Source organism: Stegostoma tigrinum, chromosome 9 (assembly GCF_030684315.1).
Source record: "Stegostoma tigrinum isolate sSteTig4 chromosome 9, sSteTig4.hap1, whole genome shotgun sequence".
NCBI classification, from domain to species: domain Eukaryota; kingdom Metazoa; phylum Chordata; class Chondrichthyes; order Orectolobiformes; family Stegostomatidae; genus Stegostoma; species Stegostoma tigrinum.
The window spans coordinates 7,435,700-7,579,878 of NC_081362.1; the positions used below are offsets into that span (position 1 = coordinate 7,435,700).

The 144,179-nt window shown below is 41.2% G+C and overlaps 2 protein-coding genes across 6 annotated transcripts in view; one reads left to right on the top strand and one right to left on the bottom strand.

The window, feature by feature from the left end:
* Positions 1-27,888: 27,888 nt before the first annotated feature.
* jag1b (jagged canonical Notch ligand 1b) lies at positions 27,889-81,127 on the top strand. Of its 2 annotated transcripts, XM_048536106.2 has the most exons (26): positions 27,889-28,343; positions 28,718-29,023; positions 41,929-41,977; positions 47,658-47,912; positions 48,694-48,754; positions 54,491-54,621; positions 55,193-55,312; positions 57,204-57,317; positions 57,536-57,649; positions 59,379-59,492; positions 60,192-60,238; positions 61,135-61,308; positions 63,831-63,981; positions 64,726-64,890; positions 65,638-65,751; positions 66,881-66,994; positions 67,082-67,195; positions 67,308-67,424; positions 69,329-69,356; positions 69,445-69,530; positions 71,927-72,040; positions 72,962-73,071; positions 75,263-75,499; positions 76,973-77,104; positions 77,657-77,807; positions 78,440-81,127. In XM_048536106.2, exons 1-26 carry the CDS (start codon positions 28,284-28,286, stop codon positions 78,889-78,891), a joined length of 3,630 nt encoding a protein of 1,209 aa, XP_048392063.1. In that variant the 5' UTR covers positions 27,889-28,283; the 3' UTR covers positions 78,892-81,127. The 2 variants fall into 2 exon arrangements, with proteins under 2 accessions (XP_048392063.1, XP_048392064.1); XM_048536107.2 differs by lacking the exons at positions 27,889-28,343; positions 28,718-29,023 and adding an exon at positions 31,977-32,014.
* Positions 81,128-94,749: 13,622 nt separating this feature from the next.
* Positions 94,750-144,179, bottom strand: part of slx4ip (SLX4 interacting protein) — a 93,462-nt gene continuing 44,032 nt past the window's right edge. For 3 of the 4 annotated variants that reach the window (XM_048535856.2, XM_048535858.2, XM_048535859.2), the window contains exons 4-8: positions 141,136-141,268; positions 116,321-116,398; positions 113,192-113,280; positions 99,611-99,717; positions 94,750-95,958 (exon numbers count right to left, since the gene is read on the bottom strand). In XM_048535856.2, the coding sequence (XP_048391813.1) occupies positions 95,106-95,958; positions 99,611-99,717; positions 113,192-113,280; positions 116,321-116,398; positions 141,136-141,268 (1,260 nt within the window). In that variant the 3' untranslated portion in view covers positions 94,750-95,105. Of the gene's footprint in view, positions 95,959-99,610; positions 99,718-113,191; positions 113,281-116,320; positions 116,399-141,135; positions 141,269-141,342; positions 141,414-144,179 lie in introns of all 4 variants that reach the window. The other variant, XM_048535860.2, reaches the window with a different exon arrangement.

Genomic DNA, 144,179 nt, shown 5'->3' on the forward strand with positions numbered 1-144,179 from the left:
GTTCATATCTCAAAATGATAAGGAATGCAATTGATTCTGAATGGTGGGGTGAATTACCTATACTGTAAAGGAATTTACAAATGGCCAGGGACCCCAGAGTTCAATAGCTGTACTTAGAACGAATCCATGGGCTGGAATGATAACCGAAACAGAAAAGTCTGCTCATGATACACACCAAACACCTAACTTTGAATCTGTACAATATAGTGCTGATTTGTCCTGTTGGACTTTGCTTCGATATCACAACAGACTTACATTGTAAGATCAGCAAACATTATTTGTGCTTCAATATGAAAGCAATGCACTGTCATCGTACAAAGTGGAGCTAAGATGGGTTGTTTGTTGTCTGTCATAGGTTTATAATTTGAGGGGGTTGGGGGAAGAGAGCCGGAGATTTATTAACTTCTAAGCAAGCTCTCCTGTTTCACAAGAAGAATATCACATTGCTGAGTAAACCATGGGTCAACAGCCATGAATTACCTCCAAGTAGGAATACTCCGTGACTGTACAGCTCAACCACTCCCTCCTTAACTGCCAACACTATCGTCAGAATGCCTCAAATCAGAGAAACCACAGTAAAAGGGCCCTGCCTTGTACTTACTCACACAGAATACACTGACATTCTTATCTTAAATACGGGTTACCACAGGAGTGTAAGCACAGAATACAAGAGGTTAGATTCTGGTAGCAGACCAGATGGGCGCTTCAGCTAGGAGGCCAAAATTTGATCTCCTGTTGCAGAGGACTGCTGCACATGGAGGTGAAGAAAGGAAATAATGGCTGAGGACATAACGCAGACGTTTCATTGGATCAAAAAGTAACGCATACAACCTCAAACAGAAAGTGATCCCCAGGCGTAAATGTAAAAACCGAAGGAACCGTAGATGCTGTAAATCAGGAGCAAAAACAGATGTTGCTGGAGAAGCTCAGCAGGTCAGGCAGCATCTGTGGAGGAAAAAGAAACAGTGTCAATGTTTCGGGTCCGGTGACTCTTCCTCAGAACTCCGAGCACAAAGATAAATATAAAGTTGCATTAGAAAAAGAGAGATGGCTGGTGGTCGTTTAAACTGAACACCACTCCTCAGGTGAGGGAGGGTCCTTCATTGTAACCTCAGCCAGTCACCTCAGAATTGAACCCACACTGTTGGTGTTATGCTGCATCGCAAACCAGCCATCCAGCCAACTGAACTAACCGACCCCCTTTCACTCAGCAACAACTTAAACAGAGAGAATACGAGAGAAACTCAGTTGGTCTGGCAGCAAATGTGGAGAGAGGATTAGAGTTAACACTGCAAATCCAGTCACATCAGACTCAAAACAGTAACACTGTTTCTCTCACCACTGATGCTATCAGACCTGCTGAGTTTCTCCAGCAATTTCTGTGCTTGTTTCAGATTTCCAGCATCCACAGTATTTTGCTTTCAACTTTGTACAGCACCATGAAATTAAAAAAAAACAGGTTTCACGTAAATGTTAGAAAACAAAATTATTCACCCAGTCAGGGAAAACAATGTTGAGTCACTGGGTCAAAATCCTGGAATTCCCTCCCTCAGGACATTGTGGGCCAACCTACAGCACATGGACTGCAGGGTTCAAGGAAGCAGCTCACCCCCACCTTCTCAAGGGCAGCTAGGGACAGGCAATAAATGCTGGGCCCAGCCAGCAATGCTCATATCATGAATGACTAGTTTTTTGAAATGTCAGCTGATGAATGGCTTGGTCAGGGAGGTAGGTTGCGAGGAACACAAACAGAAGTTGCTGGAAAAGCTCAGCAGATCTGGCAGCATCTGTGAAGCAAAGATCAGAGTTAACATTTCGGGTCCAGTAACTCTTCGTTCACAGATGCTGCCAGATGTGTTGAGCTTTTCCAGCAACTTCTTTTTGTGTTCCTGATTTGCAGCATCTGCAGTTCTTTGCAAGATTTAGTGTAAGAAGCTGCAGTCTGGATTTGAAGAAGTTTATGGAGGGGGCCAGTGTCCAGGCAGCAGAAGGCAGATCCACTAATGCTGAACATAATTACAATCGGGGGAGTGTCAGTTCTCAGTGGTTCACCGAACCCGAGCATTGCTAAGGTGCAAGAGGAGGCCATTCAGCCCATCCTGTTTTCAAACAAGCGTCATTACTGAGTGCCAAACTCCTGCTTTCTTCCCTTCCCCTTACCCTACACAATTTCAGTCCAAAAGGCCCAGCAGCGAGAGATGCAACTCTGATGTTTATGGATCTGGCACATGTAGTGCTGAGGTGATGACGGAGGACAACTGTCCCAGCGGCAAAAGTTGACACCTGAGGATTAGCAACGTGGACACTGATTGGGCCTGATGCATATGGTGGTGAGGTGGCGGAGGAGGGACCATGACACAAACGTCATCAAGCTGGCTCAGGACCAATGGACTCTCTTTAAGTGATATATTTTTTCCCTTGTTCTTAACTTATTCAAAATGGCACCGGGTTGTGGCCACAGTGGAAAAGCTTTTCACTGTAGTTTGCTGTTTTTCTCACTGTAAAATACATACGACAATAAAATCATTCATTCATTCATTCATTCATTGGCCCTCTTGAATGCCTCAGTCGAATCTGCCTCCATCACATTTCCAGGCAGTACATTCCAGACTGTAAATACTTGCAGTGTGAAAAAGATTTCCCCTACTTCACCCTTGCTTCGTTTCTACATTAATTTAAACTTATGCCCCACTCGTTTTTGTTCCCTTTATGTGTGGGGACAGCTTTTCCCTACCTACTATAATAACTCCATATTTCTGCATGCCCTCCCATAACGATTTATTCCCTTGCATAGAGTCAGGGAGATGCCAGCAGGCCCTTTGGTCCAACCTAACCATGCCAACCAGATATCCTAAATTAATCTGGTCCCATTTGCCAGCATTTGGACCGTACCTTTCTAAACCCTTCCTATTCATGTACTCATCCTTTTAAATGTTGTAACTGTACCAGCCTCCACAACTTCCTCTGGCAGCTCATTCCATACACGCACCACCCTCCGTGTGAAAACATTGTCCCTTAGGTCCATTTTAAATCTTTCCCCTGTCACCTCAAACCTATGCCCTCTAGTTTTGGATTCCCCCACCCCGGGGGAAATGATCTCGGCCGTTCACCCCATCCATGCTCCTTATGATTAATAAACCTTTGTAAAGTCACACCTCAGTCTCCGACACTTCAGGGAAAATAGCCCCAGCCTACTCAGCCTCTCCCTGTAGCTCAAACCCTCCAACCCTGGCAACATCCTTGTAAATCTTCGCTGAATCCTTTCAAATTTCACAAAATCCTTCCGATAGCAAGGGGGACTAGAATTGCATGCAGGTACACCAAAAGCAGCCTAACCAACATCCTGTACAGCTGCATGATGACCTCCCACTCCGATACTCAATGCACTGACCAATAAAGGTAAGCATACCAAACATCTTCTTCACTATCCTATCTACCTGCAACTCCACTCTCGAGGAAATATGATTCTGTACTCCAAGATCTCTTTGCTCAGCAACAACCTCCAGGCCATAACCATTAAGTATATAAGTCCTGTCCCGATTTGCCTTTCCAAAATGCAGCACCTCACATTTACATCAATTAAACTCCATCAGCGACCCCTTGGCCCATCTGATAGAGATCCTGTTGTGCTCCAAGGTAAAGTTCTTTTCTGTCCACTACACCTCCAATTTTGGTGTCATCTACAAACTTGCTAACCGTGCCTCCTAGGTTTACATCCAAATCATTTATATAACTGACAGAAAGCAATGGACCCACCAGCGATCCTTGTGGCACACCACAGGTCCCCAGTCTAAAAAGCAACCCTCCACCACCACCTTCCGCCTTCTACCTTCGATCTAGTTCTGTATCCAAATGGCTAGTTCTCCCTCTATTCTATGTGATCTAATCTTGCTGACCAGTGTCCAATGAGGAACCTTGTTGAACGCCTTATGAAGTCCATTTCAGTCACATCCACCGTCCCGCCCCGTGTGTCGAGAATTGATTTACCTCTGCCACAAAAGGTCTGCCTCCACTACCTTTTAAGAAAGAGAGGCTCAAAGACTGGTGCCCTCTGAGGGAAAATCCTCGCCTTGAACCAAAACTAAAAGGTTTCCATTTGAAGCTGTAAAGCCTACACCCTCACACTAGAAGAAACATCGCCTCCTCTTCTCCAAATCCATTCTGTCAAGCCGCCTCAGGATCTGTAAAGGATTCAATCAGGTTACCTCTTACTCTATCTATCTATTGGAGTTTACTTGCCCAGTCAGCCCAACATGACCTCTTTAGAGAAACCCCCATTTTTCTCAATCATAGAATGTTGGTTGCACTAGCTGGCCCAGCATTTATTGAAGCACAAAAAGTTGGTTTGCAGGTGCAGCAGGTAATTAAGAAGGTAGATGGAACATTGTCCTTCATTGCTAGAGGGATGGAGTTTAAAAACAGAGAGGCTATGCTGCAGCTGTAAAGGGTGCTGGTGAGGCCACACCTGGAGTGCTGTGTGCAGTTTTGGTCTCCTTACATGAGAAAGGGTGTACAGGCACTGGAGCAGATACAGAGGAGGTTCATTGGGTTAATTCCAGAATTGAGAAGGTTGGCTTACGAGGAGAGATTGAGTAGACTGGGTCTATGCTCTTTGGAATTTGGGACAATGAGGGGGATTTTATGGAAACATGCAAAATTATTAAAGGAATAAATAAGATGGAAGCAGGGAGGCTGTTTCCATTGGTTGGTGAAACTAGAACCAGGTGTCAAAGCCTCAGAATAAAGGGGGAGCAGATTTGGAACTGAGTTGAGGAGGAACTTCTTCACCCAAAGGGTTGTGAATCTGTGGAATTCCCTGCTCAGTGAAGCAATTGAGGCTACCTCATTGCATGTTTTTAAGGCAAAGACAGATAGAATTTTGAACAGTAAAGCAATTATGGGTCACAATGAGCAAGCTGTAAGTGGAGTTGAGTCCACATAACATCAGCCATGATCCTTTTGAATGGTACAGCAGGCTCAATGGGCCAGATGGCCTACTACTGCTTCTATTTTCTATGTTCCTATGGTCTTATTGCCCATCCCTAATAGTTCAAGAGGTTGGAGATGAGCTGCCTTCTTGAACTGCTGCAGTCTTTGTGCTGTAGGTTGACACACAATGCCGTTAGGCGGGGAATTCCAGGATTTGACCCAGCAACCGTGAAAAAATAGCAATGTATTTCCAAGTCAGAATGGTGAGTGTCTTGGAGGGGATCTTGCAGATGGTGGTGGTCCCATATATCTGCTGCCCTTGTCCTTATCGATGATAAAGCTGGTGGGTTTGAAAGGTGTTGTCTAAGGAACCTTAGTGAATTCTTTCACCGCAACTTGTACGTAGTGCTGCTGTTAATGAGCATCAGTGAAAGGGACGCTTATTGATGTGGTACCAATCAAATGGACTACTTTGTCCGTGAACATTTCAAGCTTACTGAATATTGTTGGAGCTGCAATCATCCAGGCAAGAAAGAATGTAATCCTTCACACTGCTGATTTGTGGTCTGGAGATGTTGGACAGGTTTTGGGAGTCAGCAGGTGAGTTATCATGGATATCATTGAATCCCGACTTGCCACAGTATTCCTAGCTTCTGATCTACGCTTGGAGCCTCACATTTACCTGGCTAGTCCAGTTCAGCTTCTGGTCAATGGAATTCCAGGATATTGACAGTGGGATATTCAGTGATGGAAATAATATTGAAAATCAGGAACAGTAGTTGGATTCTCTCTTGTTAGAGGTGGTTATTGCCGAGAGCTTGTGGTTTAAGTGTCAAATGCTACTTGTCAGCTCAAGTCTGGCTATTGTGCAGGTCATACTGCATTTGGGCATGGACTGTTTCGGTTTCAAGGAGTTGTGAATGGTGCACAACCTTGTGTAATCATCAGCGAATATCCCTACCTTCCACCTAATGATGGAAGGCCATTGGTGAAACAGCTAATGATGGTTGGGCCTAGGACACTACCCTGAAGAACCCCTGCAGAGATGATCTGGAACTGAGATTACTGACCTCCAACAACCATGACCATGTTTCTTTGTGCCAGGTATGACTCCAATGAGTGGAGAATTTTCCCCACGATTCCATTCAACCCCAGTTTTTCTGGGGCTTTGTGATGCTATATTTGGTCAAATGTGCCTCAATGTCAAGGGCTGTCACTGTCATTTCACCTCTGGAATTCAGAATTTGGACCAAAGGATGCATTGAGGTCAAAAGCGGAGTGACTCTGGCAGAACCCAACCTGAGCATCAGTGCACAGATGCTGCTTTGTCACATTGTTGATGATGTCTAACGTCAGTGTACTGATGATCGAGAATAGACTGATGGGGTTGCAATTGGCTGAGTTGGATTTGTGCTGTTTTTTCTGTGTGCAGAACAAACCTGAACAACTTTCACGTTGTCAGGTAGATGCCAGAGTTGTACTGGAAGAGCTCAACTCGGGGAGCAGCAAGTTCTGGAGCACGCACCTGCAGCAAAATTGCCAGAATGTTCTCAAGCCTGTAGATTTTGCAGTATCCAGTGCCTCCAGCCATTTCTTATCATCGGAGAAACCCTTCGTGTTGGCCATTCTGTTCAACAAATCCGTACCACCCCCCGAAGTGCATTTCACCCCTGCATTTCCCCATGTCCAACCCACCTAACCTAAATACACCTGAACACTATGGGTAATTTAACACGGCCAATCCACTTCGCCTGCATATCTTTGGACTGTGGGAGGAAACCGGAGCACCCGGAGGAAACCCACGCAGACACGGGAAGAATGTACAAACTCCACACAGACAGTTACCCGAGGCTGGAATTGAACCCAGATCCCTGGTGCTGTGAGGCTGCAGTGCTAACCACTGAGCCACTGTGCCACTTAGGCGCAAGCTTGGAGGGCCGAAGGACCTGTTCCTGTGCTGTAATTTTCTTTGCTCTATCATGTGGATGGACTGAACATGGTTGAAGACTGGCATCTGTGATACTGGTGGCCTCAGGAAGAAGCCAAGTTGGATTAATCGCTGAGCACTTCTGGCTGAAAATTGTTGCAAATGTTGTATCCTCCAGGAACTGGTTTAATAAGCCATCTTTAATCTGCTCCCAATGCATTTAAATCCACTCTTTAATAATATTGTACACAGTGTTGCAGATGCGATCTCAAATGAGTGGCTAATGAGGGTAACCACAAGTTGACATAAAGACAAAGTGGTAACCCATGAGGCTATAAGCTAATGACAATTATATATAGCTTTTGGAATCAGAGAATCATTACAACTCAGAAGAAAGCCAATCAGCCTGTCATACCTGCACTAGCTCCTCCAAATGAGTGACATAGAACCATATAGCACGCAAACAGACCCTTTGGGTCCAATGCATCCATGCCAACCAGCCATCCCAATCTGACCTAGCCCCATTTGTCAGTCTTTGGCCCATATCCCTCTCAACCCCATACACCCATCCATATTGCAGAGCATTCCCCACACTCCGTCCTCATAACCCTGCACAATTCTTCCTTTTCAGATAACAACTCCATTGTCTTGAAAGCCTGGATTGAACCTGCCTCCAGCACACACTCAGGTCCCACAGCGCACATCCTAACCATTCACCAGGTGAAAAGGTTTCTCCTCCCATCACTGTTGCTTCCTTAGCAACTTGATAATGTATGCTCTCTCATAGTTGACTCTTCCACCAGGAGGAGTAGTTTCTTCTTCTCGACTGTTTTGACTAGGTCTATCAAATCTCCTGTCATCTTTCCTTCCCTGCCCTGGAACCTTTTCTTTTCTTAAAGTTCATCTACAAATGCTGCAAAGGAGAATGTTCTGAGGCTGAGTAATCTCAGAATAATATCCTTGGTTTATTAACAAAGGTTCATAGCAGACAAGGGAGAGCCAGGTAGTTTTTAGGGCCCAAGATATGGTTGAAGGATACAAGAATTAAATAAACTTTGGGAGGTGTCTGATCCTTGAATTTATCAAGGCAATATTGAGCAGCCAAGCAAGATTTTAAGGCACATTACTCAAGATTAAAATATAAGGGCCTTTGGTCCTGAAGGTCAGCAGGGAAGTTCAGTGAAGTTTCACTAGGATGAACCCTAGTGTGGATTATCCTACACGTAGAGGCTAAATAGATTGTGTCTCGACACAGTGGAGATTAGAAGAATGAGAGGTGGTCTCATCAAAGCATATAGGATTCTTAAGGGGCTTGACTGGGTAAATACTGAAAGGGTGTTCCCCTTCACAGAAGAGTCTATGACCAGAGGGCATAGTCTCAGAATAAAGAACCGCCAATTTAAGGCCGAGATAAGGAGGAATTTCTTCTCTCAGAGTGTTGTGAATCTTTAGAAATCTTTACCACGAGAGCTGTGGGGGGAGGGAGGGAGCAGAGTCCTTGTGTATGTTTAAGGCTGAGATAGATTCTTGATTAGTCGGGGATTCAAGGATTATAGGGAAAAGGCAGGGAAGTGGGCATGAGGAATGTCGGATGTGCCATGATTCTATTGAATGGTGTTGTAGGCTCAAGGGGCTGAATGGCCTACTTCTGTTCCCATTTCTTATGGCCTCTATAATGGGAATGGGAAATGCTGAAGAAAATTAGAATTGGCACAGAACTTTTATCTCTTTACTGTTTCATCATGAGAGCGTCACTGGTAAGGCCAGAATTTCTTACAATGCTTAATTCTCCCTGAACGGAGGGACTCTCCAGGCCATTTTCAAAGACAGTAAAAAGTCGAACACGTAGCTCTGGATCGGGTGACATATACATCAGCTCAGATATAGATAATAGATTTCCTTTTCTGACGCACATTAGGAAACCAGTGTGTAGTGATTTGAAAGAGGGCCAGGTGGATCTTATTGACTATGAGGTTTGGGGTTGTCACCCTGGGCCAACCAGGAATCCCTGTCTGACCGATAGAAGCAAGAGATTCAGAGAATCCCCTCATTCGGGGACTGGTTCAGAGCAGGCTTGTCAGAGCTCATGTATATAAAGGATGACTTGGTTCTGAGGTACCCATCTCCTTGCAGTCATTTCGCAGTGTGTTCTCTATTTGAAAATCAATGACAGTCATCATCATCATAGGGTCTACCTTTGTATTCCAGGTTTATTAACTGTGTTTAAAGTCCAATAATTGGCATGATGGGATTTGAATCCATGTCTCAAGGGAACCATAATAAAATCAAAATACGTCAGATGCTGGGAATCTGAAACAATGTAGATAATGCCAGAGAAAGAACAGAGAAATTAACCTGGGCCCTTGGAGTATTAATCCAACAACATTACCACTCTATCACCTTCACCCATTTGTGGTAGCTGTCAATGTTCTAAGGGATGTCGGTGTACTGAGTTTTAACAAGCTGCTAAAAGCAACTGCAACCCAAGGGTACGGATGTAAATTCAGAAGCAACAAGGTAACTATTTAAGATTGGCTTATATTGGGAATTAAGTGGTAAAACTGCGGGATGTGAATAGTGCCAGTAACTTCAAGAAAGCTGGATAACGTACTGGGCGAAAGGTTCTGTCTGAAGGGCACACAGTTAAGCATAGTTTGAGATTTTATTATGTTTTGAAGTTGGATCTGATTGGTGCTAAAGCCAGGACAATCTCATGCATTTTTGCATTCCTGTAATACTCTCTCACTCTCACACACACACACAATAACCTGGCATGAAAAAACAAAAGGAGGAAGTAGAATTTAGTTTTCTTTGTAAAATGCTGATTTTGCAAAGTTGCAGCACTCATGACACACAGAAGGGGCTCAGCACACTGCTAAAATCTTGCTAAAATCCCACCCCCCACCCCATTTTGATGGCTGCCACAGACAATTTCCTACAAATTAGGCATTAGTTAAACAATCTCTGAGAGTACGAAGGTACAATAATAGCATTTTCCCTTTCAGATTTTCCTCTGTGGTTCTAAAGGAATTCTTGTACAGCAGCACTTTTTAGAGAGGCCAAGGAGAAAGATCTTAACACACAATAGGATTCGGCACCACTAAAGCTGCAAAAAGAAATGTCAGAAGAGAAAACAAAGTCAATCAGGAAGCAATGAAGCTGGGTAACACCCAGCTTGGATTTTAAAAGCCTAAAGATTGTGGAGGAAGGAAAGACTGAGGGAGGTAGAATTCCACAAATTTGAGTTCTTGGCCGGGAACACAAAGTGAGCAGAGAAAAATTAACCTATTCATGAAATAATAATGTAATAATCAAACTGTCGGAATTCAGAAGTGAACCGGCAGGATATATATTCATTAAATGGAATGTGACACAGAAAACATTTGCCTCTACGATTATAAAAGCATAATTAGGAAGGTGAATTAATGTTGTGGTTGCAACCCCAAGGTCTTTTCATCTGCATTTCTTTTGTGTCATTTAAGTGCAGAATCTTTGATATTGAAGGTCAGTGGATGCAGAATGTTAAACAGAGAATAACACTATGGGCACACAAACTCTGAAATGACACTGTGCAAATATTAACATGTAAAAGCTTTTTGGATGACAGGATGTCCTGCTCATTTCCCCTGCCCAAACTGTGGAGTCAGCAAAAATAGGAACAGAAGTAGGCTACTCAGCCCATCAGGTCTATCCCACCATTCTGCATCACAACTGATCATCTCCTGAGATAACAAGGTGTGAAGCTGGATGAACACAGCAGGCCAAGCAGCATCAGAGGAACAGGGAAGTTGCCCTTTCGGGTCCTGCTCCTCTGATGCTGCTTGGCCTGCTGTGTTCATCCAGCGTCACACCGTGTCATGTCAGATTCTCCTGCATCGGAAGTTCCTACTATCTCTGATCATCTCCCGATGCTATTTGCTTGTTTTATCCCTGCGTCCCTTATAATCATGAATCTCCAGAAACCCATCAATTTCTGCCTTTAATACGCTCGATGATTGAGCTCTCATGGCCTTCATGGGGCAGAGAGTTCCAAAAGTTCACTGCCCTCTGAGTGAAAAAATTCATCCTCATCTCAGCATGAAATAGCCTGCCCCTTTATCTGAGATTTTATCCCCTGGTTCTAGGCTCACCAGTGAGGGGAGCACCTTATCTAAATCCATCCTGTCACCTCTTCAAAAGAATTTTTAAAGATTCATTGAGCTTTCCTCTTGTTCTTTGAAACGCTGAGAGATTACAGGCTCAATTTCTTCAATCTCTCCTCACAATTCCCAGGGATTAGCCTGGTGAACTTTCTCTGTGCATCACGTATATCCTTCCTTAGACAAGAAAACCAATACTGTGCATAGTACAACCGGTGAAATCTCAGCAAGTTTCTAAATATAAATGCAGTAAGATATCTTTGAAGAGTCATCTAGACTTGAAATGTTGGCTTGCTCTCTCTCCATGGATACTGCCTGACCTGCTGTGATTTTTTTGATTTTATTACAGATTCCAGCGTCTGCGTAATTTGTTCCTAAAATATCTTTACTTCTGTACTCAAATCCCTTGGCAATGAATGCCAACATACCATTCACTTTCTTCTTTATTTGCTGCAGCACTATACTAGCTTTTAGTGACCCATGGACAAGGAAAGCTAGGTCCCTTTGAACACCCACATTTCTGAACCTTTCACAGTTTAAGAAATATTCTGCCTCTTGTTTATTTTCTCTCAAACTAAATAACTTCACATTATATTCTATCAGCCAGGTTCCAATCTAACGCTTCGCCAGTCCAGTTCCTCCTGAGGTCTCCTTGCGTTGTCCTCACAAACTTGAATTCCCACCCAGTTTGGTGCCATCAGCAAATGTGGAAATAATACAATTCTGTCCTATTTTACATAAGATTCCTTTGTCTGTCATGACCGGGATTTTTGTACAAATGGAATCACTGACAAAAGAGGCGGCAGTCCCCGAGTTGTACAAAGAACACAGAACAGCCAGTAACCCTTAGATCTGGATTCTCCCATAAGAGGAAATATCTTTTTCATGTCTCCCCTCATAAAGGCCTCTGAGGATCTTATACATTTCAAACAAGTCACCTCTTAATCTTCTAATCTCTAGCAGTTACAAGCCTAACCTGTCCAACCTTTCCTTTTTAATACAATCCATCCATTCCAGGTATCAGTCTGGGAAATACCCCTTGACTTGCCATCAATATGTTGTACTATTCAGATTGAACAACAGATCATTTCAATGGATCCATCTGTGCTTCACATTAGAAACAAAATTATTGTTCTGCCCTATTGTTAATTCTATACTTGGAAGCTGAATGCCAGAAGTGTTTGACACTAGTCTTTCATCCTTTTGTAAGTGGTTCGGTTTGATTACAGTTCTCAGTGATAGGATCTAAGTTGTTTCGTGTACGAGTGTACAATGAAAGAAAAAGCCATCTTCTGTTTATATATTGTGACTTCAGGACATCCTAAAGCAATTTGAAATAAAGTAGGTTTGAAGTGTAGTCAGCACTGTGATGTAGGAAACAGGACAGCCAATTTACATGTAGCAAGCTCCCACAGACAGAATATGGTAGGGACCAGGTAGACTGTTCTCTGTAATATTGGTTGAGACCAGTATATTAGGGAGAGCAACCAACTCTCCTTCATAAAAATACCTGCCCAATCTACCCAGGAGGGAAAACAGTTTCGTTTCTGCGTAGCACGGTGGCTCAGTGGTTTGCACTGCTGCCTCACAGCACCAGGGAATTCATAGAATCCCTACAGTGTGGAAACAGGCCCTTCGGCCCAACAAATCCACACCAACTCCCAGAGCATTCCACCTAGACCTATCTCCCTATAACCTACCTAATCTACACATCACTGAACACTACAGGCAAGTTAGTACAGCCAATCCACCTAGCCTACTCATCTTTGGACTGGGGAGGAAACCAGAGCACACCCACACAGACACAAGGAGAATGTGCAAACTCCACACACTCGGCCTGAGGGTGGAATTGAACCTGGGTTCCTAGCGCTGTGAGGCAGCAGTGCTAACCACTAAGCCACTGTGCCGCCTTGGGTTTTATTTCCAATCTCTGGCTGTGTGGAGTTTGCACATGCTCCCTTTGTCTGCATGGGTTCCCTCTGGCTGCTCCAGCTACCTCTCACAGTCCAAAGATGTGCGCCTTAGCTGGGTTGGCCATGCTAAATGGCCTGTAGGAAATAACAGGCTTGGTGGATTAGCCATGGGAAATGCAGGGATAGGTTAGGGGGAATGGGTATGGGGAGATGTTTTTTGGAGGGTCAGTGTCGACTTTATGGGCTGAATAGCCTGCTGCAGGGATTCTATAATTCTAAAGGCAGCATTCCTGCAGTACTGCACTAGAATATCAGCCTTGATATTAGCTTGAACCCACAATTTTCCAACTCAAGAGACGTGAGTGTTACTAACTGAGAGGTAGCTGACTATATTGGGAATGAGTTGAGAGCAATCCTGATTCAGGTAGGAATAAAAGCAGAGACTGGAAATAAAACCCGAGGCGGCACAGTGGCTTAGTGGTTAGCACTGCTGCCTCACAGCGCTAGGAACCCGGGCTCAATTCCACCCTCAGGCCGAGTGTGTGGAGTTTGCACATTCTCCTTGTGTCTGTGTGGGTGTGCTCTGGTTTCCTCCCCAGTCCAAAGATGAGTAGGCTAGGTGGATTGGCTGTACTAACTTGCCTGTAGTGTTCAGGGATGTGTAGATTAGGTAGGTTAGCGGGAGATAGGTCTAGGTGGGTTCCAACTGAGGCTCATTTTTAGCATCAGGTAATCCTAATGCACTGGAAAACGTATTTATTTATACAGTAACAGAGGAGCAACAACAGTTGCAGATGAGAAAAAACTGTGAATGCTGAAGATCTGAAACAAAAACAGAAATTGCTGGAGAAACTCAGCAGGTCTGGCAGCATCTGCGGAGAGAAAGCAGAGTCAACATTTCGAGTCCAGTGACCCCGGTTCAGTTTCGGTCTGTCAACTGACATATTTTCTTTTAATCAGCCTGCACTGGCGTGTTATAACATATGTCCTAAGCCATAATATCCTGAAGAATCCTGAAGACCTTCTGTCTCAGAGGTGAGGACACCACCATTGCACTGCGAGACTTATGTGCCTACTTGTACTGTGTGGGCACAAGCTGGTTTGTGTCCTCGCTTCCCACAATTAAGCACAATTTACATGTAATTAATAATACCTGACTGGGAGCGTTTGATATCGATACATCCCTTTGACAATGTAATCCTTTCCCCAGCACCAATATCCATCTTCCTGATGAGAACAAAACTAGGAAAGGAAACATATGTGTTTTAAATCTATTTCAGTTCTGCATTAATGCAGATAACATAACTCAAGTAAGATATACATCTTTATATTTCAAGAGAGGAAAATTTATAACATCAATATCAATCTTTGGAAACATGTTACAACCAGTTCTTTGAAGCCACAATTTGCACATACCTGTAAATATTGCCTTTAATCATTCAGTTTCTCTTCTGCTTTGAACATAAATTCTTGAGATTGTTAAATGGGGGAGTTTTCAATTGCAAATATTGATTATTATCTTTCTCACCCTACACACTGTCTGTTCTAGTAGGCCTGGACCAAAGACATATTTGGAGAGACGCCCATGACAAGAAAAACCATCAGGCCAATTGAAACTGATCTGTCTACTCCCAGAATTTGTAAGTGCATCCCTGATTTTCAATATCTCTGCCCCTGGCAGTCGTGCCCTTCAGCTAGGCTCTGGAATTACCTCTCTAAACCTGTCCACCTCTCTCTCCTCCTTTAAGACCTACCAAAACGCCAAGCTTTTGATCTGATCTAATGTCTTAAGTGGCCCTGTGCCGAACTTTACTTGGTAACACAACTATAAAGCCCGCTTTACTACATTTAAAAACAAAGTTGATACAATTACAAGTCATTGTTGCGTAACTTCATGGTGACATCATGTGCTTTTCCTCTCTCCACATCAATAAAGCGTGTCTTCATGAGTGAGATCAATCCAGGAACACCTCAACTCGCAAAATTCACGCTGCTGCCTCTTCACCTAACACTACATGGCTAATTCGCCTGAAACCTTTGAAATGCAGGAAAACTTTTTGAGTCTTACTTGGGTTTTATAAGTATGGCAATGCAACTTGGAGTTAAAAGGAAATCCACCCAAGACACTGTAACTAAGTTGACTTAAACATTTTAGTCCAGAGAATAAATAGTCTGTGAAAAATGATTTTGATTGAAACAAAATTTCCAATTAGCAGGAGCAAATTACTGCAGATGCTGGAATCTGTATTGAAAACCAGAAATGCTAGGAGATCACTGCAGGTCAGGCAGCATCCATGGAGAGAAAGCAAGCGAACGCTTCGGGCCACTTATTTCAACACAGCGTAAGTGAGACAATAGAGTGATTAGTAAAATGGAATGAGGTTGCATGGTTCGGCAGAACCTCCCTACGTTTGTGGAAGTGGGAGACTGCGGGAGAAAGGAGGAGAGAGGCATGTTGGGGAATTGGCATATTACTTTGCACATGTGTGAATCACAGCATCGAACATTTTCAAGTTAATTAAAGCGATTTAGCGAAACATGGATTTCTTGTCATTGCAGCAAATGCACCCCTTAATCCTAGCTTCAGTGAAATAAACCTGACTGGACCAGAGTGACATTTCTGTCTTTTTCCCACACTCACTGTCTTTCTGTGGCATCTGAGTGAAGCATATAATTAGGGTTAAATTAGAAGCAATTACATGTTATAAACTCACACCCACTTCAAACTGGTTGAGACTTCACAAACACTTTGGCTTGTTTAAAAAAAAATACAACCTTCATCCTATCTGTCTAGTCTGGATTGAACATATTTGAAGGTATATTTAGCAACCGATTTTATGCAAAGGGATGGCAAAACATGAAATTTGCATGAACTTTGCCCATGATTGTACTCTTGGGTGCAGTTTTGAGTAGAAATGCTAAACAGGTCAGGGTTGGTGGCTCGTAGTGTTAGAGTGGTTGCAGCTTGAAAAAGGAAAGAACAATTAGACAGAAGATTTCAGAAGTGGTGGATTAGGGTACAATTTAGCATCAAGCTGCAGGATGGCCTGCCCCTAAGGTGAAGACACGAGGATAAAGCACAAAGAAGCAATATCGGAAAAAGGCAAAATTATCCAATACCTTCAAAAGATTGTTTACAGAAGCTGCAAAAAAAGACTCCAATATGCACACATCATAAGTTTTAATATTGAAGAATGCTGACATCTAAGATTTAAAGTAGATCATGGTCTATAAGGCGATTTTCTGGATAAGAAAACCCCATTTTTCCAACACCCCCAAAATTATACCTTTACATATAAGTTTTCAAATGTGTAGAGCTGGATGAACACAGCAGGCCAAGCAGCAGAGGAGAAATGGCCATTTCTGAAGAAGGGTCTAGGCCCGAAACGTCAGCCCTCCTGCTCCTCTGATGCTGCTTGGCCTGCTGTGTTCATCCAGCTCCACACCTTATTATCTCAGATTCTCCAGCATCTGCAGCTCCTACTATCCTTTTTTCAACCAATGTATGCTATACTCATGTTAGTAATCAATCTCAGTTTTTCACCCCACAGTTGTGCTTACTCATGCCTTATAAATGGATACAAGGGACCACGGTAGGAATACTGAGAGTGCTGCAAAGGCATTCAGAAAACTGCCAGAAAGGGGGCCTTCAAATAAATCAAATAAAATTTGAAGCTGGTCTCAAGCAAAAAGTTCGATTGTTTACTGGTTCATCAAATAAACTGGGCAAGAGGTTTTTGGTATTAATGAGAAACTGGTGTGTGGAAGAAGTAATCAGGCCTGAAAAAGATTCCCAAGATCAGGAGAACAAGGACCAGCCACTGAGAACATGTATCAAAGTAGCTCCTTGAAAATCTACAGAATTTAGGCATTTCAACCACACTGCTTGTGTGATTTCACTGGAACTTGTGTTTTTTTGTCACCGTTCGAGATGTATTGCTGGAAAACTGGTTCTTTCAGCATTGGGGCCTTTTGATAAGTCTCAGAGCGATCTTTCCACCACAGCACTGGGCCTTTTATTATGTTCTATGAAGTGGCTACAGTACCTCTTGTAGTTGCTGTGAAATCTTTGCAGAACTGAAGGTTGGATCTGATCCCATTTAAGTGTGTTATATAAGCTCGCCAGGATGAAGGAGTGAGGCTTTGAAAGCTTGTGATTTCAAATAAACCTGTTGGACTATAACCTGGTGCCATGTGACATCTGACCTTGTTTGGTTTTGACATCCAAATGTGCAAGGTTATTGCTATAGACAAAGCCACTGGTGTTTCAAATGATGCAGAAGGCTGCATTCAGAAGATGACTTGTGGTGGAGGGATGGTTCTGAAACCAAAAGCACAAGATCTGATCTAGAATGGGATCTTTACAATGATACCATGTCCAAAGTGACTCTTATTGATACCAAAAAGCTCTTGCTATTGGGAGATGAAGACAATGAATTTCAAGATGTTTCAACCGTAATTAAAGGTATCTTTCATTTATTCCATGAACTGTGCCACATTCGTGTAATCACAGAGCTGTTACAGTGCAGGAAGAGGCCATTCGACCCATCAAGCCTGCACTGGTTACCTCGTGCCTTTTTCTTCCCACACCATTTCTACCCAGAAAACCATCTGAAGCCCTCTTAAATGCCTCAATTAAAACTGCATCCATTGAAACCTCGCTCCACCACATTTCCCAGCAGAGCATTCGACACTCTAACCAATCACTGTGTGACAGGTTCATCACCCTTGCTTCATTTGCACATCATTTTAAATCTATTCCCTATGATTTTCAGCTTTCTCAAATTTCAAATGGTGACCACCACACCAGCACTTCACATTCTATGCTCAGTGTTCAAGTTCCTCTCCAACTTTTAGAATGATTTCTGGATGCTTTAAGACCAACACATACCCTTCATGTCCAATGTACAATTGTGTGGCGTCCAGTGTCTGCAAATATGTTTTGTTTCCATCCTATCTTTCGCCCCTTGCCCACAATGAGCTGATACAAGGGTGAACATTAAATACATTTGATTGCACAGAAAAGAGAAAAAGGAGAGATTGCACATTGCTCCATTATCCTTACTGTGTACTGAATAAATGTAAAACTAAGAACATTGGCTGTTTTGCTAATGTTCCATCTTGCTTATCTGGACCAGCAGTTTTTGATGAAAATAAACAATGTATTTTCCCCATCCGTCTTGCAGCAGACAAGGTTCCTGATACAGCCTGGCCTTTGTCTAGAAATTTGACGTCCAGTGCCTATTGACCAGTCTACTACACACACCCACACAGGATTCTTTGGCTGCAGAGATACAAACTAACACTGCCCTCTTCATTCAACTTTCAGTTGCCTTTGCAATGCATACAAAGAAATGCACAAAAGCTTTTTCATCCTTTGCTCCTCCACGAACAGGACAATAGTGATTCTCCCTTGTATTAGACTGGGTACAGTGGCTCTGATTTAAATCGCACCAACAATTGAAACAAAGGCAGCATGTGAATATTGCTAAAAACGTTCTGTGATTCTATACACAGACAGCAACATTGGAAGATAAGGTGTTAGAAACAGTCTTGTCAAAGAATGTTAATAGATCTGACAGGCCTCGTGGGTTAAGTGCATTTGCAAGAACCCTGACAGGTAGCTCTTGTGGAAGTTTGGTTAAACTTAAGAAAAACTTTATTGCCATCACATACTGTTTATCGCTCAGTGGAATTTAAACTGGCTGAAAACCGGGCACTAAAATCTGAAGTGTTTTATTTTGTTTTCATTTCTGACCATTATTTTGAGAGTCAACTGCAATCGTGTCCTGATCTTAGAGAAACAACCTCAATTTATTTAGTTTCCAATTATTTGAAGTTAAAATTTATTTACATTTAAGAAGCAACAGGGTGATAAACACTTTTATCTAATTTTTTGTTTTTATTAAAGTTCTGTAAACTTTCGAATTTCAAACAAGTTTGCTTTGCTGCTTTTTTAAAATCATGTAGTAAAGCTTGTAAAAGCACTCATTTATCTGTGCCTGTTTGACAGATGCCAAAAAATTACCTTTTATCCTGTACCAGCAGTTCCATCCACTCTTTTTATCGCTGTTTGTTGTTTCTTTTTGTTTGCATCATTTGCAGAGTTTACTTTGACGGAGACTTTATTCTCATCACAGCTTATTGAATTACACAGCTTCTGAAATCCTCACTCCGACCTTCCCCCACCAATTCAAAAGCCCTCTCCAATATTTGATACTTTTTTTGCATCTTCTGGAGATTGACTGTAGATTAAAGAACGATACAGCCAGCCTGCACCCGTGACAGATCTTTTAAATGCAAAAACTAGTCAAGCGACAATAAGATTGACTTTCTCCAACTTTAGATTCAAAGCTCTCATTAATTCCCTTCTGTCGCTACAAACAAATGTCAAACAATTATTAGAGCAACACTTTCAACTGGCTTATATCTCTTTCACTCCCTCTCTATAAAAGTTCACGGCTTACAATAGCAAATGAGGGGCAAATGGAACATTGCAGCTGTTCCGATCTGAGTGTGGGAAGAAAAGTTATTGTTCTGGGGGACTCCATACATATTGATCAGAATCATTCTCTTCTCTTTGGATTCTATTCAAATTCGCATTGACAACTTTTAAGACTGACCCAAGATAATGGGTGAGGACTCATGGTTTTGCGAGCTGCATCCTCCTAAAGTGATGTACTGTCTTTCTGCTCAAGTCCAGTCAGCACACGTCCACACTGAATGATCACAGAGAGGGGGAGAAATAAGGAAAGCACAAAGTATTATTGGGCGTGTATTGTTGCCCACAAGTATCACTGCCTGTGGCTTTCTTTTATGTTTGACCATATAGTGACCCATAAGATTTTTCTCCCTACGAAAGCACAGAACTTGCAAGAGAAAGTTCAACACAGTCCTGTTAATGGTCACAGAAATTGTCAGACCTGCAGTGTGTTCCCAGGATTTTCTGTTTGTATTTAGGATTTCCAGCGTCTGTAGTATTTTATCTCACATATTCGCCCATCTTTTGAGAATTTTGATCTGTTCCTGTTCCTCTTTTTTTTGGGATGCAGAATATTTTGTGACATCAACTTTTGTTGAACTATCACAACAGGGAAACAGAGCACAAAGTAAAACATAGTCTTTTCACCTCAATGTTGCAAGGGCTACTTTGCAATCACAGAAACTTTGCTTAGAAATTAAATTTAGCATTTAAATTATCAAAAACACGAGAAAATAAGTCAGATTGCTGTAGAATCATTTAACTTTCAATTCAGAGTGAGGTTGTTGGGAAAACGCAGAACTTCATCAACATAGGAATAAGGAGCAGATAACTTGATCCTTTGAGTCTGCTCTGTCATTCAATCATGGCAGAACCTGCAGCTAATTTCCCACACTATCCTCTTATTACCTATACATGTACTGACTGCAGTCTTGAATATATACAAACACAAAATATCCACGGTTCTCAGGGGTTGGGAGTGGGGGGTGCGTGGATGGAGTTGGGCAGGTATATAATTCCCAAGGTATACAAGTGAAAATATGTCTCTTCTTCCCTGCTCCAAATGGGCAACCCTTTATTCTAAGACTGTGTTCCATATGTCTGGTCTCCACAGTTAGGGGAAACATCCATCTGCCTCATTCACTGGATGTGGGCATCAATGATAATTACAACATACATGAGCCACGTTCAACTGACCTCAATAAGGGTGAATGTTCAAGTGACCTCCTTGGCCCTTAGGAGTCAATCAGATCACTGCAAATTTGGAGTCATAAACAGGCCTTTCCTAAAGGACCTTAGTGAAAAAAAAAACAGAATTTCGTGACATTCCAGCAGTCTCAGGTAGAATATAGACCATGGGAATGGAAGAAGGTGTTTGAGTGAAATGGGGTTTAAAGTTAGGTATGGATAGATATAAAGTGTAGTGATTACAATGAGATCAGCTGGGTGGACCTCACAGAATATGAGTTCCCTACTGGGGCTATTAATCTGGGAGCCCTGGCTGACAGATGTTAACCAGAGTGTAACACTCTGAGAGCTGGCTCTGAGGGTGCTGGAGCAATATCAAGGACTCTCCATGTGTAAATACAGGGTGGCTTGGTGATGGGTTGCTGGCCACTGTGGAGCTATTTCGCTAAGAATGTCCCTTGAAGATACAATCTACATTCAATTAATAGGCTAAATGTACTGATGTGTCTTACACTGTGGAGTTATCCTGAACTTGCGGTATTTAGACCTGCCGGTAGCATATTAATCATATCAGATGAATATCCTGATCAAATCTCCTCTCAAAACTCTCCAAGGAGACCAGTCCTGGTGTTTCCAATGTACCTATGTCGCTGAGGTTTCTCGTCCTTGAACCTATTCCTTTAGTCTTCTCAGCATTCCCATTAATGTCTTTATATCCTTCTTAAGGTTCAGTGCTTAGAATGGGTATAATTCAGTTCAGGCAAAAACCTGTGTTTTGTAATAGCTTATCAAAATTTTTAAATAAAAACCAAAAGAACTGCAAATGCTGTAAATCAGGAACAAAAACAAAGTTGCTGGAAAAGCTCAGCAGGTCTGGCAGCGTCTGTGGAGGAGGAAACAGAGTTAATGTTTCGGGTGTCGTGACTGTTCCTCAGAAGGGTCACCGGGCCCAAAACTTTAACTCTGTTTTCTCGTCCACAGATGCTGCCAGACCTGCTGAGCTTTTCCAGCAACTTTGTTTTTGTATCAAAATTTCTATGCTATTGCATTGTATGTCCCTATTTATAAAGCCCATAATCACATCTGCTTTACAAGCATACAAACAGGGAAAAGATTAGGCCACTCGTCCCATCCAGCCTGCTGTGCCATTCAATAATATTATAGCTAATGATTTTAACCTTAGCTCCACATTCTTGCATATCTCCCAATAATCTATCATCCCCTTGGTCATCTAGAATCTATCTGGCTCTACCTTGAAATTATTGAAAGATTCTGCATCCACTGCTGTTTGAGGAAGGGAATTCCAAAGATGCACAACCCCATTCTCAGTCTGGTCTGCCATGATGGAAAGGAATTTTCTGGGTTCATTCAATTAAGGAAAGCTTTAATTCACATCTTCTGTGAGCATTTTAATCAAGCATGGTATGGTCATAGAGATCTACAATATAGAAAAAGGCCCTTTGGGTATTGTGTCTTCACCAATCAAAAACGACCACCTAATATTCTAATCACTTTTTCCAGAACTTGGTCCATTGTCACACATCTAAACATTTATTAAATATTATGAGGGTTTCTGTCTCTACCACCCTTACAGGCAGTGAGTTTCAAATTCTCACCGCTTTCTGAGTTCAAAAAGTTTTCCTGTACATCGCCTCTAAACCTTCTGCTCCTTACCTTAAATTTATGCCCCCAGTTATTGATCTCTTCACTGAGAAGCAAGTTTTTCCCTGTCTACGCTTCTCATAAATTTTATACATGCCAATCATGATCCCTCTCAATCTCCTCTGCTCTAAGGAAAACAATCCCAGTCCATCCAAGACAACAAAATGTGAGGCTGGATGAACACAGCAGGCCAAGCAGCATCTTGCTTGGCCTGCTGTGTTCATCCAGCCTCACATTTTGTTGTCTTGGATTCTCCAGCATCTGCAGTTCCCATTATCTCTGATACTATTTTAACCCCAGTCCATCCAATGTCTCTTAGTGGCCAAAACTCCAGCTCAGACATCATACTAGCAAATCTGCTCTGCACCCTCTCCAGTTCTATCACATCCCTCGCATAATGTGTATTCCAGAACTGCACACAATACCCTAGCTGGCTAAATATCTGGGAGTGGTGCGCCTTGAACCTGGTCCATCTAGCCCAGAGATTGGCATACTACCACTGCAGCATGACAGCCCCTTAGCGCCTCTTGTAAGAATTATAATATTTCACAGCTATACAGCATGGAAACAGACCCTCCGGTCTCACCAGACCATGCTGACCATAATCCCAAACTAAACCAGTCCCACCTGCTTGCTCCTGGCACATATCCCTCCAGCCTTTTCCCATTCATGACCTTATCCAAATGTCTTTTAAATGTTATAATTGTACCCACATCCACCACTTCCTCTGGAAGTTCATGCCACACACACACCACTCTCTGCATGAAAGTAATTGCTCCTCCTGTCTTTTTTAAATCCTTAATGTCGATTAGAAGCTATCCAAGTCTAGCTATCTCAACTGGTACAGAACGAAGGTGAATTTACATCTTATGCAGGAGAACCTGCATTCTGTCAATGTGGCAAACTTGAATTTTGTTTTTACAATTCATTCTTCGTGAGACAATCAGCTATCCCTTTTAGCTGTTTGCTGAGCTGAAAATTGAGGTGTGATGGAAGTAACTGCGTGCTATCATCTCTGCACATAACAAAGAAATCTGACCAGAGACTTAAACTGAGAGAGCAGCACAATACTGAACTACCAACTCATCACCATTTGATGCAGATACAGTTCTACAACCCAAATGTTGAGCACTGGGGAAGATGGTCATATAATTGGATTATCACTGCTTCTGACGCTTCGGCAGCTCATGAAATTTAAAACTAACTTAATTTTAGAAAAGTTCAAAATGAAGTAAAGGAATATCCAATTGTTGGTTTTAGCTGGTGCATTGATATTCTTGAGGGAAGGAAACCTCTCATCCTTACCAGGCCTGGTATGCATTTGACACCAGACCCACAGCAATGTGGTTGACATCTGAGGAGGCCACTCACCTATACTAAACCACGACAGAAAATGGTTCAACAAGGTGACTCATCACCCGCAGTCTCAAGGACGGTTAGGGATGACCAGTCCCGTCCACATCTCAGAATAGATGAATGGATAGTGTACTGCTCGATGTCTGAAGGAATATTGCTCTAAGTTTGTAAAGAAGGGAGCTTTTTTGCTGAGAAAATTAAAGTGGCAGCTCAGCTAACTAGACCAGTCATACCAGTTAAGAATATAGACAATACAGGGTCCCAGCTGATCTTAGAGGATGAGAGGAATTTCCAGGCTTTTGCAAGTCTCTGTCTGGTCCGTGCGATGCCAGTTTGTTTAGGATCCATGCTAAGAAAGCAAAGGAAGCAACAGGACAGGTTTAGGAGAATGAAAAATAAAATATAAAATAATTGGAACTATTCAATAAGTAACTCATCCTTTTAAACAGAAAGAAAAGAGAATCCTAAATTACAATGTTGTTTGATGACTGAGTCATTAATATTTATTCACATCTTACATGATGCAGCACAATCACTAAATTATTTTTTAATGGTCATCTAAGATGTTCAAAATGGATTCAGCAGCTTCCTTTCAAATGAGTTATTCCATTCCCCATCCCATTGTGACTGGAGGTTATCGATGTGTTTTATTAGATTCATTAAAAAGAGGGTTGCTCATATAAGACAGAGATAAGGAGGAATTTTTTTTACCACAGAAGGCTGTCAAAGCCGGGTTTCTGAGTGTATTCAAGGCTGAGATAGATTTTTTAAAAAGTAAAGGAATTATGGGCTATGGGGAAAAGGCAGCAAAGTGGAGTTGTGAACGATTGGATTAGCCATGATCTAATTGAATGGCACAGCAGACTCAATGGGCTGAATGGCCTACTTCTGTTCCTACATCTGGTGAGATAGCAAGAACAGCAGATGTTGGACTCAGAGACAACACAGTGTGGAGCTGGAGGAACACAGCAGGCCGGGCAGCATCAGAGGAGCGGGAAAGCAGGAAAGCTGATCCAAAACATCAACTTTCCTGCTCCTCTGATACTACCCGGCCTGCTGTGCTCCTCCAGGTCCACACTGTGTTATCACTGTTCATACGTCTTACAGTCAAATTGCAATATAAATATGTTCATATTCTTTTGATTTTCAGCCCATCTTCTCTGAGATTGTACAGTACAGACCTAATACTGTGTTGAACCGGTAACAGCATGGAGTATGAATCAGCTACTCCCCTGAGAGGCTGTACATCTAAGTCCAGCCCTGTTCTAATTTGGTGTTACCATATGATTATCAACAGTGGAAACACAAGGCTAGTTTTCCTTTTCACTCTCTAGTCCCAGGCCACTGAAGCCAATTTAAATTCCCCCATTGTTTCATTATCAGTGCTGCAATCAATTAACTCAACGCAGACTGAGGATCGAACTGGTGACCTTTTTGGTCTAATTTCCTCATGCAACTCACAGCATGTGGCCCATTCACCTGCTGGGTCGTTAGGCAAAACTACAAAGGCTTGCTCAAACTCAATTGTGAGCTGAAAACCTAAAATAATAGGTCTTGAGATAGGAACAAAAATTTGACTTTCACAATGGCTGTTTCAGAGATGAAAAGGCACTTTTGCATTGATTAAAATACTAGTACATTTCAAACATACTTGTACACAGCTTAACTATATATACATATATATAGCTTTGTAATTTACAGAGATATACAAAATGAGATACTTTTGTCTCTATCTGGCACAAAACATTTATAAGAGACTCCAAGAATAACCAGGCAGGTGAGCGTGGTTTTGATCTATGTGGCTTCACCTGATGTTAAATTGCTTCCTTAAACAGTTAGCTGGAAGCAAACGTTTAGGCAGAGGGAGGTTGGTTGGCCTCTTGAAGAGGGAAAATGTTGTGCTGGTCTTCATAGTGAGAGGATTTGAGTACGGGAGCAGGGATATCTTACTGTAATTGTATTGGGCCTTGGTGAGACCACACCTGGGGTATTGTATGCAGTTTCAGTCTCCTTATCTGAGGAAGGATGTTCTGGCTATAGAGGGAGTGATTAGGCAGGACTAACACAGGAAGAGAAACTAGATTGGTTAGGACTATATTCACATGAGTTTAAGAATAAGGAAGGGATCACAGACACCTAAAGGGATTAGACAGGAATTGTTCTCAATGACCAGGGAGTCCAGAACTAGAGGTCACAAGGTAGGCCATTGAGCACAGAGATTATGAAAAATTTCATCACCCAGAGAGTGGTGGAATTCTTTGCCAGAGTAAGTGGTTGAGGCCAAAACATTGAATGTTTTCAACAAGGAGTTAGATTAGGGCTAAAGGGATCCAACCATATGTGGAAAAACTGCAGGAATGTGATACGGTGTTGGATGGTCAGCCATGATCATATTAAATGAAGGACTGAATAGCTTATTCCTGCTCCTATTTTCGACAGAGTGTGGGGAAAGATGGAGGCATTGCTGGTCAGGCAGCATTCATTGCCCAGAGGGCAGTTAAGAATCAAGGGTCTGGAGTCACATGTAGGCCACACCAGGTAAGGATGGCAGTTTCCTTTCCTAAAAGGCATTTGTGAACCAGATGGATTTTTCCTGACAATGAACAATGAATTCATGGTCATCATTAGACTCTTAATTCCAGATATTTATCGAATTCAAATTCCACCATCTGCTGTGGCAGGATTTGAACCCGGGTCACCAGAACATTCCGAATCTCTGGATTAAGAGTCCAGTGATAATACTACACTGCTATCACCTCCCCATCACAAAGGCAGCAAATACATGGGAACACCATCACTTAAAAGTTCCCCTTCAAACCACTCACCACCCTGACTTGGAAATATATTACTGGGTCAAAATCCTGGAACTTTCAATTGTATTTTCCTACAGTAGGCCAAAGCAGTTCAGAGAAGTGGCTCAGGATCATATTCTCAAGGGCATTTGGAATAGTAATAAATACTGGCCGAAACCAGCAATGCCCACATCCTAGGAATATATTGTGGCTGTGTAATCATAGTTTGTTTTAAGTGAAGTTTTGATTCAACAGACATGTTGAACAGGTAGTGCTCAAAGCAATCAGGTCTTTCTGCTGTCTGTAAGCTTTACCTACTTGTTTGCTTCCTCAATGCAACTTGAATAAAAACAGTATTTTCAAATAAAGTATTCTGTAAAATTAACCTGAATTTCACAACATTTCAGATAATGGGCACAAGGTTCAGTAATCAAGATGTGAATCGCCTGGTTCCTGGTAAATAATTTTGTGCAAATCTATCCGAAAAACGTGAACAGTGAGGGAAGAGGGGTGCTTAACAGTGCGAAGGGGGCGCAATAATTGGCGATTATCATATATTTTACTGGTGCTTACATGTTAAGTCCAGCAAAGCTAACTTTGTCTCTGAAACGACATTCAATGAAAAGCAACAGTAACTTTGTGTGTGTGTGCGCGCTGCAGCCCTTGTGGGTTATTTGTAAATTAACGTCGATTAGAACCAAACCGGATTTTAAACAAAAATAAGTGCTTTACGTATTTCACACATGCACCGACGAGCATTTCGTGAGATGGAGTTTTTTTCCACATGCTGAACAAGATTGTAGCGGGTTAACGGACAGATTGCAAGATTGATAGGCATCAGGGCACCCCGTAGCAATTTGAACTCCTCCCCCCAGCCCCCCCAGTAAATGTTTAGACTCCACGTTCTAGCGGCATGTGTTTGGTGGGGGGGGGGGGTTTGGGAAAGGAGGTGATACAATATAATTGCAATACACACATACACACTGCGGCTGATAGTGACCACATGGGCAGGAGGAGACGCCTACAGGTGTAGGATAAGGTCAGCAGCAACATCTCATGTTAGTCTCCTTCTGTGAGCTGGAAAAGCCTCAACACTTCAGGAGCCAACAGCCACTTTTATCCCATTCTCCTTAACATCTGTCTGTTTTATTTTCCCCAGATCTTCTCTTTTTCAACCCCCACCCCACCCCCAAGCTCCTTCGACACATACTGGAGCAACAATAGTCTTTATTATGGTGTAGCAATCTGCAATATACATTCCCCATGTGTATTAGTGAGTTTAACCACGCGCGCTTTTTTGTTTGTTCAATGCCTTCACGCTTAAATCCTCCATCTGCGGCATAATTTTATCTTTCCCCTTTTTTCTCTCTTTCTCAAAAAAGGGGGCCGGTCTGTCGAAAGGGGATTACAAAAAAAAGTGGGCGTTTAATATTAGCCTCGACCAGCCCTTCTAATGCATATTAATAAACGCATACGTCGTCTCTTCCCCCTCTCTCTCATTCTGTGTCCAGATGAAGCAGTTACTATCCCTAACAACTAGACGGCTGTGATTTTTTTTTTCTGTATGTAAAAGGAGGAGGGGAAGGGGATTTGTTTTGTGTCTCTGTGACCGAGGTGGAGATTTGTGCATGGGAGGAGGAACGTCGCCGGTTTGGAAAATAAAGGAGAATAATAAAAGGGGGGAGAGAGAGAGAGAGAGAGGGGGAGCAGGCTTGCTTTCCCCCCCTTCCCCCTGTTGTTTTGTTTTGCATTGATGATTCGCTTTCTTTTCAAACATTTTTTCTCCCCCTGTAGCAAGTGTCTCTCCCAGTCGTGCATGCGAAAATCGGTGCAGTATATTTCTGTGTTGCGTTCTACTCCACCCTCAGTACAGCCAAGCGCAAGCGAGGCGAAGCGATGGTTTGCATTGAGTTTTCAGTCTTCGCTGCTCTCTGCCTTATCGTTTTGCGGACCCAGGTAGGTTTCTTTTCCCTTCTCTTATTTCTAACCCCTTCACAACGCTGTCTTGCTACTGTCTCAGTGTGAGGAGGAAAAAAAACTCAGCAATTTTTTCCCCCAAAAATCTCAGCAACTTTTTCAAATGCACTTTTTTTGTTGCAACTTTTGCTTTTTTATTTAAAAACAAAATTGGGAAGTGTTTGCAATGTTCCAGTTCCGGCGATTTGTCTGAAAATTGTGTGTTTAAAATGTTTGTAGTGGTGTGAGATTTCTACTTTGTGGCTTTTTTCCCTGTGTTTGTTTTTTTATTAAATAAGCAACCAGCTTTTATTTGTAAAACTTTGTCGTTTTTGTTTTTTTAAAAAAAAACAAAAATAATTGTCCTCCTGCAGCTTTCCCAGGCTTCGGGGCAGTTCGAGTTGCAGATAAATTTTATGCAGAATGTTAACGGGGAGTTGCAGAATGGGAACTGTTGCGAAGGGAGCGCCAGAAACCAAGACCGCAAGTGCATGCGGGCTCAGTGTAACACTTTCTTCAAAGTCTGCCTCAAGGAGTATCAGTCCCGTGTCTCCCCCGGCGGACCCTGCAGCTTCGGATTCTCCTCGACTCCGGTCATCGGAGGGAATACCTTTAACTTGAAGGCGGGCAGCAGCAACAGCGAACGCAGGATTGTACTCCCCTTCAGTTTCGCTTGGCCGGTGAGTCAGTCCACGGGAGCTGCTGGGAGAGAGAGAGAGAGAGCGCGAGTGAATCTGCAGTTTATTCTCCCTGTCTGCTTTCTGTGTCTCTCCTCCCCTTGGTGCCTCCTTTCCGGCTTGAGCTGAAAAACAGCATTTTCTTGCACTTTTGTGGACAAGTCCACTTACTAGTTTATATTTCACTATGCACTTTTTTTTTGACTTGCCCACCGAATAGTTAACTATAATTTTGTGTGGTCTACCTCCTAATTTACACACTTTGTTTTCTGGACTTGCTTGTCTACCTAATAGTTTACAAACTTTTTTGGGGCCTGTCCACCACGACATCATATTCAAATGTTTTTGTTAATGCAGTTTCCACACTTGTTTTCAAGCAGTTTTCTTTAAAAAAGACAATTCTTAAAATATTAGCTGTGTGTGTGTGTTCCTCTGGTTGATGTTTTGGCTCTCCAGCTTAATAGGGGCTACAGAAAGCAAAGCTTTTAACAGGACTATGCATTTTTTAAAAATCAAACTTAACTATTTCCACGTTTCGTTTTGGGGGTGGGAGGCTTGGAAGAGAGAAATGACCAGAAAGTGTTCATTGCCATCTTAAAAACTCATCAGACCCACACCCGCTGAGTTAATGTGGAATGTTGATGTATGGTGAGACTCCAACTTGCTATGTATCCCAAACAACTTGTACCCAGAACTTCACTTTGCTACCTTAATTTTCTCTGCTCGCCTTTGGTATTTGGTCATGGGGGGTGTTTACTTTTTTGTAAGTGGGGCTTAAATGTTAGAACTGCCTAGTGTTGTAATTTTAAGCCGAACCAGTTTGCTTTGACACATTGTGGCGTTGGTGGATCTGCTGTTTTTTTTAGTGTAGGTGTCTGTTATTACAGCAACATCTTAGATTCTTCCAGTGCAGTTTCAGTCAAGGAATCCAGCTCTGGCAGACCAGCCAAGTGAAGTACTTCTGTGATCTCTTTACTATGAAATTGTTGAGTCAGATTTCATGTTGGTGGGGGCGGGGGTCAATGACAGTGGAGCTGGACAATTTGCAAGCAGTTGGGACACAGTAAATTTTAACGCATAACATGTTACTGTCGCACGAGGGTTGGTTACGGGAATTCCATTTTTAAAATCCATCCTAGTTTGCATGTTTAATGGAAATGACCAGGATTTTTGAGCCTGAAGTTGTGGTTATATGCTGCCCAATTAGCCTCCTGTATAAAAAGGTGATTCAGTTCCCCACACTCAATGTATGTAGATAATACGGTTGTACAAATGTAGCCTTCCTGTTCCCATTTAGCGTTTTCAATGTTTCCTTTTTTGTGGTAATTGCTTTCAAATGAACAAAAGAATGAGGCAGATGTTATGATGGAGTCTCGGTACAACTGAATCACAAACCTACAAATTGAAATTGTGACACACTGTAAATTTTGTCACTTTCCCTTGCAAAGTTTGTGGGGGTGACTTGAAATTCCCATCCACAAAAAAACAGAATTTCTTACCATGCTCTCCGGTGTCAAAATGCAACAACATCTCACTGAAACAGTACAGTCTGTTTCCTTTTCTGGCGGGTCTGTTACTGTGACTGACGGTCACCCTGCAGCTTGTAAAGGGGAGGATTGTCTGGATTATGTGCATCCCTTCTTCCTGCACTCCTATAAAAAGAAAGATGAAAAATGAAGCATTGGTAATTGAGTTGCAGGCAAGCAAAATGACTCTGCAAGCACTGATTAAGTTTCTTTTTTGCTTGCTGTGTGCCATAAAAGTCTAGTAAGCTGTTAGCTAAGTAGTTGTGAATGGCCTTTGTGTGATTCTATGCAGTGTCGAGAGGCACAGAGAAATTGAGAGTATTGTCTGGAAAAAGTTGTGCAGTGATGTTTTGAGACTAAATGTCCAATATTTGACACCATCTCCCTGCACTTGGATCTCTGTAATCAGCACTGGGTCTTTTCATTTTGGGGCTGTTGAGGATTTTAGTTCCATGGTGCTGGTTTAGTACTGCAGTTGACCTGATACAAAGAACTACATTCCTTGTAATTGGGGGTATATGGCTGGAAAAGCTGTGTTGCCTTGACTACGACTATTGACACTTCCTTTCTCTCTCTCCTCTCTTCTTCTCTCTTTCTCCCCCCCCCCCCCCCAACTACTTTTGTGTTGAAAGGTGAGCTCTAATTGGTCATTGTCATTTTGCATGCTTACTCATTCAGAGGGCATGTACTTAGCAATCCCAGCCATTATGACAAATCAGCAAATGTAAATCGTGCCACAGGGTGAAGCAAAAGTTGGGTGGGAGTTGTTGTATATAATAGCGAACGTGGGGGTAAATTTTCACAAATAGTTAGCAGCTCGGCTCCTAACGTGCCAGAGTTTGACGGGGAAATGAGAGTAATGAGCGTGGAGATGGTAGGCTGTAAATTCATTGAGATGACTGGGAGGTTGAATGGGTTGCCAGGAGACGCAGCAAAGGGCTGGCACTGAGGAATAACTAGAAACCACTCAAGCTGCACCTGCATTGGGAGAAGTTGGCTTAACTGCCTGTTTCTCTTTTGTAAAAATAGTCAATCCTGAGTTTAAAATTCTGCTCCACTTACGAGCAACGTGTTAGCATTGTATACAGAGCTGCTGCTTTCCTTTTTTAAATTTTCAGTAAACTTAGCCTTGCACATTGGAGAGATAACGCCAGATTATCTCCAGTAAATCCATCTCCCCCGGCACAGAGGCTACGGTGATGACAGTTAGAGAGTAAATATAAAATGAATGCAGTGGTAGGATGGGTCCTGTATTTTTGGCAAGTAGCTTTGCCAGCTCTACTTTTCACAGTTGGCAGCATTCGAAGCACTGAACTGAATGTGTACAGTGCAAGCTCCCTCTATGGTTCATTATTTTTACAAAAGGCTTTGTTGCCCCGTGTTTAACTTAATTTAAAACCTCATCAAAATGTTGTCTTGTAGGCATGGTACTTAGAATGTTGTCTGTGCTATCCCCTCAGCTGCTTGGGTGAGTTTTAAACTTTTTTGAAACAACCTGTGGGTGACTTGAATTTTGGACGATGTAAAGAGCAATTCTGGAGCAGAAATTAACTTGATACGGTCCGGTCAGGGTTGGGGCGGAGGGGGTGAAGAGATGTGCTAGGAGTTTGTCTAGTTTATTCACGAACCCATCTCCTGGCTCCAATAAGTTGTATTCCTTCTACACTGTCACCACGTGTAGTTTATTCAGGAAATTTTTTCCCCTGATTTAATTGACACAGCTTTTCTATGGGACTTTTCTATGGGACTATGCCCATCTTAAATTCAGCTTTTCCGAAACAATTCTGTCATCCTAGCTTGTGGATAAATTATCATCTTTTCATTCGGGCTAAAATACTGATTTGAAAGTTGGTTTGGCTGTTTAGCGGAGGTGCAGAATTTCAATGCATATTTTTTTTAAAAAATCCATGAAAAGATTGCTTTTTAGAATGGATAACTTTGCATTACTAAGGAGAGTTCTGGAATTAATTCACTTAGCAGTGATAGTATTCAGCAAAATTTATAATTTTGCCAAGGAGAGAGTTTGTAGTTAGGTTGTGACTGAAGGCGGTACTGCAGTACTACTAAACAGCACGATAATTTTCCCCAAGCATTGCAAACCTGCCGTTTTTCAGAACTCCCATGGATTTGAGCTGCAGTTGTGGTCTCCAGGCAGTGTAAGTGAGGCTGCACCTGGTACTTTGTGTGAAAGTGTGTGGGAAAACTTCTGGCTGGCCAGTCAGTGCACTGATTATGCCTTCTGGCAAAATCAAAGAATGGTAATCAACTTCAGATGTGGATTCCTGCCCCCCCCCCCCTCCCTCTTAAAAAGAGGAAGAGAACACTTCTTGGGTAGATGAAGTTTGCTCAAATTTGTCTTTAATTCCTGTGGCACATGGTTTTATGGCCTCCCTTAACAAATGTGCACATTGTTTATCATAGAGGTAAAGCCTTGCTGGAATTTTTGGTCACTGAACTCTGCAGTTGAGATCAAATGTCAAATTTTATACAGTCACCTAAGGTATAGTGACCACGTCTGAGCATGAAATCTAAGAGGCCGGCAGCTAGACGTTGGGATCTTGTGCACTTGTTCCTTTGTCTGAGAAGTGGAGTGGGTGCCGTGAAATGAGGTACAGTTTCTCAGGCTTCCTGGTATTGGTAACAAAATAATTTTGATGTAACTGAAAAATCTGGCCTTGTTTTAACCAGTAGTGATGCTTGCTACACGCAGTGCTGCGACCGTGAGGAAACCACATGCCAATTCAAAATGGCAATTTATTTGGAAAGCCATTTTGCGCAGAGTTATGTTTTAGTTTTAAAAAAAATTAAATTGACAGTCCTGCAGCCATTTTAAGTTGTAACAAGGCAGCAAGGAACCTGAACTTGGGATGATGGATAAAGAGAGAGGATACAGTTTATGCAAGCGACAGGTGATTTTTTTCCCCCCCAAAATATTGTCCATGTTCCATTTTATTTCATTTTGGCCTGGGAAGCCAGACCTCCTTGTCCAGACTGGCTGGCTGTGTGAACCTGACTGGTTGTGCCTGGTTGACTGCGAGGTATTGCTTCTGTTAACTTTACAGCCTGTAACTGGTGCATTTGACAGATATCAATAGTGTGATTCTCTCCTACAAGAAAATCAGGGGTGGGGTGGGGGGGGGGGTGTGCAGAGATGGGGACGATTCATTCTTGTTAAAATTGGAAAACTTTTTTGTTTGCCATTTTCAGCAGGATGATGTTTTGCATTGTGCTCACATTCCCTCACCCAACATTTATTTTAGAAAACACACAACACGCTGTGTTGGGCTTATCAGTATTTGGAGTCTAGGAAGTGGTGTCCTGGTCACCCAGACAGAGGTGGGGATTGCTAATATTAACCAAGGACAATAGGAAAAGCAAACTGACTGCAGCACGGATTACAGAATATAATGGAACCTTCCAGAAATAATGCAAAAACATGACAAGCAACAGGAAGCACCAGTAGACTCTGCTTTGCTAAGCTCTCAGACACACCAGAACCTCTCAATGACAACGTCAGCACATTATATATTCATGGGCTTACTAATTATTCCAGTGGGCTTTACTAGATCAGGCACCAACCCAGTTTATGGGATGTTTGGATAGCGGTGTTTCGACCTTTCTTCGTTAACCGGAGGACAGCTGCAGCGTTAGAGGGTGCTGGCCTTCAGCTGCTCATGTGACCACTGCTCTGAAAGGAGAGAGCCTTGCAGCTGCTTCTGTCATTAATTTTGGTCTTACATCTCAACTTAATGTGGCAATGAACTGTGTGGTTTTCTCTTTTTAATCTCCGCCCCCCCCCCCAAAAAAAAAGCCCTGTTCCGGAGCCTAGAGGTGGTTTAATTGACTTCGCTTTCGGTGAAATTGCAGCAGTGGTTCACCATCATCTTTTGTGTGTTTCATGGGGTTAGGTGGGGGCTATCAAACTGGGCGTTGAGGGTCTTGTGGGATATTGGATCGCAGTTTGGCTATAGCTGGGTGACCAACAGCGTCTGCGTTTTTTGGTTAAACCCTTAACCATTGAACGCTTTGTTTGATGTGACAGAAATAAAAGGATCCCACTGTGTAAATCAAACTCCTTAACACTTTGTTCAACCGAGCATGCCTCAGATTGTTGTATGGCATTGCTCTGGAGGGACAGAACTGCTCTGAGCTGCCTAGGCCTTCGAAACGGGCCCCTTCTGTGTTTTTACACTCTTCATGACCTTTTGGGGGGTCACTAAGTGCTCAGTAATCGGTGGGGGTGGGGGGGCGTCAGTTACCCCAATTGACTAGCTGGAATGTCATGCGGAGGGTCACCGATATTGTGGGTTCAATTCCTGCACTGGCTGAGGTTACAGTGAAGGTGCTGCCGCCTTAAACCCCTCTCCACGTGACCTTCAGATGAAACTCCCCACCAGTTTCACTCCCTCAGAGCAGTTCTCCAGGACTTTTATTTTACAGCTGGCCAAGTGCTTTTAAAGAGTTAAAGTCACTGTGGCCATACCAAATTATAGGATTGCTCTCTTATTGCAGAGAGAGAGAGACAACTGTTGGTTTAACCCGAGGGTCAACACACCCTGGGCAAGGGAAGAGATTGAGAATGAGAGTCCTTCCTGGTAACCACAGCCGGTGATGGGAACGGAGCCAACTCCGGTGTCACTCTGCATCGCAAACCAGCTGTCCAGCTAACTGAACGTTGAAAGTGTAAATGTAGGAAATGCAATGCTGATTTGTGCGCAGCAATCTCCCACAAGCAGCAACGTGACACTGATCAAGTAATCCAGGATCTGTGCGAAATATTGGCCGGGGTACAGGTACCTCCCTCTTGCTGGTGGGGAGAAATCTTTTGGGTCCACCCAACATGGGGTGTCTGTCGAAAGGCCTTTGTCATTCCCCCTTTCTGTTGCCCTGGGAGGTTACCTGACACAGTTGTGGAACTCGAGCCTACAATTCTCTGACTTCTGCCCCAAGACCGCTGCCAACTGAGCCACTGTTGGCTGAAGGTGGGCAATTTCACTTTGCCAATTAACTTTTTTTTTGCTCCTAACTCCCTGGGAGTTGGTTTCGCTCAGTTGACTGTGTGGTTGGCCTTGATAGTCACATCGGTTGCTGTGGGTTCAATTCCCGTACCAGCTGAGGTTACCATGAGGTACTTTGCTTCTCAATTTCTCCTCTTGGCTGAGGTGTGGTGACCCTCAGGTTAAACTACCACCAGCCACGTCACTCTCTGCCTGTCTCCTTTCCCACTCTGTCTCAGTGGGAGCAGTCCTATGATCTGGAAGATTGTGGTGATTTTTTTTTTGAAACCCTTTTGGATATCTGACTGGCTGGAATTTAATGAAGGGAATATTGCATGCAGTCTAGTTTGCTAAAAATTATTACCAAATTTCCCATCTATAAAACCGCAATTTTATTTGAGTGATGTTGTTAAAATCATAGAAGATCGAGGTATAGGAAAGAGACATTTGCAATGTCAAAGTTTAATAATAGGAGGGTATAGCTATAAGGAGATTGGCCAAAACATATTCTGAAGTAGAATCTAGGCCCAAAATGGCCTTCCTGTTGTGTTCACCCAGCTCCACACCTTGTTATCTCCAATCCTGTGAAGGGGTTGTTTAATTAAGGAATAACCACGATTTAGATGAAGCTTGCAGACTCACTTGTTTTCAAATGTTTATCTGGTTTCCTTTGGAAGTTGGAACGATATGGAGAATGTGGCAAATTGGATTACTCCCTGAGAGTCTGTCTGAACATCATGGCTGAATGGCCCTCTGGACTGTACTGACCTATGATTTGTAGGTGTTCTGCACTGCAGCATCCCATAAGACATTGACCCAAGGTGTTGACCCTGGCTTAATCCCTCAGTTAGATATTGATGGTTCCTGTGGCTCATTGCTCAATGCCATCAGGCAGCTGTTCTAATGTGTGACTGCTTTACTATGTTCTTTGTCAGATAAATCCCCCCTTCTCACCTCCAAATGGAGGTAGAATCACGAACTCAGTATTGGAAATCTAGACTTGGCTGATCACTCCACTCTGAGCTTATAGAGTTCAGTTCTGAACTCTTGTGTTGAAAATCACGTGTAGTAGAGTATTTTTAGGTTTGTGCCTGGTGAAAGCTAGGATTGTTCTTTAAAGGAGACAAATATTCCAAGTAGGTCAAGGGAGGGAAATGCCACAGTCTATTGTGTTGACCAGGAGGGGAAAATTAAACAATTGCAAGGGGTCAATGAACCATACATTTGGCTAGACGGGGCCTGTACATGAAATATTAATTTGTGTTGTATCTACTTGCACTTGCCTTTTGAAAGGTGCAACTACTTTTCTTTATTGCTTCCACAATCGTGCTCTCGCTCAGAACTGGTGATTATAGTATTAAGTTAATGTATACCCCTTAAATAACTTGCTGGCAAAGAGTAATTGTTAGTAACTAGTGGACTGTCATAGGGATCTGTGTTGGGGCCACAATTATGTAAAATATATTTCCGTGGCTTGGATGAGGAAAGCAGTCGTGACCCGAGTACATGGGAAGGCCAGAGGTGAGGCAGACCCCTTCTGCAGAAGGGGACGGACATTGAGTGAGTGAGCAATAATTGTGAGATGGAATATAATGTGGAGGGGGAAAATGAGGTGTGCACTTTGGCAGGCAGAATGGAGGAGCTGGATGTTTATTAGAGAAACCTACAGAAGAGAGGGATTTGAGAGTCCTTGTACGTCCCAAGCGCATAGGCTCAGGTCATAAGGCAAATGGGATGTTGCCTTTCCTTCGAAACAAATGGTGTATTTAAAAATAAGGAAGTCTTCCTAAAATTATACAAGGTATTAGGTCACAGCTGGAATTTTGAACAGTTTTGGACTCCTTGTCTAATTAAACATGTTGGCTTTGGAAGCAGTCCAAAGAAGGTTAATTAGGCAGATACTAGGTGTAGAGGGACTGACTTGTGGACAAGGTTGTGTAGATCAGGATATAGAAGAATGAGTGGTGACCTTACGGAAATATACAAGGACTTGACAGGGTCAAACAGAAAAGTTGTTCTCTTCTCCAAACTACTCCCACCACCACCCCTCCCCCCAGAGTGAATCGAGGATCAGCGGGCACAACCTCAAGACATGAGGAATTTTTGAGGATAGTGAATTTATGGAATTCTTTATCACTGAGTGCTGTCAAGGTTGGCTCATTGAGTTAAACTCAAGGTTGAGAGTGAGTTTTGAGAAGATTTGTAGCTCAGATTGAGGTTCTGGATGCGAGTTTGCTCGCTCAGCTGGAAGGTTAGTTTTCAGACGCTTAGTCACCATTCTAGGTAACACCATCAGTGAGCCTCCGACAAAGCTTTTAACTCAATTGAGAAGCATTGTGACGGAAATTTGGAGCTGAAAATGATCAGGATCTCATTCAGTTGTGGAGCAGATTTGATGGGCTGAATGGCCTCCTTTTTATAGTCAATATATTCTGTAGATGGAATAGAATGTTTGTTCACTCCCTTTTGTAGATTATATCTACTAGAAAGTACAGTTTTCCAACTCCAGGGAACAATATTCCTTTGATAACTGTTCCACTGCATTGTTTATAATTTCAAAAGTTGCAAACTTATTGCACTGTTAACTTGGTTTTTGGGTCCTGGGGAAGGGGTGGGACTTCACATTATCAAATCCTTATAATGAACTTGTAAAACCATTTTTGTTCTGGTGGCGGCAGCAGGTTGAGAGATGTGCTTTTTGTTTTTGGTAAATGAGATGTAATATTTAACGCTTAGTAATACAAAAGGTGGTAGAAACATCATTGATTATAATCGTCTTGGAAATTAATTATGCAGTGCGTGAATTAATCTTAGATGGTATCTGATTTGAGCCAAGGTAACTCTGTTCTCCAGTGCAGCCCCCATGAAGGGTTAACTTTTTTTTATTGGTTAATGTAGGCAGATCATGGTTTTCCTGTGTGCTGAGCTATTATAATGGCAGAATGATTTCTTTTGTGCAGGACATTGGTTTGAATAACTACATTGTGTCTTGAGCTGTCCATTAATTCAGTGAGTGTAGGTCCCAACTCAGCATGGGAAAAATAAGCAGTGCAGTGATATCTATGCAACGCTGATAACCTGTCAGTGAATCATCAGGGGAACATTTTAATGGAACACATCTGCCATGTGTTTTAATATTGACAGTTAATATATGACAAAGTTAGTTATTTTACACAAAGTATTAACGTGTGGAGTTGTAAAAAATTCATTCAGGCAATGTGGGTATCGTTAGCTGGGCCAGCGTTTATTGCCCGTCCCCTCTTACTTTTGAGAACGTGACCATGCTACCTTGAACTAAGAGCTGTATGTAGACCCACTGCTAGAGAGGGAATTCAAGGATTTTGACCCAGCAGCACTGAAGGAACAGTGATATTTTTCGTAGTCAGGATGGCAAGCAGCTCGGAGGGGAACTTGCAGGTGGTGGTGCTCCCATGTGTCTGCTGCCCATGTCTTCCCTCCTTGTGGCTTTGAAAGATGCTATTCGTGGAGCCTTGGAGAATTTCTGCAGTGTGTCTAGTTGTGTGCAGCTGCATCAGTGCTGGAACATTTTGTTTTCTCCTACTTGGTGGCATTAAGAGGAGGAAACAAAGACCCAAATATAATTCAATCAGACTTGTTGCTCCCGTATTTTAAAGTACGAAGCCAAGCCATAATGCTGGTTGTGGGTGAGGTGGCAGTTATATAATTTGGACATCCCTGTACCTCATCTTCTGGAAGTGGTGGGAGATGGGGCTCTCGGGGGCTGGTGTGCAGATGCTGGCCTTTGTCAAGTGGTTTAGGCTCTTCAGGCTCAAGCCGAGGGCATCGAGTGCTGGCCTGTGTTGAATTGTTGTCGTTGACAGTGGAGCCTGATTTTTTTTTTCTGATTCAGCTGATGTCTGTGCCTTTTCCACCAGCGGGGTCACTAGATTGTGTTTTGGGGCAATTCCATTCAGTCTCTCCCCTCCCCCCACCCACTTAAGTGGAGTCTGTGCATTATCACTTCTGAATTGTCTTACCTCTTTTAATTTGGTTAAAACGCACTTGTTTCACTGCAGACCGTGGGCCGAGTCCAGTTCTTTATTTTCATTGGCGGCAGCCCATTCGGCAAAACATATTTTTGCGTTATAATGATGCGAGGGTTGTCTTTTGGTTCTAGCTGCTGATTCCTCCCCTCTTCCTGCTTCAGAAACTGTTGCATGTCAACTTTCAGCTTTGGCCCATCATGAAGACTACCCTTAATCCCTTTCTGTAACACTAATCAAGTTGATCCCACTTTATTCAGGTTGTGTGCTGAAACACTTCCTTGTTTTGGTTCTAGACTCCACTGTTCCAATGTACTTGGTATTTGGCTTCCCATCCTCTGTATACCTGAACATACACTCAAAAGCTGTTCCCTGCTCGCTCATTCACATCAAGTCCCATGCCCTCAGACTACCTATGGTTCAATTTTAAAATTTCCTTTTTTGTTTGGGGGTCTTCCCGTCTCTTACCTCCTCCAACCCTTCAGCTCTGCACTCTGTCCCATTCAAGCTGCTTCTGCCTTGTCACTGTGCTGGTCAATCTTCAGGTTGCCTAGGCGCTGATCTCCAACTCCTTGTCTGCATCACTTTCCCTCCTCCTCCAGCTGCATCTTTTAAAACCAGCTCTTCAGCTGGGCGTTTTGACAGCGATCTCCTACCCAAAAATCACCTCATCCTGGCCCAGTATCTTCTGTTTTGTTCTTGCACTCCCCCAAGCATTTAAGACTTTCTTGTGGCGTTCAGAGGTGCTTTATAAATGTAACGTATGCATAGAATCCTGCGGTTTTGGCTTATTGCCCGCAATGGCATTTTCCTCCCCACAGTCTTGCCCAACTTCTATCATCTGTGTCTGTTGTAAACGTTCATAGTGCAAACCCTGGTGCCAAGCTATGCATGCATCCAGTATTGGAGTTGTTTGCTTTAGGGTTTAATTGATCCAAGCCCTCTTCGTTCTGTCACCACACAGGCAAAGCAAACTTGTGATTGCACATTGCTTCCCATGTTTAAGTGAATTTTCAGTGGCATTAGTCAATGTTGTGAGCCTATCGTCTGATGAATGCTTTGAGGCTACAGGTTGGAGAGTCTTTACGTTGAGTCTGCAGGTTAAGTTGTTAAGTTTTTTTTTTAGTACGTGCCTGGGCTTGCCTAGTTTTGGTTGTGTTAGAAGCTTTTTTCCCACAGTTATCACAGTGAAACTTCAGTTTCACTTGGCTTTGACTATGACACATAATTAAGTCTCGGTCCAGAAATATTATCTATCACGCCTTTCTTTTTATTTGTAGAATTCATGATTGCTGTTCACAGTAAAGGTTGAGGCATTGTTGTTTCGGACTGCTGGTGTCAGCATTGTGAACTGCCATCATCATTAATTAGGAAGTTAAAACAGTTCTCTGCATGGGGAGGATTACAATTCTCTTTTTTTTCAAAAAAAAACACAAGTGCTGACCCTTATGAAACCAGAGTACTGTGCAACCAAAAATCCTTTCTGTTCAAAAAAGGCAAACGTGTAGAATTGGGCTTGGTGCAATTGGTCGCTATTGCAAAGCAGATCCTTTTTTTTAAAAATTGCAGTTTGATGGAGTCTTTTTAGTTTGCTGGCAGGGCTGCGTATTATCTAGTATCACTCTTCAATGCTCAGTTGTGTCGCGCAGTCCTAGTGTGACGGTGCCTGTAGGAAGGGGAGAGTAGGTGGTTTTTTTTGGTTCCACGATGGTTTCTCGCATCAACTTTTGTGTGGACAGGAAAATGTTCCTTTTCTTCTGCTTGTGATTCATTGGGCCTGCCCTTCGACACTTGATACTTGTGGGAGCAATGATGGCCTGAGACAGACAAAGAGTTTTGAAAGGGGTGTTGAAATGAAGAAAACCCATGGGATTGTTTTGCTCATTTACCTTGTCTGCCTTCAGTTTCTTCACTTACAGCTTGGGGGGGTGGGGGGGGGGGGGTGCTGGGTTGGTGTGGGGTGTTAGAAAGGCAGCCTTGACATCCATTGTGTTACAGAAATTGACAGCATAAGTTTTTTTTCTTTTAAATCTTGCTCAATGTACCAAAAAAAAATCACCAAGGACGAGGGGTGGAAATGGAAGATCAAGTTGATTTTCAGGGTGAGGGGGTGGAGGATGGGTTGTAATGGTTATCTGTGCTTCGTGCTTCTGATTATATTGTCAGGATCTGTGTGCCCAAAGGGTCAGTGTGATTTTTAATTAATATCACAAAAGGAAATTTGGCGGACCCTCACGTTGCACAAAGATGTTTAATCACTGGGCTCGGCGAAGTGTTGTCAATATCAGGGGGCTGAGATTTTTTTGAATGAGTGTCTTTTGAAAGAATGTTGCTTTCATGCTGCTTAATTTTAACGCCTGTCTTTTCGTTTCCTCTTGCAGCGATCGTACACTTTGATTGTGGAAGCCTGTGACTACAATAATGACACCAGTAAGTGCCTGGGCCAACTTGGGTTACAGATTGGTGCTGTATAACAGCAGTGGTGTGCTCACGGAGATTTTTTTTTGTTTAAAATATGACATTTTAACTTTTTAAAAAAACAGGAAAGCTGGTTTTTGGCAATGGAATGATGGTAGGTATACTCGTTAATCCCCTTCAGATATCCCCTTGACCCAGTTTGGAGGAGAGATTTGTGCTGTTTTTGCAAATGTGTGTGCTGGTTGCTGACAATGTCATCTAACCCCTCCAGCTCCAATAGCAATAAAATGTTAAGGTCTGTTTTCCGGTCTTGTTCTGGCACACTCCCGTCTCACGTTGACTCTTCTAGGTTAACATAGTCTGGGCCATTTCCTTCCCCAGCCCCATGCTCGCGCGCGCACACGCTAGTGGACTGCCTGCTTGACAGGTGGGCTGTATGGGAGGGGGCTCGAAGCTCGAACATGCCTTACTTGGCTGTGAGAATGTTTTCAAGCCGCTGACGGGCATCAGCAGGTGTTTGTGTTGTGCAGACGTACGAAGCCTTGACCAGCAGCAATGTGCACAACTGTGTCATAAACCTGGTAATGTACAAGAGCTGCACATTCCCTACAGCTGAAGCAGAATTCTCCACCGTCTGTGTCAATGCTTGGCCTTTTTTTGTTAAAGATTTCCCAGATTCCCGAATAAAGTGCGCACGCTTTAAAATGCAGTGTGCGCGATTTGAAACGAGTTGAGCCTACCTGTCGCAGATGCAGAAAAGATGCAAACAATTTTATTACTGCCAGCCTAGGCCCTTGAGCGCTCTATCCCCATGTTAAATTGTTATTTGCCAGGGACGGTTCACTCCTGTTGTGACAGGACAGTTTGTGGATCAGGGAGGCCATTTGGCCCTTTGCGTCCATGCTGACTGTATTCAGAAGCCGTGTGGTTAGCCTCTCTGCCCCTTGCCCTGCCGACATTCTGCTTATCCAATTGGCTGTCGAAAGCTGCAATTAAATCCCTTTCAACCAAAGTCTTGGCAAATTGTTCCAGACCTGAGCCCCTCGTTCTCTTTTTAAAAAGAAGTTATTACTGCCTTTGCCTTTCGCCCGTTGTCTTAAATTTGTCCTGCTCTGGTTTACAATCCTCTGCTAATAATGGAGACTGTTGTTCCCTACCAACTCCACCCTGATCCTTCATGATTTCAAAAACTCCGTTTGATGTCCTTGTGAGCTTTCTGATGGTCAGAAGATTGATCCCAGCTTTTCCAATCTATCCACACCTTGTGAAATCCCAATGTTACTGGGGTGGGGGGTGGAGTGTTCATAAAATAGAGCAATGCTTTTCCACTTTGAATTCAACCCTGAAGTTTTGGAGGCCCAAGTCACCTATTCACGCAGACGTAATAACCTCCTAACTAACACGGATGAGTTTTAGTTGAGATTTTGCTTTTTCACTTTGTCTCGTCAGTTCGGTCAAACATTAAGTCAAAACTAAGATAATAAAATGTGAGGCTGGATGAACACAGCAGGCCAAGCAGCATCTCAGGAGCACAAAAGCTGACGTTTCGGGCCTAGACCCTTCATCAGAGAGCTCTAGGCCCGAAACGTCAGCTTTTGTGCTCCTGAGATGCTGCTTGGCCTGCTGTGTTCATCCAGCCTCACATTTTATTATCTTGGAATTCTCCAGCATCTGCAGTTCCCATTATCTCTGATACTATTAAGTCAAAACTGCTTGTTTCTGGGTAGGCAAACAGATAACCCGTCCATCCTGCTAATGCTCTGCATCATTAGAGTTGTAAGTGTTTTTTTTGCTGTTGGCAATGCAGGATACAAGAGTAGAAATAGCATTTCACCCCTTTTGGAGCCTGCTCCACTATTCCAAGAGATCCATAGCTGGTTTGATAATCTTCACCTCTACTTTCTTGCCTTTTTTCCAAAAACTCTTTACTTCCTTTCTGACCAAGAATCTATGTTGGCCTTGTATATAGTTAAGGATCAAGCCTGATTGACCACCTTCAAAAGAAATTCTTCCATATCTCTCTGCGTGAGACCTTTCTCTGGTCCTAGACTGTCCCACAAGAGGGAACAACTCCTCCACATCTGCTAAATCCACTAAGAATCTCTTGTCTTTTAAATAATATCACTGCTCATGATTCTAAACTCCAATGAGTATAGGCCCAACATATACAAATGTCTCAAATCCCACCATGCCTGGTATTAACCTTATGAACCTTCTCTGGACTGCTTCCAATGCCAGTACAGATTTTCTAATCATCCTGTTCAGAGATATATTACACACATCTGCAGCAAGCGGTACCCAAATGCAAACAGTTGCCAGCCTAGTCCTTGGGTACCTCATGGCTTAGTGGTAGGGCACTAAACCGTACACGACATGAACCTTACGATACCAGTCCTTCAATATGGGGACTGCAACTAATTCCCAATAATCAAGGTGTGCTTTCACCAGTGTGCTTCACATGGTCTTAGCAAAGTCCCTCTATTCCCTTTTCAAATTAAGGGCAACAGCCCATTTGCCTGCCTTGCCTGTAAACGCAAATGGGATCCTTTTGTGATTCGTGGGTTTGATTTTCCTTTCCACAGTTGCACAAGTGGAAGCTTGAAAGGAAGAGTTGAGTTTTATTTGCGTGAATCCTGTTTTGCTGGCCACCTGAGTGGGAATGCTGGTGAATCCTTACCAGAGGTCTCAGTGGTCAGCCCTGTTGCTGTATCTGCTTGGGTGAAGCTTGGAGCCCTGTCATCTCATTGGCAATTGCCTGTGGAGTGGGGAAACAAAATAGATAGATACGTCTGTGTTCGAAATACCTGCCTGTGCACCGAAATGGCCTTCATTGTTTGAGAGCAATAACTGGATCTGGGCTTTTTGGAAGAAACATTTTTCTCCTTGTATCGAAGATGTGCATTAACAAAGAAACATTAATGAATTGAATAAGTTTTTTTTTGACACAAGGAAATTTTAACTATCAAGGCCCAGTGATCTTTTTAAATGTCAGAAGTAATTTTAACAGGGCATTATTTCACTTTGAAAATGCCAGTGATGAAGGTATGACACAGCTGAAATAGACCATGTTAATAGGCAGCAACGTGTGGAGTAAGTGGGAATACAGTAAATTCATCTGGCGTTGTTCGTACAGAAGTGCACTATTGTATAACCCATTTGTTTACTGCTTTGGTTAGAAGTGGGTTTCTGGTTTGCGAGTCTAAACCTGTTCACTTCTGAATTTATTGTACAATGTAAACAGTTGATTTGCAGGAAATTCCTCTTGTGATCTTTTTTTAAATGATATCCCAGGCCAGATGAAGTCCCTTATTACATTTTTCAACAGGTGGCTACCTTTGGAATGTGCCATTGTTCATAATTGCAGGATTAGGAAATGACTCACCACACCCCTATAATAATCTGATTATTGTACTGATTTGGAAGTAATAACTTTTGTTTTCCAGTGCTTTGGGGAAAAACCCAAAGACTCGCTGTTCCCTTGTGCGGTTTTTGTTTAGGTGATCCTCTGTCTGAAACTAATGCTCTGTCATTGTTTTTATGGCTGGCATTTGCAGGCTATCGTGAAGGTGCTAAAAGGATGGATAATGTGAATGGTTTTAAACGTGCAAGATAGTCTGGGTGGTGCTCTGGCTGTTTAATGGAGGATTAGTCTTCCAGGGGTTGTTGCCAGCCCCAAAAAGCAACATCAGGAGGAAGGTGTTTAGGCCCGTCACAGTTTGCTGTTATCCTACATGGACCTGCAAGCTCACTGGGCCTAAGTGTGCAAGTGTGTTCCGTTGTGACTGCAGAGCCACCTGCTTAATGCAGTAAATCTGTGCCAAGAGCCTTCAAGAAGTTTTATTATCCACGGAGTTGCACTTTGCAAAGCTGCTACAGTAAAATTGGCCTTGTATCTGATGCACCAGGAGTCACCCAGTTGCAGGTACTGCGGTTACTACGTAGTCATTCGGAAGTGATTGTCAAGGGGCCCAGCTGAAATATTTTCCTTCCATTTTCAGTGGGTATACATTGAAACGTACTTTCATCCAATTCCTGTTGCCACAAGAAGTTATTGGTTTATTTCTTAGTTTTTTGCTTTTCCAGTATCACCCAGGGTGTGCCAGGGAATGCAAATTTACTGTGTTCCCATTTATTGGAGTATGTTGCTTTGTGTGAATACAATCTACCCTCAGCTGTGATGTAGCATCGCTGGCAATTTTTAAAGTGAAATAATGTCCTCTCAAATTATTTCAGACTTCTTAAAAGATCGTTGAGCCTTGGTTGTTAAAATTTCTAGTTGAATTGGCAAATGAATTCAGTCCACGCTCCAGTGCCAAGGGATTGGCTAGAATTTGGCTGTTTGACACAAATTGGAGATGTATTGATCAGTGCCACCATCCTGGTCAGGTATTCTAGATAAAATCTTCACTTTCTAACCGAGTGCTGCTGACAGCAGGTTGAAAGGAGGTGTTAAGTTCGGTGTCTGAGACTGGAGAGCCTCTGTCAAATGCCGCAGAGCTCTCCCATGTGTCAGCTTGATGTGAAATATTATTTTGGCGGCATAATTTAGAGACAGCTGTTCCAAGGTTGTTTTCTGAAGCTAGGAGTGACTGTTAATAAATAACGCCCGAGAGCCAATGTACTGTACAGGTTGTGATCACTGTGTGAAGCCAGCAAGTCTGCCATGCAGAAGTGTAATTTCCAATGTTTTGTAGGTGTGTTATTGCTGACGGTCCACTGCAGAGAAGTGTGTGTGTGTGTGTGTGTGTGTGTGTGTGTGTGTGTGTGTCCGAACATTCGTGCTCATTGCTAAATCTTGAGTAAACTTGGTCAGCCAGTGACTGAGTTGGCTTCAACATGGAAGCCAAACGCTGGCTTTCTCATTAAGTTGAGTGTGTGACTTTTTCTTGTATTTCTGATAGCTGCGAGGATTTGTAACACTGATTTAATTCCATCAATAAAAATCAGCGTGCAGTACAAATTATGGCAGCTGTTCGGCCCATTGGACCCCAGCTAGCGCTGATACAAGGATGTAGACGCGAAGCGTTCCACCCAGTGGGTTGGGTGGTTGTTTAGCTCGGTTAACTGGCTGGGTTTGCCATGTAAAGTGATGCCAATAACACCTGTACTGGCTGAGTTTGGTATTCCTTCTGAACCTCACCCCTGACCTCCAAGGTGTGGTGAGCCTCCAATTAAACCCACCATCAGCTCTCGTGCTCATTCTCTATGGTGCTTGAGGACTGTGGTGACTTTCCCTTAATGTGTGATATAGATTGCAAGTGGTACTAGTTTATTCCACCCCTCCCCACCCCGGGCCTTAGGATGGGGATATCTAGACTAAGGGACACTTCTGAGGTGGGAGGAAGGAGATTCTTTTTAAAAAAGACAGGCAGGACGCACGCGCACGTTCGTGTGTGTGTGTGTGTGTGTGTGTGTGTGTGTGTGGGGGGAAGAATGGAAGGAAGAAACGTTGAGGATGTGGGCAGAGTTGCAGCATTTGGATAAGGTTTGGTGGGAAATGGGCCAGGAGCAGGCAGGTGGGATTAGTTTTAGTTTGGGATTATGGTCAGCATGGACTGGTCAGACCGAAGGGTCTGTTTCAGTGCTGTATGGCTCTTAAGCCCACTTGTTTGCAGAACAATGAGGCTGGATGTTCACCATCACTTCCTAAGCCAGTATTTTGGAAGCATTGACTCTGTGGTTTTGCTTACAGGTCCGGGAGATACCATAGAGAAGGCTGTTTACTCTGGAATGATTAATCCCAGCCACCAGTGGCAAACACTACGACACAATGGTGCCGTTGCTCATTTTGAGTACCAGATCAGGGTGGTGTGTGATGAACACTACTACGGCTTTGGATGTAACAAGTTTTGCAGGCCGCGGGATGATTTTTTCGGACACTACACCTGCGATCACAACGGCAACAAGACCTGCCTGGAGGGCTGGATGGGGCATGACTGTAACAAAGGTTAGTTTTTCCTCTTATCCCCCTTTTTAATTACACTTTAAAGAACTGACTTGGCTGAGGTGGCTCGTGATTTTTGAACCTTGAAATGCTAGACCTGTACATGCGACGTTATGGGGGTGCACAGTGGCTCAGCGGTTAGCGCTGCTGCCTGATGGCACCAGGGACCCGGGTTCGACTCCACCCTCGGGTGCCTGTGTGGAGTTTGCGTGTTCTCAGTGTCGGCATGGGCTTTCTCTGGCTGCTCTGGTTTCCTCCAAGATGTGCAGGTTAGGGTGGCGTGTCCACGCTCAAGTGCCCAGTGTCCAGGGACGTGCAGGCTAGGTGGGCTAGCCATGGGAAATGTATGGTTACGGGGTACAGGATACTGGAGTCTGGTATGCCCTTCAGAAGGTCAGCGTGGACTCATTGGACTGAATGGCCTCTTCCTGCACTGTAGGGAATTCTGATTTCAAGTTACGTCGGTCGGGAGCAATTTGACATGATCTTGGCAACTAGCCTAATAATTTAATGCAACTCGGAAAAGGGCTATTGCTTTCATTTGAGTAAATCCTTTGGGTACCAGATCCAAGAGTTGTTGCACTTCTGTTCTTTAGCTGTATCCAATCTCAGCACCTCGTGAATGAAGTTTTTATCATCCGTATTCTTTAAGCAGATTACATTGAGTTGACTATTTATAATACTGCTGGGAGGGCAGGGCTTAAACCATACCAAAGTAAACAGAACAAACCACCCACGTGTTGGTTGAACTTTAATGCCTGCCTGTTTTTTATTTCCTTTCTAGCAATCTGTCGTCAGGGCTGCAGTCCTGAGCATGGATCCTGCAAAGTACCTGGGGATTGCAGGTGAGCAGGCTACAAGGCCCTCTGAAAGCACTGGGCACTTTCTGATTAGTAACATTTGAAATTTTGCATTGGCCAAGTAGGGAGTTGCAATGCTTGTTTAATGTGCAAAATACTTCAGTTATTGAGGAGAACTACGTGCATTTCCTTAGCACCTGTGTAGCTTGGGATATCAGGTTTACATCCAGTGAGATGTTGTTGATATTGCAAAGCCAGAAACACAGCAACCAAAATGCACATGGTGAGCTCCAACATGTTCCAATGGCCAGGGTTGTCCTTTGTGATGTTGATTTGAGTGTTAAGAGTTCATGAGGAATGGGGGTTTTACGTGTGGGGTAGGAGACACACGCGCACGCACACCATACAAACGGGGCCACGGGAGGGCCGCAGTTCAGAGTCCCTTCAGAAAGAAGGTTTGTCTGATGCTGCAACATTCCCTTAGCAGTGGTCTGGGCTCTCGGCCTGGATTGTGGGCTCCTGTTCCTAGAGTGGGACTTGAGGCACGAGCGCTCAGTTGCTGAGGGACAGCCGGCAGTCTGCAAGGCATTGTTCCTGAGACAAGCTGACTGTAAATTCATTTTTCTCCTTACCCTGTGGGTTTCCACTGTGACAAATTATTGCCCCTTTCCCCTCAATCACTGCCAATTCACGATTGCTGGCTTCACAAGTTTGCTGCCAGTAGTTGTTGAGAACAGAGCTAACGTGATCATGGTTGTAATGCTAAGGAGAAAACTGTTGTCGTAATGCTTGGCTCTGTGGCATTGCACCCCAAGTCAGATGTTTATTTGGTCCTTTCTCCAGGAAATTACTATACAAATCTGTGTTGCTGTTTCACTGCAACTTTTGTACAAGTGGTACCAAGTTCCCCCTGGTATCCTAGGCAGCTCTTGATCCTGAGCCAGTATCGCTAACTGCTTGCTATCTTAGCACCTTGCTTTAAGCAAATTGGCTGCAATGTTTGTGTGCAAAACGGTGACTGCATTTCAAAAATAGCTTATTGGCAGTGCACAAAAACTTTTGCAACATCCACTGGATGCGAAAAGTTGTAGTACAAGTTCTCTTTAATAAAACTGGTGCAGCTTAAAGAAAATATCACTCAGTGACAGGAATATACAGGACTGAGCTCATTTTAATCTGACGCTAATGTTCAACAGCAGAATACACCGTTCTCCCACTTCCATGTCTGGTAGCATGACTTTCATCAAAAGCTGGGAAATAAGTCTGGATTTATCTCCTCACCTTAAATTAACTGTAGCCTCGTTTTGTTCCAATTCCCAGATCGCAATTTTGTTTTGATTGTGTATAGACACATGAAATGCAGGAGAGTCATACAGCACAGAAACAGACCCTTTGGTACGAACGGTCCAGGCTGACTATAATCCCAAACTAAATAGACCTTGTGCCTGTGCACGACCCATGTTCCTTCAAATATTTCTTATTCGTGTACTATCTAAATATCTTGTAAATGTGACTGAGCCCACATCACCGATTCCTCTGGAAGTTCATTCCATACGTGAACCACTGTATATTTTTTTTTAAAAAAGAAGTTGCCCCTTGGTCGTCATTTTAAATTATTCTTCTTTAAAGTCAGCCAATATTGGTAACCCGGCCATCTGTGAAGGATTCACTCCTAGGTCTGGTGGGGACTAAAGGTGTAAAAGATTGAAAGTGTTTCGGTTCCCGTTCATTACTGCAACATACATGAGAATTGCTGCCCACTAGCATTAATGACGGGCTGATGAAATGTTGTGATACTCCAAAGATTGAACTCCATTCCCTTCAGAAATATGGAAATTATCAGTTCAGATGCTTAACAGAAGAATATAGTATGCATTTCAACAATAGTTTCAGAGCAGCTGTTACTGACTTATCCCCTTCAAGAACAAGATGAAACAAAAAGACAGGAAAATAAGAATAGGGATGTCTCACTGCCGCTGTACGTGTGAGATCACATCTGGACTAAGCGGTTTTGGTCTCCTATTTTAAAAAAACAATACCATTTCATTGGAGGTTATTCAGAGAAAGTTTGATCGGATGATCCCTGGTATGGAGGGTTTGTCTTGTGAACAGACGTTGAACAGGCTGGGACTCTGCACACTGGAGTTTCGAAGAACAAGAGGAGATCTCACTATTTCACTTTAAAACTGATGGAGGAATTTCTTCTGAGGATTTGAGCACCTTTGGACTTCCTTGCCACAGAGGACTGTGTGGGCAGGGTCCTGTTGTATGTTTATCGCTGGGAGATTCTTGATCGGGAGGGAATCGAGGGTTAAAGGTAAGAAAGTGGGCGTGAGGAGTGTTGGATCAGCCGTGATCCTATTGAATGATGGAGCAGGCTGAATAGGCAACCTGTATTAGTTCTTAATGGCTTGCGCTCTTCCTGATCTTGAAAGAAGCAATGACCACAGACTGCCGCATGTGTTTTCGCATTTATTTAGCAAATATGATACTTGGAAGCCAAGCGATTAAACTGAGTAAATGAGGCTGAGATGAATTCATCCTTGAAAGATGGACACAGCACTGCCTGTATTTGATGTGGTACTAATGGTAGCTCATGCCCTGTAAAGTCAATCAAATCTTTTCTGCCCCCATGACCATCCGTTCTGAACTGCTGTCAATTTTTCGTCTCCTGTGCAGCACCCATTTTCCCCCCTCCCCACGCCCCCCCCCCCAACTCAGCCTGTAAATGAATGCCAACTTTTATAATGAGAAGCAAAGACTCCTTAAAACAGTATTAGTCAGGAGCCTTTTTTACCTCCTTTTGCACTCTATTTGCAGAGAGGTTAATGGTGACATCTCAAATGATGAATGTACCTTTTTTTAAAAAAAATCCTTGTCATAATCCTTGTGCCTGGCTTACTCGCAAATTAAGCTTTCAGGCTAGTTTTTCTTAAAATAAATCTAAAAGACTGCTAGAGATGACGTGGAAAACTGGTTGTCGGGTGGGTCAGATAAAAGTTAGTTTTCAACAGTGGAATTGCACAAATGGCTGAAGACACCGGTTTAATTTCTGACACCCCCCCCCCCCCCCACAAAGATCATTTATACCCCTCTCCTAGCGTGCAAACTTTGCTGATGAGTGCACTGCTAGCTTCTAATTGAATGGAAGTCAACTAGCTACATTATGCCTAAATTATATCCTTAAAATCCCCTCTATTATCTTTCTTCTCTCTTGGTTAATGGCTGTCTGGATTGAATCAAAGCCCTTGTTGATGAAACTAGGGAAAGTCAATGTCGATCTGTATCAGGAGAGGCTGGGCATAGATTTATGCTGTAGTCATCAAAATAAACGTGTCTAGCAGGGATTACACCAACTGAACCAGTGAAGCCAGCTTTGATTTGTAGATGCTTGGCCTCTCTCTCTCCTTTCTTTTGCTCTCCCTCAACCTGCTCACCGCCTACTTTATTGTCTAGGCATGCACTGTTGATTCTTTGCTTAAGGTGCAATGTTCCCACAGTTGATTTGCATAGCTGTGCTGCTCTCGCCTTTTACAATAGGTTCCTCATTTTCTGCCACAGCTGGCTGACCTCCCTGTAGGTTAGGGGAGAGTGAAGGCGTTGAGAAACCTAGTCCCTACCGTGCCAAGATTTTTTTTTGGATTATGGAACGTTGCCTGAAATGTCCACTTTTTAAAAAGCACAAACGATAACACATCTGCACCTAGTGTTCTAGTACCGATCTGGTTGGGTTTGTACTTGATCTGAGAGCATTTGCTTTCTGGTTCGTTTGTAATACAGTTACTGGTGGAGCCACTTAGAATTTAAAATGTTAGCTTGGTTTGTGCCCTCAGCACTAACTCCGACTGTGTGTGTGTGTTTCTGTTGGAGAAGATGAAGATTACCCATCTGTGCAAATGTAATTGGTGAGAAACTCATGAGCGAATGATATTTCAAAGGGGACAGTTCTTTTGTGGCAGGAGGTTACTCGATTAATACCTAATGTGGAGTTGTTTTCCTTTCAGAAGAGTGTATCTCCTTCCCCCCAGCTTGTTTTTTAATTTGTTGAGACTTTAAAGTGGCTGCTGAACTGAATAGTGGAAGTTTTTAGCTTGAAGCAATAAGCTGTCCTCCTCCCACTGTTTTTATAAATAATTCACTTTATTTAATGTAATGAGATTCCTAGATTTTGCTGGACATTGACCTTTTTTTGAAAAGATGAGATTGATTTTTGTTTTTGACAATACCCAGCCAGGAATGCTGTTCGAAGAGATTTTAGCTCTCCCTGTGCAAGGAAGGGAAAAGTTAACAATTTAAGACTGTAAACATTTAATAGCCTGAAGCTCATTTTAAGTCTGCACTCGCTTTAACTAGAGCATTTTGCAGAAGCTCTGTTACTGAAAGCTAACAAATGGATTTGTTTTTTAATCCCTGTAATGAGCCGTTCAGAATTTCTTATCAGAAGAAAGTCTGACACCTATTTAACTTGTGTAGGCAGGTTTATTTCTGATTTATTAGCAGCTTTGGGTTAATTGGTTCTTGCCATTTAATTGTTGATTCCATGTCAACTCTCTCTGTACAGCTCTCTTCTTTCCCACAGGATTAGCCTTTAAAACACAAGGGAGTTAACATGCTGTGGGTGGAGGCTCCCAGACTTTCAAGTAACGTCATGGGAGCTTTCTTTTTAAATTCTTAAATTGAAATGATTTAATTGTTTCCTCTCCATGCTCTACAAGTTTGAGGAAAAACCAAACTATACATTGTTGTACTGCGTCTGAATGGGTAAAATTATGGACAGTTTGGGAAGCTTGTGTCTCACCTCTTGTGGAAATAGAATGAGTGTCACGAAGTAACCTTGCTTTTAGGTGCGAATTGCCTAATTAGTGCTAAAGATTCCTGCTGTCCGGCATTTTGCAAGTTGCTTCCTTGGGTCAGGATTGTTTGTAATTTACAGTGCGCGCATGCTGTAGCCTTGCCTATCTCCTTGCAGTTGTAGTTGATAAACTGGTATTCAGCGTGAACTGCTTGCCGTCTGGTTAAAGCTTCAAAATGACTTTGGCCCCTTCCCCACCAAGTCTGCAAGCACCCCACCCCCCACCGAATCTGTGCACTGGGAAAAGAACTACAGAGGGAGGGAATGCCACAGAGTATGGGAAAAAGGAGGATTGAAATGAAAGACAGCTACCAAAATACAACGGGCTGATCATTTAACCTTAACTGTTGGGCTGAACAGCATTAAGAAGTTAAATTACTTCTTAGCAGTCATTTTAGGGTCACAGGAAGTGGCTGTGAACATAGGCTGGTTCTTGCTGCTCCAGGAGTGACCAGCATGCCAGTGAGAGGGTTTTGCGTATCATCTGTTTTAGGTTTTGTTGGAAGCTTAAGACTGCGTAGCTGGGGTGTTGTTTTCAAACAAGAAAAAAGACTTTATCATCAAATTAATCAGTCAGTCTTGTGATCAGGATATTTGCCGTTTATAATAAGGAAAGTTTTGACACATGCGTATATGCAGGCACAATTGCGTGTGTGCGCGCACACACTCATTGACTCCAGTTATGCTCAGTCTGAAAATAAGATGATTGTATTTAGTCAAACCACGCCTGACTCACTGGAACAGTCACTCTTTTGTGTGAACTCTGGCCTTGGAACTTGGAAATTCTGCCTTAATGTTTATTTATAAGAAGTGACATCAATAAAACAAAGCACAAAAAAAAACAAACTTTTTTGGAAACTTTTCTCTGTGCAAAATGTTGAGGGATTTTTGGGTTTCATAACTTTAAGATTTTTTTCTCTTGTTTACAGGTGCCAGTATGGTTGGCAAGGATTGTATTGTGACAAATGCATTCCTCACCCAGGATGTGTCCATGGTACTTGCATTGGACCATGGCAGTGCCTCTGTGAAACTAACTGGGGTGGTCAGCTGTGTAACAAAGGTAAGTTGAGCTCCATAGATACATTGGTGAGTTGCTAATGATCTGAAATACAAATGGGAGGATTTGGAGTGAACTGTGTGACTAGATTTTACCGAAAACAAAAAAATGGTGCTGGAGATCGCAGTGGGACAGCAGCATCCCTGGATGACCTGACCCAGTGATCTCCGGTATGTAGTTTTTCTCTTCTCAGTACAAATTCCAGCGTCTGCAGTAATTTGCTCTGACTATGATATGATAAAGGTGCAAAGTTTGCTTTTATACCCCCATGATCTTTCCTGGGCTGCAGATCTCGATTTACTGAACATAAAGCAACTTTTGAATTAATTAATAGGTCATTGTTGCACAAAATCCTCTGTTGGCAGTGGAGTTAGTAATGGAGGATAAAAGATTTAACAATTGGCATACTGACTAACTTGCATGCCAAATTGATCTTGCCTGTTTTGGTTACTATCTCATCTGCCTCTTTCCAAGTTTTTTTTTTGTCTGAATGTTTCCATTGCTTGTTTTGTTGGTCTGTCTGTAAATGTAAACTGGTTAATTTCTAATGAAACTGTGTCCTGGTGCATTTTAGATTTAAATTACTGTGGAACACATCAGCCTTGTCTGAATGGTGGCACCTGCAGCAATACAGGACCTGATAAGTACCACTGTACTTGCTCTGATGGCTATTCTGGACAAAACTGTGGAATAGGTGAGTGTAGAAGTGGCCTTGTAGCGTGCAAACAGACCTTTTTTGGCCCATGTTGGTATCGATATCCCTCGTGAGCCTCTTTCCACCACTGACTTCACATGCACGCAACTTGTCATTCTATTCCTTTTGTCACCTGAGTGTTTTCGTTTTTCCCTCGTGTTAGCCCGTTCTTTGCATCAGGTGTTCCTTATGGCTTAAATGATGGTATCGTGCTTTCCCACTGACTCATATTTGTAATAGTTGACAGTCTCCTGAGAGAGTCAGGTTGGCTGGATCATATTACATGAGTGCAGATATCAAAGGCTCACTTGAATTGCGTCTGGAGGCGGTTCAGACCATTATACCTCGATCTTCGTTATCCAGTGCTTGTCCGCAGCTTTGCCCCATAGCCCTGCACAAAATTTCTGTCCAAGTATCATCCACTGCCCTCTTGAATGCCGCCTATTGTCCAGAAAAGCCTCTGAGACTTCAGCTTAGCACATTTCACAACTGCCAAACATCTTGAAATTCTAGAGACATACAGTACAAAAACAGACCCTTCTGTCCAACTTGTTCATGCCGACCAGATATCATAAATCGAGTTCCATTTGGCCCATATCCCTCTAGACCCTTCCTATTCAGGCACCCATCCAGGTGCCTTTTAAATGTTATATTTGTACCAGCCTCCTCCACTTCCTCTCTCGGTTCATTCCATACACGCACCACCCTCTGTGTTTGGTGGTGGTGGTGGTGGGGGGGGGGGGGGGGGGGAGTTAATCCTTGGGTCCCTTTTAAGTCCTTGCCCCTCTCACCTCAAACCTACTCTCGTTTTGCATTCCCCGACCCTGAGGGAAAGACTTGATGGACTGAATGGGAGTCTCTGTCTATCTGTCATTGAGCTAGAACAGAAGTTCATACATGGCATTGTTCAGTTGTGTGGGAGCCTATATTTCTGCATGCGTGAGGCAACATGTCAGTTAATTAGCTGACCAGTCATCTCTTGATGTATAAATTATGTTAGTACTGAAATTTGGCATTCTTGTATTTGTCCTGATGAGTGCAAAACGGAAAAAAAACATGTTGCTGTTCCTGACAATATTCAACATTTTTAACCAATCTACTGTTGTGGTAAAAGTAGAAAAACAAACACAATTCTTCAAAGTTCCCACCCCCCCCCCTCCCCCATCCCTGTTTAGATTCATTTGGTTGTCATGTATAACTGAGTCTCGCTCCTGCCTTTCTGTAATGTTTTCTGAAGATGTGACGTTCAATGAAGAAAATACATTTTGTATTCCAAATGAGAAAATTGCCATGTGGCTAGCCTGTAGCGAAGGGAATTTGTTCTGGTTAGCTATTTATCTGCCCCTCCTTTGTGGTTATTGTTTTTGTTAATGGCCTTATTACCAATTTGTTAAAGGCCTGAGAATACTTGGAGATGAAATCTTTGTGCCTTGCTTGCAGTATTTGGCTTCTAAGAAGTTTTAACATCCTGTCGTAGTTTCCCCAAGTTCAAGTGCAATGATCACACCATTTTATCAAGGCAGTGGCGAAGCTTGCTGATTTTTTTTTATATCTTAACCGTCTGCAGATGCTTTAGTTTTCACTGAAACACCCTATTCTGTTTCTCGACTTCTTGAGCGAACAGTTAAAACTCTATTCCTGCAGCTTGCTGTGGATCAAGGCAAGAATGAGTCATGGTACATTGATCAGGTCAGCTTCGGAAACATGATTTCTTGCCTTTGAAATCACAGATAGCTTATGAGAATATCTGAGTCCGTGCCCAAATTTGGAGTGGTGATCAAAAAGGAGTAGTTGTCTTGAGAAAGTAGGAAGGGATTTTGGGAAGTATATGATCAGAACGGGTCGGAATTGTATGGATTTGCTTATCAAATGTCATCTTCACTGTCTCTAGCTGAACATGCCTGTGTCTCTGACCCTTGTTATCATGGGGGAAGCTGTTCTGAAACTGCTGTGGGATTTGAATGCCTCTGTGCTCCTGGTTGGACAGGCCCAACATGCAACATCGGTGAGTATCTCTCGTAAAAGGCGATGAACACGGGAGGCCATTCCTCCAGCTTTGATTCAGTGCCACTGTCTGTGCTAGTGTTGGGATGGACAAGTGCGCGTGTGTGGGGAAGGTAATCAGACAGAACAGGCAGGTCCAAGTTCAGTGCTGTTTGTAGAGATGCTTTCCATGGTTCACTCAATTTTTTTTCTTGTGCCTTTTTTCTTTGCTTTGCACAGATATCGATGACTGTGCCCCAAACCCCTGTGCCCACGGTGGCACATGCCAGGATTTGGTCGACGGCTTCAAATGTGTTTGCCCACAACAATGGACCGGCAAAACATGCCAGCTAGGTAACTCTCTTCTACGCAGTTCTGAAGTTTTTCAGGTGGTGGGCCCACGGTGAAACACCATTGACCAGTGCAGCCATTCCTTTTTAACGCTCCTCGACCTGGCAGCAAACATTGAGCACCTCATGCTTTAAATGGAAAAAGCTTGAGCAAGTAGAATTGCTCAAGTAGGAAGCATACAACAATGTTTGCTGTTAGAGAATGACAACACACCTTTCTCGGTCCTATCCGTGCTCTCAAGCCAACCTGCCTTGCAGCCAGACCTTTGGATAGGGGCGATGGTCTCTGCAAAGCATAAGTCAGGCCACATTCTTTCTTCCTGCCTGGCTACAGCAGGGGCAATGAGTGACTCGCTGGACTTTGGAAATGCTTGATTAATCCTTTTACGTCTCCATTGTTTAATCCTGCTTTCCTTTGCTATTGGTGTGTGTGTGTCAGTGACTCAGTCTAAACTGCGTTTCTTCCTCTCAACATAATACGGCCTGATTGCGAGACCCTGCTGCAATGCTTGTCAGCTTTCAGCGCTGAAGCAGAGTCTTTGCTTGGTTTAGAGTTGCCTGCTATCCTTTGTGATTGTCAAAGCACTGACTTGCCAGTGGAATTGGCCATTCGACCCCCACCCCCCACTCCTGCTTTATAATTTTAGCAAATCATGACTGATCTGACTAACCCAAAGTTCCACCCTCCCGTCATCAACCCCCTCCTGGTTTTAACCTATCACTTAGTAAGAATGTTTCTGCCTCTGCCCTAAAATTCCATTACTGTTTCCACTGCCTTTTATTTTGGTTGGGAAGGATGTTCTAAAGAGTCTGGTTTTTTTTAAACATAGGTTTTGCCTTGCCTCTGTTTTAGGTGAATGATTCTTTAGTACTGATCCTCCAGATGAGGAAATATCCTTGCCGCGTCTGCCCTACCCAGAACCTATCTGCTGCTTACCTAAACACCAGACCCAAACCTAACCCGACCCAACTTCACTCCAAAGACCATTCGCTCGCTTGCCCTAAACCAAGCTAAGCATGGATTATGGGTCCTCAATTTTTCAAACTGTGACCACTGAACCATGAAGCACACAAAAGCAGAGTTGTAATATCCTTTCTAACCCCCTCGGTGTTTGGATGAAGGGAATTATTTTAACTCCGCGTGGGAGGAGGGTATCACTGACCAGGCTAGCGTTTTATTGCGTGCCTCTAATTACCCAGCGGGCAGTTCAGTCAGCCATGTTACTGTGGGTCTGGAATCATGGGTAGGCTAAACAGTATGGACAGTAGTTTCCTTTCCTAAAGGACGGTGATCCAGATGGTGTTTTTTAAATAACATTTGACTTTGGTTTCAGCCTCGTTTTTAATTCTGTTTTAAATTTTGAGTTCAATTTTCGCCATCTGTCAAGATGAAGTTTGATTCCAATTCCCTTTGTATTTTTTTTCAACCCAGCCTTCTGAATTACTGGACGTTAGCTGAGATGGTAAGAGCTGCCGATGCTGGAGGTGGAGGAGCACAGCAGGCCAGGCAGCATCAGAGGAGCAGGAAAGCTGTCATTTTTGTTTGGGACCCTTCAGAAAATCTGAAGAAGGTTTCCTGACCTGAGATGTCAGCGTTCCTGTTATTCTGACATTAACTATTTATTTACTTTTTTTTTTGTCTTCCCATAAATTACCTTCTAACCTGTCAGGAGCAACTATATCTGCACAACATCTCTTGATTTTAAAAACAAAAATATTCTTTTCTTTCTCAGATGCCAATGAATGTGAGGGAAAACCTTGTGTCAATGCACACTCCTGTCGGAATCTAATTGGTGATTATTACTGTGATTGTATGCCTGGATGGAGTGGGAAAAACTGTGATTTGGGTATGTATTCGTGTGGATTTGACACTTGATCCTGGTAAAACTCAGGACTAGCTTCAGAATGAATGGTACCTAAAGTTGTGTATTGCTGGACAGGGAGCCATCTGTGGGCAGGTTCGTGAAAAGAAAAAAAAGAGCTGAAGTAGCTCACTAGATTTCCTTCGTCCACCAGATGTGGGCTAGCCCATTTATTGCCCATCCTTAATTGCACAGAGGGTAATTATGAGCCATCCACATTGCTGTGGGTCAGGAGATGCATGTAGGCCAGACCAGGTAAGGATGGCAGTTTCCTTCCCTATAGGGCATTAGTGAACCAGATGGGCTTTTCCTGACAACCGGCAGTAGATTCATGGTCATGGTTAGGCTCCTAATTCCATTTTTTAATAGAATTGAAATTCCACCATTTTGCCATGATGAACCCGGGTTCCCAAAACCTTACGTATCTCGATTAACAGTCCAGCGATTAATGCCACTAGACCATCACCTTCCTTGTCCATTTTATCAGTCATTGAACTATAATGTAGCTACTTGCCGATGACCTCAGCCACCTAAAAGTAGAAGTTTTACTAACTGCCTGTCGTGAGCTGGATCAAATATAGTCAGACTATCTGTAAATGCACAGCAAAATGGACACAGACTGTCATGCTGTAAATCTTTTGAGAATTTTAAACTCTCTTTTTTTTTTTGTTGTTTTCTTTACAGATGTTAATGATTGCTATGGGCAGTGCCAGAATGGGGGAACCTGCAAGGTACATCTTTGCTCTTGTGTAAATTCAGTTTTTAAGAACACGGAGATTTATCATCCGAGTGTTTTTTTCCACTGAGTGGAAGCTGGGATGATGTGTCCCTTTTGTGGGAGTCTACAACTAGGTGAAGCACTTTTTAAAAATAAGGAACGCACCCAAGTCTCTAAAGAGAAATCCCTCTGAGGCAAGCACATAGCAATGAGATTGGCTGTGATGGTATTGTATAGTGGGGCTGAATGGCCCGCTCTTGTTTCTGTTTCCTAATTATGACATATTTAATAAGGTCCTAAGTTGAATTTATTAGAACCATTGTGTTTAGTCGTGCAAAATGCCAGACTGCAATTAGATGCAGATACAGAGAACTCTCAATGCAACTTTATTTGATGGTGAGAATTCTTGCGCACCATCCTCAGGTACTGTCGCAAGTTGAATACAACTGGCATGTTGTCTGCCAGTAACTCAGCTTTTTTCCTTGGGTGTGTTGCTTAAGAATGATGTGTAGCTAACTCGGGGCTGGACAGACAAGATATGGTGAGAGTAATCTCAGGAACAAAAGGTTGCAGTTTGAATATATGACATAGACCATTTAGGACTGAGATGAGGAAACACGTTTCTTGTGGTGAACCTTTGGAATTCTCTAAAGCTATGTCACTGAATATATTTAGGAAGTCGATGGATTTCGTGACACTAGAGGAATTGAGGGATACAGGGAGAGAGCAAGAGTATGGTTAGGTAGGGGATCAGTCACAATTATATTGATAGATTCATGGAGCAGACTGTGGGCTGAATGGCCTACATCTGCTTCAGCTTTGTATCCAGTTCATTTTAATCCCATTTAAAGGTTGCCCAGGGTGCAGATGTGCATACCCCAGCCTGTTAATGGTTCTCTTGCTTTGCAGGATTTAGTTAATAGCTATCGCTGTAGCTGCCTGCCTGGCTTTGCTGGCGATGACTGTGAGAAGGATGTCAATGAATGTGAAAGTAGTCCCTGCCTCAATGGGGGTCATTGCCAGGATGAGGTCAATGGATTCCAGTGTCTCTGCCCTGCTGGGTTCTCGGGAAACCTGTGTCAGGTGAGCTTCAGGTGTAAGTGGATAACTGGGCTGCCTCAAACAATCTGTTTTACAGGTGTGTACTATTTCCATGTCATGGTAAGGCCTCCTGCACACTGGCCACTGGCTTGGAATGGTTATTTGGAAAAATGCCCTTCGTGTAGTCCAAAAAAGTAACCCTTTTTCTGTTTATCTTGCTTGACAAAGTGGGCTTCCAGGATTTGAGTCATACAGCATGGAAACAGACTCTTCAGTCCAACCAGTCTATGCTGACCAACATCCCAAACTAAACTAGTTTTGCCTGCCTGCTCCGGGCCCACATCCCTCCAAACCCTTCCTCTTCTTGTACTTTTACTTGTCCTTGTCCTTTTAATGCTGTACCTGTATCCACGTCCACCACTTCCTCTGGAAGTTCATGCCACACCTGAACCATTCTGTGCACAAAAAATTGGCAGTTATTTTGTTGGATTACCATACAAATCCCACTAGTAATTGGTGGGTGGTTTGGTCAATTTGGGATTGAAATCTGTACTGAAAGTGTCTCCTAGTAGGAGTGATTTTGCAGCCAGTGGATTGTTGTTGAACCTGTCTGGTTTAGCATTGTCCTTTTTTCTCTTCTGCCATCTTCGTTTGCTGTGGAACATAGAATATTACAGCGCAGTACAGGCCCTTCGGCCCTCTGCTTCACAGGTCAGCGCAACAATTGAAGCCCATCTAGTCTATCACTGTTGCAGGCAGGGCATTCCACGCCCTTACTACTCTGAGTAAAGAACCTACCTCTGACATCTGTCATCCCTCAATTTAAACCTATGTCCCCTTGAGCTGGCCATCTCCATCCATGGAGAAAGGCTGTCACTGTCCACTGTATCTAATCCTCTGATCATCTTATGTCTCTTAACCATCTTCTCTCTAATAGAAAACAGCCTCCAGTCCCTCAGCCTTTCCTTGTAAGACCTTCCCTCCACACCAGGCAACATCCTGGTAAATCTCCTCTGCACCCTTTCCAATGGTGTGACTCCAGTTCTCTCCTGTTCCCCCTGCCCCACATGCGTGCACACCCAAAAAAGGAAAAACCCCCATACAAGGCTGACTGGTAACTGTGCTCTGAAATGGCCAAGCAAACTGTTCAGTTATATTCAGAAAGGCAGCTCATGGGTACATGATTAGGGAGTGTACAGGGATATGGGCCAAATGCTGGCAAATGGGACTGTTTATTAATTTAAGGCATCTGGTCAGCATGGACGAGTTGGACTGAAGGGTCTATTTTTGTGTTGTATGTCTCTGAATGTTAAGTAGTTCACTGCTTTCTGAGGGGACTGTTTGTGGCATATAGTGCACAGTGCCCTTGCCAGCAAAACTTGCCTCCCATGAATAAGTCAACAGCATGGTGACTATCCTTCAAAAATACTTCGCTGGCTGTGAAGCGCTTCAGAGCAACTGTTGACATTACTTAATATGGCACAGAAAGAGACCATTCAGCCCATCATACTCATTTTTAAGCAGTCCATCAGTCCCATTTCTCTTTAGCACCCTCCCCGTAGCCCCAGTGAGTTTATTTTTAAGCGACCGTCAGATTTGCAGCAGGACCCTCTGCGTCCACAAAATCTCGAATCCCAAATTCACCTGTCTGTGCCAAAAAATAGGCAGCGACAAATGTCAACATCTGTGGACAAGAATCACGCATCCGGTTTTAATCCATTTTTAAACGTGCTCCGCGCTCGCGAATTTCATCAGTCGCGGGGGTTCCCAGAAACAGAAGTCTCACGGGTGCAAGGAATGACTGGATCAACTCTAGCACTGGTACTATAGCAATGCAAGTCTGTCTTTTAGTATGTTCCACCAACTTTTGTTCTTTCTCCATTCTGATCTTTTGACCTGATTTTTGTGCTGCTGTTTCATCTGATTTGCATTTCATAAGAATCCTCAGGATGAGACTTCTGTGTTGGGGGTTGGGGTAGGGGATTGACCATGAAGAACAAACAGGGTAATCCTGTTGTGTCTCAGAACCTGGTGCATCTTTGCACCAAAACAATTCACTTTCATGAAGAGGATCTCCGGCTGGCTGTGATTGCATGCCCACACCGCAGCCCCCCCCCCCCCCACCTTGAAAAAAACCTCCCTTGTCAATCCTCGGGTCATTAAGGTTAATTGCAGTTCCCAAACTGCTGACTGGAGATTAACTAGCTCACTGTGCTCTGGGATTGCACCACACTATGGACCTTTACGGGTCTGTTTTATTTTGCAGCTTCTGTCAGCAAAATCTCATGACTGTCCTTGTTAACTACCACAGTCTTGTTCTGGAAAATTGGGAGGTGGGTTTTGCTTCTAGATTTTGACATGGTTTCTCTAAGAAGTTAGTGTATTTAGGATAAGGCTTTCAGTGTGACTTGTGATGTGATTAAGTGTTCTCTAGCTGTGAATTTTAGAGAAGTGAAGGCTTCAAGTGTTTATGCCCTGTTGACCACTCTCTATCCGTCTGTCTATCACTGGTAGGTTTGAAAATGAATCAACTGTTTACCGTCCTCTTTTTTTATATTTTACAGCTGGACATTGATTACTGTGAACCAAATCCATGTAGGAATGGAGCTCAATGCTTCAATCTGGCCAACGATTACTTCTGCAGCTGTCCTGAAGATTACGAAGGGAAAAATTGTTCCCATTTGAAAGATCACTGCCGATCTACTGCTTGTGAAGGTACGCTGCTGTTACTTGCTTCAGGCAGCTTTCTCTGTTAGTCTGAGTTGCGGGGGGTGGGTAATAAATTGGCAAGAGTTGAGACAATATGGATGTTCTTGACTTCCAGAAGTGCTTGCCTAATTTCTGACTAAATTATTGGCACTCCTGGCAGATGTTCAGTGGTTATCATCCTAGCCCTGTCAAATGTAAATTTTTCGATGTTTCCATAGCATCTCGTGAATCCCTGCACTAGAAAAAGAGCATGATTTTGGGAGCAGATCCTGGCTTAACCATTAACTGGCTCTGTGTGTGTTCTGCCTAATAATTGCTCCGTGGCTTTTTCATTTTGTTCTGTGTGGATGGAGTGTTAGGTCAGACCCACCACAGAGCATCCTAGTAATTCCCTAGCTTGGTTCTTGTATGTTTTAACACTTGTACAAGAAAATCTACGTAACTGGAGTGTTTTACTTTTCTTTCTTAAAAACAAAATTGCTATTGTTCACAAGCAAGGCAACAACATTGTTTTTCAGACAGTTCCCCACTGTTTACCCAGTGCTCTGTGTAAACAAAACAAAATTCCTCATTCGATGTGAAGTCATGGCTGGCTTCCAAAAGTTGGGATCACACTCTAAATTTCAAAAAATAAATTCCACAGAATACCTGAGTATTGGTTGCCGTCCGTGCATCTGAACATTCCCACTGTTATGGTTTGCGTACAAGCTTGTTGAGAAATTCCCGTTTTTAACGTATTTTACTTTTCAGTTATTGACAGCTGCACGGTTGGCGTAGCGTCTAACAGTACGCCCACAGGGATTCGCTACATCTCCTCGAATGTCTGTGGGCCTCATGGGAAATGCAAGAGTCAGGCAGGAGGCAAATTCACTTGCGACTGCAAAGAGGGGTTTACAGGCACCTACTGCCACGAAAGTAAGATTGATCAATTTCCCCTGTCTTTCTTCCCCCCCCCGCCCCCCCCAACCACCATCCATCCTTCCCTCCCACCCACCCTATTGCATCTCCTCTTTCCCTTCCCCCTTTCCCCCTTTTTTCTTGCTCGCGTGCTCTTTCCCGTTCCTCTTGTCACGCTCTTCCCATGCGCTCTCTGATTTGATCTCGCTCTGTGTCTCTCCCTCCAATCACTAGTAGCTCCAATTCTTCCCCTAAGTGTTGAGCTGTGCGGGTCAGAACTGATCTTAACAATAGATGAGCAGAACCTCTACAGCCTGAACCTTGGACTGTGCTGTAGGTTAGACATATTTCCTTGACTAGCAAGGCTTTTATTTTCCCTTATGACCCTGTGGCATCTGTGAATAATCAGCCAGTTGTCCCTGATCTTGACACAGAATTCACTTGTGGCTAGACCACACTCACTTAACTGAGTGCAATTTGAAAACTTGCGATCAATTTTCTGTCTTTGTTTGAAGTAGAAGTCTTTTGTTTCAACATGAGATTCAAACGTTTCAGCTATTTAATAGCTTTTATCTGTACCCTATTTTCTTGGATCGTGTTGCATTGCTAAATCAGCAGGAACTTGTTGCACATTTTGTGTTGCTGGTCAGTGTTAGTTTGAAGTTTTGAGAGTTCTGCTCATCTCTGAAGAATAGCAAGGGTTGAAATGTGCAAATTCCCCCCCCCCCCCGCCACTTTCCTGACACCTATGTTTCTCATTTACAGATATTAACGACTGTGAGAGCGATCCTTGTAAAAATGGTGGGACCTGCATTGATGGAGTCAACATCTATCAGTGTATCTGCCGTGAAGGGTGGGAAGGTGTGCTTTGCCAGATCAGTAAGTTGTCTTAATTCTCTTGTTGCAGTGCTGTCAAATATCCAGAGTAAGATGTAGAAATTGTTTTCAATCATTTGTACAAGCCTGACTCATTGCCCCAGCGCGCTCTGTCTGAGTTTTTTTTTTAAAGATTGCATTTTATTCTGAAGGCTAAAAGTTTTAGTGGAACTTAATTTGAGATTTTCTCACACTTGCCAAACAACTATCAGTGCAAGAACTTGCATTCAGCTTGGACAAAGACAGGGTGGGAGTCAGGGCTTGGAGCCTGGACAGCCAAAGGCACAACATTGGGGTGATGTGAGGATGGGCAAGTGATCAGAATTGTCAGATGGTGACGTAGCGGTAATATCATTGGTCTAGTAATTGGGCACCCTCCTCTGCTCATCTAACAGAGTGAGGCCATCACTGGCTCGGCAGCATTTATTGCCCATCCCTAATTGCCCAGAGGGCAGTTCAGAGTCATCCACATTGCTGTGGGACTGAAGTCACACTTAGGCCCGACCCAAGTAAGGATGGCCGTTTCCTTCCCTAAAGGACATTGTGAACCAGATGGGTTTTTCTGACAGTCAGCAATAGATTCATGGTCATCATTAGATTCTTAATTCCAGATATTTTTTGAATTCAAATTCCAACAACTGCCATGGCAGGATTTGAACGCAGCTCCCCAGACTGTAATCCAGGTCTCTGGATTAACAGTCCAGTGATAATACCACTAGGCCATTGCCTCCCCTGTCTAATGATGTGAGAAGCACGAGTTCAGATCTCACCACCTGGCAGATATTGAAGTTTTGAAACCAATAAAAGTCTGGAAAGTTGGCCAAATAGTTAATTGTTGCCTTTTAAAAGAAATCTGGTTCATTAACATCCTTTTTAAGGAAGGAAATCTGTCCTTACCTGATCTGGACTACATGTCTCCCAGACCCACAGTAATGTGGTTTCCTGTTAATTATGGAGAATGCATGCCATCCAGTGATGCCCGGATCTGAAGGAATAATAACAGTTTTCCTGGTGGATTCTAGCCTAGTGCATGTGAAGGTAGGCCTCCTTTATAATGACACTGTGTATTAGAGCAATGTAATATCTGTGCCACCTCCATGCCAACTTAGGCTCTGCATTTTCTGTTTTGCAGATATTAATGACTGCAGCATAAACCCCTGCCAGAACGGAGGCAAATGCCAGGATTTGGTAAATGACTTCTACTGTGAGTGCAAGAACGATTGGAAAGGCAAGACGTGTCACTCTCGTAGGTATTCTTAGCTTGCTTCCTCAGTATTTGATGTAAATTCTGTGCGACACACAGACTAACGACTGTTAACCTTCCATGCCGCAGGGGATAGCCAATGTGATGAAGCCACATGTAACAATGGAGGGACGTGCTACGATGAAGGGGATACGTTCAAGTGTATGTGTCCCCTTGGCTGGGAAGGTGCCACATGCAACATTGGTGAGTCATTGTGTGATCATTAATTGTCTTTTCATTCTCAAATGATTTTTTTGGCTAAAAACTGCAACTTTTACCCCCCCGCCCAACCATCTCTCTCCCCTTTGTCCCATAGCAAGAAACAGTAGCTGTTTACCAAATCCGTGTCAGCATGGTGGAACTTGTGTGGTCAGTGGCGATACTTTCACTTGCGTCTGCAAAGAGGGCTGGGAAGGATTTACATGTTCACAGAGTGAGTATAATACCAGCAGACTGAGGAAAGATAGAAAGCTGTGCTTGTTACTCCTGTTAATTTTTGTGCATTTCTTTTCCTCCATTTGCAAAACTGCAGTTAAAACTTCCTGCATGCCAAGCAATTTAATGCAAAGGACCAAGGGGATGCATAGGTGATTAAAACAGCTCGAAGAGGTATTAGGAAGGTTTTGGGGGAGACAGGGCAAATGGGGAACACTGGCCTTGATATCTAGATATAAGGGGAAGAAGTCCTACTGGAGTTACTATGAGCAATTCTGAGCACCATACCTAAGCAAGAGCATATTCATCTGAGGAGGAGTGTGGTGCCAATTTACCTGAATGCTAGCTGGATGGTTAGGTTATGAAGAGCGATTACTTTATTTCCTGGAATTTAGCCGGTTTTGAAACAATTTGAAAGGTTTCCCTAAGGTAGATGATTCTAGACTCGACTTCCAGAGAGAACTGGTTGTATCAGTCTAGTCTGAACAAGCTTTCAGGATTGAATATTTTTTTAAAATAACAACCATGTATAGGCAAAGGAGTGAAATTTGGAACACATTTCATCAGTCGTAATTGCTAGATCGATGGTTAGCTTTAAATGAGTGATCGATTAGTCCCATATCCCTATATCAGATGTAGAGCTAGGTCACAGAACCTTCCCTTATCTCTCTCTGGCAGAATGGGTCTGAGATCTCTCCCTGTCGCTGGAATTGGCTGTCGCAGTATCCAGAGTCTAATGTTCTTCAAAATAGTTAAGCAAAGCTCCTGTTTTTTTCCAAAAATAAAAAAAATGGAGCACTGAGTGATTGTGAAGATATGGTTGTGCAGTAGGTGCAAACGAAACTTCATTTTGGTCCACGAACTGTACGATCTGTCTGAGTGCTGATTACCACCAAAAAATCCCTTCTGATGTGGGGTGGAGTCTCGTTTCTTCAGGGGGTTTTAAAATTGCTGTTGAAGATGTGAGAAAAGTGTTTTACTTTTTTCCTGACACTTCTCTCAAGATTTTTGCCTGCCTTTTATATCTCTGTTCTCTGTTTGAAGTGGAAAAGGCATTGGATAAGTATGTGAATAGGAAAGGTTTAGAGAAATATGGGTCAGGAACAGGCAGGTGGGACTAGTTGCGTTTGTTCAGCATGGACTGGTTGGATCGAAGGGTCTGTTTCTGTGCTCTGGCTCTGTCTTAGCCCCGTGTTAATGTAGACTGCCTCTGTAGATCTTGTTTTCTTAATCGGATTATGGGGATATGCGGTTGCTTACCCTCTTCGTTCTGGGTCTGGTTTCCCTCACTGTGCTGTTATCGGAGAACTTTCCACGCACACACAATATGTGAAGTTAAATGTGTGCAGGCAGCAGGTCTACTCACATTTGTGTTCCTTGCTGTGTCAAATTCTGGCCTGATGTCTTGAATCTAATTGTTCTGTTCTGAGCATTGTTTCTCTGAGAGCAGTCAAAAATAAGCATTTTAACTGTGATTCTGCTCGACCTAATAGCCATCCCGTTTTACTGTCCAGCTCTAGACCTGCGCCTGGGAGAGACACAAATTGCATAAATGAACGCAGATGTGATCTTGTTCCTAAAATTCTTGGCCGATCAGCAAAATGTCTGCTTCCACTCATTTCTTCCTGTTTAGTTACTTTACAAGGACTGCCTCCCTATGTGCACATCTGTCAAGATGTATTTAGCAAAGTCCATGGTGAAAGCCTGGAATCCATTCAGAAGAGTAACAGCCTATTTGACAAACAGTAAATGACTTCCTACGCTTTAATCATTGCCCTGTTAACAAGTAACCACCTTAGGGCGCGAGTACAGTGGAAATTTAATGTTCCACAGAAGTCTCTGTAACTAGGCATTAAAACCTTAATTTTTTGTTTTCTTTTTTTTCCTCCTTCCCCACCCCAGATACAAACGACTGCAGTCCTCACCCATGGTAAGCGAGATTTCTTGTCTTTTGTAGTAGATTCTTTACTTTGTTTGATTATAGTGTCTCCATGTTAATGTTAATTTTGTAATTTAAGTTACAACAGTGGCACTTGTGTGGATGGTGAGAACTGGTACCGATGTGAATGCGCTCCTGGCTTTGCAGGACCAGATTGTCGGATAAGTGAGTATTAAAACATGGTATTGCTGTTTCACATTTAAGTCTCGGGTTTTTTTTTGCAATCCTTAATTGTATTAGCCAGGAGCTGTCCTTAACGAGCAGTACATGAGCTGTTACAGAATGAGCTTAACTTAAACCTCTGTTCCAACACATTTTCCGAAGAGCTGCTCAGTTATTGTGAAGCAGTTGGTTAGCTGCCAATCCCAAGTCCATGTAAAACGCTCTTTCATTCAAAGGGAAGTTTTCTACTGTTGCCTTTAGGAGCACGCTTAATTTGAGAAAGATTAAAATTGGTTAACGTTTAGAAATGTATAATTCAGAATATTCCAGTGTTTGAATCCCTTTTCAAAATGGGGAAAAATTGAACAGTAAGTTAAGTCTCTTGAACTGTTAAAGTGAGATGCTGTGAATGTGGAGTGTTTTGGATTCTGAGTGCAGTGGATAAATTTGCCAAATATCCAGGTTGGAAGGTTTGAGATTTGTGGTGCAAGATTGTAGCAGCATGGATGCAAAGTTGGTTTAGAGAGGGAAGAGTGGATAAAAGTAGGGCAATGAATTGTTCTGCAAGCTCAAATTTACCAGTGATCTGAAAGCAAGTTTGTTAAATGGAGGCTTGGGTTAAAGCAGAATGAGCAAACAGGTGACATAATTGAATGCGGATCAGTAGGATGTTATCTGTTAACTGTTTACAGCAAGTATTTACTGTAACCAATATTTATTTAAGCAAAACCCAACCCTGAATTACTTGCACGATCCTCTGTCATTCTAACAATTCTAATTACAGCTTTTTCTGCCCTTGTTTTGTCAGTTACTGACAGTTTGTAAGGGATATTTTGAGTCTGCTTTTCATGCTGGATTCTAGTTTGATTAATGTCATGTGCCATGGCAGGGCCACTGAGAAGTGACATCAGAATGAACAACTTGGTCAAAATGTTTTCATTCCTCAAAGGAATTTCTGCCATAAGACACAGGAGTAGGAGCTAGGCCATTCAGCCTGTCAAGTCGATGTTCTCCTGTCCTTCGGTCAATGTAATCAGACTGATCTGTCCACAACTTCACTTTCCTGTCTTTATCTCCACCAACCCTTGATTTCCTTGCAGATTAAAAATCCATCTGTCTCCTGCTGTGAATGTACTTATTAAAACCCCTCTGCGGTAAGGAATTACACAGACTTCCAACCCTCAGAAGAAATTCCTCCTCAGATGTCTTGTGTGTGGCCTCTTAATCTGAGATTATGCCCTCTGGTCCTAGACACACACTCAAGTGGAGATAGAAATAGCATTTCCTGATCTACTGTGTCAAGTCCTCTAAGAACCTTGCATGTTTCAATAAGGCCTCGTCTAATCGCCAATGAGTACAGGCACCCCCTACTCAATATGTACACACAGTTCCTCCATATCTGGAATCAACCTAATTAAACTTCCTCTGGACCGCATCCAAAACCAGTGTACCTTCCCTTAAATAGGGGGATTAAAACAGTTCGCAGTATTCCAGCTGGCAAGTGCCTTGTGTAATTTTTAGTATAACCTCCTGACTTTTACACTCCATTTCCTTTGCAATAAAGGCCTTGAACTTGGAATTTGGCTCTTTGTGCTTCATGAGCGAGGACTCCCAAATCCCTCTGCTGTAGTTTTCTGCACTCCTTCTCTATTTAAATTATCGTCAGCAGCTCTATTTGTTCTGTCCGTGTGCGTTTTCTAATTTTTCATCTATCGTTTCCTCCTTTTCATCTACCATGTTTTCATGCATTTGTTTAACCTATCTGTATCGGTGTTAAGAAAATCTCTAGTTCTAAACTATATATGCGTTTTGCACAATGACTTGATTGTGCAGATTTGCACAACCAGGTGGAATTTCTGGGCTCTGTTGATCTGATACTCTGCTTGTGTAAATCCTGGTGCCACTGTCTAGCTGCCCTCACTTGCTCATCACTGAAAGCCACCCAGAAATTGCTGTGCTCCTGTTGAATGACTGTGTTTCCCTGTTACTTAACAATTCTGAGATTGCTGAAGGTAATGGTGCAGAATGAGGTCGTTTGGCCCATCATGCCTGTGCAGCACTGGGAAGGCGGTTGGGATAAAATTCTAAAGCAAATGATTCTTTCTGAATCTGTAAATTTCAGTCTATTTCATGTTTTGAAAAATCTAGTTCTTGGCAACAAGCAATCTGAGTCGATATTTGCACTGGTGGGGGGAAAACAATTAAGTTCATCTTTCGATGCAAGGACAGTTGTTTCCTTGTGGGTGAATTTCAAAAGTTGTCTCTTGCTGATGCCACGTTGATCTCTGTCTTTTAGAATGAGAGATTCTGACATAAATACAGCTTAGTGAGAGACTACAGCATTATAAACTGCTTTTAATGTGCCTTTCAGCCTCAATGTGAACTAATTACATTTTCAGACATTAATGAGTGCCAGTCTTCACCCTGTGCATATGGGGCTACCTGCGTGGATGAAATCAATGGCTATCGCTGTATCTGCCCTCCGGGCCGAAGTGGCATGAGATGTCAAGAAGGTAATCTCCGTCTCCACGTGTTGGATTTCAGTCTACTGGATCTGTCCCTTTAAATGTAGAAGATTAAGGGGTGATATGATTTAAGTGCTTAGGGCGATTAAAGGATTTGAGGGGGGAGAGAAACCAACCTGGAACGAGGTTAGTGAGGAATGAGGGCAGCTCAGTGTTTAGCACTGTGACCCCTCAGCTCCAGAAACCTGCGGTCGATTCCGGTAACTCTGCAAACTCCAAACAGACATTCTGTCCGGGTCTGTGTGCGGTTCCTCCCACTGTCCAAAAGTGTGCAGTTTAGGTGGATTGGCCAGGCTAAATTGCCCAGTAGTGTCCAGTGAAGATTGGCCATGCAAAATGACCAAACGTGATTGGGAACCTGCAGCAATTGAGAAGCTGAGGATTCAAGTGAGGATGTCAGAGCAGAGGTTCTCCCCTCCCCCCAGGTCAGGATATTGAGGGTTACAACTGGGTGGAGTTAAGGTACAAATGAAACAACAGGAGCAATAGCTGTTCACACAGACTCAAACCTGTTGTTTTTCCATACAATCATTACCTTCTGCCTCAAATCCACTTTCCCACTCTCACTTCATCCCACGATCTTCATTCCAGGTAGAATGGGCTGGCAAGGCTGTGAATGGCCTATTGCTAGCCCAGAGCCTAACATTTCTTTTTAATGCAGTAATATGTGGTTGGGTGAGGCCTGCTGCAGTCAGTTTAAAAAAAATTTTAAAGAAAGTTTGAATATTATTTTTGTGTGCATCAGGATCGTAACAATGCTGTTAAATTGGCTGATGTGGTATGGAGAATGGGAGATCCAAATTCTACTTGGTCGGGGGGTGGCGGGGGGCAGACGCAGTAAATGTTAAAAGTATTTTTTTTGTTTGGCTATGGATTATGGTGTGTAATTTTAATGTTCACCTCACCCAGTTACCGGGAGAGCTTGCATCCTGAAAGATAGCATTGTGTCGCACGGAGCTAAGTGGGAAGAAGACTGCAATGGATGTGATTGTCACAACGGCAGAGTCACATGCACAAAGGTACAGTCAATGCACCCAAGCACTTAGCCCCATGAAACGGAAGTCATTTCCTCAGAACAAAATCAAATGTTGCTGAAGCTTTCCACTTTGTGCTTGTCAGCACATGTTGCAAGAATACTAACTTTAAAATCTCAACCGAGTATGTGATGGAGAAGGGTGCTGGAAAATGAGGTGGTGGGAGAGCACCAAGATTTGAGAAGAAGTGATTTTAGCTTTGATGGGTCTCTCGCGTGTTGTTAAACCTGGTTGCAGTTCAACTGTTGGGATGCAGGTGTGACATCAGCCAAAAGTGAGAAGCCAGCGCATAGCATCACATCAAATTAGCGCATCCAGAAATGTCAACTTGGTTAAGTCAAATAAGTTGATGTTGGAAGATCAAACTAAAACTGAAGTGATGGATTCAACATGTATGAATCTTATTTAAAATTAAGCTAGTGGACAAGGATTAACCTGAGAGTTAAGCTTTAGTGTATAAGTTGTGTGAATGTCTTGCTATATCATACCAAGTTGCAACAAGTTTGACTGATAATATTTGCCCTTTATCAGGAACTGGTATTTCAAATATCTATTTAGTTGCATATTTTGCTTTTCTGCCTGCCTTCAGTCTTAATGAAGGGTCTCTTAATTGTACCTCTATCAGTTTTGCGGGGAGGTGGGGTTGGGCTATGAAAGCATGGTTGAGTAATCTATCGTTTGCCAGTGTCTGGTTTTGCTCAGAAACCATCTCCCCATCTAACCTCAGTCGGCTTACTTCAGATAAGTATTTGTCTCTGGGGGAATTTTAGTTGGGTCATTTCTTGAAATTTGCACGCTGCAATAGTAAACTCGGCTGCGAAATTGTGAACCGGGGAAGAGGTAATGTAGAATGCTAGCGGGCATCTGGATTAGTGTAATTGGGCAGACAAGTGGCAGGTGAAGCTTCAGACAGAGCTGTGAAGTGACTTGTAGTACGGAGGGTGTAGAGAAATGATGGGAATGCCTACTTTGAAAGCGGGTGCAGGAGTTGAAGGATTGGGGTGTATTTTGGCCTATGTCGTTGAAGGTAGTTGGGAATGGTGAGAGTGCTGTTAATGAAACATACAGCAAGCTAGCCTTTATTAACAGGGGCATAGAGAATGAAAGCAGTGTAGAAGACTAGTTTGGAGTTTAGCAGGAGGAGGGGAAATCCCATTGAAACATGTAAAATTCTAACAGGCCAAGACAAGGTAAATGCAGAAAGGCTATTTCTGATGACCGTGGAGCCCAGAACTAGAGATCACGGTCTGCAGGAAGGATAATTTAGGACAGAGAAGAGAAATGTCTTCACCCAGAGAGTGGTGAGCCTGTGGAATTCTCTGCCACAAAGTGGTTGAGGCCAAAATATTGAATGTTTAAGATGGAGTTGGATATGTTTATGAAGAGATCAATGGGTATGGGATGAAAGTGGGAACAGTTGGATGGCCAGCTGTGATTGTATTGCATGAGCAGGCTCAAAGGGCTTAATGGCCTCCTCCTGTTTTCTGTGTTAATTTGGCCTCAACTGGAGTATTGCATCCAGCTGTGGGCATTGCACTGTAGGAAGGATGTGAGGGTATTAATAAAGATGCAGAAAAGATTTACAACAACTGTTTCAAGGATGAGGAAAGTCAGTTACTCGGATGATTGAGAAGTTGGACTGTTTCATTTGGAGAGGATTGAGGGGAGATTCAAGTATCTAGAATTGGGAGGGATCTGGACAGGGTGAAATGCTCCCCATTGTCAAAGGATAAAGAATCTGATTTAAGGCATTTGACAGAACCTATGATGATATCAGAAAAGTTTCATGCAGCAAGTGATTTAGGATCTGGAATGCCCTGCCTGAGAGTTGTGAAGATTATGTTCAATTGTAGTTTTTAAACCTAATTGTTTGACTATCTAAGCAAGATGGGTGGGGAAATCACCAGGGCTGTGGGGATAAAGCAAGGGAATTAACAATAGACAAATTGGTCCTTCAGAGAGCATGCATAAAATGGGCTGAGCGGCCTGTAAACCTTTGATTTTGGGAAGTGGTGAGCCATTCCTGTTTCTTGTGATGAATAAAGATTTCTGAATATGGAATTGTAAGCATTGAGGGGTTTTTAAAAGGAATGTTTTGGAATTGTACTGCAGCACTACTACAGGAACAGGCTCTCAACCTGTTGGATAACGATGTGGGTCACCTTCTGTGTTGCAGATGTGGTGTGGGCCTAAACTTTGCAGGATTCACGGGAAAGGTCATGGCACTTGTCCGGCATGGCAGACCTGTCTCCCTATCCAGGAAGACCACTGCTTTGTTCCTCCGTGTGCAGGCTCGGGCGAATGCTCGTCTACCCGGCTGCCCATGAAGACCAAGTGCCAGCCCGGCACTGATTACCTGGATGCTACCTGCGCCAGGATTACACTGTCCATCAACAAGGAAATGCTCCAATCGGTATGTCAGTGCGTTAAAATGCATTAGTGCAAAACTGCTCCTCAGCTGCCCCTGTGTTGAGCTGCTGCTCTTGATTATGGTGAAGTGTGTTTGCCAGGCTGTTTGAGGGAAGATCAGAATCTGTTGCATTATTTTTCATTCGCGGGATGAGGGCATTCCTGGCTCGGCAGCATTTATCACCCGTCCCTAATTTCCCAGAGGGCAACTTGGAGTCAACCACATTGCTGTGGGTCTGGAGTCACGTGTAGGCCAGACCAGCTAAGGATGTCAGTTTCCTTCCCTAAAGGACATTAGTGAACCAGATGGATTTTTTCTGACAATGGGCAGTGGATTCATGGTCATCGCCTAGATTCTGAGTGCCAGATTTTTTAAATTGGATTCAAATTCCACTTGCTGCCATGGTGGGATTCGAACCTGGGTCCCCAGAATGTTAGTTGAGCCTCTGGATTAACAGCCCAGCGATGATGCCACTAGGCATTCCAATGGGTGGAGTCACGAGGGGTAAGGAAGGTCAATTCCAGATGGCTTTCTAAGGATGTTCCAATTGTTTTGTCACCAGGATTGTTTATAACACAATTTAAAATTCCACATTTGTGGGTGTTTTAGTAAATTCCCTGGCTGCCAAGCTAGAAACTTGTACTTGGTGTTACCAGATTATTACTGTAAGTTTCTGATTTTCTCTTTCCAAGAGCAGAACAGCTCCATTCCCATGTTTCTGAGTGTGTGAGATCTCTTAATTTGATCTTGTATGTAAATGTTTTCATTCTAACATTAGAATGGAGGAGGCCGTTCAGCACCTCGAGCCTATTCTGCTGTTCTCCTCAATGACAAATCATCTGTCACCTAACTCCGTTTACTTGCTCCATATCCCTTTTGTTCCTAAAGGAGGGAACTGATCCAACTCAACACCAGTGCCACTCTGGTGAATAAGATTCCAAACTTCTCTCCTGAATGTCCTGGCTCTGATTATTTTTTGTAAAGCATTTCTCCTCCCCAGCATCTCCTCCCCCCCACCCCCCCCCCCCCCCCGCCGCCGCCGCCGCCATAACCTTTTGGCCGGACACTATTATGCTCAGAGTGGAAGACTTTGTAGAGTTAGAATTTTGAATACCAAGGGGCTTAAACTTTCCCATACTTCCAGTCATGTCTACTTAATCATTTTATAGCATCAAGTTTGTGCACTGCATGTCAAAGATCAAGAACATTGTTGCAGAACAAGTTTACTGACAGGCTTGTATTAAAGTGAATTAAGTCATAATTAGAGCAATTGGGTAGGGATTTTATGCATATGTGGGTGTTGCTGGCTGGCCAGCTTATTGCCTGCCGTTTGTTTTTGAAATCCTTTATAAAACACGTCAAAATTTAACTGCACTATATATTTGTTACTGTTCTGCTGCATTGCCCTATGTCCATTACTAGCTACATTAAAAAATCTATCTGGAATTATCTCATGGTCTGACTTGTTTTGTTTAGGGTGTTACCATTGAACAAATTTGCATGGAACTGAGGCGTCTACAGGTCCTGCGCAACCTCTCAGTGGAATATTCACTTTATCTCATTTGTGAGCAAACCCACTCTGCAGCTAATGAGATTAATGTGGCAATAGTGAGTATCTGCATGCGTTGAAGTTTCAAACTGACCTGGTGTTCAGTAAGGTGCAGTTGATGGGCTTTGCAAGCACAGAATTAAAAACAAAACCAAAGTTATACATCGGTTCTTAGATGCAATTTGGCGATAGTGCAGCCCTTGCTGAGCAGCTCGGAGTAATAAGGTGGCTACGCTAACAAACAGTTTAAGGATCAGTCAAGTTTTCAAAGTGGTACATGTGCAGGCATCAGTTTCTGCACACCCAAGGAATATCTTCAAATCTTGTACTTTTATTTTTGAAGTGCCTGATAGTTCAGAACTGCCTGTTGTCTGTTGCTTTCTCCATGGCAATGTCTCAGCCAGATCTTGCGTCTGATCAGTCAGCGCCTGTTTCTCCTACTCCCTCCCCACCCAGGCCATGTCATTACAAATTATTGTGATCATTTGGAATTTGGTTTTCTTGAATTAATCCTGATGCATGTAAATGTTTTTTTAATTTGAAAAGGCTTCTGTCTTTGCAGCAGTTTAGGAAAAAATGATTTCTAAACTCCCTTCTTTCCCCCTGTGCAGTCAGTGGAAAATTCACTCCAGGAAACTAATCCAATTAAAGATATAACGGAGAAAATCACGGATGTTGTCAGTAAACGTGATGGAAACAACACAATTCTTGCAGCTATCATGGAGGTTCGAGTCCAAACCATGCACGAACCCCTCAAACCAGGTAAGCTTCAGAGCAGTTGGGAATTTGGGGGAGATGACAATTCAAAAGTGACTATCCAAATGCTTAAAATGTAAGGTGTTTCTGGCTCGGCCCCTCTAACTGGGTGGGGGGGGGGGTGGAGAGAGGGCGGGTGGAGAGGTCAGTTAGCTCAGATGGCTGGGCAGCTGGTTTGTAATGCAGCGAGGCCAACAGTGTGTGGGGTCAGTTCCCATACCAGCTGAGGCTAGCGCAAAGGGCCGTCCTTCTTGACCTCTCCCCTTGCCCTGTGGCGTGGTGACCTTTTGGGTTAAACTACCACCAGACCTCTTCCCTCAGAGAGCAGCCCTGTGGCTCCTTCAGGCACCGTTTTCCCACCATCCTGTCCATGAAAATATTTCTCTTCAACTTGGCGTTCTACCTTTTCAAATCCATGCCTGCTCAACTAGTCGAAGAAGCGCCTTCCTCTCCATCCTATCTATACCCCTCATGACGGTTCACAGCCCTCCTATATAAAATGGTGACTGATTTTCATGCCTTCTAGTCAGCGTAGCTGTTATCCTGGCCATGGGTGCCGGGAACTGATGTTAACGGTGTGTGTTGTGACTCCCCATTGCGCCCAGCTCACACTATTGAGGATTTGTTTGGTGTTGCAGATTTCCTGGTGCCTTTGCTGAGCTCCGTGATCACGGCGGTCTGGATTTGTTGCTTTGTATTGCTGTTCTTCTGGTGGATTCGTCGCCGAAGGAAACGCAGCAGCCCCACGCCCACGGCCTCCGACACCACCAACAATGTCCGGGAGCAGTTGCATCAGATAAAAAACCCCATCGAGAAGCACGGGATGAATGGCTCTGCCAGCAAAGACTACGAAAACAAAAATTCGAAAATTGCCAAAATAAGGACGCATAACTCAGAGCTGGAAGAAGTAGACGTAGACAAGCACCAGCAAAAGACCAGGTTTTCCAAACAGCCAGCGTACACACTGGTAGACAGAGATGAAAAGCTGACACAAGGCACTCCTACAAAGAATCCGAATTGGACGAATAAACAAGATAACAGAGACTTAGAAAGTGCACAGAGCTTGAGTCACATGGAATACATTGTATAGCGGTCAGCAGTGCTGGCTATTCAATATTAAAATGATGCACAGCCTTTTGTTGTCAGTGAAGGCTCAAAGTCATAGTCCTTGAATTGTTCTGTAATATGAGTGTAAAGAATCCCTGTGCGTTTTCAAGTTGAGACAAACTGACTTACAAAGGCATTGATAGTTGCTGTGGTTGGCTGAGAGTACACAATGCTGCATCTCACCTCTTGTGCAAAACTAGTCAAAGTGCCCAAATGTGAATTCAGTTGCTGTTAATACATTGCTGGACCATTCTGTAATGAAATTAGGATTCCTCGCCCTTTGCAAACTGAAGCCCAGATGTAGGTGTTTGCCTGCTCCAGTTTAATTTAAGATGGTGAATTGTTATTTATTTTTTACTGGCTCTGATCTCAGTATTGTTAAGTTATGTATAGTAGGTTTGACTTTGTTAGTCTGGTTTTGAAAGTGCCTATGCAGCTGGAAACCACAGCAATCATCAGCATCCAAGATGATTTTTTTTCTTTTGGGGGGCACAATGTCAGCAGTTGCTGTTCAGATGAAGAATTTAATAAGAGGCCAAGTGTTTGATTTTTTTTGTATAAATGTAAATACTTTTTTTAATTAATCACTGTGTATATTTGATTTAATAACTTAAATAATCAAGAGCCTTAAATACCATTCCTTTTATTTATATGTATGTTTAGATTTGAAAGTTTTTGATAGCTTTGTAAGCTTATGGCTCCTTTATTTTTGATGAATTGTTTCTTTGTGTTTCAGTAATGTTGCCTTCATGCCAAATTTTGAGGTGTGCTCTAGATACAGTCTAGATTATTTCGCACTAGCAATGGCCATGTGCCTCTGAACTGTTGTACAATGTCAGACATTTTGGGTCAATTTCTGTATCACTTCAAGCTCTTCTTTTTTGGCCAGGATATTTTTTATATACATCAATTTGAGATGAGCAGAGAGCATTAGAGTAGAATGCTTTGATATTTTGCTGCTTTGAGTTTAAAACATTTGAGTGACAGGCAAGCAGACTGCGACAAAATACACATGTAAGGGAACAAATTAACGTATTTACTTTTGTGTAACTGAAATGAGTGGTTGCATGTACAAAAAAAATTGAAAAACCCACATTGAATATCTCTAGGTAGTGCATTTGAATTAAAAAGTGCAGCACAATGTTGTCTTGTAAATTCTGATCTTTCACCCTGGATATAATATTGAACCACTTGTAGATTGATTTTTTTTTTGTAATAACATACCTGCATTTAGGAAGTATTCTAATAATAAGCTAGCTGTTGAATACTTGAATGGTAGAGTTTTCCAGTGAGATCACTATGTGGAAATGCCAAGTCTCACTGCCTGTCTTAGCTTGAGGGAATCCAAGTGTTTTATATCTATACTGAACTGAAAAGGCTCTTAAACATGGTAATCTCATTGGTAAAACCTTATCTTGATGTTTTCTTCTGTATTGTGACATTAGTGTTATGTGAACATGAGGATGCATCTTTGCTCCTGGCAATAAATTTTGGAAATTAATATTTATTAAATATTTTGATACAACAAGCAACTACTCCTGTGTTTGTTCTTCTCCAGATGTGCATGCACCTCTATATTCTGAAAACATTCTAGTGTTACACAGTTGGTTCTAACATGTGCCACATGCTTTATCTCGTTCTGAAACTTTCTTCTGACTAGATTACAAAAATGTCATTGATAATGTGGGTACTTCTGTACTTTTAAGATAGCAAACACTGACCTGTACAGTGTGCTGGAACTAACTCAATGTTTTAGAACTGTAATGTATCATTTGGCTAGAAAAATGCTGCGATATTAGCAATAAGCTTTTTGTCACTTAGATTGGCCAATTTCGTGAGTGTGTTACTTTAAACTTTCTGCAAATCTCTTCTTGCACATTCTTGCATTGGATGTAGATGGCTGGTTGTTATTTTCTGACCAATTGAATGGACAAGATGGCATGATTTCAAAGTGGGCAAGTTGCATTCCTCAGACTACATTTTTGTTCTCTTTTAAGTTGCCTGCAAGTCTTTGCTGTGTAGTGTAATAGCTGGTTCATGAGATGATTTCCATTAATTTGGTTCATAGTTGCATTAAATGTTTTATCAAGCAACTTGTATGTTACTTAGCTCTTACTGTCCAGCTTCTCCTAATTTATGTAATAATCATCTCTACCTGCCAACTGTTTAAATTCTCTGTAACTTGTCTGTATGTTGTGACTTGTGCCCATTTTCTGGAAAATCCCAATAAAAAGTTTTGAACAGAAAATTTCCAATTTTATAGAAGATTTTACTCAAGCTGTCATTCTCTTTGCTCTTTGATTTGCCAAATCTATTGGAATTGGGTGGGTAAAGAGAAGTTGGGAAGAGGAAATCCAGTGGACCCTGAGGCTAAAGCTTTTCTTTTGAACATTCTAATACTCTGAACATAGAGCTAATGACAAATGCTCTCAGTCTGGATGGCCAACAATGCTGATTATTGTTTAAAAATCAGTGAATGGGGCATGATTAACAATTGGAATTAACATATACCTTTTGAACCGAGCCTTGAGCAAAGAATTCCCGAAAACCAGCCAGTGTCTGAAACTTGAGGTTTTTAGAACAGTGCTGGGCACGGCAGAATAAAATGATTGCATACCACTTGTGAAAGTATTTTGTGCAACCACAAGGACTTTCAGTACAACAGACAAGTGATGTTGTATAGTCAGCAGTGCAGTCGGAGTGAAGGGAAGCCATTATGCTGCACTTAGTGGAACTGCTTTACTTTAGAAACTTTTTGTTCTTAGTGATTGTGTTCTGAGCACCACCTCCTTGTCGTTGAATGTGGAGGATCTTCTCTAGCATTTTGAATGGTTGATCTGTAGTTGCAGTTTATTTTAAACCATTAAGTTTGTGCACAAACATGAAATTAGCAAATAGTTGTCATCTCCAGAATCCTGGTGGTACTCGAAGCATTTCTAATCTGGCTTGCTGCTGGTAGAATTTAGGCTGTGCCGTGTGGAGGTTTCTCAGCAACTCAAATTTGGGACCCTCAAGATAATTAATTTTGAGCCTGGTGCATGTTTTCTGTTAGGATTTGTTTTAATGCCATAAAAGAAATAGTCTGTTACTTTGACACACTCAGTATTCCCTACTCAATATGTTCAATCTGTTTTGGAGTATTGTTAGGTTATGGTTCTCTAATGAATTTCCTCACTGAAGTGGATGTGTTCTGTAACTTAATGTGAAAACATGTTTGGTCCTACTAGGCAATGGCCCAGTGACATCATCTGTGCTATGAAGCTAGGTACTCAGGTTTGAAGCCAGTAGCAGATGGATAATTTCCAATGATAATGGGAACTGCAGATGCTGGAGAATCCAAGATAATAAAATGAGACTGGATGAACACAGCAGGCCGAGCAGCATCTCAGGAGCACAAAACTGACGTTTCGGGCCTAGACCCTTCATCAGAGAGGGGGGATGGGGTGAGGGTTCTGGAATAAATAGAGAGGGGGAGGTGGACTGAAGATGGGGGAGGGGATAGGTCAGTCCAGGGAAGACAGGTCAAGGAGGTGGGATGAGGTTAGTAGGTAGGAGATGGAGGTGCGGCTTGGGGTGAGAGGAAGAACAGGTTAGGGAGGCACAGACAGGCTGGACTGGTTTTGGGATGACGTGGGTGGAGGGGAAGAGTTGGGCTGGTTGTGTGGTGCAGTGGGGGAGGGGGGGGAGGGGACAAACTGGGCTGGTTTTGGGATGCGGTGGGGGAAGGGGAGATTTTGAAGCTGGTGAAGTCCACATTGATACCATTGGGCTGCAGGGATAATTTCCAATTCCCTTTCTCTTGTTGATTTCAGAGTCTAATGATGCATGAAACCATTGCCAATTTGTCAGAGAAAAAACTATTTGGTTCACTAATGCCCTTGGGGAAGTAAACTTACTGGTCTGACTTACGTAAGATTTTCAGACCTAGAGCAATGTGGTTTACTCTCAACTGGCCTAGCCACGTTCTGTAGCTTATCTTTTAAAGTTATCTTCCCTACAGCCCTCTTGATGCCCCCACATCCCATTGTTAAACAAAACCAAACTTCTGGATGTGGTTGTGCAGTTTTAAAAGTTTTGGATATTATCACATTCACCCCTCCTTTAATAGTGGTTATCTGAAACAATTGAATCAATAATTACAAATGCTTTTGTGCTTTTCAGATTGGGAAACTACGTTCATGTGTTGGCTCATCATTTCTATTTGAGCTTGCAGGTTCTCTGAGCAAAGAAAAATAGCAAGACTGACTACTTGAAGGTTTCTGTAGCAATGCTGCAAAACTCATCAGTTTATTTCTGCTAAGGTGCAACCGGTCATTCCCTGTTTACCTTAAGGCCAGGACATGGGTGTTCAGTAATGCTGTACTACAGAGATAAATGAATGCACTGGCCTTTGTATATAACTGGCACAGTGGACAAGGCCTGGAGCAAATTGAGGAAGTCAGTTTACAGGAGTGACACAGCACTGTAGATGAGAGAGAGAAAAACAAGAAAACTTGACAAATAACCTCCTGGACCTGTGGTTTTGGAATATTGTTCACAAAGTTGGTGCCTCATCCCTAATCCACAGAAGACAATAGCCACACTCCATCCAAACTAATACTGCATGGAAAGAACCTGTTGTTTTAAGATTCTCATCTAAAATAATTGATGTCATTGTTAGACAAGAGTGTGTTAGCTTTATCCCATAAATCATGACTGACTGACTTAAAAATAAGCAGTGTGAACCTGGTCCTAAAACTCCAGTATCTCATGGAGTACAGCTTTGAATACCTTACATTTCTGTAAGGGATCTGGTTTGTTCTACAGCATATTGCTGTACCTTGTACTGTAACATTCGCATTCAAGTTGGAGATGATAGTGTTAGGGCCACATCCTAACAAAGTGTCTTCCAGCCCTTTTCTCATTGTCCATTCCTTATGAAGTTTTTGTGCTCAGTATAACAGAAGTAGTCTTGAGCAGCAGCAAACTTCATGTTCACAAAGACTGGGTTGGTGAAGGGGTGGAATTTCTCCAAGGAAGTGCCTAAAATCACATTGACGTGTCTGGGGAAACAGCAGTAAATGTTCATAGTGGATATCAACCCATCATCCAGCTGGAGAGAATGGTGACTAATGACTTGTGCAATAACAGAGGTCCCTGGCTTGGAATTTCCCCTCAAATGGTGGATTGTGCTTCAGTGAAGCTCCATAAGATGAGGGCTGAACTAAAGTGTGACCGTGCCAGGGCCCATAGTCATGAAGAGGTTGTAACTCCATTACAGTTTGGCATTTAAATGTGTAGCCAGGCTGAATATTAGAAACCTTTTCCCATTACGTCAAAGTATTGAGCAAAGCTGATATTCCTTCCAAGCTACATTGGCATCAGTGAAGTGCTTCTGGGCAAACTAACATTGTCTTCTTGATTTGATGATATGTACAGCTGCACCGAGTAGTTTACATTTCTAATCTCCTGCAAACACTGAGTCTGTCATGTCATTCTTTTGAGGACTAAAAGTTGAGTGTGCTTTAAATTTCCTCCACTCAAAATGTGATCTAAAAGGCTGAACATTTCAACCTTATCAACACAGGATAATCTTATTAGTCTATAAAGACTGTTTGGAAACTAATCAGTTACTCTAGCAATTATTGTATTTTTGTGTGTTTTTAGCTATTGAGTTGATTGGGCAGAGGAAAGCCTTTTGAACATCTCGTTCTCACTTCCACTTCAGCAAAGTTATAACTCAGCAGTATCTCTGCAAGTTTTCAAAATAACTTTTATTATGTGCTTAGTAAGGTGAAAACAAAAGTGCAGTTAAGTAAATACTTCACGTTTTGGGTAGTAAGGTCAAATATTGGCAACTCACCTGACCCAGTAACAGCTTGATTACATCCTGTAACAAATAATCCTTTTGCACTTGATTCTGTCCCCTCTTGCATTTTCTAAAACTCGTTTTCATAGTTTGGATGATGCTCTGTAATGTTGTAGCAATGGATTGGCAGTTTTATCCTCCAGTACCATGTAGTTCTGTGACTATGATTAGAGCACCAATTTTCACACAACCATTTAATGACTGAAAAAGAGATGTGAATTTGATCTTTCCAAAATTGATTCAAATACAGCTCTAAGTTGAGAGGGTACTAGGTGAGCACACTGCTAATTTTCCTCCCCTGTTTATACTTTAATAGCATGAGAAGGTTAGTTATTAGAGATGCCCAAGGATGGGGCCCAAACTGCAGAACAGTTGAAATGCTAGTCCCTGTTAATGCGTGGGAAGACAAGGTGATACTTAAGTGGTACCAAGCTTGTGTTTTTTTTGGTGAGATGTATGTAAAGGTCTGTGAACTATAAAAGGGAGGCATGACGGTGAAGAGATCCACTCTTGCAGTCTAGAAGAGAATGAGGAACAGAAAGTGATTCTCATTTCACGCAGAACTGAGCTTCTGATAGTTTTCACTGAAATGCAAAGACTGCCTGCTTCCTTCGCCTGACTTTGCACCTTAGTTTGTCTGCTGGAACCTAGATAGTCAAACTCCCACTCTGCTAACATCAAGTTATCCAAAACTCTGCTGCTTGAGCCTTAATTGACACCAAGTTCTATCATCTGTGGTCATTACTTAACCACAAGTCATTTTAGTTCAATGCCTGAATTGCAAAACACTCATTCAAATAAAACACTCATTTGAATCCTTGCATAGCCTTGCCTGTTTTAGTCCCATCTCCATCAATGCATCTGCTTGATATGTTTATTGATTGTGTGCAGTTTTGACTCCAACAAATGCTGAGCTAGCTTTCAGCAAATTCCTGCCTCTTCTTTTTCTAAAGGTTTGTTCATTATTGGGAATGTGGGCGTCACTGATTAAACAGCACTTATTGCCCATCCCTGACTGTTCTCAAGAAATTGATGGTGAGTTGCATCCTTTAATCTCCTGTGGAAATTTAGTACACTTGTGAATGATGTTCTAGATTTTGACTCGTACTGTGAGAAATAATTTTTGATTCCAATGGCTAATCTCTCATCCTGTTTCAAAGAAGCACCAATGGAAGATTTAATCAATTTTATTAAGTAGCTCTGTGATAGACTTTGCAAACAAGGATTCTATTTTAAGTTGGTTTGTCTACATTCCTTGTGTTAATGGGATTCTACAGTGCCGCCCTCTTTGTTGTCATCCTGTTGTCTGAACATGCTTTCTTTTAGCTTGGCTCTGGAAATGGATGAATCATTTAGGGATGATTTGTGTACAGCTGACTGGGCGATTCATGATCTGTTTCCCTCACACAAGACTTAACTATTGAATACTGTATCCACACGAGTAAAGCCTTTTTAGCACTGTGATCAGCATTCATTCTCAGGCAATTATGGCTTTTAAAATAAGTGGGTAAAGATGTAAAGGAGAAAGAAGAATGCATGTTAACAGGGAAAAGGGCAAGGGAATGGAAATGGAAATGGAAATGGAAGAACAGACATAGCCAAAATTTGTAGATGGCATAAAGATAGATGAAGTAGTCCTTGTGTATATTTAAGCTGAGATACAGAGAATGTTGATCAGTCAAGGAAACAAGGGTTATGGGGAAAGGGCAGGAAAGTAGACATGAGAAATGTCAGATCAGCCATGATCCTATTGAACGGCGAAGCAGGCTCGAGTGGTCAAATGGCCTAATCCTGTTCCTATTTCTTATGGTCTTATCAGATAAGTGGAACCGACTGGGACTTATATTTCTCATTGGAGGAGCATCCCACCATTTCAGGACTCTGAAGGGTCAGGGCCTTGACAGCATTCCACTGCAGTGTTCATGATCTGTGCTCCAGAACTAGCCCCACCGCTAGACAACTTGTTCCAGTATGGCTACACATAAGCAGCTATCTGGCAGTATGGAAAATTATCCATGCATGTCCTGTCTTCAAAAAGGAAGTCAAATCCAACCTGGTTCATTACCATCCTATCTGTCTATGCAATTATTAGCAAAGTGATGAACAGTGTCATCAACAGCAATAGCAAGTGGAAGTTATACAGCAATAACCTGCTTACTCTGCTCAGTCTAGGTTCTACTATGTGCCACTCAGCTCCTAACCTTGTTAGTCTTCGTTTAAATATGGACAAAGAGGCTGAATTTGAGAGGTGAGGTGAGAATTACTGCCCACGACATCAAGGCTGCATCTGGTCAAGGAGTATCAAGGATTCTTTGCAAACTGCTGCTAATGGGATTTAAGTTAGAAATCTCTCCTTTGTCAGAGTCATGCCCAGCAAATAAGAAAATACTTATGACCGTTGCTCTTAAATTATCTCAGTTCCAGGATATCTTTGCAGCTTTTCCTCAACAGTGTTCTAGGCCTGACCATATTCAGCGACTTCATCGATTACCTTCTCTCCATAAAAAGGTCAGAAACAATTTTTCTTGATGATTGCAGTGTGCAGCACCATATCACACCTTTATGCAACAAACAGAGTAGTAAGGAAATGGAACGCTTTGCCTGCAATGGCAGTAGATTTGCCAACTTTAAGTACATTTAAGTCATCATTGGATAAGCATATGGATGTACATGGAATAGTGTAGGTTAGATGAGCTTCAGATCGGTATGACAGGTCGGCACAACATCGAGGGCTGAAGGGCCTGTACTGTGCTGTAATGTTCTATTAACCTCCAGAGAACCAGCAGCCAGAAGATGGGGCAAATGATCTATTTGTGGGGTGTAACTATTTCACGTGCTCCAAGTAGGTTTTCCTCACTTGCACCGTTAGATGAATAATGCATGTCTGTAGTATTAACAACTGATGGAGAGGCTGATGGGTAGTGATTATAGGTCTAGAATTCTCACAATTCTCACCCTTCCCTTCCTCTGTATTGCCATGCTTTAGAGATAATTTGGCTGGTTTCAGCATGCCTTCTCCTGCTAATATTTATATTCTACCTCATTTTTCAGCAGGCTGTAAGTGTCTACTTGGCACAGTTTTCACAAGTCTCCAAGGAGGTAATTCTCTTAATAATTTCACCTGAAATTTGAAGCTTGTGCTCTCTGAAGGAGCACTGAGATCTGACTCTACCAGAGAGCGTGCTGCAATTCTTACTGTTGCAAGAATGGTAATTTAATCTGAATTACATTTATCTCCGCTTGGGCAAATCAAGAGTGAAAAATTGTGTTCCCGGAGACACTGTCCCAAACTGAATGAATGCAAACAGATCAATCCAATCCAATAAAAACCTAAAATTTGGATGAGTTATGCCAAATTAACGTGCTGACTTTTCGGTGGACAGGCAATTCTAGAGTCTTTTCAGCTGCAGAAACTGCAAACGCCTGTTATAAACCTTGTCGATGAGATTACAGAATTGGGTGTACAGTGTTCCAGCCCTAGCTTGTCATGATCCATCTGTACATGTGCAGTTACACCAACAATATCTTGTCAATTCTGAATGACAATAGAAACCATCCCTTCAAGTAAAAATATTTCTGATGTAAAGTTGGCTTTGTAGCTTCAGTCAAATCAAACCTGCAATTTTTTTTCCTCTTCACTGCAACTAAATTGGCTTATGTTTATTGAAAATAAATAGCTTATTCCCATTTGGGAATCATATTTTGTTTTAAACTATGTTCAGCACAGTCAGATTTTAAACACGGAGGGAGGTCTTTGACATTAGTATTTTTGACATAAAACAAGTCAGAGGCCATTTATATTACATTTTCTGTTGGCCATTGCTCCAAGGTTTACTTGTATTTCATTGGCTACAAACACTGCCAATAGGTAAATAGTGCAGACAATGGAGATCTGAAATAAAAAGCATGCTGGAGAAATTCAGTAGGTCTGGCAGCATCTGTGTTTCTCTCTCCAGAGTTAATATTTCCAAAGTCAAATTTGCAATTGCGGAAGAGTCATATATTAGCCTCAATATGTTAACTCTATTTCTCTCTCCAGAGATGCTGCTAGACCTGGTGAGCTTCTCCAATACTGTCCAGCTGTCATGTAGCCAGTCTGTTAAAAATTGCCCCCAGAAGGCACCAAGAAATGGAAAACAATGTCATAAATCACAGCACAGGAGAATCAGCAACCAAACCTAATCAGTATTATAAAAATCATGACTCAAGATGAAACCTTCAAAATAATAAAAGCAAACCTCAAAAACAAAGCACACCAAAATTCAGTGAAAGCAGTATCCCACTAACTCAGTTAAGACTCAGAATGTGCAGAGCTAAAATGTAATTCTGTACATATTTGGTGATTGCCAACAGAATAAGTTAACTTTGTACATAAAACTGGCTGACAGAACATTCAGATCCTTTACATAATCACATCTCCAGTTGGAGCAATTACACATCCCCAAATCAAACCCTCCAAATTGTTTTACTGTTGGATCGTTTAAATGATTAAGCCTCATAAATCTTCAGCAAATCTTTGCAGAAAAACATCTTTTCTTCACTAAAGCAAATTTGTTGATACAAATGACAACACTGGTTCTATGTTCTACTGATTATTTTGTTCACTGTGAGACTCTTTGCTAGAATGCTGAAAAATTCAGCTTTGGGACAAAAGCTGCTTCACAGTCTCTACAATGTCCTCAGTGCAAGAATCATACCCAGCAGTCAGCACATCGATATCTGCATGCACCCAATGCATTTGTCAGGAGAAGGCAAGCATGAATTGAAAATGTTAATTCCCCCCATTTCCTTCTGATGTCAATAAAACAAAGAACTGCGGATGCTGGAAATCTGAAACAAAACAGATTGTGCTGGAGAAACTTTGCAGGTCTGGCAGTATCTGTGGAGAGAAAAACAGCAAACGTTTCGGGTCCAGTGACCCTTCGTCAGACACTTCCGATGTCAACACTGGTTCACTGGTAATGCTCTCAAACTCTTGGTGGAATGTATGTGGTGGATGGAAAACAGGAGAAATTAAATGACTAAAGAGATGATGCTGCAATGCAAACAAGATTATCACAGAACAAAGAATAAAAAATGAGTCTAGAGGAAGTGTAAACAGGAACAACAGAACCATTACCAACATCCACTGCCTTAAACACTGGAAGTAAAACATTATGACTAATATTGTTGAACTTAGTGTTGGATTAGGAATGCTACGAAGTTCCTAATTGAAAGACGAGTTCCCTGAGCCCATATTGAAGTCAAGGATAGAGCGGAGAGTGAGAAGGATATTAAAACCAGTGACTGGAAGCTTGTGATCACAGGCTTCCAGTCTTGCTGACTGAACAAAGGTACTATGTAAAGCTATCACCCAATCTGTATGTAGTCTCCCTAAGGTAGAGATCACATCATGAACGCAGAGTATAGAATACTAAATTGAAAGCACTATAAGCAAATTGGTGTCTCACCTGCAAGGGCCTTTAGGGTGAGAGATGAAAGGTGGATTTTTGAAAAGAAAACATTTATTTCAGTTCAGCATCATGTTTGTTTCCAGTTTTGGTGAGCTTGCATGGGAAGGGGTGTCTGAGGATTGCAGCAGGGTATCACAAAGGGACTTTTGTAAGAGGAGGAAAAAAGGTGTTTGATGGTAGAATCAGGCTGGAGATAGTGGAGAATGATCCAGTCAAAGTGGAGGTGGTGAAAAGTGAGCACTAATGGAGCCTTAGCATGGGTGAGAATAGAAATGTAGAAAATGAAATGGTCCGAACTGTCATTGTCAACCTCTGTGTAGTTGGTTTGAAGACAAATCAGGAGCATTGGTGTAGGTGGTAGAATCATCAGGACAGACATGGTGGAAATCAAGTAACTGGGAGCATTGAACAGAATCCTCACCGCAAGCTGGGTGGGAGTAATTGCAACAGAGGTAGCTGTGGGAGGCAGCAGACTTGTATTGCAATTTGGTCAGTGATCTATTCCTGGAAATGGAGACACCAATTTTACCAGATTAAAAACAAAGTGCTGGAGAGTTTCAACAGTATCGCTGGAGAAGGAAAGAGAGTTCAACATCAATGTTAGTGCTGTTTTAAACATGATAACTGCTAATCGATGACTTAAGTATAAGGAGGTTGCACAATGCTGTTTCTTCGGTAATAACATCTTTTGGGTAAAAGTGAGCAATTCCAAACAATCAAAAAGAAAGCCAGGTTTTAAAAAAATGTAAAAAATAAGTAACTCTGCTGCATCTGTGCTAAGGTATCATTGTTTTACAACTGCTTTAATTGATACAAAAGCTTGTTTAATCAGCTATGGATGTAGTAGATGCATCAAATCTTAATCACCATGTTCATCGTTCAGGGGGGCTGGGAGGGAAAGAGATAGGTTACACTTCTTGGTCCATCATATCTGTTTTGATACAAAAGAAATTCAAGTCTTCAAATTTCAGCTCAACTTATCAGAGCTTGCTTACAGAACCTCTCCCCCCCCCCCTTTAACATGTTGGCCAGAGTATAAGTAACACAAATGTGAAATTCATGAGAAAATACCAAAAGTAACTAACTGTTAGTATGTCTTTTGCCTTATGAAATCATTACTTGGCAAAATTCATAATTTTTGCAGAACTGAGTCACTGCTCAAACTACTAAAAATAATTCACAATCTCCCAAGCTGAGAACAGAAACAATATTGTCTGACAACTTTTTTTCTCTTGTATTTATGAGGAGTCGAAACTGGTGCATTAGCTCTGGAAGGAAATGATCCAAATAATTAATCTGATTTTCTTATTAATGGGGAGCAAGTAGCATCGATAGATTAGATCCAAGTCAAACTAACTTAAATGGACAATCATTCTGCTGACAGTTCTAACTGGACAGTCAAGTGTTCCCATAATATGAAGAGGCTAATGGAAAGAAGTCTAGTGGAAACACCTGAAGTTGTAACTGTCCAAACATTACATTAACTTCAATCGCCAAATAACTTGTCAGAATGTCTCCAGGCCAATAATATCAAAATACAGAGGTATGCAAACAAATCAAGTAACATGTGATGGAAAGAGCAATTAGATATTTGGACCTCATTCACCATGCTCATGGGTGGTGGGTCAATATGCAGGACCAGCTCAGCAGCAGTTGTGTATCTGAGCAAATTAATACATCTCTGTCACATTGCAAACACAATCTGTTATGTAGATACCAGATGCTTGATCTCCTTGGAAGAACAGAATATTGAGACCAGAGCATTTCTTTTAGAGGCTGAACATTTAAACAAACTGTTCAGCTCCCAAGTCGCACGCTGACAAAATTTAGCTAGATCAGCTACGTCCCGTTTGGAAATCAGGACAAAATTAGTGAACTTTTACAAAAAGGGAACAGTAATCACAGGATATTAAACACATGGGGCAGTGGTGTTTCAGTGGTTAGCACTGCTGCCTCACAATGCCAGGGACCCAGATTTGAGCCTTGGGCAAGTGTATGGAATCTGCACATTGTCCCAATGTCTGTGGGGGTTTCCTCTGGGTGGTCCGGTTTCCTCCAACAGTCCAAAGATGTGCAGGTTGGGTGGATTGGCCATCCCAAATTGCCCATAGTGTTCAGGGCTGTGCAAGCTAGGTGGATTAGCCATGGCAAATGCTGGGATACAAGGATGTGGTAGGGGGTGGATCTGTGTGAGATGCTTTTCATAGATTTGGTGTGGACTTATCGGGCCGAATGGCCTGCCCCCACAAAGTAGGGATTCTATTCTGATAAGCCTTTTCCTTAACAAAAAAAACAGAACCGCACATACCGTTGCAATATTTGTGCATAAGAACTAGGAAGTGTAGCAGTAAAGGAAATATAGATACCTGGACAGAAAGATGGCTATAGGAAAGAAAGTGAGCTGACTAAATGTTTCATAGATGATGAACTAGGAACAAGAGAACATCAATCTGGGGAGTGCTTGAAACCCCACCCATCACCTCGCATAGATGGCTTCAGATCTGAGAAATCTTTACCATAATGGGCCATTGAGGCAGACACTAATTCTCATTTTAATTCATTTATAGAGTAGTTGAGAAGGAACATGAAAAGTTAAGGAAAAGTTAATAAAAAGGCTTTATGTATCTCCAGTTGGCACAGATATGATAGGTTGAATGGCCTTTTTCAATGCTTTAATTTCTGTGATTAAAATTCTGTTCTTCTTAAACCAAAGCCTGGAGCAATACTCTCCTTAACAATTTGAAATATGTTTACTATTTTATAACACAGATGTGGTCTCAACAGCTACAGACCTTGAATAAGAACACCATTTGATAGATTTTTTTTAAACTGAGATCTTGTCAATGTTAGCATGAATGACCCTTGAAGTTGGAGGACGGTTCTGATTTATTTTGTTGTACGGTAAATTTTCTGCACAATGAGTTATGTTAGTGCCAGAGAATAATCTGCCAACCCTTTATCCACTCCTTCTCCAAAACATCACCCACCTGTAACCCCTGACTCAGTTTACCTCCTGGTGAAAACCATATCCATGCCTTTGTTATCTCTATGTGTGATTGTTCCAATGCTTTTCTGGCTGGCTTCCCATCTTCCACCCTCCAATAATAAGATCATTCAAATTTCTGATGTCTGCATTCCAACTCGCACCATGTCCATCCAACTTACCGCACTGCTCACCAACCTACCCTATTTCCAGAACTGGAATTTTCCTCATTTTCAAATCCTGGTTTTGAATTGTATCCATCAACTTGTCCCTGCGCATCTCCGTAACCTCCTTCAACCCTGGTACCAGCACTATTCATCACTGACAATAATTCCTGCCCTATCCCCCATTGAGAAAGCTGCACTCCATCAATTCTGGCCTCTTGTACATTCCTGACTTTAACCAACCCAAAGTCAACCAGCCACTTCTTCAACAGGCTGGGCACTGTCTCCCAAAAATCCACATCTCGCTCCTCCTCAGAATCTCTTGGCCAAGCATTCCATTAGTTGTTCTAATACTTGTCTTTGACAGTATCCCCTCCTCAATTAAAAAGAAAGATGCCAAACAGATGAAAAAGTCCTCTTCTTGCATTGATGCTTAAATGGTGTCATTGGATTTTAAAGGTGTTTATTGTTTCAGAAACAATGTTGAACATTAATTTTTCCATTTTCTAAGCATTTCAGAGACACGTCTACAGAAAGGATTCATCTTTGGAAAAAATTACATTACTGCTGAAAGCCATATGAAAGGTGAAACAGTCAAAATATAGATAAGAGAAACTTGTCTATTTTTGTTTACAAATATGCTAAATCTAAAAAGAGATGGTCATCAGATTTACAATTCCATCTGTCCCCTCAGCCCAAGTTGACTTTACATCAACTTCTCCTCTATGTCTTATCCATAAATAAATGAGAACTGAGAGGCTATTCCAGATTTATTGCTTTTTAGCATTAGTGCAGCGGGATAAATTCTTAGTCTGTGTAGCACTTGTTTTATCATTGATAAGGGATGCTGTCAACATCACCATTTACTGTATTTAGATGTCAAGTACTATGGCAATAATCCAACCAAATTGGGAAACTCCAATGTGATTAACCAGTAAAGCTCAAGTTGGTGATAAAAGTAGTGATTTTAGTGACATCAAAGTGATAGGAATTCATCTCAATTGACCTCAAGGCTACAGCTAATCAACACTCCCACATTTACCAGTGATGACTATTTGATTCATGAGGCTAAACCTCTAATCAAAATGATTATATCATCACAATGTATGGATAACAGTAATTAGCCAGTGAAATCTAGATTATACAGGCAAAAGTTCTTCATGTCATTGTAGTATTAATTAGCAATACCTAAAGGGACTGGCTGTCTTAAATAATGAATGCCATAATGTCACTGAGCACATCCTGAGTTTTCATTTTATCAAACCACCATCACACTGTCAAACCAATACAAATAGGTAGCCAAATAAGATGAAACTTATGTCAAGTGAAAACTGAACAATAGCACAAACAGTTACAGATCTACTTAACTTTATTATGAAATACAAGGAGGGAAACAGTTTAAGAATTGAAATTATACAAAGATCACTAAGACTGGAAAGAGTCATTTTAAAATAAATTTTAAAAAATTCATTGGAATCCTTCATTTGTAAACTAAGTTATTAATAGGATTAACACCGAATCCAAAAGTACCAAGAAACTGAGCAATCATATTGTCAGCCAAGGTTATAAAGAGAGCAAATTAAAAGACGTTATTATTTGGAGTGAACTTAATATTAAATTACAAGTCTGAGCACAGAATATGCAAAGCCACTGGCATCTTAATTACTTTGAAAGTGATGTGCTTTTATAAAATGACCTCATTTATGCACTATCATATCCAAACACTCCAAAGGCAACAATTAATTACTGTCACACGACAACTTGATTCCTGGCAGTTACAGTCTTTTTAGGCCATCGAAGTCTTGATTTTCTTGGCACATTTTCTACATCAGATTCGACTTCTACCAATGCTGTACCCCTTGCTGAATTCACATTTTTGTAATCAGGACTTGAAGGCATTTTCTCTGACTTTCTCATCAATTTGGTTCTTGTTAATCTTCTCTTTTTATTTTTATCCATGAAGCAAAAATCTTGGGGAGAATTGCCTAATGAAAATAAGGGCCCACCTACAATTTCTTTTGGGAGGTCAAGATTGTTGGGTTTACCTTCGACTGACCTTTTACGATTGGAATTATGGTTTAAAAGCTTTTTTCTCACAGGTCGTTTTCTTAGAGACTCAAGAGAATTCACTCCCACTGTAATCTCACCAAGATTATCTGAAGTCTCTGTTAAAACGATCTTCTTGGCACCATCTGCTTCATTTGGACAGGAGTCTCTCCTTCGTCGCATTGGTATTTTTGTGTTTACTTCATTTTGTTTACAATCCTGCACTGTTGACTCACTATCGCCCACTGTGCCTTTCAAACCTGTCTCCAACTGTTCAATAGATTGAGGTTGTTGCTGGCCATTCTCTTGAGCTGGCTGACTCTTGTTAATATATTTTTCCAATTTTATGACAGGAAGTAATAACTTGCTTTGAACTGAGTTCATACAATGTTCTGTTCTTCCAGTATTTATATCTTGAGTCTCTTGCCTGAAACCTGTAGCAGATTGGACTACATCCTGCTCATCTTCTGTTACAGTGTGCAACATTTTTGGCAAGCAAGCGTTTGCTTCAGATTTGTTGAAGTTTCCGATTTTTGTGTTACAAGACTTTTCAACACTGAAAAAATAAAATTTCCAGTAAGAACTAAGATGTCCACTGTCATCCAGATGGAAAGCATTCATCTCCTTATTTTATACTTGTGAAAACTTCCACAAAGCTATCCAAATGTCAATCTTAATTATTTTTGGTGCCCATAATTCAGATGTTTCCAGCTGTGCAAACTAATACTTATTTCACATGAATTTTACATTAAGTACAAAAGCAAAACCAGGAAGTACATTTTGTAGGGTTAACAAGCAAAATCTTGTTTTTCAAATTAATTAAAAAGAATTCTATTAAAAGTACTTTTTCAAACTGAAAACATTTTTTTTCAAGAAAAGCATCAGGTCTTTATTTGTGGCCATGATTGGAAATTCCAATATTTTAAAACTCTGAATACTTAATAAGAAGCAGCAGAATGCTATGTTCCAGTAAAGACATACTTAAGGCTGATTCTGGTAAAGATAAAAGGCTCTGATACTTAATTTGCTCAAGATCTCAAAAACGCTGTGCGTGGGACAAGTTTATTCCCTGTCTCAGGAATTTCAGTTAAGTCTGTCAGCCATTGACAGAAGTCTACATCTATTGTTTCACCTCTTTGTGATTTTGCAACCTGCGATTCTATCAATAGCAATACACAAGAAAAAGCATTTAGTACTGAAAATGTCCCAAGGCAATTCAAAGAGTAGTAACAGAACATGAAGTTGGGAGAGGAATTAGGGACAATAATTAATGGTTTGGAAGAAAAGGTAAGTTTTCTGAAGGTCAGAAGGACCTGGCAAATGAAAGCTCTGGGACCTAGAGAAATGGGGGGAGGGTGAAAAGATCTGACAGCTAGAGCCGGAAGACTTAAGGATGCATAGGGGAGAGTAAATTTGGATAGGCTTACAGTGGTATGGTAGGAGGTGGCCAAGAAAGAACCTGAAGATAAGGATGACAATTTTAAGTTTAATGTGTCAGATATTGAGAGCTATGGTAGAGCTTTCAATAAGAATGTATGTATAGTTTATTGCAGAGTAGAATGTTTGCAAACATAGATGAAAGGAGATCAGCAAAGAGAACACCAGAGAGAGCAACATAATGGATAATGGTTTCAATATAGAGGAGGTAAGATTCAGACAGAAGTGACTAATCATATATTAGTGAAAGTAAGTAGTGGTGACTACGTGAAGAATGTGGAATTTGAAGCTCAGACTCCAACAGGACGCAAAGGAAACGCATAGTTTTACTGAACCAAAATGATCACAGACATTTAAGAACTAAAGGTATTGAAGCAGCAGTTGGCCATCTCACCCATTAAGCCCAGCCCACCATTTGATCAGATCACATCAGATCTAATTGTGGGTCTTAGCTCCACTTTCCTGCCTGCAGCCTCCACCTCCTACACAAACACACACACCCGGCCCCCTATCATCCCATACCCTCGACTCTCTGTGTATCAAAAATTTGTCTAACTCAACTTCGACATGAGTTAGAAGAGAGGCTCTGCTACTCTCTGAGGAAAAGTGTTCCAAAAAACTAACAGCCTTCAGAATAGAAATTTCCCCTTAACTCTGTCTTAAATGGGAGTCCCCTTATTTTTAAACTATGCGCCCTGGTCTAGATTCTCCCAGACGGGGAATCCATTCTCTCAGCATCTACTATGCCAAACCCCCTCAGAATCTAATATCTTTCAATAAGATTACCATTTATTCTTTTGAACTTCAGCTGAAATGTACAGCAAATCATGCTTCAGTTTTTTTGTTGTTTACACCAAAAGAAGTCATGACTCAGGCAAGACTAGATCTAGAATAGGAAGCCTAATAGCACAAACGTGATCACAAGATTGAGTGGAACATTTGAGAGGTATAGTAAATGCCACATGTGTATCACCACATGACAGCATGTAAATAAAGAAAAGGAAGGGCCAAGGAAATTCTTCAGGGATTCCTGAGGTATCACTGCAAAGAAAGAGAAAGAATTGCAAGATTGAAGAAGATAAAGGAAATCACATGACAGTCAACGTCAGAGTGGAAGACATTCACAGAAGTTGGTTTGGAATGTGGAATTCTTTTAAGGGGGAAGTGACACTTATTTTAAAGAGGGCAGGGATGCTCAGCAATTTAATACTGGGTTTCAGTAGCATAGTCTGGGCTATAGAAAACCAGCAACTTATTTTTAGGCTGTAGGAAACCAGAAACTTGCTCAACATTATACCAGCAGTTTCTCCAAATCAGCTCCCAGTAACCATCTGTTCAATTTAACGTACTATTGATTAGGTTACTCCTCCCTCTAACTACAATCTGTTATTACACCTGTTAGCATAATCAACAAGAAAAAAAAAGATGCTTGGGTTTTGGTCTGCAAGCCCCATTATAGAGTTAACATCTTTTGTCAATTTGTGACCATTGAGGAAGAGGACCATTATAAATTTAAGGTTTTGCTGAAGATATTTTGGGTGCTGGGTAGTGCTGTTGGTTGTCTCTGAGTCACATAAAGGGTCTTCCGTCTTTTTTCACCTATCCTTGTACCCTAATCCTATTGAAGATCAAGAAACAAAGCAAAACTGGGCTGAAAATGTACTGGTTAAGCAATTTTATAGGACAGAATGCTAGTAGCTAATGTAACAAAACATCGCTTCCTCCAAATAACTCAGTTGTGTAAGAAAAATATGAACGATCCTATCCCAAGTTGGTGGGCTGATGCATTGTGAGCAAATTAAATCAAACAAGGAAGGAGGAGGGGCCTTGATGGCTCTTTTCTTTAGATAACCTGTTTGGTGAGCAGACTTCATCAAGTGACCTCTCAATAAGAGTCTTTGTTCATCATATGCTGTAAGAATTTTGAGGCTTGATTCATGATTGCACCCTTTGTCTGGGAGTTGGCCCAAATAGCAACTATTCAAGCCTGCTACCATATCCCTCCCTTTGATTTGTGCAAATCTCAACAGGACATTTTGGTGGATGCACCTCAGATATTGACTTCCTGATAATATGTGATCATCAGAAAACAAAAATTAAGGCCTGCTTAATGAATATTTAAATGTAATTTTTCTCCCAACAGGTTCAGATTGGAGGAGGATTTCTAACTCTGAACATCAGTCTAAGTCTACACTTGGGCATCAATCATGGCTACACCTTGGGCATCAATCATGGCTACACCCTTTTCATAAGAAATCCCAAAACATGTCACAGAATAATCACTGGTCTAAATTCAATCTGGATGAGATAATGATGTCTTTGCCATTAGGATTTATAGCTTTCTCACTGACAACTGAGATTAGAGCCTTTTAAAGATAGCAGCCTATGATCTATAGCAGTCACTAGTACAAATGAAGATTTATGAATTTGGATAGTGCTGGGATTACAACTTCCTCTGGAATAATCTAGGAAGCAAGAAGCCAGCAGGGCAACTGCTTATTCATGGTTTCTAAAGTACCACATGGATTAGGAAGGAGGCTAGAAGACTTAAAAGGAATTTCTTCCCACGGAAGAGAATACATCAACCACTAATATTTCAAAGCACTTCATATAGTCATAATTAAAGTTAGCATTACCACTGTCTGCCAGCACAACATATTTCAAATGTACTCTGTGAAACTGGTATATTTACTCATTATTATATGACAACAAACTTGTAGCTTTATAGTCAGAGTGCAAATTCTTCACCTTAATTATGTGGTGATACATACATGTGTTTCAAAGCTTCTTTTTTCTTCTGTGTTGAAACAGAGACATCACAAAGCTCTTTCATTTCTGAACAACCAGTGAAGTATTCTGAGGTTCCATTCTCAATACCCTAAAGAAATGCAGAAACTCATTTAAAAAAATATACCTGTACATAAATTTGTTCATTCTTTTTTTTGCACTCTATAGGTAGAGGGATATATCCATTAACTGGGAAATGAAACAATTTCCATTTAGGTCATCCATTGTTAACATTAAGTACTCCTAAGTATGGTGTAGCTTTTGTTCATAAAAGTCACATTTTGGGGCTTGTATTTTAAGACAGCTGCAATCACCAAACATGATTGCAAAATTGTGCCTTTTTAAGACAGTAGAAATATAAACTTAATTGTTCCTGCAACATTGTTTTATCCATGCAGAATGCTAATGTAATAACTTTAACAAGGATTATTTATTCCATCAAACTTTTTTTGCATTTTACCTTGTAAGATGGTTATAAACCTAAACTTGAGAGCTGAGATCAGGTCTAAGTGTCAGCTGTAATGCACCAGCTGTACTGTACTGAATCAGCTTTATTTGGCCGGGTGCCACACCACAGCTCCAGCTGATATAGTACAGTAATGCGGCTGATCCCAAAGTTCACTTTTATATTATTTGAAGAGAAACAAGTTAACCAGCAAGTCTTCCGTAACAGCTAATTTAAAAAAAACTCTATTCAGGTATCTTTGAAGACACAATAGTGCATTTCAACAGTAATTATTGCTTTCACTTTCAGCATGACTTTCTTAAACTTCTAATTTCAATTGTATGGTGTTTGGGTAAACATAGTATACTAAATCACTAGATGCATGCAGAACAAAATTAGGCATGTCCACTCTGCTCAGTCACAAAAGAGCATCTCGTGCATCAGCATGACAATTGCAATTTCTGAGACCAGACATGTTGCATAGACTCTCCAAATGAGTCTATTCATTCAGTGCCTATTAGCGTCAAATTAAAAGATTTGTGCTGTTGATCCAAGTCTACTAGGAAGTGGATTGACATGGCTCATGCTCCATTAATGTAGGATGCTATTTGCTAAATGGAGGAGGCCTTGATTCCATTATTGCATCTGATAATGGCCTTGACCAACGCAATAACATGTCTCTCACACCCAGAAAGGAACAGCATGGAAACAATGCATATCTCACCATAATGCTGTCAGGTGTCAATGTGCCTCCAGAAAAGGGTGTATCCATACTTAATTATTGAAAGCATTACTGAAATAGTACAAAGGTGTTGGTAGTTCTTAAGTCTTGCATTGGCATAAACAATATAACAAATGTATAGTGATGCATGATTTAATTTCCTAATGTGTAACAAAATCAGTAAAACACAGAGGTTCACAGTTTGCATGTGATGCAACAGGTCACTGCTTGTTGAAACCAATGCATTACACTATATCGTTTGTTATATTATTTATCCCTGTATATTTCTACATCAGATATCATAAATTGTCCAAAAGTATAACTATACTAATGCAAAACAGGTTTATCAAAACTGCTCCCACTCTAATTCCTAAGTTTTCCTTTTCTGGTTTTGTCTTTCAAACTTTCAAAGCACGTTTCTTATTTAGCGAGTGAAAATGACATTTCTGATACATTACAAATTAAAGAAATGCGCTGCATGCTTACTCACTCATAGTAATCTCAAAATTAACAATAAATGTACAACTTGTGACAGGTTATTTTGGCTCACTGTATATTGTTATAGTGCTTATGCCTAGGAAATACCGAGAGGGTTAACAAACACAAATTCTTAAAACAATGATCACAGTTTGGGTAGGTCATAAGTGTTTCTCTCTTCCCCCTATTCCCCAGAGTAGTTCTAAAACAAAACAAAACATGAAACGAACACACAAAATAGATGCAGAATTGTTCAATTAAAAGACTCAAGTATGAGTCAGCCCTTGATACTGAAAGCCACTGTGGGAACTGCTGAAATTTCTACTGAAAGAATTATGTAAACTCCCTCAGGCTGGAAATAAGCCACAAAGGGAAGCTGTTGTAAGGAAAGCCAAAGGACATGACACAGAATGTAAGTCCAAGCAATCACTGAGCTAATACGGATGTGTTTCTTGTGATTTTCCTCTATGTTCTCAAACTTAATCAGTCTCTATTTAGAACAGGGGTGGTATACACAAAGTCAGAATTTTGTAAATGCCTCAACTAGAACACTACAAGCTCTTTCAGAAATATTTGTTATGATAAACTAAATCTGACGCAGCAATCCATCCTCTAAGCATTAATTAGGCGGCTTTTAGGAAAAAACGGCATACAATGATAGCCCCAGAAGTTTGTGATCTAAAGGAGTGCATTGCTGTGCTTAAAATATCATTTTTTTTAAACTTCCAATGATAAAAATATCATAATCTATGTTTAATATTAGATCTGGTAATGAGTTTGTCACAGACTATTTTTGGGCAATATGATTGTCCATCACAATAACTTCTATTTAACATAAGAAACATTTTTTATGGATTCTCAATGTTGTTTCCAGCCCATCTAAATCTCTAACTAAACCAGCTGAGAAATGGTAACTCCTGCATGCCTAGGTTAAAAAATATTTCTACAGAATTTAAAGAATTTAGTGTAGTAATTAAAGGATTCAAGTAATGAGTGTCATTTGGCCTTTCAGACAACACTTTTGTCCTTGATGAAGGGTCTAGGCCCGAAACGTCAGCTTTTGTGCTCCTGAGATGCTGCTTGGCCTGCTGTGATCATCCAGCTTCACACTTTATTACTTTTGTGCTTGATCTGATTTGACTTATTATTGTTAACATATATTGAGATTGTGAAAAGTATTGTTTTGCGTGCTATCTAGGCAAATCATACCTGACATATGTACATTAGGATAATAGTAATAACAAGCCATTTATTCCTTGCAAACACTTATATACATCAAAACTTGTTAAAATTAAAATGCTTAAGGTGGCTTTAAAAATAATTTAAACACAAGGTGACTAAGAACAAAGGAAAAATTCAGCCTGCAAAATCCACTGGCAATCTCTCGGCTAAAATCAACAATGTTTGAGTTCACTGTATAACGTATGAACAAAAGAACCACAAGCAGCGCTACAAACTAAGAGTTCACACATGTATGTGCTCTCATGGGTTGAAGTGCATGATAGTTTGCTTATGTGATGAGCCTATGGCAGCTTTGAAAGTATTAGGACATTTTCCACATCTTCAGTGGCATCATCTGATCTTGTGAGAAGAGAGTCTGCACCTTGGTTGTCAATATTGTGCTAAATATTATCTGGTGTAGCTCAGGAGTCTCACTTCGGCATGTCAGTCTCAGCTTCATTTGATGTAACAGATGATAGCGGGCTTACAAGTAGCAGAATTTTGCTGACAAGTTTTATCTGGGCCTTGCTCACATCCAGCTGAGCTTTTGGCTCAATTTCTTTTAACCCTTTTTACAGTCAGTTTCCAGAGATTTCCATTGTCAGAGCTTGTGTTGCAGTTTATGTGCCGATGTCTGCATATTTAATACTTGTTTGCTGGTGATCTTGAAAAGGTAGATGTGGACATCCAGCATGTCATGAACCAGTGGCCAGTTCACTGTATGGATGGTCTTTGGGTTTATGACTGTCATCCATCTAATGAACACAGTCAAGCCATTGCATGTCATCAATTTTGAAATGACTAGAAACTGACTAAATTTATACAGCCCAGGACTTTCAGGCTGATGATCTTATCCTGCAAAGACATTGAGAAATGTCTGAAATGGCAAAGGTAGAAACTATTAAGCTTTATTCCCTGATCCTGCATAGTATATGTTGTCCAGGTTTCTCTTCTACTGAGGAGTACTTTGTAGGTTCACAATCTGGTTTTCTTCATCAGGTTGCTGTTGGCCTCAATATACTCTACAGTAATACGAAAATAACTTGATTTTCAACCCTGCTACAATCTACAATTGGCTGTTTTGATCCCAATATTGTTGAAATATAGGCTCAGGAAATTAATCGTGATATTATACCCAAAGGCCAATGGGGAAAAGTCACTGTCTGCCCTTCCATAATTCTAATTTCTATTCATAAAACTATGGACTGGCCGTGAACTTTGGAAGGTTACAAAACCGATAATCCTCCTATGAGCTGGAAATAGACTATATAGTGTATAAGGTGAAAATCTGCCTAACCTATAACTGATAATACACTGCAAAATAGAAAACACACTGCATTAGCAACAACAGGGTGACACAGTGACTCAGTGCTTAGCACTGAAGCCTCTCAGTGCCAGGGACCAGAGTTCGATTCCACCCTTGCGCGACTGTCTGTGTGGAGTTTGCACATTCTCTCCGTGTCTGCGTGGGTTTCTGCCGGGGGATCCAGTTTCCTCCCACAGTCCAAAGGTATGCGGGCCAGGTGGATTGAACATGCTAAATTGTCCATAGTGTTCAGGGATGTTTAGATTATACGTGTTAGTCACATGAAATGCAAGTTTACAGGGAAAGAGTAGAGGAATGGGCCTGGGTGGGATGCTCTTCGCAAGGGTCAATGTGACTTGTTGGGCCAAATGGCCTGTTTTCACACTGTAAGGATTCTATGAAGGAATAGAGGGGGTTTGGATGTAATGTTTAAATTCATACAGAGCAAGGCAAACTGTGACACTACCTAAATTTGTGAATTTCAGAGTCAACATAGCAAATAGACAATATTTAATTAATAGTCATTGTAATTATTGAAATATGACATTGAAACAAACTCTAAATATGCATTGCAAATATAGGAACCTTCAGCAATGCATTTTTACACCATACTTCCTTAAAAAAATGTTAAAAGAAGAGTTTCAACAAGTATTGCTTTTTGTTTTCAGTAATCTGTTTCATTGTGTTCTAGATTCTCCTTGCAGGAGAAGCAGCCTCTCAGCGTCTATCCTGTAAAGCACCTATGGCTTCAACTAACACATCAGTCAAGGAGCATTATTTTGTTTCATCCTCTTCAAAAGGTCTTTGCTATACTAACAGCCACTGTGGTTACTTAAATAGCATTCAGTGATTAGCACTTTTTTTCTCCAACTGTGAAACACGACAAAGTATCAACTGGATAAGACTGAACACAGTTATGGAAGTCATTAACTGGCTTGTGGTGCATGCAGAATGTTACATTTGTGCTGCTTGAGGATTGTGGTGATTCCTGAGAGCAAAAGATGCTACCTATGCAGTTCATTGGCTATATGCATCGTCAGAGGATCCAATGTTGTAACTGGTTAGCGTTACTTAAAAGGTAACCCACATCTCTAAAAAGACAAGATGTGTTTGTGTTGTCTAAAATGGTGTCCAAAATGTTTGAGTCTTTTGACGTTTTTCTTTTTTTAAGAAAAGGCAAATCAACTTGCAAAACATCATACATCAAGGTTTTCTGAAAACAAACTTCATGCAAAACACTGACAGACATCCTCTACATGCAGTGTAGATAAACTAATTAAACTGGCTGGATCTACAAGGACCACTGCCGCCAATAACACTGGACATCAACACTTGCCCCATCATACTCTGTGGAATAGTTTTGTGTCTCTGCCTGGCACAGATCATTATACATAATTTTGATATGCAACTAAATATAACAATACGTTTCATAAATGGAAGCCTCCACCGAACATGCACCCCCAAACCACCCCCCACCCAGCCCTCCTGTTCTTGCAAAATGTCCCCACACATCCAGCCATTTGACAAAATCCTACAAGCTGGTTAACCCATCTGAGATGGAACTTACTTACCACCCTGGAATGACATACTCAATCTACTGATGCCCACTTTCCACTGTGGTACCCCATACAGAGCAACTTTCCTGAGCGAGAACGATCAGCCATTCTTGGGAAAAAGGATGGGGAAGTTTGGGAAGTCACCAACAAATATCTTGTGACAAACTTCATCTGTCCAAATGCAGGATTTTAACTACCACGGTAAAACGGGCCCTTGCTGAACAGGCTCAAGATAGCACAGGATCCCCGGGCAGCCAATCTACACCACTGGGGCATTGGTACAAACTCTCTACGTTCTTATGCAGAGATATAACACATTGCCAAGAACTGTGCCTCTAGATATTAATCATCTTATGTTCAGTAAATGAGGAAGTTATTGTTTGGATTAGTATGTTTGCATACACTAAATAAAAATAAGCAGCAGCAGTTTGGTCAGAGTGTAGCTTCAAGAACATGGATGCAGTGCAGGAAGTAGTTTACCAATCCAAGATGAGTTATTAAGATGAACAATCTTCAAATGCCATATTGTACCAACTGCAACGGCAGTCTCATCTATGGCTCAATTCATTAGTTTACCCTTAAGGCACACCCACAAGTCATATACACATGCTATGATATGGCCATTGGAAGTTTCAATAAGCAGGCTTCTTGCATTCTTAATCCTGTTTCTCTCTTCCCACCCTTGTCTCAATCCTTAAATCTTTTCTCACTCTCAAGCTGCAAATGGTGTAAGCACACAATTCTTACTTTCTCTCTTCGCTTCACAAGGTACCACACTTTACTTTTTGTTTTCAGATACCCAAAAGCTGGAATCTTCCTACACAGAACACAGATGAGGAGACGCTGCAGGTCTATGCTGCACTCTCAGTCACCAGAATGACATTGTGTGTATTTCAGAGGCTAGGAGAGATCTTCAAGTGTTGAGATGCCAGCCATAAATGCACAGCTGCCAGGACAGAGAGAAAGAATGGCATGAGCCAGATTAAAAGGGTAGGAGAGGTGGAAAGCGTGTACCCTTTATCTACTGCAGGTGAATCACATGAGGACTTTGACAGCTCAGATTATAGAAGGCTGGAGTGTGTACACAATCAAATACTTTCTGGAAAACTTAACAGAAAGTCTCATTGAAGCGACAATGAGTATGAACGTGTTCAGCAGGTGCAGGTTTTGAGTAAATTTGGAGTCTATTCTTTAGATGCATGGTCAGCTCCATAAGCGCGGAGTCGAACCAACCTTAATTCAGTATTTGATAGCTGATCAATGCCTCTGTTGCAGCACAAACAGACTCTGTCAAAGGTCTGAGAGCTACAGTGGGATCTCAAACTATTGTCTCCAAAACTCAGGCTACATTGTCGTTGGCAGCTTGGAATACCTCTTTTCCAAAGGGATTCCAGGATTTCATAGTCACCCATTAATTTGTCCTCCAACACATTTACACGAATGCTGAGGCACAGCTCTGGGAATGTGGCATTTCCTTGAAAATGGAACCGGCTGGCTTCACTCAGGATGCCAAAATTCCTGCTCCCGCCCCTATCACTCTGAAAATGCCCTTGCTGCTGTCTGTCAGTCAGCCAGCCAGCCAGTCCAGGCATTTGTAGCACAGGTCCAGGCGGTACAGTTTGAAGTTGGGCCCTCAAGGGCCAGAGCTGTTTGAGGTCATCCCCCAAGGCCATCTGCAGTCTCCTCAATTAAAGGCCAGCCTATGTCTGCCATGCTACAATTACTGGGGAAAAGCCTCATACGAACACCAGAACAAAAGCACCCAGAAGACAGAAACAAAGGGAATGAAGAAGAGTGATTAGAGTAATTCTAGTTTAATGCATTTTTAAAGTGTGCATAGACAAATTAGATCTTAATGCACAATTTCATTTGAAAAAAATGTTTTATATAGGCAACAAAAAGAAGATAACTACTTGTAAAAGTAAGGTGTATGAGATCACAGAATATAGAACAGTACAGCACAGGAAGAAGCCCTTCGGCCAATGATGTTATGCCGAATATAACGCCAAATTAAGCTAACCCCTTCTGCCGGCCATTGGTCCATATTCCTCTATTCTTTGCATCTTCAGCTGCTTATCTAAAAGTCCCTTAAATGCCCTTATCGTATCTGCCTCCACCACCACCCCTGGGCAGCACACTCCAGACTCCTACCTGTGTAAAAAAACCTGCCCCTCACATCTCCTTTGAACTTTCCCCTCTCATCCTAAATGCATGCCCCCTAGTATTAGACACGTTAACTCCAGGAAAAAGATTCTGACCACCAACCCTATCTATACATTTCATAATTTTATAGATTTCTATCAAGCCTGTCCTCAGCATCCGTCACTCCGGAGAAAACAACCTGAGCTTTTCTAGCCTCTCCTTATAGTTCATACCCTCCAATCCAGGCAGCAACCTGGTAAACCAGTTCTGTACCCTCTTCAAAGCCTCCACCTTCTTCCTGTAATGTGGCGACCAGAATCAGACGCAATACTCTAAGTGTGGCCTAACCAAAGTCTTATAAAGCTGCAACATGACATCCTGACTCTTGTAAACAATTCCCCAATCAATAAAGGCAACTATGCCATACACATTTGCTACCACCCTAACTACTTGCGTAGCCACTTTCAGGGAGCTAACTTGAACCCTAAGATCTCTGTGTACATCAATGTTGTTCAGGGTCCTCCTTAACATTTGATCTCTCAAAGTGCAACACCTCACATTTACCCAGATTAAATTCCATCTGCTATTTCTCTGCCCATATTTGCAACTGATCTTTGTCCTGATGTTTCGGGTTGGGACCCTTCTTCAGAAATGGGGAGGGGGAAGGGAGCTCAAACATAATAGAGAGAGGAGGGATGGGGTTGGAGAAGGTAGGTGGGACGGTGATAGGTGAGCACAGGTAGGGAGTGGTGGTCAGTGAGGTGGGAGGGGTGGATGGGTGGGGCCCAAACAAACCTTCCACATTAGACAGTGGTTCACCTGCACATCCGTCAACATGGTCTATTACATTCGCTGGTCCCGATGCGGCCTCCAAGCCTCCACTTGGTCTCACCATTCTGTAGAGCACCTGCACTCTGTTCACAACAAATGACAACACCTTCCAGTCGCAAACCATTTCTACTTCCCCTCCCACTCCCAGCGTGACATGACCATCCTGGGCCTCCTCCAGCACCTCATATTCCACCTCGGGAGCCTACAGCCCAATGGCCTAAATGTGGATTTTACCAGTTTCAAAAATCTCCCTAACCCCAGCCTCATCCCATGACCAACTCTAACCCTCTCATCCCTGCCTCCTTGACTTGACACAGCCTGTTCATCTTCTCTCCCACCAATCCATCCCTCCCACTTCACTGACCAATGCCCACCAGTTCCAACCAGCAATCACCTATCACAATCCCGCCTTCCTTTCCCAGCCCCACCCCACTTCTCTTTATTTATTTCCTGCTCGGCCTGCTGTATTCCTGCAGCTCCACACTGTGTAATCTCTGACTCCAGCATATGCAGTTCTTAATATCTCTGAGTGAGTTTATCCAGGGATATTGTTTGACAATATTTTACATTATCTACTACTCCACCAATCTTTGTATTGTCTGCAAACTTACCTAAGCCACCAGCCTACATTTTCATCCAAATTATTTATACATATCACCACTTTACCAAAATGGCATTCTGCACACTTCCATACATATACAGTTAATTCTATCTTTAGGGAAGCAAGATCGGTACTAGTACTGATAACCTTTGGCACATTATTTCAGATTATATACACACAGGTAATCAGGTACAAGGATTACTAGCTGACTTGTCACCTATTTCAGACTCTAATTTAATTCTCCTCCAACCCCACCATCTTCAACAAAAGGGTTTCTAACTGAGCTGTGTACAGGTGAATTCGAGTCATTTACTGCCTAAAAAAATTGTGGTGAGAAACTCCAGTTCAGGGATAATGCCCAGATCCACATTCATACACATTTTCATATCATCTGTGTAAATCTTGGTAACAGTAACCTTTAGATAAGAAGACTCGCAAAGCATAAAAAGTCTCAACACTAATCAGTGGTAATCAAGCTGGTTTTTTAACTGGGATAATTTAACAAGAAGAAAGAATGTCAGATGAATATTCTGAAAAATCATAGCTGCTCAGGCAATTAATCTGCAAACCCATTTATTTTTAACAATAGGTTGTTTGATCTGTACAGTAAAAAACAAGTTGGAGATAAATGAATACAGAAGAGTTGTTAGGAAAGTTAGCCTATCTGGAAGAGTATGGCCACAATATTATTGAACAAATTTAGCTCCCTGTTAATTTTTTTTAAAAGAAGGCTGGCTCTAACCACAACTGTTCTTCATGAGGGACCATTTAAAAATGCCCTGACTAAGCTTAGAGTAATATCAAACACATTCTGCTTTGCTTGTTCAATAAAACATCATTGTGGTTTTGTCTGTTCTCAAAAACATTGGCTTAACCATGAGTTTTTTTTAATAGTTTCAAAAAGTAAGAAAGGCAACAGCGCTCCAGTTAATAGATCTGATAATTCTGCTCCTCAAAACAGCTACTGACTAAAAAGGCCCTCTGCTAATTACGCCTCCCAAAGAGACATTCAGGATCAACATGACCCAAGACAAACATCTGGATCAAGGAAGAAATCCACTACAACGTATTCTTGCAGATAGTCTGTGATTAAACATGGTCAAAATACTGGTAAGTGTTCTTTATATAACAAGATTAAGCAAATGAAAATGAAATGTCTGGCATCAGTGTTCACCAAAGCTGCAGATACGTAATCAAATGTGAATTGAAAAATATTAATGAAAGTTGTCAACAGGTGATAGGTCACAGGTCTTTGATAAATTATCCATCCAGCTATTTCCCAGCTTTGTATAAAGCATTTAAGGAATGTCTGCTTGGATGAGGAAGACAATTGCCAGGGGAATAACTCAACATTGTTCTCACACTGCTTCAACTTACTTATTCAATAGCAGTATTGGTAGAACAAAAGCAGTGTACTGTGGACGTTGGGAGATCTGAAATACAAACTGGAAGTGCTGGAGAAATTCAGCAGGTACGGCAGCACCTTTAGAAAGTTAATATTGAGTACTGTATGCCTTTTCAGTCTTGGTAAAAGCCTGAAACCCATTTGCTTGCCTTATCTTTTGACGCAGTATTATGTGATGTTGCAAATGCCAAATAGAAAGAGGAATACCTAAGATTAAGCATCTGTGTGAGGATAAAAGTAGGTTCAACCACAATGGTACTATAGCCCGATAACCTGCTGCCACTCACAGAACCCACGCTTTTTTTTTAAGGGGAGATGATAGCCTAGTGGTATTATTGTTAGACTATTAATTCAGAATTCCCATCATCTCTAATATTATCACAGAGTGGACACCCTACAGTGTGGAAACAGGCCCTTTGGCCCAACAAGTCCACACTAACCCTCAGAGCAGCCCACCAAGACCCATCCCATGATAACCCACTTAATCTACACATTGCTGAACACTACGGGCAATTTAGCATGGCCAATCCACCCTGACCTGCACATTTTTGGACTGTGGGAGGAAACCAGAGCACCTGGAAGAAACCCACACAGACACAGGGAGAATGTGCAAACTCCACACAGACAGTCACCTAGGGGTGGAATCATACCCGGGTCCCTGGCACTGTGAGGCAGCAGTGCTAACTACTGAGGCACTGTACTACGGAGGATCTGGGTTCAACAGAATTAAAAGTCTAAGGGTGGCCATGAAACCATTGTCGATTGTTGGAAAAACCTATCTGGTTCACCAATATCCTTTGCAGGAGGATGCCACCCTTACCTAGGCTGGCCTACATGTGACTCCAGACCTACAGCAATGTGGTTGACTCCGGGGATGCCCATATCCTGTGAATGATTTTTAAAAAATGACACAACTCACAAAATTGGGGACAAAATAAAAAATAGTGTTTTATCAACTCAAATGCAAAACTGAAGGGAAAAAAAATGGTAAAGAATGTCTTGAGGGCCTTTTACAGCTGGAGAGAGTTGGTAAGGCAATTTGTTAATTCTGGTATTTAGTTACCATCGATGTTTTGAAAGGAACTCCCCTGTTTTTAGACTAATAGGCCAACTATCTTAGAACCAAGGTAGCCCAGTGCAACGGTTTTCACAATCGCCCCCACCTTAACTATAATCGCTTACACAAATTTGATATGATATACTGAACCATCCAAGCACATTCAGAACTGAGCATAAACTAGAGCGTTGAGAACAAAGATAAAATAATTCAAAAATAATTTTAAAATGACGTTTCTGAATAAATTCTACAGGATTATCATGTTGAGTTGCTTGTTATGAATATTTTGAGGGAGGTAATTAAAATAGTGCAGAACAATTGGTGATATCCACCTGCAATGCAATCTGTCTATACCTTCGAGAGCTACATATGTGTGGCCAAACAACCAAATACATCAGAGATGTAGGAGATTACATTATATAAGCTGTAGGGCCTTTTTGTTTAAACATTTCAAAGAACTACTGTATCTATTCCTTCAAGTAAACAATTTGTTACTCAATTCAGAAAGCAGACTGATTATCATTTGGCTAAATAATATTAAAAAGATTTATTTATGTAAGGCTTGGTGTAAATAATTTTGCTGCAAATTAAATGTAATTCCTTTTAAAATTCTAATCCCAGATTATGTACTTTTTTCTATTAAGATCCAATTTACTGGTATAAATTCAATGTTGGTGCATTGAGTTTCAGAATGTATGGCAATCTTGCTTCCTTCTTCTATCCAACGTAATACTGAAATTTAACTGATTACAAAGTAAACATACATTTAGTATTCTTGCTTAAATGAGAAATTAGAACACCTTCATATTGTGTGTCATAGGCAACAAATATTAGCATTAGCTGCCATTATAACCATCAAAATTATATATTAAAAACACAGTAGAAAACATGATAAGTTTTAACTGATTGTCGATGATGCAATTCTGTTTAAACTTAAATTATGCACCTCGATCGCTTACAGAAAGCAGATTAAAAAAAAAATTCACCTCGACATTTATTTAGTTCCTCAAAACTTCTGCTTTATTTAGCTTGAGCATTTTATAAATTTACATAAATCGTAAGGAAATTATCATTCATAGATTTTTGGTGAATTCTGTGAAGCATGCGCTTCCACTCCCATTATGGAAGGAAGATTGAACAACTTCAACGTATCAAGTGTTACATGTGTCACGAATAACTGGGGACAGCTGTCTCTATTCAAGACATAACATTCTTCGGCTTTCAGATCACATAGGTCACTCTAACTTCCTGTTTAGAAGGTTATAAATAGAGCAAATATAAAGTGTAAGACGTGCAATTCTTCACACAAGAGGATCATCAAGGAAATTGTCGAGTAGATTAATTGCGCACCTCAGTGTTTGTTACCCACTAATCTACCTGCTACTAACTTTAAATAAAAAAAGACTCAAAATATATCTGAAATAACGCTTTATCTGGATTTAAATTAGAAGTAATTTATGATGCCCAGTTTCCAGTTCCAATAAATCGAAAACCTACATTTGCTCCATTCACAAATGCAAAGTTATGAAAATGAGGAAATATTACAGAACATAACCAATGGGAATACTGGTTTGCAGAGAGTAGCCCTGCAGTATTACAGCACTTCACATCCAGCAAGGCATGAGACAAGAGCAGAATTTTGTATTTTTTTTCCAATGTATAGTGCAACGAAACCATGTTATTGGGAAAGCAGCTTGTTTTAAAAGTTAAAATGTTAGCGTATTGTTGTAAAAGTGACAAAACCAGATAAAAATTTGTTTAATTACTGACAAATTTTCATAAAATTTTCAAAAATATACATACAGCAATCTGCTCCTCAGCAATTCCTCTTTTTAGACCAGTTTCACATGGCGTTATACAAACCACAAAACGATCAGGGAATATATGAAGTCCTAAAAGGGAAAAGATTAAAGTTTTCACTTGGTGCTTTAACACAACTTTGCAACAACCTCATTAGTGCTAACAATATTTTGGAAGGACTCACAAAAATGAAGTGGGAGTGGGAACACTACATTTTAAGAAGAAGGAAAATACTAACTGGGAACCATGAATATGTTGTCCATCTAGCCATATTTAAAGACAATTAACTTGTAAAAATCACTTAGATTATCGCCAATAAAAGATTCTTCAAAACTGATAATCTAGCATGTATTTGAAATTATGAAAGATTTCTGACGACAAATGGACAATCATTGATGTATTAAAAACACTTTAAATTCACTCAAAGACCACAATGAGGTTAATTACTAACAATTTATAAGCAAAGCTCTGCTTAATTGTGGGATATGACTTAAGAATGTTTGGTACACTAGCCTCGAAAGCAAGTTTATCTTTAAAATGTACAGATTCACAGTTTCTAGGTTAGCAAAAGCAATTTTCAACACTGAAACCACATTTTAGAATTTGGCAATAACAAATGCAAGAGGAGTAGTACTATAACCATATGGAATCACAATCGGAAAGAGAGGGAAGGTGGGGGGGGGGGGAGGAAAGAATTCCCAATACATTACCAATGCAAGGTTAAGAAGTGTGCAAAAATAAATGCAGCTCTTTATTACCTCTCCTCAAGATCCTCCCAACATCAAGACCCCATCCTCTCCATATCTTTGTAATTTCCTCCAGACCCACAAGTGCTGTATCTCAACCACTTCACCATCTTGAGATCTCTCGCTCCTCCAGTTCTTTCCTCTTGTGCATTTGCTACCTTTTCAACCGAGCTTCAATATCAACTTTTGGAGCCTGGTGTCAAATTTTGTTGGATAATACTCCTGTGAAGTGGTCTGGGGGGGTTATGTTACTTCAAAAGTATGATATAATTGCAGAAGTTGTATTGCTGCAGTGCCATAGTCAATCATGTTCAACAAGTCATGAGTTCCCAACAGCATACTTGGTGGGAATTTTCTGATACTTTCACATACTTTTAAGATTTGTCTGCCACATTCCTTCTTCCTCATTCCATAAAATTCAGACATTACAACATTGACAGAAGCCTTCAAAAGGTCCAATCCCATTGTGGAAAGATAGGGCTATCCAGATGTATGAATCCTTTCAAAGAAACCTCTGATTTAGTGGGGAAGAAAAGTGGTGAGGGGGCACGAGGGGGCGAATTCTCCTGTTTTCAGGTGTGCATACAGTCCATTTAAATTGTTTTAACTAAAGGCTGCTTTATTGCTGTGTGGAACTGCTGTTGAAGAAATCGTTCCTCATAGTGAGCAGGAAATGAAATGTGGTATAAATGTATATAATCAGTTCCAAAGGGGGAAGGGAGCATTCATTTTGGTATGTGAAGAACAGTTGGAAGAATGAGGAAGCCCCTAAAGATAAGTCAAATTATTTTCTCTATTCGACACATTTAACATACTGTGGGAGTTTGACCTACTACCGGACAGGCGAAGCATGTTTGCTCACAGTCAGTACAGACTCAGCTAACTGCAGATCATTTTTGGCTCTAAACCCCAGGCAGCAACATCTGGTAGAAGAGTAAGAATTATTGAGAGTATCAGGCTTAACTGGAGCTGTTAACTCTAACTTTTTAAAGACTGATCTAAGGTAATCATGGCTTTTGGCATTACTTTGTTTTGTTTTCTGGTGCAAATATAATGTAGAATTCAATAAAATACAAAGGAAATTCTAATTATTCAGAAGTATATTTTATTAGATAACATGTTTGCGGATTCAAAGCAAAGGGTACTGCGTACGTAGAACAGTTATCTCAATTAATGTGCTGATAATCCAAAAATGAAGAAAATACTACTTGACTTGACGTGGTTTATTAAATGGAGAAGGTAGGCAAATAAAAGTAGGAAACATTTCTAAAATGGTGACCACAGTATATTCAGGTTCAGTCTAAGGACAGAACAAAGAAAGAGAGAGAACAAGAACACTTGACTGAAGAAAAAGTAGCAACATGAAAATGCATCTTGCCCACATTAAGGGCAAGTACAAATTGAGGAATAAAATTACAGATCAGCAACACAAAATAGTTGGAACAGGAGAGAGGGAAGTGACAAAATAAGTATAGAAACCCTAAGGATAAAATTGACTTACAGCTTCTTAGAACTCCTCGTTGTCCTCTTTAAACATAAGCATGTTGCAGGCCCCTTCCCTGTACATCAAATTAATCTCAGACATTGCCCATTAAAAGAAATGTCACCATAGTCCTACCAGATCAAACGGCTGTCCTCTCATTAGAGACACAACTGGTGGTAGTTCAACCATAGAGACATGAATTTTTAACCCATTACATTAATGAGCCAATGTAACATAGCTCAATTTGTTTTAATTTTGTTACAGCAAGGACTGTTTCCATACTCACTTTTACATTTATAATTTTAGCATCAGCTATATATTGCAGCTTTATTAACTTGGCATCATCTTCTGTTCTGAGGAGTGATGCAAGGTAGTCATTTAAAACTTCTGCCATATGTTGGGATTCCACCCAAAAGCAGAGCTCCTCAACAGTTTTACACAGTCTTTAACGGCCTCTTAATGACAGATTTCCCATTTATAATATGGCTTTATAGCGCTGTGTCTCTGAAGCAATTTTTAGCCCCATCTAAATATATCTTCCTGTTTCTTATGGAACAATTCTGAGATGCTGCCTATCGGTCAGTGATGTGACAATAACATTTGGATTATTCAATGGCTATTCTCTTTCTTGTCAAATTCTAATCTGCCCTTGGATTCATTATTTTTGTTTGAACGGTAAAACATAGGATAGAAAATCCAACCAAATATACATCATGAAAATCACATCAAATACATTCAGTTGAATAGCAAAGTATTCATATCAAAATTCATACTCATGCACTTTAATTATATGTAACATTTTTAATTCAGTCAATTACTTTTAAGCATGCTATCCATAAAAAAATAAATATTTTTAAGTTGAAATGGGATTAAACTTCTAACCATTCTCAAATGTGTACGTACCACAATAATTCTGCTGTGTGACACATCTCAAGTTCATATGCCTCTTCATAAAGTAAGCAGCAAGACGAAAATTTTGCCCTACAAAATAAATCATGTGACAGTAAGTGCATTGAAGAAAATATTTTTCATTTCATGTCACTAACTGCTGATATGACATGCCTTTCACGTTTCCAAAACACCTACTTCTCTTGTCTACAATGGTTCTAGATTAACTTGTGGCTGAATCATATCCTACCTCACTGCAGTGAGGTGACTCTACTGTTATGTTTCTCTTAAGGGCTATATTACATTGTAAGCTAGGGACCTAAGGACTTGCTGTCTTTGAGTGCCTAAGGCTCCAGGGTTTGTTAAGCCTCCTGTGAATGATTTATTCGTAATCTGTTTATTTAACTGTAATGTCAATCCTTTAACTATGCCTTATTTCTAACTTATTTTTTAAACACTGTAAAGTAATACAACTACTTTTCCTTTTTATTCCTCTTTTGTATCTAAGATTTGTACTTAGGTACTTGTACCTAAGATGCTGTCATAAGAGATGACACTTCAAAACTGTACAGTATTCCTGTACTTCTGTACTTAAGTACACATGACAATAAAGGATATTCTATTCTATTTCCAAGAGTTTATTAAAGTTGTCAAAAATTATTGCTTTAACTACTAAGGTGAATTACCTATAAAAGGAATTGAACACCCATACTAGCCCCTGAATTTCAATCGAGCAGGAATATCAGATTGGCAACATTATGCTCCAATGGAAAAGCTGGCCAATCAATGAAATACTGAACAAGTGCCACTTTTTCTTGTAACCTCTTTTTAACAGAAGTTGTTTGATTTCCTTCAGAAAATTAGGATCAGATCCTAACTGCTGTGGTGGCTGAGTAAAAATTCCTGCATCATTCAGGCATAGTTTTCATTAGGTGAGTGTAGGAATGACAGAACCTCTGGTGGGAATGTTTCTCGTCCAGTCCGCTGAACTTTAGCGATGTCAGATGGGTACCATAAAAAGCTCCTCTGCTCTTTGAGAATTTTCGGTTTTAGATAATAACACCTCATCAAACATCCAGGAATTGTGCAGCTCATAAACTTGAATGCAGTCTTACCTAGTAACAGCAATAGAAATGTGCAAGACATGCAATACTCCAGAATTGCTTGCTACTGCTGCTTCAGATAGCACAATTTAAAAATATACATATATGGAAAATATTACTCTTTTTGCAATATAAAGTGCAATTGTATACTCTAATCATAAAGGATTTAAAGTGTTAGTTTTAATCAAACTGCTTGGACATGCTATAGCTACAAATGGACCTTGAACCTGAACCTCCCGGTCAGGTTTCAGACACTGACAATGTGCTGCAAGACCCCTCTATTTGAAGGAGCATGCTATCCTGTGGTATATCCAAGAAATAACTAGATTAATTATGCCAACATCTTATTACAGGTCATCATGCATAAGGTGATTTCATTGAGACAGATCACAGAATCTCAGAAATGTTACAGCGCAGAAAAGGCCGTTCAGCCCATCATGCCTGCACCGGTTCATTAGAGGCATCATTACCAACATAAACGATTCTGAGAATATTAAACAAGGTGGATGTTGGAAGATGTTTCCCTTTATGGAAACGACTAGAGTGAAGGACACAGCTTAAAAATAAGGAGTCTTCCACTTGATTTGGAGACGAAGAGGCATTAGTTCTCTCGGAGAGTCATGAATCTTTGGATCTCTATTGGTAACACAGAAACAGCAGTGGGAAATTCAACCCATTGAGTCTGATCTGCCATTTAACATGATCAAACACTTCAATGCCTTTTACCTATACTCATAATTCTTTACACAATTTACAATACTAACTTTAAACATACTCAAAGACTCTGTTCCTCATAGAACAGTGCAGACCAGGTCATTCAATATTTTCAACATTTAGAAATGCATAATTCTTTACGAACAAAGGAGTCAAAGTTTATTGGGTAGATGGGAATGTGAAACTGAGGTCACAATCAGATCAGCCATGATCTTATCAAATAGGGGAGCAGGCTTAAGAGGCTAAATGGCATGCTTTTTCTAATTCACATATTTGTGTACAAGTTCACATTACGTACACACTAGAAATGTACAGCATCAGTACAAATAACAAAAAATAAACCAGTCTCGTTTTCAGAGGATTAGCAAGTATGTCTCAAGTCTGAAATTCTAATCATTAAATCTGATGGTCTCTCCTTCCCTAATTTTGTAACATCCACTCGTCACCTGACTTTGACACTGTGTGCATCAGCTTTGTCACCTGTGTTAATCCCAGACTTTTGATTCCCCACTGAAACCTTTGCATTTCTCCCTTCACCTTTAACACCTTACTTAAAACTGATCACAGACTAAGTTTTCACTAACATCCAATATCTCCTTTGTTGTCATTTTCTTTGTCTAATAAAATTTCATGAGTGCTTTGGGATGGCGAAATATAACATCTCAAAACAATGACAAAAGCTAAAGTTCTGAAGGAGCTAAATTGAACTCAAAATGTTAGCTTTGCTTCTCTTTCCACAGATGCTACCAGATCAGCCGAGTTTTTCTTGGTACTTTGTTGTAATTCCATAGAAATACAAGTTGTTTTGTGCTAGTTAATCAACCATGCTATTGCATGTGTATGTATAATCATGAAGATAAGCAATGTTAGATGGTAAGGGAAGGATTTAGTATGATTTAACAAAAATAGATGGCGACTGTGAGGTTAGAATCCAAAGGCAAGCAGAGATACAGCTTGATTTAGTGGAGCTAACAGAAATTGGTTTTTAATCTGTTATAGTGAAAGAAGCGAGCTGTTTGATAAGATTCTGGTTAAGATCTTTCTATTCTTAAATTTTAACATTACATGCAAGTTGGCAATAAAATTAACAAAATATATAAAAGACTGCATAAGTAAACGATCAATACATAATTAAACCTCATTAAGGTTGGCAGTTCGGATGCTGCGAACAGGCTACAGGATCTACAGCAAACACATCTCCAGTAAGTAAAGTTCGAGCAGATTTGTTTCAGAAATTATGGACTGAAGACTGAAATACAGGCACTGTGATGCATCAGGAAGAAGTAAAGTTTACTTGGATTCTTTACATCAGGAGGCAGTCACACCACTTAGGACAAGGTTTTCTGAAAGTCAGGGACAGAGGGTGTGACTGTGACTGAAGCAGGTAAGACGAGCCAGAGGGCTGAAGGGTTAGCCTGTGCAATTTTCCAATAGGTTTGAGATTCTCTCAGCCTGTTGGATCAGAGCAGTGGCTACAGATTGTATGTTCAAGCTGACCATTGCATCATGTTACAGGAAGCTATTCAAGTGGGGGAGCAACATGGATTGCAGTGGTAGGTAGTGCTACAGTGAGGGAGCTTGACACCATTCTCAGTTGTAAGGGGAAAAAGTCCAGATGGCTGTGGTTCAGGGGAGTTTTTTTTTACAAGCAGGGGGTGGCAAGTGCTTGGAATGCACTGCTACAGGGAGATGGTACAAAAGCAACGTTTAAGAGGCATCCTGACAGATGTACGAATAGGCAGAGAATGAAGGGATATGGACCGTGTAAAGGCAAAAAAATTTTAGTTTAGAAAGGCATCATGTGTCAGCACAGCTTTGGTGGGCCAAAGGGCCTTTTCTTGCACTGTGCTGTCCTTTGTTCTTTAGTATTATGTGTGTTCCATAGGACTGTCCAGAATAAACTCACTAAACCTGACCTCATACTGAAGTATGGGATATAGACTGTCTTAAGAACTTCAATTGCTCACAGATTACTGGAAGCAGGGGGGGAAAAAATAGTCAGCAGGAAAGTTGTTATGACATGGAATGAGAGTGGAAGCCACCTGTTCTCATTTGGATTCCAAGGAAACTAAAACATGCATAAGTGGAAACCTGACTCCGGCCCACCTCCCAAGTTTAACACCAGATTTCAGACTGTCACTGCAACCAGGCAAACTGGAGAGGACTGACCTTGCAAAAAGCTGCATTGCAAGAGGACAAGTGATACAACTAAGAGCCCAAGGGAGATCATCGAGGCTTTGAGCTGGTCTTGGGTTGGGGTAGAAGGTGGTTTGAATGACTGGTGGTCAATGTCCAGCTGTGCACTATAAGGATCAATTCTGGGACCCTTATTGTTCATTATACACATAAATGATATAGATGAAAATATGGGGGGAGCATTAAGCAAATTTGTAGATGACACCAAGGTTGGTAGAGTGGTTAATAGTGAAGAGGATGGTTGTAGGTGACAGGAAGATATAAATGGATTGGTCAGATGGACAGACCAGTGGCTGATTGTATTTAGCCCTGTTAAGTACAAGGTGATGCACTTTGAAGAAATAACAAGATGAGGGAGTATTTAATGAATGACCCATGACACTGGGCAGCATAGAGGAACAGAGATATCTTGGGGTAACTATTCACAGATCCCTGAGGTTCGCACAGCACATGTACAGATTAGTTAAGGCGGCAAATGGGACACTTGTTTTCATTAGTCGTTGCATAGAGTATAAGAGAAAGGAGATAATGTTGGAGTCATACAAAGCTTCGTCAGGCTACAACTCAACTACTGGTTACCTCACTACAATAAGTATGTGACAGCACCAGAGGGGGTACAGAGGTGGTTCACCAGGATGTTGCCTCAAATAGAGAAACTGAACTACAATGAGAGACTAGACAGATTTGTTTTTTTTAAACAGATGATGGAGGGGGTCATGATTGAGGCGTATAAGATTGTGAGGACTATGGACAAGGTGAATAGAGAAAGCTGTCCCCCTTGATTGAGGGATCAATCATGACAGGACATAGTTTTAGGGTAAGGAGCAGGAGATTCAGAGGGGATTTAGGTTAAAAAAAAACTTTCTTAGCCAGTGGGTAGTGGGAATCTGGAATGTACTACTTGGGAAGGGAATGGAGGCTGGAAACTTTACAACTTTTAAAAGATATTTGGATGAGTATTTCAAATATCATAACATTCAAGGGTATGGGGCAAGTGCAGGAAATTGGGGCAAGTGCACTTTTAGTGGTAGTTATGTGGGTGCAAACGTGATGGGCCAAAAGGGCCTTTTCTGCACTGTATGAAACAATGGATTATCTATGAACCTGCTCAGGTCTGGAAAGGAATGCAATGGGAGTGGGAGGATTTGACAGGCAGGTACCAATGACATAGGTAGAAGTAGGAACAAGGTTTCACATATACAGTGTGAGGGACTAGGTACTGAAAAGCAGAATCTCAAAAGGTTATAATCTCTCAATTACCTCCTGGGCCACATCAAAACTAGTGTAGGATAAATATAATTTTTAAGATATATACATGCCCAAAGAATCTTGAGAGTTCTGGTTTTAGGGCCACTGGCACCAATACTAGGGAGAAGAGGACTACACTGTGGGACTGTCTACACATGGACGGTGCTACAATTAGTTTCTTGTGAACTGCATACCTAGGGAAGTTAGAGTTTTAAACTAAATAACCCAAACTTAAGCGAAACTTAAGCTAAACTTGGGGCAAAGGATCAAACGTGGAAAGTTGATTAGGTAAGAGAAGAAAAACAGTAATACAGAAAATAGGGGTCAGGTAGGAGCAGAGAGAAAAATATCCTAGGAAAATACTAAAATCAAGATTAGATTACAAAGAAGGCAAAAAGCAAAACTAAAGACTCTGAATGTGCATAACATTCATTGTATACTGAAGTAATAAATATAATTTGACAACAATATGGAGTCATAGTTTCAGGACAATAATTGGGTCCTGAACATTGAGGCAAATTGACATTCAAGGAAAATAGAAATCCAGGTAAGGGAGAAGGGGTTTGAGCAATAGTTAGAAATGATCTTGGCTTAAGGGACCAAGATGTAGAATTGGTTCAAAAGGAGATGAGGAATAGTAAGGGAAAGAGGCCACTACTGGAAGTGGTCTACAAGGCCCCTGACAGTAACCACAATGTGGGAGAAAGTGGTGCAATATTTTCAATAAATATTGAGTGCTTGCCATTAAGGAACATGAATAAATATGAGATAATAAGATGTGGAGATGGATGAACACAGCAGGGCAAGCAGCATCTTAGGAGCAGGAAAGCTGACATTTCGGGCCTAGACCCAGAGTCTAGGCCTGAAACGTCAGCCTTCCTGCTCCTAAGATGTTGCTTGGCCTGCTGTGTTCATCCAGCTCCACAGCTTGTTATCTCGGATTCTCTAGCATCTGCAGTTCTTATTACCCATGAATATGGGTGCTTTTAAACTCTATACAATTTGGAAAAATCAGATTAGCAGTAGCAGCCTGGATGTGGAGTTCATAGAATACTTTTAACACAGTTTTTTTAAGAGCAACATGCATTGGAACTGACCAAAGGATAAGTTATTTCAGATTTGATGTTGTGCAATATGACAGGATTAATTAATAACAGAGTTAAGGCAACCTTGGTTACAACAAACACAATATGATTGAATTTAACATCCAATCTGAAAAGGAGAAGATTGGGTCTAACACTCGTATTTTAATCCTAAACAAGGGCAATGAAGTAGGCATGAAAGCTGAGCTAGCTGAAGTAAACTGATGTACTAGACTAGGGGACAGATCAACAGAGACAAAGTAGCAGACATTTAAGAGGATATTTCAGAATACTCAGAATAAAGAAAAACATAGAAATACAGACAATAGGAGTAGACCACTTAGCCCTTCGAGCTGCACTGCCATTCAGTATGATCATAGCTGATCATCCAACTCAGTCCTCTGTTCTTGATTTTTCTCCATACCCTTTAATCCGTCTAGTCCTAAGAGCTACATCTACCTGTTTCTTCCAAGCCTTTAATGAGTTCACTTCAATAGGTTCCCATGGTAGAGATTTCTACAGGTTCACCACTCTCTAGATGAAAAAAATTCCATGAGATCATAAGATGTTCCAGGAATATAATTAGGTCATTTGGCCCATCAAGTCTGCTCTGCCATTTGATCATGACTGATATGTTTCTCAACCTCATTTTCCTGCCTTCTCCCCATAACTATTGATCCCCTTACTAATCAAGAATCTATTACATCTTAAATGCACTCAGTAACAGTTTTCTGTGGCAATGAGTTCCACAGATTCACCATTCTCTGGCTGAGAAAAATCCTCTTAAAGGATTGTCCCTTCACTCTGAAGTTGTGCCCTCGGGTCTTAGTCTTTCCGACTGGTGGAAAAAAAATCATTTCCACATCCTATGTAGGCTTCTCAGTATCTGTAAGTGTCAATAGGATCACCCTTCTTTCAAAACTTCATCAAGTATAGACCCCAACGTCCTCATCAAACGATAAATCCTTCATTCCTGGGATCATTCTTGTAAACCTCCTCTGAATCCCCTCTCAGGTCAGCACACATCCTACCTTAGGTATATGGCCTAAAACTGCTCACAATATTCCAAATGCGGTCTGACCAGATGCTCACACAACCTCAGCAGTACATTCTAACCTTCTCAAAATGAAAGCTAACATTGCATCTGCCTTCCTAAATGTCAAACGAACCTACATGTTAAACTAATACAAGTGCAAGGTTATCCACTTCAAACTGAAAAATGACGGATCATGGTAATTTTAAGAAAGCACAAAGTTAAATATAGTGGATGCCCCAATGGGATTTGGTACATAGCTCTTTAAATGTCATGAACAGGTGCGGAAAATTGCGAAAGGAATGCTGGCCTTATCTCAAGGGTAGGGGTATAGGGGTGCAGGCTTTTCGCTGCAGTTCTACACAACCCTTTTTTTTAAAAAACGCCCACTCAGAGTACTGAGAGCAGATCTGGGCACCACACCTTAAGGAGGATGTTATGGCAGTGGAGGGAATTTAACACGGGTTTATAAAAACGAAACCTGGACTTTAGGGGTTAAGTTATAATGAAAGATTAGATAAATTAGGCCTTTATTCTCTAGATTTTAGGGGAGTCAAGGGATAATCTATCAGAGGTCTGAAGAATATTAACAGCGAAAGACAGGGTAGATAAACTATTTCCACCGAATGAAGATTCTAGAACTGGTGTACAGTCTAAGACTTAGGGCTATGCAATTCAGGAGGAATGTTAGAAAACACTTCTTCACACAAACAGTCGTGGAGATTGGAACTCTCTTCCTCAAATGGTGCTTGATGCTATTTCAATTGTTAAATTTAAATCTGAGATCAACAGTTTATTTTATGCAAGGGTATCAAGGGGTTATGGGCCAAAGGCAGTCATATAGAGTTAGGCCACAGATCCATGATCTTCTTCAGTAGCAGAGCAGGCTCGAGGGGCTGAATGGCCTACTTCTGTTCCTATGTATCTAAGTACCTTTGTGCTTCAGATTTTCCAAGCCTTTCTGCATTTAGAAAATAGCCAATGCCTTTATTCTTCCTACCAAAGTACAGAACTTCACACTTTCCTATACTGTATTCCATCTGCCCACTCTCGTCTCCCTGAATCCTTCTGGAGCCTCCCTACCTCTTTAACACTACCTGTCCCTCCATCGATCTTTCTGTTAGCTGCAAATTTAGCAACAATGCCTTCAGTTACTTTGTCAACATTTTTAATGTATACACGAACAGTTGTGATCCCAAAATTAAACCACTGCAAAATGCACTAGTCACTGGCTGCCATCCTAAAATAGATCCCTTTATCCCTACTCCCTGACTTCGGCCAGTCAGCTATTCTCCATCTATGCCAGTTTCTTATCCATAACACTATGAGTTCTTACCTTACTTAGCAGCCTCCTGGGCAACACCTTCCCAAAGGCTTTTTGGAAATCCAAATAGATCTTGTCCACTTGCTCTCCTTTGTCTAACTTGCTTGATACTTCCTCAAAGAATTCTAAAGATTTGTCAGGCATGGCCTCCCCTCGATGAAGCTGGTTGACTCAGCCTTATTTTACCATGCACTTCCAAATACTATGCAATTTCCTCCCCACCCAAACTCCAGGAAATACAGTTCTAAGTGATCCAGTTTCTCCCTTGTTAGGGATTCCCTTATTAGCCATGTTGACCACATTTCCTGTTTTATTTTCATGCCAGACTGGGATGAATAGATTTTGCAGTTCATCCATACACTCTTTAAATGCTTGCTATTGCCCATCTACCATCATCCCCCGAAATAATGATCTGCAATTTATCATAGATGGCTCACACCTCATACGTTGAAATTTCCTTCATTTAATTTCAGAACACTGGTCCCAGCAATATATTCCCATTATAATAGATGGCCAGACATAACATGTAGAAACAAGTTGCGGACACAGGCCAAACTATGAGCTCCAGAATGTTAAAAAAAAGGTTGCCCCAAGAGCTGCTAAAGTGGAAGAGATAGAAGGTAAGACGTTCAGCTGAAAGTCTCAAACATTAATGGTAAGAGATTTTTAATTGTAGTCTGCCAATAGAAGTCTGCATTAATTTTAACTTGTAATGTGAAAAGTTGACACAAAAAGAAAAATGTTGTGGACAGGAAATGTGCATGAACATCAGGTTTTTAAAGAATGAATTTAGGATTTAGTGTAGATTTTCGGAAGAACAGGTTAAACACTTGAAAAAAGGTTTACAGCATGCGTATTGACGGTTAAAATGTTGGATTATAAGGATCATACATAATTTATTTAGCAATATAAGCAGGAAAATGGAAGTTTACTTTTTTTTAAAAACTTCAAAGAAGGAAATGTTGCACTATGTGGTGTTCTTTTGCTGAGACAGGATTTTGATATTTTTGCGGGATTTACCGGTACAAGATGTCTTTGAAAAATAAGTAACTGCGTAGCAACAGCTTGTGGATTGGTCGTGACGGTTTGTCATAGAACTGACAGGAAGGAAAGCAATTAAGACTTAAACCTTCAAAGCTGCCAGCAATCGGGGAGGCACGGTGGCTGAGTGGTTAGCACTGCAGCCTCACAGCGCCAGGGACCCAGGTTCGATTCCCGCCTCGGGCGACTGTGTGGAGTTTGCACGTTCTCCCAGTGTCTGCGTGGGTTTCCTCTGGGTGCTCCGGATTCCTCCCACAGTCCAAAGATGTGCAGGTTAGGTGGATTGGCCATGCTAAAATTGCCCGTAGTGTTCAAGGGTGTGTGGGTTATAGGGGATGCTTCAAGGCACAGTGTGGGCTTGTTGGGCCGAAGGGCCTGTTTCCACACTGTAGGGAACCTAATCTAATCTAAATGAAACTGCTCTCTCTCCCTCTGAACATAAAATAATAACATACAAAGACCTTGCAAAAAGAAAGCAAACTTTTAAAGCAAGCTAAGACCTAGGTCTAATTGATTGGTTACCAAACTGAGGATTATTGCAATTGACAACTACAATGTACTATCAAAACAAAAAAGTGTCATCTTGTCCCATACTTTTTAGTTTGGGCTTTGATCTCCAGAATTTGTGCCTTTTTATCTATATTTTCCATCAGGGATTTTTTCAGAAAAAGGTTTCTCTCATCTGTCTTGTCTGACCTATTCATGAATGAATATGTGTGCACTTTGATTTAAAGTGATATTAAGTTTAAGTGTGCACATTAACAATACAAATTCTGCTTACTGCCACAAGTTGGAGGAAAAGTTAATTAAAATAGATTTTGCTTTCTTGTTCATTAAAGAAAGTTGGTGTAAGTTCCTTTTATCTCAAGTAGTGGTCAGGAATTATCCATCACGGACATTAAATTGGCCATATTTCCCGCACATGATAACTCGTGGCTTGATTTCCAGCACACCTTTTCCCACTAAGGTTGTTACAGGATCAAAGTAGTTGATTTATGTTGTGTTTTTGATATCTTAAAATACTTTGCATTATCTACGGGTGTTCCTCAAAGATTCGCAATGGAAAATAGTGGTGTCCATTAACATATAACTGATCACGGCAAGATGGATCATTTAACTGGGAGGGCAAACATCTAGGCATTTGGTAACAGTGAACATGCAAGAAGAAAACATAAAAATGAGAAAAGGGCATGCATATTTTCAAATCCATACACTATAATTCCACAAAAAAGTTCATTCTTATTTCCTTTCTATCAAGAAAGCACAAGGTGTGAGAATGGAGATTTTAATGCCCTCTCTAATCTAAAGCTTACAATGGCAATTAGGATTGATCCCATTGATAGAAGTAATCAGAGTTAAATCTACCCACCTTGTCAAGGGAGCCTGCTGTAAGGGTGAACTTAAGTTATTATGTCTAACGGATTATGTCAGCTTGTCCCCAGAGAGAGACTCATTCATGTGAGCTTAAAGGAGGTGGTGCCTCAAGGGATTCTTAGAAACTCATATTCTGCAAATGGATTCTGCGATAACAAGTATTTAAAAATCTCTTTTCTATCAGCCAATCCTGTTTGGAAGTGTGTCAATCAAGGAGACATTTTTCTCAACAAATAATCAATACTTTTTGACTTGAAATTTAGAGGTGAACTCTCACAAACGTGCATAGAAAACTTTATTTTTCACAGCTGACCAATAATAATTAGCTAAGATAACATATATTTTTATAAAATGAAGTTACAAAGGTAATAATCCATGAAAAAGGAGAGTGAAAGCTAAAATCATGGCAGGCACGTTGTGATAATAAATCATGGTGAACAAAGTACATTCATAATTGATGTAGCTTCAGCAAGAATTCTTGCTTTTATTATCTGTTAATCGTGTTAATCATCTTACAATATCAACAAAATACAAAGATTAGAAGCTGAATCCAGTTCAATCGGAAAGAAACTGTCAATTTATAAATATTGACTCTTTACATAGTTAATAAAATTTTTGGTTGCAATAATTCACCAAAATGTATGAATGTAAAACTTTTGAATGCATTTGTGAAAAAAATTCTAAGCCACACAACATGCAGATTGCTGACCACACTGTTTTTTGCAAATAATGTTTTCAGTGAAATTTTTATTTCCCAGGAGATAGCACAGTTATATGTCTCTGCTTGAAGCTGGGAAGTGGTCAAGTATGTCTGAGCATTTCAAGTCATGTAAACTTTCAAAATAACTTCACCAACTGCAGAATGATGTGCAATTACTTTTAGTCATTTTTGGCAGGCACCTTCAGCCTTTTCCAGCCGTGCACTTATCTGATTCACTGGCTGTAATCAAGTTACGCCATTTTAGGAGATACTGCAGTTGCTAATATTTCAAAGTTACCAACTTAAACTTAGAGCATTTTGTTAAGCTTACCAAACTTAAGAATTATCCAAATGAAAATGAAAACAAAGCCTCTCAGCTGCATATTTCTTGAGTCTTATTTTTTTAAAAATGTTGCAATCACAGCCAAACAGACTTTAGCTACATAACAGTGCCAAGTGGAGAATGTGGTACACTATGCGACACTGGAAGCCCTCTCCCACGGCTATTAGTGACCATTCATCTGGGAGCCTGGGAAAATGCCTCAAAGCTGCTGAGTTATCTGGAGCAGCCTGGCAGGTGTTCCTCTCCCAGCGGAATCTGGCACCTGCATAACTACCACTGACATTTTCTATAAACTGCATTTCAGGGTAAAGCAGGCACATTGTTGGCCACTTACAGGACGACAAATAAGCTCATAATTACAGAAAAAAAATCAAATTCAAGTGATACTTGCAATTTTAACCAGGGAATTTGATCATTTCATTCTCAAAATTTTTGATAGCCTTTCAATTAAGATCACGCAAGTTATCTTGCAAATTGGTAACATATTAGTTTTACATTAAACACAACTACTGATTGTTAGAAAGGACAACTCACATTTGCCTTAAAGTTAATTAACAGCTTATGTAAGCAGAATAAGGTAGAAAGGCAGTGTAAAATAGGAAGGGTCTCTAAACTGCATTTATCAAATTGTGTATGAGAATTAAACTGGTTTATTTAGGCAGAGTTCATGTAGCCAGATAAGTAAGATATTTTAGAAATGAAGCAGATTTGCTTTTCTAAAAACTACCTCAAATAGCCTGTGGACATCTGGAGAGTTTACTAGTGTAATCACTGCAAATGCTTCATGACTGTGGTTTCTTTTCATGGATGCAGAGCATGCTGGTATGCTATTGGTTAGGTATCCCTTAAATGGCAACTAAATGGTTGAAACTGGCTCAGCTACAAGTAGGTGGTTGAAGCAAGCCAATACTATAGGTTTTGTTCATGTTTTTAATCTCCCTTCAATATTAGAAGCATGTGTCATATTGAGAGCAATTTAAGTTGCAACGCTGTTCATCTGTAAATAATATCGTGCCATGTCAAACACTTAAATAACCCTAGGTTTTAACTAAGGCTTCATCAATGTCCACTGGAAAATGGCTTCCATTCAAGGACTGACTGGAAAAGCATTCAGTTTATGTTAACAATATTCTGTCCAGCACCAGCATTAATTGCACTTAATTCACAGTTGTGACAACTTCTGATCAAACTTGGGTATCCTCAGAAATGGATGTACCACAGACTATCATAGTCTAGAAACACTTCTGCTAACAAAGTATAGATGATCATTATGTAGACTCAATCAACAATGTATCTTAAGGTCAGAAGCAGGGGTGATGATTGTAAAATGTTAAGCAACATTCACAGCTCCTCAGGTACTGAAGCAGTCTATGCTTAAATACGGGAAGACTTGGACAATATCCAGGTTTGGGCTGACAAGGTGGCAAGTAACATTCATACCATACAGGTGCAAGGCAATCACTATCGCCAGCAGGAAAAAATCTAACTATTGTCCCTCAACATTCGACGGCATTACCACTGTTGAATCTGCCACTAACAACATACCGGGGGTTACCATTGACCCAGAAACTGAACCGGACTAGCCATATAAATACTACAGTTACAAGAGCAGGTCCAATGCTAGGAATTCTGCAGATAGCAACTTGCCTCCTCTCTCCCCAAAGCCTGTCCACCGTATACAAAGAACAAGCCAGGAACGTGACAGAAATCCCTGGATAAGCACGGCCCAATATCATACAAGAAGCTTGACAATATATAGGACAAAGCAGCCCTCTTAACTGGCACCACATCCACAGCATTCACTACTTCCACCACCGATGCACAGCAGCAGCAATGCATACTGTCTATAAGATGCACTGCAGAAACTCACCAAGGCTCGTCAGACGGCAGCTTTCAGACTCATGATGAATACTGTACCATCTAGAAGCTCAAGGGCAGCAAATATACAAGTCACCACCACCTGCAAATTCCACTACAAGCCACTCATGGTACTGACTTGGAAACGTATCACCATTCCTTCAGGACCACAAAGTCAAATTTCTGGAACTCCCAACCTAATAGCAATGTGGGGGTACCGACACCTAATAAACTTAGCTTACCATCACCTTTGCTAGAAATGAACAATAAATCCATTGCAAAGTACTTTGATCAATATTTGGTCAACAATGGTATTGCTTACCCTTTGACGCCTCAATGCAACATGCAGTTTGACACTTTAGAAGTTAGAGCTCATAGTGGCCATAGTTGTACCTATTTTATAGGTGCAAATAGAAAACAGCAATTTTGTGGACCAATATTTCACGGTTGAAGGACATCCAAAAGATGACATACCCAATAGTGGAGTGAGCCTTTCTCATGTGGCTGAGCACGTGTTAGATTCTTCATTAAAATATGCAAATCATCTACACCAGTTTCAAAAATGGACTGCCAGGGTCCTGCTCCATTCATGTTAATCACTGGATGGAGTTTAGTAAATATCTAGCATTAGAAATAAAAATGTTTTTGAGTTTTGATAGAGTGCAGGGGGGGGGGGCGGGCAGACCATTTTCTGGTTCCATAGCACTCGAGCACAATTAGCTGCTCTTTCTTGGTTCTCCACACTTCCTTGGCATTTTCTCAAGGATGCTGCAGTCATCGCTGCAGAAAGGAAAGTCATCTGTGATGTAGTTACAAACATCTGGAGTTTATCTAGATTACACAATTGAGGCCTGAGGTTCAATTTTGCTTTGACCCTGGGATTCTTGGTTTGGGTGTACATTATGGTACATTGCCCACTTCATACACAAAATTGGTCACTCATTAATTTCTACTGATTTCAGTTCTTGATCTGTGCGACATGAACCAGTTCCGCTAAAAGGATTTGATTTTTGCCTTGCATCAACACCTCAGTTCAATCCTGCCATGGTGCACTTTCCTGCAGACAGGACCAGGAGCAAACTGTCCGCATATAACAGGCAGCTGATTATACCAGTGCTAACCTATTACAGCCTGTTGATGGAGACTGACTGGGATTTTCCAGATGGCCTTCAGGTTCCTGGAGAGAGTGGGGACCAGTTTAATGTCTTGAATACAGACATTTTTGCCTGTTTTGGTTCAAGTGAAGCTTCAAGCTTCCATGTGGAGGGGTTCTCCCAAACCTCACACTATTGGTCTGGCTGCACTTTTTTATTCATTCATGGGATGTGGGCATCACTGGCTAGTCCAGAATTTATTACCCATCCTCAACTGCACAGAGAACTATGAACAGTCCTATTTCTGTGGTTTTGGAGTCACTTGTCAGCCAAACCAGTTGAGGACAACAGTTTTTTTCCCTAAAGGCTATCAGTGTATCAGAGGGATAAAGGCCATTTTTAGTTTAGATTTTTAAAAGCCTCTATTTGAAATATCCTTTCCCTCACTTCCCTCCTACAACATCTGGTGCTGCTGTGTTGAAGTAGGGATGGCCTCTGATTGGCATTGCAGTTTAAGAATCTACTCACCATTCAAAGTGGACCATGAGACCACAAACAAAGGCGGTCCTAAGGCATTAGTATGGGGCAGAACATGTTTTCTTTGGACTTGGAAGATTTGTAGGTCTCCTTGTTGAAGGCTGCTGACTTTGATTCCATTCCGAACAAAGTGAGGTCTCTAGGTCCCTTTACAGTAGAGGATCTTTAATCCCTTGGATCTCCTCCATGGAGGACATTTCAAGGAGGGCGACAGCAATATCTACATAATCCTCAATGCTATGAATCTCCTTCTTTTTGTAGAGATTGGCTGCCCTGTTGAAACAGTTTTCTTTTGCAGTATCCTTGATATTTAAAAAAGGTTTTTTTTCTTGATAATATCCTGAACCTGTTAACACTTGTAATCCCATCTCAATATTTGTGGCCATGAAGTTGCATGAACCAAATCTTTCTTGTGGGAGCAGAATTTTGTTCTCAATCTTCCTGCAAATCAGTGCTGACGTGCAGATTTTTTTTACTTCAATTTACTTCCAGAGTCGATGCTTTCAGTTGTCCACACTGATTGCATGATCGGTGGTAACCATCACATCCACTTCCTAGGCACTAACTGAAAATATTTCTTGCTTGATATGATGCCTCTCAGAGTACTGTTAGTTCTTCCTGAGAAGATAAAGTAGTAAATTTTTCTGTTTGAATTTCCATCTGCTCAGCATCTGACGTTAGGCTCTAGCTATCTTCAATGTCTGTTTATCAAGCTGTGCTGCACTCTGAATTACATCAATTGAGGATTCATTACTGAGTTCAAATAGGTTGTACGGTTATTTGCACTTTCTTCCCACTAAGCTGTTCTTTGCAATCCAAACTATCTTCAGCCCCAAAAGGTAAAGCCAACAGTAAATCATGAAATGAAATGGCACATCATATTTTCTGTTTTGAACATAACCATAACCAAAGTCCTCACTTTGTTTCTTCCAGCTGACCGGCTCATGTCCCAATCCCTTGCTTATTAGAAGACTGCAGAATGTCACAACAGAAATAGTAGGAAAGCAGAATCAAACTTAAGACATGAAGATAAAAATAAATACTAACATAACAAGCTCGCAAGAGAAGAATTAAATCCTGAATATAATCCTAAGTGTTATCTGGACTTCACTCCTGTGTACTGAATCCTTCGCAAGCACTTCTGCCTCAGGCATATTTGTACAACAACAACAACACATGATTCCAAATTAATGCCATTTGCAGTCTTTCCCTAATGTCATGATCACATCTTTACATCATTTAATGCTTTCTGCCCTCACCTCATTCCTGGATGTACAGCTTTGTGACTTTGATTCTTCTAGTGCAGCCTAGCATGTTTTTCAACATTTCTGATGTAGGGTCTAGGGTTTAGGGTCTAGGGCCGAAACGTCAGCTTTCCTGCTCCTAAGATGCTGCTTGGCCTGCTGTGTTCATCCAGCTCTACACCTTTTTATCTCAGTTTCTCTAAGGGCTTTCAACAAGTGCAGTGGCTCCTTACAGAACACAGAAAAGTCTATGATTCTGGCAACCACCTTGAGAAACTACTTAAAAATAACTTCTCCAATGACATCCAAGTTACAGCTATCTAAATTATTCTCAATACACCCTTCTTTGCTGAGGCCTACACAGAGAAAAATGCTTGCATTTCTACAGCACCTTTCACAACCACCAGAAGTCCCAAAGCATTTTACAACCAAAGTACTAGTTTTAAAGTGTGGTCATTCTTTTATGTAGGGTGCACAGAAAGTTTCCACAAATAGCAAAGCTGTTATAACGCAGATTATCTGTTTTTGTGACTGGGGAATAAGTTCCCTGCTGTTCTTCAAAATAGTTTCCTCTGAAAAACATCCCACAGTGCAACACTCCCTCAGGACTGTCAGCTTGATTTTTGAGTTCAAGTCCTGGAGTCCTGCAGCCCTCTCTTCAGAATCGCCGGTTCTCACAGATTGGGAATTAATTAAATTGAAACAGACTGAAAGGATTGCCTTTACAGCTAGAGTTTTTTTTTGCCCAGTCATTTGAGCTTACTGTACATTTGCTGCATGCCTACTTCCCCAGTGCTGGAATATCACTAACTATAGTTGAATAGTGCAAACTGCAAATTAGGGATCGTGCAATTTTGCTGAATTGTCTACTCAGGGATTAGGGTAAATTTTCAGGACTTTGTTTATTTGGATGTTTGAGAGAAAGTAGAAAAAAAAATAGAGAGGGAGTTGTTACAAAGGTAAAGATGGCAATCAACTCACCCAGAAGGGTCCTGTGAACAGCAAATAAATGAGCACTCATCTGTTATACTTTTTGGTGGCACTGTTTAAGGTAGAACTGTTGGCTAAAATACTGAGAATTGCCTGCTCATTTTCAGAACAGTCACTGGACTCGAAATATTAACTCTCTTTCTCTCTCTTCAGATGCTGCCAGACCTGGTGAGTTTCTCTAGCAAGTCCTGTCTATTTTTGTTCCAGATCCCTATCATCAGCAGTTTTTTGTTGCACTTTTAAAAAAAAGTATAAAATGTCCCGTCACACAGACACATTCGTATTAATTTAGAGTCGGAGTCATAGAGGTCTGTAGCACAGAAGAAGGCCCTTCAGCAATCAAGAAGCACTAGTCAAAAATAAGCACATAATTATTTTAATCCCATTTTGGCTCCTGGCCCATAGCCTTATATTATAAGTTAATATAACAATGTTATTCTATAAAAGCAAAACACTGTGTATACTGGACATCACAAGAAAAACAGAAAACACAGCTCCAAAGAACAATCATATTGTACTTGAAACGTTAACTCTGTATCTCTCTCCACAGATGCTGCCAAAACTGCTCAGTTTCTTCAGCACCTTTTGTAACTTTTTGCCCCTACATTTTGGAGCCAGAATAAAATCAGATCCCTTTTGAATGATTTATTTTATAGTAACATTTCATTCTTTCTATTGGCTCAGTGGTTAGCACTGCAGCCTCACAGCACCAGGGATCTGGGTTCAATTCCAGCCTCGGGCGACAGTCTGTGTGGAGTTTGCACATTCTCCCCGTGTCTGCGTGGGTTTCCTCCGGGTGCTCCGGTTTCCTCCCACAGTCCAAAGATGTGCAGGTTAGGTGGATTGGCCATGCTTAATTGCCCATAGTGTTCAGGGGTGTGTGGGTTATAGGGGGATGGGATGCTTCAAGGGGCGGTGTGGACTTGTTGGGCCGAAGGGCACACTGTAGGGAATCTACTCTAATCTAATCTATCTACTTGAAAATAGCAAAATGGGTTGGTTGATTGGAGCGAGGAGTGACATAAATCACTGAAAACACCAAGTGATGGAAAACATATCAGGTCAGACAGCATCCTTGGAGAGACAGCAAGCTAACATTTCAAGTCTAGGCAACTCTTCAACAGAGCTGAAATGAAGTGTGGAGGGGACAACATTTATATGCTACAGTTGGGGTGCAGTTTTGGGGGTGGTGGGGTGTGAGGTGCTGGTGGACGAAAGATGTTGATAGTTCAGATTTAGTGAGCAGAATGTGAGAATAGCAGAACAACAGTATGCCTGACTGCCAGACTAGAAACAGCAGACAGTTCCAGTGTGTGTGTGGGGGGGGCAAAGAGGACATAGTGACACAGAATGTAACAAGTAAAGCTAAGTGAAAGGGAAGAAATAGGAGAATCTAACAAGTAACATGAAAAGAAAGTGAAGAAATGGAAGTTGGTCCTAAGTTTAAAGGTACTGAACTTAAAATCAAGTCCAGCAGGCTATAAAGTGCATAGTCTAAAAATGAGATAAGGTGTAGAGCTGGATGAACACTGCAGACCAGGCAGCATCGGAGGAGCAGGAAAGCTGACGTTTCAGGTCAGAAACATCAGCTTTTACCTGCTCGTCTGATGTTGCTTGGCCTGCAGCGTTCATCCAGCCCTACACCTTGTTATCTCAGACTGCAGCATCAGCAGTTCCTACCATCTCATAGTCTAAAAATGAGACATTGTTCCTCCAGTTTGTGCTGTGATTCACCGGAGCACTGCGGCATACTGAGGGCAGATATGTGGGCAGGATGCTGTGTTAAATGACCGGTTACGGGAAGGTTGGGTCATGCAAGCACACACACCAGAGGTGTTCTGCAAAGCCATTACCCAGTCTGCATTTGGTTTCTCCAATGTAGATATATACCCCTTTAGAAACCAAAGTGTTGAAATCTTTGGCTTGTAAAATTTGATATCAGGTGCACACACTTGAACGGAATTAGAAATCGAAAGACATGATGTACAAGATCTGTGTTTTTTAAAATCTGTGCTATGCACGCACGTAGTACGTCTTTCTGGTAGTTCATGGTAAGAATACCATGGACAAAAAGTGAACCATACAATTTACAAACCTTAAACTGCTCTAAACCTTGCTGTTCTTCACTCATTGCAATGGTTACTCTTAATCACTTCTCAGAATTTCAGTTCAGATCAAGTGTGGTCCTTCAGTTGCTTAAATTCTTAAGTACGAGAAGTAAGGATAACTGCATCCCAACCCTATCTTGAGTTAGAGAAGGAAACAAACCAATACATGACTGCAGCTAAAATTGAAGACAGTAGAAAAAGGATGGCCAACAGCTAAGATAACTTTCTATTTCTTTGCTTTTACTTGCAAATTGAGCATCTGTAAAAGCAGATCAAATAGCAGTTGAAGCTGTGTTTATGTTAGTTGAAAGCCCTGTGACATCTTCCACATCATAGTCCAACAAACACTGGGCACAGCTATCACATACCATGAAAATGGCTTAAAAAAGAAAATAATTCAACAGGGACATTCCATCACAATCAATTACTTAATCCTTATGTTTCTCTTCGTTTTATGAGAAATTTTGCAATAAACTTTTACACCTCAGTTTCCAATAACAGGTCTGACCAGATCTGAAACATTCCCTTGCATTCAGTTTGTCCTTATTCTCTCATCATTCCCAAGGCCATCACTATCTGCTGTTACTCACACAGAAATATCAGCACTGAAAACTTATCCTTTGAAACAGCTAATCCTTTAAATATGTGAATCTGCTTTCGCATCTACAGACACGAAAGTACTGAAGAATATATTTATATTACATGTACGAAAAATTTTATTGAGAATAATCTGACAAAACTCATTCTCTTACCAAAACTCTTGCACAATGCAAAGAATTAAAAAATAGGTCTTGTGTGCAGCAAAAAAGAGCGATGTGTATTCAGTGTTTTAATCCATTATTTACTAAAAAGTTGTGAAATTTTAAAAGAACATTAAATCATAACATTAACTGAATCCACATATGAATACCCAAGCATAACATACTATTGTTTGTCTTTGTATTTAATTTCATTGTTCCATTCAGAAGAAATTTATACTATTTATATTTAATTAGATTTTACATATGTAAAACTGCCATTTTCAGAACAAATTCACCTACACTAAATAGTATTGCTATGTAGATTCATTTCTCATCCAAAGCCAACTATACCAGAATGGAATTGTGGCAACACTGTGATTTCAACCAAAATTATGAATGATTCTGTTTTCGGTTCTCCACACAGCGTACATGAATTCTTCGTGTTTTAATAAAAGTCAATCAATATTTTATTGTATCATGTTCAATAGAGGAATTTCATTTATTTTTTCAAGAACGTCTCATCTTCTTTGCAGTTCATTCAGATCACTAATGTACTGCTTCATTAAGCGGTATTGTAAATATAGTTGAATGAAATACTTATAAGATACCTACAATAAGACTAGAAGATGTAGAAGAAGAAGCAGACCAACTGGCACACTGAGTCTACTCTGCCATTCAATGATGTTATGGTTGATCTGTTAAGCCTCAACTCACTTTCCTTCATTTTGCCTATTAGCTTTGATTTCCTCACTGCCAAATAAAATCCGTTTATCTCAACCATGAATATATTTAATGACGCAACCTCCATAACCCTTTGTGGTAACAAATTTCACAATCTGACACCTCCTGTAAAAAGAAATTCTTCATCTGTTTCCGAACTGAGTAGCATCTTATGCTGGTTTATAATCTCTGGTCCTATACACTCCCACAAGGGTGAACCACCTCAGAGCATCTATTCGATTAAGGCCCCTAAGAATCTGAAATGTTTTATTATGGTCTTACTCATTCTTCTAACAACCATTGAGTACAGGCAACACTTCTCCTCACAAGAAAGTACCCCCCATGCCTGTAATCAACCTAGTGAACCTTCTCTGGACTTCCTCCAATACCTGTACATTCTTCCTTAGATAAGGAAAACAAAAGGTGTAGTATGGCTATTGTTTTAACAAAACTTCCCTATTTTTATACTCCATTCTCTTTGATACGATAGGGAAAAATATTTTCCATTTAGCGTTAAGTCACCTGACATTGTTAGACAGACAGTATTAAATATTTGAACTCTTTTCAGTAAATTCTAGAAATGAGCTTGAAAACGATGCTATAACAAAATGAAAAATTACATATCCTGCGCAGAATAGCAGAACCTTTGGGACCAGGGAAGATGCAGTCAAGTAGATAGTTTTCATTGCATAACACAAATGTAATTTACGAATAGTGGACTCAAATTAGGACCTTAAATCGTTGTCACTTGATTTATCAATATTAAAATTCAATTTGAAGCCAAATGGTGTAGCCGTGTCATTGTTGTTACAGACAGTGAAGCAAGGGGACATATGTAGATTAGAGTCAGTGAACCAGGGAGAGGACCCTATGGTGAATGTACAGCCACTCTGACATTACGGAATGCCAGTGCTTTCCTGAACAGTACCAAGCTGATGATTTTCAATTTTGCACTGTGTAGGTCCTGAAGTATCTTGGCCTGTATTGCAAATTAGTTACGGCTGAACAGATTTGAAAAGTGGACCACCCACGCTAATTTCTGATTTGGAGTAAGTTTGTGTGGGTGAAGTGAACATGTTGCAATTCTATACTGCAAAGGAGAAACTGTCGCTTATTTTGTTTAATTGTTTTTGTTTTAATTTGCCAAATTCCAAAAGGAAATAATATCTACACTTTAAAAGATATAATTAAATCCTCCAGTACCCAGCAAAATAAAAATACATTAATTGCCTTCCAGATTCACATTTGGTCTCATGATAATGACAAGAACTGGCATTTGAACAATGCAGCAAGAGCATGTGAAGACATTTCGCAGGAGTATTATCAGAAAAAAAACTTGCTCACAAAGCCACACAGGGCAAGTCGTCAAATAACTTGGTGAAAGATATAGGTTTTAATAAGCAACTTAGGTTGTTGACTCTGAATGATCTCGACAAGGTGGACATGGAAAGGATGTTTCCTCTTGTGGCTCTGTCTGGAATAGGAGTCACTGTTATAAAATGACGGGTCACCCTTTTGGGATAGAAAAGAAAAGAATTATTGTGAACTCAGAGGGTTATGTGACTTTGGAACCCTTTGTTTGAGAGGGGAATTCACGTGGGGGTCATTGAATATTTTGAGACAAGGGATGACAGATTCTTGTCAGGCAGGGAAATTAGGGTTATAGGAGTGGATGGAAATATGGAATTTGAAACATAAACAGATCAGCCATGATTTTGAATTAATAACAAAGAAGGTCCGTGGTGCTGAATGATCGACTTCTCCTATTTTACACGATTGTATGATAAGGCAAATTTGTCAATGGTGAAGCACTGAAAATTGGGAATGGGCAAGAGGCCAAATGGGAAGAGTTGGGCAAGTGGAGACAAATATAGGCCTGAAGGAGGTAACAGACGCAAAGAGAGGCAAAGACATGGATGGATTTGAACACAAGGATGAGCATTTGAAAACTGAGGCATTGCTGAATTAACCATCAACATGGATCAGCGAGTTCTGGAATGGTGTTAGATTGGAATTGGTGCATGTTATGGCACAGGTGCAAGGCTTTGAAAAGTTCAAGTGTACGCGGGTGGTGGACGCAAGGTGGAGTAAGGGAATGTTGAGCCAGGAGTTAAAGGAGGAATGGATATGGATTCAGCAATGGATTTGCTACAGCAGGGTCAGTTGAACTATATTATGCAGGTGGAAACATACAGTCTTGACGAGGACAGTTTTTAAGCTGAGAAGCATAGCTTGGAGTTAAGCATGATGCAAAATGCCAACATTTGATTCAGGCTCAATAGTGACCAGGGAAGACACTGGAATTGGTGGCTAGAGAATAGAGTTTGAGGTGGGCACAGAAACTACTGGTTTCAGTAATCCCAATAGTTAAACGGAAGAAATTTCTGCCTATCCAAGTAGAATGGAAAATCAGAGACAGTAAATGAATTGACTAAGGAGGTAGTGGAGGTAGAACTGGGTACTAACCAATTCAGATTTGGAATCATACAAGTGGATATGACAGAGAAAACATTGAGTTGAAATACTGTAGGAGTTTTACCACATCTTAAAATTACTTTTCTAGAATAAAATAATAAACTTCACTAATTTTGAACTTAAATCATTATTTTCAGAGAATATAAAAGTGTGAAAATGAGGCCTTGTATTTTAGAATGGAATATACTACTGAGGACCATTGACTATTATCAAGTTCTAAATTAACACTGCTTCTCTTTCCCTAAACATTTATCGATAAATTCGCTGCAAATAAATATTTGATTTGTAAAACCAGTCAGTGAATATATTGCACTAGAAAAAGATATTCACTGTATTGTGTTCTGCAGAAGAGTGCTTAATGTTCAGGTATAGAGAATCCATCCCAAAGATCTGTGAATGATATTAGGTAGATACTTTTGAGACTGGATGGCATAACAATGGGGTGACGATGAGAGTGGAAGAGATGGCAGCTGTATCCTCGATGACCAAAGTCCCAAGCTCTGTAAATCCCTCTCTAAACAATTTGTTTCCTGCATTCCTCTCTCTCTCCCCCCTTGCAAGGTGTTCCTTAAAAACATACCTCAATGATCAAGATTTTGGTCAACAGTGCTCATATCTCCTAATGTGGCTTAATGTTAAATTTATTTGACAATGCTGCCATGAATTGTCTTTGTGTTCTTATATTGAAGATGCTGTATAAATACAATTGTTGTCGCTGTCATAACCTAGAATTTATTGCACCCGATCATGTCCAACCCATAACCAAATCTCTATCATCGGCTAATATCCTTACACAAAATCTACATTTCTGTCTCATTTGTTTGGTGATTTTAGGCTGCACATATTTCAATGATTTCACTGTATATTTTATTCTCATTAATGTAAATACAAATAAAGAGTTTCTTACCTTTAAGACACAATGGGTTACTGGGTGTCAATTCTTTGCTTAGTTTAGATTGCATGGTACCACGCTGTTTTCTCAATTCAAGGTACTGTTTTATCCTGAAATCCACAGTTTCTTTTACAAGTGCACTAATCTCCTACAAAAGAATTAAAAATCAGTATAATTACATTTTAAAATTATTCAATTTCTTAGTTTGTAATTTGCACTAACTTTTCCTGATAGAAATCCGAAAAAGGTAAGATTTCAAATTCGACTTTTATTCTTCAAATTTTCTTTCAGTCCTTAGGATGAAGACAGAAATAACAAAATTATTTTTCTGACCTCATGTCTGGCGAGGAGTACATCAGGAATTCAAGCATGGAGACCAGAAAGTCTGTTAAGTTTGGTGATATCTACGACCGAATTCCTGATATGCATTATTCTTGTCAGATATGTGCAGATGTGTCAAATCAACAGACCAGTTGTTTATTAGTTGCATGGAGCAAAATTGCAGAAGGCAGTAGTTTAGAGGAACTTGGAGGTCCTTGTACATGAATCCCAAAAGCTAGCATCCAAGTTCAGCAGGTAATAGAAAAGGGAAATGGAGCACAAAAAAAAAGTGGTCTTGTGAAAACCACAGAAGGCATGAGTCAAACCACAGCTGGAATAGCATGACCAGTTCTGGATCCATTATCGAAGGAAAGATATACTGGCATCAGAGGCACTAAAGCGCAGGGTCATTAGAATGATTCCGAGTGGAGGGATTTTCTTATACGAAGAGGTTCCATTGGAGTTCAAAAGAATGGAAGGTGAGATTATTTGAGGGCATAACAGGATGGATATGGAGAGGTGGTTTCCGTATACAGGAGAATCTAGGACCGAGGGGCATGATCTCAGAATAATGGGCTGCTCATTTAAGAATGAGATGAGAAGAATTTCTCCTCTCAGAAGATAATGAATCTGTGGATTCTTTATTGCAGAGAGGTTTCAAGGTTGTTTCAAGTTGTCAAGTATATTCAAGGGCAAGACGGACATATTTTTAATCTGAAGGGAATCAAGGAGTATGGGGTAAGATCAACCATGATCTCAATAAATAGAGGAGCAAACTTCATGAGGCAAATTAGTCTTCATCTGAGTAATCTAGTACTTTTTAATTTCATTTTAGTTTCCTTTGCGTCTTCCCAAGCCTTGCACAATCTGCAATTGGGTGCAAGGAAGAGTGGTCTGTGCCCAGGTAATTACATTGCCACTCCGAAGCAGCAATAAGAAATATTTCAACAGTAAGTTCAGCCATTTTTTTCACTTCTCTATCCTTCCTTCATTCATTCATCACCCCCTACATCAACGCCATTACAACTTGGACCTCTTTAGAGGGTAAAAGCATTCATGCATTGTCTCCTTGTGTTAACAGTGCATCCTTTTTGCATTTAAAAGCTTGGACTATTTCTTCCTAATGCATTAAAAGCAAAGAACTGAACCATCAAGTGCATTTCCTTTCTATTTTTTCAGGCAGACAATTCTGCAGGTGCTAAAGATCTTTTCTACTGGATCACCAATCTCAAGAGTCACTTTTGGGATTTCTCTATTGTAAAAGCTGAATATACCTCCTTATATTTGGTTGGGCATATTCAAGATAAAATGTTAAGATGGAAACATAACATTCAATTTATTTTCTATCACTAACACTTTTAAAAATAATACTAGGAGGCAAGAATGATGTTGCTACTGCGGTGTCCAGCATTATTATGGCACTGGAGAGCCATTTAAGACATCAATTACAACACATAATTGTTTAAGTAGTAAAACTTAATTAAAAATAAAAATATACAGTCAATAATTTATCAAAATTAGACAATAATTTCAATTGAAGGTTGTAATTTTTTAAATAATTGCATAGTGTAGGTCAGCATTGAGAAACTTTTCTTTAGCAAATTTTCTACAGACTCAAATCAAATGGGTTCTATGCTGAGAGCTAACTGCCCAACACTGGTGTAAGTATTAGAGGTGAAACTGCCTCTGTGTAGCTGGCTCATTCCCGTTTAGGTTTTGGGGTGACAGCCCATTGATTTGTTTAGTGGCACTCCTGCCCGGCTCAAGAAAGATATCCGACCTGTTGAGCTGCCGACCAATTGGTGACCCGCAGCTCTGCACACCAACAGTGCCAGCATGAACGGTGGCCTCTGCTGGTACTGCAAGTATGTCTCATACAGCAACAGACCAGGACATTCAGATACTTCCATGGTCTTGTTGGGGCCAGCATGCATGGTTAAGCCTGTAGGGTTGCAGGTCGAGTATCAACTTCTCTCACCACCACCACCCCCCCATTAAGCCAGAGCAGAGGCAGATCAATGGTCATTCTTGGGCAGTGTGCACTTAAGAGCCTATAAAAGGCAATAGGTAGGCAACCCCACCCAGCGCACATCCCCATGGCTTATAAAATCACAGGGGGGCCACAGGTGTGCCGGTCAGCGGTAGGAATACCACTGATGGCATAGCGCCCTAAAATATGGAGCTACCAGCCTGCTTTCCCAGGTGCCTCATATAATTCAGCCCAATTATTCTGAACAAATTTGAAAATAAAATGAACAACCTAAACTGCAAAATACTAATATTTCGGGGGTTGTAGATGTCAGACAAGCCAACAAATGCTAGTCTTCAAAAGCACAGATGCCATTGTCGTGTCAAAATTTACTTTACCATTTTCGAATTAGACTTGGAATGATCACAACACTCCGCGAGAATTAAATCCCTTTTCTCAATGAATTTCGAGGTTTTAGCCTTCTCTCAATACTCCTAGCTCTGAGTCAGAAAGTTGTGGGTTCGAAGCTCACTACAGACAACTGAGCACATGATCCAGGCCGAAATCCCAGTGCAGTTCTAGCCAACACTGTTGTAAGGGCAGTGTCTTTTGGCTGAGAAGTTAAACCAAGGCCCTGTTTGCTTTTCTAGGCAGATGAAAGAGAGTAGGGGAATCCATCCTCAATATTCATTCTCCTATTAAATAAGGGCAGATCACCTCCTTATTTATCTAATTTATAGCAGTTTTCAGTGTAAAAAATAAACTGCTG

Bases quoted from the DNA above. Each gene is read 5' to 3' on its own strand.
- jag1b (XM_048536106.2), top strand. From the start codon at position 28,284: ATGGTTTGCATTGAGTTTTCAGTCTTCGCTGCTCTCTGCCTTATCGTT. The intron at 55,313-57,203 runs GTGAGTGTAGAA...CACTGTCTCTAG, and splicing joins TGGACAAAACTGTGGAATAG to CTGAACATGCCTGTGTCTCT. The intron at 60,239-61,134 runs GTACATCTTTGC...CTTGCTTTGCAG, and splicing joins AGAATGGGGGAACCTGCAAG to GATTTAGTTAATAGCTATCG.